Source organism: Schistocerca cancellata, chromosome 1 (genome assembly GCF_023864275.1).
Source record: "Schistocerca cancellata isolate TAMUIC-IGC-003103 chromosome 1, iqSchCanc2.1, whole genome shotgun sequence".
Classification (NCBI taxonomy): domain Eukaryota; kingdom Metazoa; phylum Arthropoda; class Insecta; order Orthoptera; family Acrididae; genus Schistocerca; species Schistocerca cancellata.
This window is the reverse complement of record NC_064626.1, coordinates 830676480-830820658: the sequence shown is the minus strand read 5'-3', so window position 1 is coordinate 830820658 and position 144179 is coordinate 830676480. Positions and strand designations below refer to the sequence as shown.

Genomic DNA, 144179 nt, shown 5'->3' with positions numbered 1-144179 from the left:
CATTACAATTACTATGAAAGCACATCGTCAGATTGCATTCTTTTTTCATTCGCATTTGCATAATACGGGTAACGAATACGTAAATAAAACTCGAATTACACTATTCGACAGAGGACAGAAGTTTACATCTTCGTATTTCAAATGAAACTCCATTTAAACGATTCAAAGCTACAATTAACTCGATTAGGTCTTGGATTACTGTCAGTGCTAGTGTAAATACGCTTCTGAACGTGCGGCACTGATGCACTCGACGTAGAGACAAGTTTGCTTTGGCGTTCTCCTTCTCTGAATTCACGTTTGTTTCCACCGCAGTATGTGGACATGGCTTCCATGATGGACACTAGCGTGAGGAGGGGGGGGGGGGGGGGGACTGCGTTGTTTCCATTCCATGTGGCGGTCCCCACTGTATAAACAGACCGCAGTCGTCCGCAGATGTTTACGGTGGCAGAAATACGAGCGCTCCTGCGGCAGTTTATCACCGGAGGCTCCTTCCACGCCAATGAGCAACACAAAGACACTGGCCGCCAGGTTCTCTGACAGTCCAGAGTTCACCTACGTCCAGCTCTGTTCACGATCTACTTGCAAATAGTAACAGGGAAACACTAATGAATGCTCTTAATCATTTCTAAAGTATTGCCAAATCGGATAATTATGAGAGATTATATCAACATCCATCGAAAATAAATCCTGACACAACAGAGTCTTTCACATCATAACCAGTACAACATAGAGAATTTTTTCAAAGTTTTAATGACACCTTTATAGACGTAATAAGTGATGCTACATACATCAATAATATTAGGTTGGTGCATAAGTTAGTGTAGATGATATAGACATCCATGGAAAATAAATCCTGGCACAACATAGACTTACTCGTCACAACCAGTATAATGTAGAGCAATTTTTGTATTAAAGCCAACTTTTTTATTTTACGTGTTGGTAGTGCGGTTGCTATGGTTTATGTATCTATTCCCATTTTTTATTTGTAGTTCAATGTTGCTATATGTACGTATTGTTATTTTTTCATTTGGAGCTGCGGATGCTAGAAAATAGAGTGCCAAGTGAAGAAATCGTAACCTCTCCGACGTATTCTTGTGTTTGAGTCCAGTAGAAGGATGGCAGCAGCGGAGGCAGCCAGAAACATTTGCGCTGGATACGGGGATAATGTCATTGGATACAGTACGACAAGCAAATAGTTTTCTCGTTTCAAGGAAGATCGTTTCGGCATTAATGACTCTCTACCATCAGGAAGACTTTCGTGGTTTCAAGAAGATCGTTTAAACGCATTAATCCACAGTGATTCATGTCAGTGTAGTCGAGAACTGGCAGATGTGATGGACTGTGATCATTCCACCATCATGAGACATTTGTATGGAACGTTTCGAAAATCTGGTGGATGTGTAGCGCATGCTCTAAACCAAAGTCACAAAAAACAGCTGTTGGCCATAAGTTCATCAGTGCTTGTTGGCCATGGAGTTACATATCGATACTGGTGACGATAAATGGTGTCTTGTGCCGACATAAGGAAAAGAAAGGAATGGTTGAGCCCAAACAAAGCAGCAACTCCTCGTACAAAGACCTGCGGCATCCGTAAGTGATAATGTCACGTATATGGTGAGACAACAACGGCCTGGTATACTACGAACTGCTTGCCTGACATGTAACCATCACTGCTGACACTTTTTGTCAACAACTGAGACGTCTTGCAATCCAAGAACAACGACCAGAAAGGCTCCATGATGTTACTCAATGATAACCATCGCTCGCATTCTGCTAGACTGACGAAAAACATTATGCAGAAGTTGCTTGGGAAGTCATTCCGCAACCGCCGTATTACCTTGATCTTGTGCCCTCAGATTTCCACCTTTGCCGCTTTCTGTCTAATAAACTTCAAGGACCTTCTTTTCCAGAAAAAATGCGCATCCAAACATGGCTCGACGAGTTCTTCGCCTCAAAACCACGTGATTTCTACAGTTGCAGAATCGAAGAAAAGTTATCCAACGTTTAAAGACTGCTCTAAATGGCGAAAGAGAATTTACACTATCTGATCTAAAGTATACGGACATCCCCAAAAACATAAGTTTACCATATTAGGTGCACCGAACGGGGTAGCTTTTCTCTCTAGGGCGCCTTCCCACGATTCGCGCGGTTACCCCCATGGGGGATTCGAGTCCTCTCTCGGGCATGGTTGTGGGTGTTGCCCTTAGCGTAAGTTTGTTTCAGTTAGATTACGTAGTGTGTAAGCTTAGGGACCGGTGACCTTAGCAGTATGGTCCCACAGGAACTCACCACAAATTTCCAAATTTCTATATTAGGTGCACTGTGCTGCCATCTACTGCCAGGTACCCCATGTCAGGGACCTCAATAGTCATTAGACATCTTGAGAGAGCAGAATGGGGCGCTCAGTAGCACTTCAAACTTGGTCAGGTAATTGGGTGTCACTTGTGTCATACGTCTGTACTCGAGATTTCCACACTCCTAAACATCCCTAGGGCCACTGTTTCCGATGTGATAATTCTGTGGAAATGCGAAGGAACACGTACAGCACAAAAGCGTACAGGCCGACCTCGCCTGTTGTCTGACAGAGACCGTCGACAGTTGAACAGGATCTTAATGTGTAATAGGCAGACATCTATCCAGACCATCACACGGGAATTAACTGCATCAGGATCCATCGCAAGCACTATGACAGTTAAGCGGCAGGTGAGAAAACTTCGATTTCACGGTCGAGCGGCTACTCATAAGACACACATCACGCCGGTAAACGCCAAACAACGCCTCGCTTGGTGTAAGGAGCATAAACCTTGGACGACTGAACAGTGGAAAAACATTGTGTGGAGTGACGAATCACGGTACACAATGTGACGTCCCGATGGCACAGTGTGGGTATGGCGAATGCCCGGTGAACATTTTCTGCCAGCGTGTGTAGTGCCAGTAGTAAAATTCGGAGGCTATGATGTTATTGTATGTGGTTGCGTTTTTCATGGAGGGGGCTTGCACCCCTTGTTATTTTGCGTGACACTCTCACAGCACAGACCTACATTGATGTTTTAAGCACCTTCTTGCTTCCCACTGTTGAAGAGCAATTCGGTATGGCGATTTCATCTTGAACACGACTGAGTTCCTGTTCACAATGCACAGCCTATGGCGGAGTGGTTACACGACAGTAATATCACTTTAAAGGACTTGCCTGCACAGATTCCTCATCTGAATCACATAGAACACCTTTAGGATGTTTTGGAACATAGACTTCATGCCAGTCTTCACCGACCGACATTGATCCCTCTCGTCAGTGCAGCACTCCGAGAAGAATGGGCTGCCATTTCCCAAGAAACCTTCCAGCACCTGATTGAACTTATGCCTGAGAGAGTGGAAGCTGTCATTAAGGCCAAGGGTGAGCCAACACCATACTGAATTCCAGCGTTACCGATGGAGGGCGCCACGAACTTGTAAGTCATTTTCGGCCAGGTGTCCGGATACTTTTAATCACATAGTGTTCAGCTGATGATTAAAGTATCTGCTATGTTTATTATTGGAAAGCTCTGAGAACTTATGTACCAACCTAATATATTAACTTAATATTATTGCTTTCGGTAATCAGCTTCTCTTAGTGAGAAACATGCCTCTATAGTTACCTACTCTTTAAGTGAGAATATCTTTGACGTCAGTTCGGAGAACTACCTACTGATAGATTTTCTGAAGCTACTTGATTCTACTTTGGAGAGCTCATTACGTTGCGTTCGACTCTGCGCTGCACTCGGTAAACATAGAATGTTAAAATTAAGTTTGGGTTAATTGGTTCTTTTGTTCAAGCTTGTTGCAACAATATGATATCCAATATTCTGCGGTCTATAGCGTTTATTTGTCTTATAAAACGGTTCCTGACAAGCAAGGTCACTATTAGCCTGACAACAGCGTTCCAAAACGTTACGAAGGTGCATATTACACTGGAAAGAAATCACGTATGAATAATACTGTTTTAATATTCACATTGTAAAAAACTATTTGAGAATGGAATCTTAATGTATCACACCACATTAAAACTACTAACTTTTACACCTCCTCGTGTACGATCAGTGTATTTGCAACAATGGACTGAAATTTATATCAGAACTTAAGGTTTTATTTCCCTAACATGGTATAAGAAATACATAAATTGCTGCTTTGTACAAATATAAAGAGTTATCCGTAACTCTAGAGGATATCTCCATGGCAATAATTAGCTGACCATTTATGTTTGAGATTATCAAAAATTAATTAATCAATGACAAATATTAATTAATAATTATTCAGACATATCGTCTTAAGTTTAATAGTTAACTACATTACACTTACACTGGCTTCTTTAACCGCATAGTTTATTGACACAGAAAAAAAAACCGAATATGATACTCTTATAATAATTAACAATTTAAAACTCTGATGTTGCAAGTTATTATTTTGATAAATGAGTGTTCATTCTATACAGCGTGGTCCACTGATCGTGACCGGGCCAAATATCTCACGAAATAAGCGTCAAACGAAAAAACTAGAAAGAACGAAACTTGTCTAGCTTGAAGGGGGAAACCAGATGGCGCTATGGCTGGCCCACTAGATGGCGCTGCCATAGGTCAAACGGATATCAACTGCGTTCTTTTAAATAGGAACCCCCATTTTTATTACATACCCGTATAGTACGTAAATAAATATGAATGCTTTAGTTGGACCACTTTTTTCTCTTGCTGATAGAGGACGCTGTAATAGTCACAAACATATGGCTCACAATTTTCGACGAACAGTTGGTATCAGGTAGGTTTGTTAATTTACAATACAGAAAAAGGTACGTTGAATATTTTATTTCGATTGTTCCAATGCGATACATGTACCTTTGTGAACTTATCATTTCTGAGAACGCATGCTGTTACAGCGTGATTACCTGTAAATATCACATTAATGCAATGAATGCTCAAAATGATGTCCGTCAACCTCAATGCAATACGTGTAACGACATTCCTCCCAACAGCGAGTAGTTCGCCTTCCGTAATGTTTGCACATGCATTGACAATGCGCATACGCATGTTGTCAGGCGTTGTCTGTGGACCACGATAGCACATATCTTTCAACTATCCCCACAGAAAGAAATACGGGGACGTCAGATACGGTGAACTTGCGGGCCATGGTATGGTGCTTCGACGACCAATCCACCTGTCATGAAATATGCTATTCAATACCGCTCATAGCACACGAGCTATGTGCCGGACATCCATAATGTTGGAAGTACACCGTCATTCCGTCATGCAGTGTAACATCCTGTAGTAACATCGGTAGTACATTACGTAGAAAATAGGCATACATTGCAGCATTTAGATTGCCTTCGATAAAATGGGAACTAATTATCCATCCTCCCATAATGCCGCACCATACATTAACGCGCCAAGGTTGCTGATGTTCCACTAGTCGCAGTCATCGTGGATTTTCCGTTGTTCAATGCTGCATATTATGCCGGTTTACGTTACCGCTGTTGGTGAATGACGCTTCCTCGCTAAATAGAACGCGTGCAAGAAATCTCTTATCGTCCCGTAATTTCTCTTGTGCCCAGTGGCAGAACTGTACACGACGTTCACTGTCGTCGCCATGCAATTCCTGGTGCATAGAAATGTGGTACGGGTGCAATCGATGTTGATGTAGCATTCTCAACACCGACGTTTTTGAGATTCCCGATTCTCGCGCAATTTGTCTGCTACTGACGTGCGGATTAGCCACGACAGCAGCTAAAACACTTGGGCATCATCATTTGTAGCAGGTCGTGGTTGACGTTTCACATGTGGCTGAACACTTCCTGTTTCCTTAAATAACGTAACTATCCAGTGAACTGTCCGGACACTTGGATGATGTCGTCCATGATACCGAGCAGCATACATAGCACACGCCCGTTGGGCATTTTGATCACAATAGCCATACATTAACACGATATCGACCTTTTCCACAATTGGTAAACGGTCCATTTTTAACACGGGTAATGTATCACGAAGCAAATACCGTCCGCACTGGCGGAATGTTACGTGATACGACGTACTTATACGTTTGTGACTATTACAACGCCATCTATCACAAAGTGAAAAAAGTGGTCCAATTAAAACATTCATATTTCTTTACGTACTATACGAATATGTAATAAAAATGGGGGTTCCTATTTTTAAAAAACGCAGTTGATATCCGTTTGACCTATGGCAGCGCCATCTAGCGGACCAACCATAGCACCATCTGTTTTCCCCCTTCAATCTAGACAAGTTTCGTTCTTTTTAGTTTTTTCGTTTGACCCATATTTCGAGAGATATCAATGGAACACGCTGTATATGATGTCAGTGTCATTAGCTGAGTATGAATTCTGAATACCTATGACACAGGCTCAAGTAATTGGCACTTTGGCAGACGGGCAGTCTGGCGCGTCAGTGCATTTTATTACTAGACAGATGGCGGTAAAGGTGGTATCAAGTGACACGCGGCTCTTCCAAGAAGCAGTCGTTTTGTGAGTAAGAGTCAGTGACTTCCTGCATGCTGTCTTCTCGCCATCCAGAAGCGTTCTAGACACAATTTCACCAGCTACGTATGATTAATCGCCTTATTTACCTTCTTGAGCTATGATGCAAGGTCTTAAAAAAGAGATGCCAAAACTATATTAGAAAACAAGTGTGACGTTACAAGTATAATTAAACACAGTTTTATTCAAGAAGGGTATGATATTTGATCAGTGCGAACGATAAGAAAACTTGAAAACCAATCTCTAAGCATCATTTGAACTTTTAACAAAAACAGGAAATGCCACATAACACTTCCTGACAGATTAGATAAAATTATGCCTAAGTTTCGATTTCAGTTGTAAAACTACCGTATGTTACCGTAAAGTATCGCAAGTAAGACCAAATTAAGGTAGTTCTCCTGGCAGCCTTCTTCAGTTAATATCGTAACTGCGTTACTTGTATGTTAGGTGTGTCGTATACCTATCGATAGATTACCTCATTTCGATTACTTTGTTACATTTGATCAGTGTCTTATGAGACTCCCCTAGAAACACGAAGCAGTCAATAATCTCGTAACTGATTGAGGATATATAAATGGCTGCATAACGTACGGAACATTTTAATTCTATACAGTTATAAGATATAGCGTTCCAAAAATGCAATTACTTCAAAAAACATAAAATCAAGAACAAATGCAAATCAAAACATTTATCAAACACTGCTTCAGTATTTCATTGAGCTTACATAAAATACGATTCTCTTATTCTTAAATAACATTCACTGTTAGGAATAACAATAGGAAACTTGCCTTTGATCAGGATCAAGAACGTTCTAGTGAGTACAAAATGACAACAATAATTGTCTATATTTCATACGTTTGTACATGAGAACTGTACTGGCAACAACAGTAATTGCTTTCATTACATAAAACGGCAGAAAAACTAGTCTTTATTGCTTACAAAATGCAATATATATCTTGAACGAATATAAAACACTCAATGAGCTAACACTGAACCATTGGCGGTTCTAATTATGTGCAAAACAAACAAATCAACAAACAAAAAAGAAAGAGAAGTCGTCGTTCCCTATAGTTTACTGCGTCATTCATATAGTGTTACAAAACTACTAAACCGTGTTTTGACAGAATTCACCTCTGGTTTCTATTGGACAAGAAAAAAATCATCTCTCTTCAGCGTAATTAAGCGGTTAAGTTCGATTTTTAACTTCTGTATTTCGTTTCGCGTAATTTGTTATTCGCACTTCTTTTCTTTTCTGTCATCAAATTCAATATCACATGTGTTATCCAACAATTTCTATTGGATCTTGTCATTCAGATTAATTAATACTCTGCTGCCATCACTATTTCATCATCCAGAACAATCCTCTTTTCGTCTACTGCGTTCCTTTGTCCCGTTTCATTCAGTTTGTGTGTGTACAAGGAAGTGTAGGGATAAAATAAGAGAGGAAAGCGAAGTTTGGACATAGTAAGCAGGTTCTTACACCTTATGAAGTAATGAAGGGACTTTCACAGAATAGACTAACGTTGAAAACTGCGTGAAAGCATTCTTCGGCGGAAGACCACAACAAAAACGACCAACAAAGGCGGCTTCACAATGTGGAAACTGATTATTCTGGAGGACGAGGTACCGGAAGATCTCAAACTGTGCTCCTCCAGATTTGATATCCTCTGACTCACGCCTATGTCCACAGCTAAAGAAATACTTAGCTTCAATACGTTCTGCGTCTACCGACGTGTTTACAGAAGCTATAATTTGAAGAGTTTCCATAATTCCACTGCATGGTGGAACAGACACGCTGGAACAATGTAGATTCACCTAAATGGGAACCACGTTGCAAAATAAAAGCGTCTTTACTTAAAACTATCGGATTTCTTCACCGTAACCACATATCTAGGTGTGGGATAAATACACTATATGATCAAAAGTATCCGGACACGGGGCTCAAAATGACGTACAAGTTCGTGGCGCCCTCCATCGGTAATGCTGGAACTCAATACGGCATTGGCCCACCCTTAGCCTTGATGACAGCTTCCACTCTCGCAAGCATACCTTCAATCAGATGCTGGAAGGTTTCCTGGGGAATGGCAGAACAGAGTGCTGCACTAAGGAGAGGTATCGATGTCGGCCGGTGAGACATGGCACGAACTCGGCGTTCCAAAGCATCCCAAAGGTGTTCTATAGAATTCAGGTCAGGACTCTGTGCAGGCCAGTCCTTCTTTTTTTCTCTCATCAGTCTACTGACTGGTTTGATGCGGCCCGCCACGAATTCCTTTCCTGTGCTAACCTCTTCATCTCAGAGTAGCACTTGCAACCTACGTCCTCAATTATGTGCTTTGACGTATTCCAATCTCTGTCTTCCTCTACAGTTTTTGCCCTCTACAGCTCCCTCTAGTACCATGGAAGTCATTCCCTCATGTCTTAGCAGATGTCCTATCATCCTGTCCCTTCTCCTTATCAGTGTTTTCCTCATATTCCTTTCCTCTCCGATTCTGCGTAGAACCTCCTCATTCCTTACCTTATCAGTCCACCTAATTTTCAACATTCGTCTATAGCACCACATCTCAAATGCTTCGATTCTCTTCTGTTCCGGTTTTGCCACAGTCCATGTTTCACTACCATACAATTCTGTACTCCAGACGTACATCCTCAGAAATTTATTCCTCGAATTAAGGCCGGTATTTGATATTAGTAGACTTCTCTTGGCCAGAAATGCCTTTTTTGCCATAGCGAGTCTGCTTTTGATGTCCTCCTTGCTCCATCCGTCATTGGTTATTTTACCGCCTAGGTAGCAGAATTCCTTAACTTCATTGACTTCGTGACCATCAATCCTGATGTTAAGTTTCTCGCTGTTCTCATTTCTACTACTTCTCATTACCATCGTCTTTCTCCGATTTACTCTCAAACCATACTGTGTACTCAGTAGACCCTTCATTCTGTTCAGCATATCATTTAATTCTTCTTCACTTTCACTCAGGATAGCAATGTCATCAGCGAATCGTATCATTGATATCCTTTCACCTTGTATTTTAATTCCACTCCTGAACCTTTCTTTTATTTCCATCATTGCTTCCTCGATGTACAGATTGAAAAGTAGGGGCGAAAGGCTACAGCCTTGTCTTACACCCTTCTTAATACGAGCACTTCGTTCTTGATCGTCCACTCTTATTATTCCCTCTTGGTTGTTGTACATATTGTATATGAGCCGTCTCTCCCTATAGCTTACCCCTACTTTTTTCAGAATCTCGAACAGCTTGCACCATTTTATATTGTCGAACGCTTTTTCCAGGTCGACAAATCCTATGAAAGTGTCTTCCTTTTTCTTTAGCCTTGCTTCCATTATTAGCCGTAACGTCAGAATTGCCTCTCTCGTCCCTTTACTTTTCCTAAAACCAAACTGATCGTCACCTAGTGCATTTTCAATTTTCTTTTCCATTCTTCTGTATATTATTCTTGTAAGCAGCTTCGATGCATGAGCGGTTAAGCTGATTGTGCGAAAATTCTCGCACTTTTCAGCTCTTGCCGTCTTCGCAATTGTGTGATTGATACTTTTCCGAAAGTCAGATGATATATCGCCAGACTCATATATTCTACACACCAACGTGAATAGTAGTTTTGTTGCCACTCCCCCCAATGATTTTAGAAATTCTGATGGAATGTTATCTATCCCTTCTGCCTTATTTGACCGTAAGTCCTCCAAAGCTCTTTTAAATTCCGATTCTAATACTGGATCCCCTATCTCTTCTAAATCGACTCCTGTTTCTTCTTCTATCACATCAGACAAATCTTCACCCTCATAGAGGCTTTCAATGTATTCTTTCCACCTATCTGCTCTCTCCTCTGCATTTAACAGTGGAATTCCCGTTGCACTCTTCATGTTACCACCGTTGCTTTTAATGTCACCAAAGGCTGTTTTGACTTTCCTGTATGCTGAGTCTGTCCTTCCGACAATCATATCTTTTTCTATGTCTTCACATTTTTCCTGCAGCCATTTCGTCTTAGCTTCCCTGAACTTCCTATTTATTTCATTCCTCAGCGACTTGTATTTCTGTATTCCTGATTTTCCCGGAACATGTTTGTACTTCCTCCTTTCATCAATCAACTGAAGTATTTCTTCTGTTACCCATGGCTTCTTCGCAGCTACCTTCTTTGTACCTATGTTTTCCTTCCCAACTTCTGTGATGGCCCTTTTTAGAGATGTCCATTCCTCTTCAACTGTACTGCCCACTGCGCTATTCCTTATTGCTGTATCTATAGCGTTAGAGAACTTCAAACGTATCTCGTCATTCCTTAGTACTTCCGTATCCCACTTCTTTGCGTATTCATTCTTCCTGACTAATGTCTTGAACTTCAACCTACTCTTCATCACTACTATATTGTGATCTGAGTCTATATCTGCTCCTGGGTACGCCTTACAATCCAGTATCTGATTTCGGAATCTCTGTCTGACCATGATGTAATCTAATTGAAATCTTCCTGTATCTCCAGGCCTTTTACAAGTATACCTCCTCCTCTTGTGATTGTTGAACAAGGTATTCGCTATTACTAGCTGAAACTTGTTACATAACTCAATTAGTCTTTCTCCTCTTTCATTCCTCGTCCCAAGCCCATATTCTCCTGTAACCTTTTCTTCTACTCCTTCCCCTACAACTGCATTCCAGTCGCCCATGACTATTAGATTTTCGTCCCCCTTTACATACTGCATTACCCTTTCAATATCCTCATACACTTGCTCTATCTGTTCATCTTCAGCTTGCGACGTCGGCATGTATACCTGAACTATCGTTGTCGGTGTTGGTCTGCTGTCGATTCTGATTAGAACAACCCGGTCACTGTGAAACGTCCCCTTTGAACAATTATACAAGCCTGTGCTTAACCTGACACACAATATTATTTAGCGCAACGCAATCTGACTTTCAATAACCCCTACAAAACAATGGCCCTGACTAACTTTAACCTATACCTTTTACAAATCACTTACCTCACAAAAATCTTCGCTACTCAAGCTACTGCAAAACAGCGAGCGCCACTACTGCCAGCTAAATAAAAGATTCAAACTACTGAAGGTACTAACTACTGATAGGGATAGTTAGCAAATGAAAGATATTAATAGAGAACAAACAATGTATTTACCTTAATATTCATAATTGACATTCAGTCTTACAGATTATCAAAACTCCGCCATCTCTCTCCCCACGTCCACCACTGCTGGCGGCTCACCTCCAACTGCCCAACGCTATCTGCTGTTCACATCCAGCTATAGCAGTTCATGACAACAATGGCAGGCAACAATGCAAACTAGCGACATACTGCACACAGCACAGCCAATGATTTTCATACAGAGAGCGCTACGTAACGTTGCCAATAAGAAAACATAAACAGCAAACTTACATAAAGAAAACATAAACAGCCTACTTACATAGCCCCCATGCTCCCCACAAAAAATTTTACAAAATGTTTTTGGCCAGTGGCCAATACAGATTTGAAAAATTTTTTCATAATTACAATAACAAAGATATCAAATGCACACACTTATTGATACAATGTTGGTCAACAGCTAAAATTTTCTCACAGTCCATAAAGACAGTCCTGATCGTTCATCATAATAGTAATTACAGTTTTTTTCACAAAGTCTCATTAGTAAAAGAAATTGCACACAGAAGTAGTGGATTTCCATGCAGTCTTGAAGAAGTAGTGTTGTCCTTCCAACGGAAAGACAGTGCTGACTCTTGACATGCTGATAGGTAATGGGCCACAACAGAGCAAACCCACAGCAGAGTCAGTCGACGTTTCGAAGAATATTGGTAGGTAGGTCATCACAGAGTAGACCCACTGTAGTCCTGGTAGAGAGTATTGTATTGGTGGGCCATCAAAGATGCAGACCCACTGTAGTCCTTGTAGAGATGGCCAGCAGCCATCTGTTGTGACTGTGCAGGTGCACAATCACCATTGAAGAGTCTTGCGGATAATAGAGCAAGTCCATAACCACCACTTGTGCATTCACAAAGTTTTTGGGAATTGTCCTTAGAACCAGCAATGCTGTTATCCAGTCCCTTGCTGAATTATTAACACACGTGCAAACACTAACAGTCCCTACTTCTCACATATCGTCCATATACTATGACCAACAGAAATGTGTGCAGTGAAATGAATGCTTACAAGTTACTTAATTTGATTAACTGGCGTCAATTACAATTCTATAACATAAGAATACAATGACAAAGGTACAAAATACATCATTAAAAACATAGCAACACAGATAATATTTGTAGTAATAGGGGCTTTACAAAAGAATAGAAATAAACATATACATCAGTGTTACAGGAATGATGACATGAGCACAAAAATAAAAGATCAGAATCACTTTTGAAACGTCAACTTCACACATGAGCATTAAAACAAAACAGAATAAATAAAGTCTAAGCATCTTTACAAAGAAAATAACAGAGTATTAGAAAAATTCTACAACATAGCTCTCATCAGCTAAACACATAAAGACAGGAAAAACACAAATACACACGGGTACCCAAACACATAGTGGGATAACACAAAAGGAAAGGACAGGGTTTGTTTTCAGTGTAACATTTGGTACTGCAGTCCACCCCACAACTTCATTCGATAGATCTTTCGTCTTATTTCAACATTTGTTTCCACCAAAAAAATCCTATCCAAGCATGCTTTCTGTATTTATATGTTCACATATTGCTTACCTCATCATTTATTTACAAGAAAATCCTACCTATACCTCGTTCCTGTATTCTATTCATCTTTCTTTCAAAATAATTATTTCTGATTGTACAATACTCATTGGGGCCCAAATCTTTCTTCGCAATGCATTCTTTACCTATTCTCCATAGTCAGTTTCATATATAGTCTACCCCCTCTTAAGCTAACTTAAATCTACTGAGCTCAGATATATATACCAAGGGACGAGGCAATGCAGCATCACAACAAATCAACACAAACAGAAATGACAAAAAATGCAAATTGGCAAAGCTAGCAGCATAAATTAGCAAAAGTCAAATTCAATAACACTATGCCTGGCAAACAGCAGCAACTTATACCTAAACATGACATAGCGCAACCAGAAAAAATATTACAGTAAAAACAACAATGCAGACAAGGGAAATGCATATTCACATCTTAATGTCTATGTAATTGAAGTGGTGCACCATAACAACTGATTGTAAAAAAATATTACCATGTACCTGAAAAGAAAATTAAGTGTTACTGTTACTAGTTACTTCTTATTGTTCTTTCCTTTCCAAGTGCTCCTTTTTTAAAGAATGTGGATTACAAAATTATCATTTAATAGATCTGTTGACAGAAAGAGTTCACATTAGCAAATGCATCTCATTTTATAAAAGCAATGCTGCAACACAGCTGGAAACCAGATATCAAATGAAATAAGCAATTACGCAAACCAAAGCATAAAAATGTCATTCAGTAGTCATGTGACATTTCATTTCATAAGTTAATTGCTCTCAACTCTCGTACAAAGACTCTTGTCATAATCAGGTGTGCAGATGTAAAAATATTTCTTGTCATTTTGTTAGGCATTTCAGTAAATATCATAAATTTTTAAGTAACGAGGGTGTCGCATTAGCGATGAAAGGCACATCCTAATGGCTTATTCTCCAGGTGTTTGACACAGCTGTGTGCCCACAACGCATTACAAAAATCATATGTTTTCAAGCAGCGAGCGTGTCGCATTAGCGATGCCCTCTACAAAGGAATGTCATTAACAGTTGTATAGGCCTCTCTTTGTCCTTCTCTTCCACCTGTGCCTCTGGCACACCCTAATGGCTTTCTTTTCTACCTGAGCGTCTGAAAAGGCTTGTTCTCCAGGTGTCTGACACACCTGGGTGCCCACGTCACATTATGTGCAGGTGGTCACTTAACTTTCTTACGGAAATATTTACGACAGTAGTTTTCGCTACAGTGACAGTCTCATACACAAAATTTCACAGGTCAAGAATTAGCGTTGCAAATCTGTAGAAACAAAATGCTATTGATATGACAGTGTCCAAAATATTTTCGCTTGCATTGTGATACATTCACGCATTTACACACACATTTCATAACTCTTAAAGTACGATTCTTGGTTTCCAACATCCTTTTTCACAAGTCAAGAGTCCCTAACCACTATTCATTACTCCTTACCTTATTCGTCGACACTTTTTTCATATTTCATCATAACAGATACATAGCATAATCAAATAACTCATATAGCATCAGCTTATGGATCATAAACTTACCACAACAGCATAATACACATCGTCGTCGTAAAAATAACATCATAAAACCTCAGTCAAATCTCAAAATCGTCGTAGCTTCCTCCAATAATTTCAAAACCTAACAAAATTCTCTGCTCATGTCAAAAGTGTCATCTGCCTCCAACGTACTTTAAAATCATACTCCCTTACCAAATACATCATTCAAAGTTCTCATAGTATCACAATGGTTCCAAAAAAATATGAACAGTGCACAAAGTATAGACAAAGTACAATTTCTTAAGTGTGAAGTAATCCAACTCTGTAATGGCGTAAACATGTGTCACTGACGTAGTAAAAGGATGTTTGTTTCTCTGTTAAATGATCAGATAGGTGTGTAATTTATGTGTTAGAGAAATATGGTACCGATGTGTTAAATTGTATAAGCAAATACCATATTAGCTAGGGCTCCTTGTGCTTGCCAAACACATGGTACACAAAGTAGGCGTGTACCCCCCTGAGGTTTATTGTAATTGTATCCTCAGGTATTACAGCTTACAGCAATGAAATGAAATGTGTCACGAAAAACTTTCTTTGTAATTCAAAAATCTCTAAAAATAAATGTCTTAAGTACAAAATTAATCACTCAAATACGTGTCCAGTAGCGCTAAATGAGCGTCTTGCTGTAAGATAATCTCTGGGAAGTGTCGTAGTTATTGTCCTCCGAAAGCTAAGTTCTGCAGAAGTCAATGTACTTCCCTCATGATAAACAAAAGTGAAATGCTTTGCGTATAGATAACTTAGTTATTATGCTTATTGTTGCGATGAAGAAATTACTGTGCTGTAAAGTATTGTTGTGCTACGGAAAAGGCTGTCTCCTTGTAGCAATAGCACAAAAGTCACCACTAAAACATGTTTTACTTTACAGAAGAATTCAGAAAAACTGTGCAGATATCAAACAGATACACCGCAAAAGCAACATTGTAAATTGTCACTCATTAGTAACGTCGTGATATAATCGTGTAGCTGTCACACAAACCAACCACTGTGTCATCTGGCATTTCACAGAAAGCACCAAATCCAGAATCCACTCGTAAGCAAACCAAAATGTTGCATGAAAATTTCATTAGCAGTGCTGGTAAATGTTCTAATCGTGCAACTAACAAGCAAGAATGTACACACACAATTACACTGTGTCGTCTGTTCGCAATAACAATGCATTCGTAATTTCTGTTTAAATAAGTTCTCTTGGTTCTTACTGGATATTTAACTTCAAACATTGTTGCATGTTAACAGATTCTCAGTGTGACAAATTGTACAAGTAGCGTGAAGTGAAAATTGCAAAGACTAAGTTAAAAAGCAGATTATCTGTCAATAAATGGTTTTACATGAGAAATGTGGTGTAAACCTTTACTCTTCCTAGTACGCAGAGTTTCAACTTCAACGCAATTATCATGTGGTATACGTCGGATTCTGTAAGGTCCATTGTAAACTAGAAAGAATTTGTGACTCAAGTGTTTCTTCTTATGTGACAATGAATGAGCTTTAATGAGAACTTTCTGACCAATACATAATTTCTTTGCATTTGCTTTACCGTGTAGTTTTCTCCTTTTGTCTGCTGCAGATTTTATATTTTTAAGAGCCAAATCAATTATGTCTTTGTGTCGAAGTTTACGTGTATTCGGGAAAGGTACAAGCTCTCTGATTCTGTTCGGAGGTTCTACATTCTTCAGTACAAGAGTAGGTGGTAAAGCAGTGGAATCATGAGGCATTTCATTCAGCACATTTTGAAATAAGTGTAAATATCTGTCCCAATGCTGATGCTTTCTGTGACAATAAAGTCTGCAAAGCTTATTGATTTCTTTCATAATCCGTTCAGACGGGTTACAGTGTGGTGAATACAATGAAATAAAAACAGGTTTGATTTTATGATTCCGAAGCATACGTGACCAAACAGCAGATCTGAATTGCGGTCCGTTATCTGAAATGACTTTACTAACGTGTCCCACTTCACGTAAGAAATTTTTAACAAAGGCGTTGGATACAGACCGTCCAGTGGCTTTACGTAACGGAGTGAAAGAAACAAATTTTGAAGTAAGTTCAACAGCGACTAGAACGTACGAAAATCCATTCGATGTTGTGACAAGGGGTCCCAAGAGATCAACAGCAGCAAATTCTTTTAATTTGGAAGGAATAATAGGAAACAACGGAGCACGATGTGAGATAGTAGATGGTTTCGCCTTTTGACAAAGTTTACAAATAGACAAGACTCTTCGAATTCGCTTTTCCATATTGTTAAAATAACAAGTCGTTCGAAGAATATGATAACATTTTCGTGGACCAAAATGTGCGTAGCTGAAATGAATGTACCAAATGAGCTTATTAACAAAATCGTCTGGAATGCAAAGTACCCATAGCTTGTCATCAACAGTGCAGCGTTTGAAGAGTATGTTGTTTCTAACCAGGTAATAATGCCGAATCTGAGTGTGTGTCTTTTCATGCCATTTACTTTTGATATCTTTCCAAATCGGATCTTTATCTTGTTCATGAGCAATGTCCTTTAAAGATGTGGTGATGAAGTTTTCAAAGGCGACTTTCTGAATGTAAAGAATACTGAAATTTTTCTCGAGGTTGCCTTCTGTGTTACTTTTCTCAAGCCCAGCCGGTGCGCGTGACAGCGCGTCCGCAACAATGTTCTCCTTGCCGGGAATGTAGACTATTGTGAAGCGGAATTCTTGCAGAAACAATGCCCAACGTTTTAACCTATCATGATTTAATTTTGAAGACATAAGAAATTGTAATGCACGATGATCACTGTATACTTTTACGTGCTTACCAGAAAGAAAGAAACGAAATTTGTTAAATGCCCAAACGATAGCTAAAGCTTCTAATTCAGTAACGGAATAATTTTTTTCAGATTTTGTTAGCACTCGGCTAGCAAAAGCAATGGTTTTCTGAACAGTAATGTCATCTTCTATGGCTTCTTGAAATAAATGGGCACCAAGACCAACTTTGGAAGAATCAGTGCTAAGGCAGAAATCTTGTGACAGATCTGGATGAGCTAGTATTGGCGCGTGAAGTAACGCTTCTTTCAAAGAATTGAATTCCAGCTGTGCTTGTTCGTCCCAGTTCCAAATAGTATTTTTTCCAGTGAGAGAACAAAGTTTTGGTGTAACTAGAATTTGCATATTCAGAAAACGACGGTAAAAATTTACGAGACCTAGAAAACTGCGGACTTGTTTTTTTGTGGATGGAACTGGAATGGCTCTAATTGCTTCTAACTTTTCAGGATCCGGCTGAATGCCTTCAGAAGAAATAATATGTCCCAAAAACTTCACCTTTGTCCTACCGAATTCAGACTTTTCCAAGTTAACTGTAATTCCAGATTCTGCAAAAATACGTAACAAACTGTTGAGTATGCGGTTATGTTGTTCCCATGAAGCTTCTGCTATTAGAATATCGTCCACATATAAGGTGATGTGACGTTTTAAGAACTCAGGTAATATGGAATTTAACCCGCGAATGAATGCTGCTGAAGAAATGTTCAACCCAAAAGGAAGTTTCCGAAACTGATAACAAACGCCGAAACAAAGGAAAGCTGTGTATTTTCTACATTCTGGATGAAGTTCGATCTGATAAAAGCTGGATCTGAGATCAATGGAAGACAACACTTTTACACCATTAAAATTTTGAAGAAGTTCTTCCATCGTCTGCGGCCTGTCTGTTTCAGGAATAATGATAGTATTGATTTGTCTCGAATCTAAGACAAGTCTGATCGATCCATTTTTCTTCTCAACAACATGTAACGGATTGTTGTATGAGCTTACTGCAGGCTCAATAATGCCCTCGTCAAGCATAGATTGTATTTCTGTTCTAACACGGTCCCTATAATGTGCTGGAATTACGTATGGTCTAACACAAAATTTAGTATGCTCACGATCACGAAATTGGTATTGAAACCCCTTGATTGTTCCTGTTTTGTGAGTAAAAACTGTGGAATGTGCTTGTAAAATCTCAAAAAGGTCCTGCCTATCAGTGTCATTACAATTCTCAATTGTCTGAATTTTATTCTGAATTAACTCATTAATTTCAAATATGCCGTCGATGTCAACCCTGTCAGTACTTGCAGAGTGATTGTTGGTGTCTACTTCCGTAGAAAATTCCGAACTGTTGTCTAACAGAACGTAAAGCCGATTAATTTCCTCATCATGGTTTGAGAGCCAGTCTTCAAATTTCAAAGCTATTGACTTACCTTCTTTCTCTAAACTTATTTCAGCATCGTGAAAGCTTAAAATTGCTTTGTATTCATTCAAAAAGTCTACTCCCAGTATAATTTCCGTCGACAATAATGGAACAATAAGAAAGTTCATAGAGAACCTGTGGCTTTGGCAAAAGAATTCTAAATTGGTTTGTTGGCGTACATCTACACTTTTTCCAAAGATTGCACCTTGTAATTTAATCTTACGTAACGGAAGTGTGGGGCAATCGTTCGATTTGTTGCATTTGCTAAAAGCTGTTTCACTAATTACTGAAATGGGACTGCCAGAGTCAAGTACTGCCGTAAATTTTACGTCATTTACAGTAATGTGAATCACAGGATATGCAATGTTGTTACGTGTTACGTCGTGTTCCTGGAGTAAGATGTCTCTAATGTCTTCCATTTTTACGTAATTACTAGCTACGGCAGCAGCGTCATCAGTTTCATAAGTACATATTGTGGCTGCCAGCGGTGTGAGTCATCGCCTATTGTCTCTTTGTTGGCGCGCGTCGTTATTGGGATTTGGAGACCTAACTTCCACAAATTCGCCTTGCCCAGAGGGCCCAGCTCTGTTTAAAACTCGCCAGTTCTGATGCAATTCAGGTCTGTCGTTACGATCATATCGTCTGTCGTCATGTCGGTAGGTTCGATAGTTTCTTTCTTGTCGGTCATGTGGTGGAGAATTTCTGCCTGAGTCGTAACTGCGTGCTGGACCGTTGCGTCTAAAGTTATTCTGTCTCCCTTGATAATAGTTATATTGGTTCCCATATTGTCTGTTTCTCTGATTGTCTCTGTGATAGTCATTACCGCGGAAAGGTGATCTTTCCCTGTAACTATTACTCTGCCAGTGGTTATCATATGGGTGGTGTCTGTTTTGGTCACGATTTACGTTGTAAGAATAGGTTTGTCGTGGCCATTTATTGTTTCTGTCGTCACGGAATTGAGACGGATGTGACCTGTAGTGATTGTTTTCCTGTTTTCGCATCCCGCGACTGTCTGTGTCAATTTCCAGTTCTTGTAACAATCCCTGAAAAGCTTCAATGTCGTCTTTGCAACGTCCTGCCAAAATAGTATGTCGTAAATGTTCAGGCAGTTTGATTAAGCAAATGCGGATGAGTTCTGAGGGGCTGTATGGGTTTGATAGGTACTGATTCTTGTGCAACATGTCTTCAAAATATTTGACAAGACTGGAAAATTCAGATTGTTCAAAGTGTTTCATCATCATGATGCTATGTTTTACGCGGTCTTGTGTGGCTTGAGACCAATATGCTGAGAGGAAGGCATGGTAAAATTCTCCTTCACTGTGACAATCGTGAATGACCGATCGCATTCTTACAGCTGGTTCATTCTCTAAGTAGCCACACATAAATTCTAACCTGTGCTCCAATGACCAGTTGGGAGGGAAACAATGAGAGAATTGATCGAGCCATGCTTGTGGATGAATGTCGTTGCCAGAATTCTTAAATGTTTTGAATTTACGTGTAGTAATGAACAGCTTATAGTCAAAATCATCGTGTCGGCGAGTAGCATGTCGGTCATTGTCACGTCGTTTCGGCGGTTCCATCTCAAAATTCGGTGTACCTTGCCAATTTCTTTCATAATTACCGAAATGCTCTGTGTTATTATATTGTGGCTTTTCCGTATTTCTATGTCCCTCTTCCCGTGTTGGAGCGCGAGTATCCTCTGAAATATGTAATTCTTGTATTACCTGTGTCAACTGATCTTGTACTTCCCGGATTTCTCTTTTGTACTGTGTATTGATTTGATTTTGATTTTGTTTGAATTTTCTAATTTGTTCATACTCTTCTGTGTCAGTGAAGGCTATGGGTCTTGTGTCATTCAGATCATCATCTACCTTTGTAGATAAGTTAGTGACCTGATCCGAAAGTTCGGCTACTTTCTCTGATAATGAACTAATTTCCCCCATGTGTCTTCCTACTGTGTCCTTTAAGTTTTCCTGAGATTTTGCAAGTTGCGTAACCGAATCGGTAGATGCAACTGAGTCCATTTTAGCTTGCAAGGTCTCATGATTTTCATGAACAATAGTTTGCAGCTCTTTTATGGCTGCTTCGTGATTCTGTAATGCATTTTCATGCCGCGAAAAAATAGGCTGAAAATGCTCACAAATTTGTGTTTTTACGTCATTACAGACTTTTTGGCATTTCGATTCAATGTTATGTAACTCAGTAGTTAGATCTTCACGTGTTTGTTCAAGTGTGGTGTCTAACTTCCGAAGATTTTGTTCCATTGTGTCTAACTTTTGAAGATTTTGTTCCACTATGTCTAACTTTTTAAGATTTTGTTCCACTGTGTCTAACTTTTTAAGATTTTGTTCCATTGTGTCTAACTTTTGAAGATTTTGTCCCATCTGTCTCTGATTTTGTTCCATTTGTTGCATTAGTTGTAATAACAATGCATTAGTGTCTGGAATCTGTTCCTCTACTCTTTTCGGCAGTGCATTTGCGCCGGCAACATTCACATTTTGACAAGCTGAAAATGTGTCTTGACTTATTTGAGAAAACGGTGAGGACGCAAAACCTGAATCTACAGTATTTGCAATATTGTGTCCTATCATTTCGGATTCCTGAGGCGAGCTGTTGCCGACCGACCGATCGATAATGCTTCCCTGTTCACTACCTGTTTGACTGTCTACGCCATTGTTTGACGTCCGCTCCATTTCCCTATGCACAGTTACCAAATTACTACTTTGAACATTAGTTAACTCATTACACAGTGGCGCTAACACATTGCTTTCGTCTTCGCTGTCGTTTCTCAGTTTACTTTGGAGCCGAGTGTTACGTTTTTCACACGCCATTATTGTGACAATATTTCACACGATAACACAGAAAAACACAATTTGAAGAGCAAAAATAGGAGAACACATTAACATAGCACTGAAAATAATATCTAGTTAATTGCAGCTGCGAGATACTTGGTGCAAATCTACATGCATGCCACAACTGTTTTACAGTACAACAATGAAAGACTGCAACTACAAAGGAGATTCTCTCTACAATTACGCACTAGCAATAAACAAAAGCTACACTAAATACACAAACTACAAGAAAAAAATCAGAAGACTCCAGTGAGGTATCCTAGGCTAAGGGTCGACATATGAAACGTCCCCTTAGAACAATTTATACATATGAAACGTCCACTTAGAACAATTATACAAGCCTGTGCTTAACCTGACACACAATATTATTTAGCGCAACGCAATCTGACTTTCAATAACCCCTACAAAACAATGGCCCTGACTAACTTTAACCTATACCTTTTACAAATCACTTACCTCACAAAAATCTTCGCTACTCAAGCTACTGCAAAACAGCGAGCGCCACTACTGCCAGCTAAATAAAAGATTCAAACTACTGAAGGTACTAACTACTGATAGGGATAGTTAGCAAATGAAAGATATTAATAGAGAACAAACAATGTATTTACCTTAATATTCATAATTGACATTCAGTCTTACAGATTATCAAAACTCCGCCATCTCTCTCCCCACGTCCACCACTGCTGGCGGCTCACCTCCAACTGCCCAACGCTATCTGCTGTTCACATCCAGCTATAGCAGTTCATGACAACAATGGCAGGCAACAATGCAAACTAGCGACATACTGCACACAGCACAGCCAATGATTTTCATACAGAGAGCGCTACGTAACGTTGCCAATAAGAAAACATAAACAGCAAACTTACATAAAGAAAACATAAACAGCCTACTTACAACTGAACTGTTCACAGTAACACACCCTCTGCCCTACCTTCCTATTCATAACGAATCCTACACCTGTTATACCATTTTCTGCTGCTGTTGATATTACCCGATACTCATCTGACCAGAAATCCTTGTCTTCCTTCCACTTCACTTCACTGACCCCTACTATATCTAGATTGAGCCTTTGCATTTCCCTTTTCAGATTTTCTAGTTTCCCTATCACGTTCAAGCTTCTTACAGAGATGTTATTGTCGTATAACATTCCGCCACAGGCTGTACATTATAAACAGGTACTCGGTCGTGTTCTCTTCATCTACATCTACATGGATACACTGCAAATCACATTTAATTGCCTGGCAGAGGGTTCATCGAACAACCTTCACAATTCTCTGTTGTTCCAGTCTCCTATAACGTGCGGAAAGAATGAACACCTATATCTTCCCGTACGAGCTCTTATTTCTCTTATTTTATCGTGGTGATCGTTCCTCCCTATGTTGGTCGGTGTCAAAAAATTAATTTCACATTCAGAAGAGAAAGTTGGTGATTGGAATTTCGTGAGAAGATTCCGTCACGACGGAAAACGCCTTTCTTTTAATGATGTTCAGCCCAAATCCTGTATCATTTTTGTGACACTCTCTCTCCCATATTTCGCGATAATACAAAACGTGCTGCCTTTCATTGAACTTCTTCGATGTACTCCGTCAGTCCTATCTGGTAAGGATCCCATACCGCGCAGCAGTATTCTAAAAGAGGATGGACAAGCGAAGTGTAGGCAGTCTCCTTAGTAAGTCTGTTACATTTTCTAAGTGTCCTGCCAATAAAACGCAGTCTTTGGTTAGCCTTCCCCACAACATTTTCTGTGTTCCTTCCAATTTAAGTTGTTCGTAATTGTAATACCGAGGTATTTATTTTAATTTATGGCTTTTAGATTAAACTGATTTAAAGTGTAACTGAAGTTTAACGAGTTCCTTTTAGCATTCATGTGGATGACCTCACACTTTTCGTTATTTAGTCTCAACTGCCACTTTTCGTACCATTCATATATCTTTTCTAAATCGTTTTGCAGTTTGTTTTGATCTTCTGATGATTTTATTAGTCGATAAATGACACCGTCATCTGCAAACAACAGAAGACACCTGCTCAGATTGTCTACCAAATCTTTCATATAATGTTTAAGATACAATCGCCATACCCGATTTGCTCTTCAGCAGTGTGAAGCAAAAAGGTGCTTAAAACATCAATGTAGGTTGTACTGTGATAGAGTCACGCAAAACAACAAGGGCTACAGGTCCCCTCAATGAAAAACATGACCACACCATAACACCACCGCCTTCGAATTTTATTGTTGGCACTACTCACGCTGGCAGACGACTTTCACCGGACATTCACCACACCCACACCCTGCCATCGCATCGTCACATTGTGTACCGTGATTAGTTATTCCACACAACGTTTCTCCACTGTTCAATCGTCCAATGTTTACGCTCCTTACACCATGTGAGGCGTCGTTCGGCATTTACCGGCGTCATGTGTGGCTTATGAGCAGCTCGACCACGAAATCCAAATTTTCTCACTTTCCGCCTAACTGTCATTTACTTGCAGTGGATCCTGTTGCTGTTTTAAATTCCTAATTGATGCTCAGGATAGATGTCTGCCTATTACACATTACGACCCTCTTCAACTGTCAGCGGTCTCTGTCAGTCAACAGACGAGGTCGGCCTGTACGCTTATGTGTTGTATGTATCCCTTCACGTTTTCACTTCACTATCACATCGGAAACAGTGGGCCTAGGGATGTTTAGAAATGTGGAAATCTCGCGCACAGACGTATGACACTAGTAACACCTAATCACCTGACCAAGGTCGAAGTCCGTGAGTTCTGTGGAGCGCCCCATTTTGCTCTCTCACGATGTTTAATGACTACTGAGGTCGCTGATATGGAGTACCTGGCAGTAGGTGGCAGCCCAATGTCCGGATACTTTTGATCACATAGTGTACCTAGATGAGAGGTAGAAATAAACGAGGTTAATGGCAGGCATTTTAAAGCCTCTGAACAATAATTTTGCATTTGAAATAAAGATGTTTCCACCGAATGCTAACGACTGTTAGCGCACAAAACACCGCATCGAGGTTAATGTTATGACTGTTTGAAAAGCGTGGGAACTAAGCCGTTTAATTGCCAAAGCAGTGCCCCACCCGCGTTACGCCTAATGCCGAATTGGTAATGAAGACGCCAACTTCGTTTTGCTTCTCTGTTTGTTTATTTGTTTGTTTTGTACTTAATTACAACAGCATACAATTCAGTGTAAATCCATTGAGTATTTTATATCCTAACAAAATTTCATAACTTATAAGAATTAATTGATAGTGTAAATTCTGCTTTTTAATGCAATCAGGGCAATTACTTTTGATGCAAGTACAGTTTACACCCACAAATATTTAAAAAATCTTTACAACTATCTTCGTTATTGTAAATAGAACGTTCTTCATCATGATCAAAAGGTAATAGTTTCCTGTGTTATTGCTAAATGTGAAAGTCGTTTATAAATAACATAATTGTGTAAGCTCGATGAAGTACTGAAGCGATGTCTCTCTGTTTTTCCTTTGCTGTTTTTGATTTTACTCTTTTTCTATTTTTAGGTAACAGACTGGAGGATAACTGTGTAGAATAAAAATATTCCATGGCTTACGCGGCCCTTTATATATCCTCAGTCGGTTTCGAGACAGTTTGTCGCATTCTGATTCAAGAGTAATCACGTAAGGTAAATAAAACTACTGTGACGCTTGTCAGGACACGAGAGGGTCTGACATCGTTTGACAATACGGTCAGAGGTCAGTCAATGGAATTTGTGACCATCGTATTGAGTCTTGAAGAATATTTTTAGCAATTCATTCTCCCAGATGGGACAAGCTGTTAAAGTGAAGACCCATATAGAGACAAAGACTTTTCAGCGAACTATCCGCAACTGGTCTGATGAACGCCCAACTGGGAATATTTGGGAAGGGAAATCTAGATCTACATCTGCACAATTATGCCACAAGCCAAATTACGCTGTATGGTGGAGGGTCTAGTTTCGACATTTTCCCTACAACCTTCAGAAACCTCCCGAAACCTTTGGTTGGAACCATTGTCAGAGAACTGCTTTCAATTTAATTGTGGGACAGTATGACCCCAACAAAAACTTGAAACACCGGTGTATATGAAAGTATATTTTTCTGAGTGTATGTAAATTAGAATCAATGGCTCGTCATATACAGTGCATCTTCAATCGTGGGTTAGTCACTGCATGTCGTCGGCTGAGTAATAAATCCATCAGCGACACTTCAACGCTTCCAAAGCTTCCCATCACTACTGTTGGTGATGTGAAGCGGAATCGTGAGAGAATAGCCGCAGCTAAACCACGATCAGGAAGACCTCAAGTACTGGCGGACACGGGCCGTCGAGTATCGCGGATGGTCGTCGTAAAACATCTCATGAAATTAACGGACGGGATCACTCGTGAGTTCTAAGTTCAACCAGTAGTCCAGGTAGCACGTAGGAGGTAAAACCAATGAGGCGCAATTGTAGAGCAGGTCGTGACATTGCTGCTCGCGTTGGTCGAGATCCAATGACTGTTAGCAGAATATGGAATCGGTGGGTTCAGGAGGGTGATACGGAACGCCGTGCTGGATCCCAAAGGCCTCGTATCACTAGCAGTAGAGATGACAGGCATCTTATCTGCATGGCTGTAACGGATCGTGCAGCCACGTCTCAATCCCTGAGTCAAAAGATGGGGACGTTTGCAAGACAACCACCATCTGCACGAACAGCTCAAAGACGTTTGCAGCAGCATGAACTATCAGCTCGGAGACCATAGCTGCTATTACACTTGACGCTGCATCACAGGCAGGAGCGCCTGCGATGGTGTACTCAATGACGAACCTGGGTGCACTAATGGCAAAACGTCATTTTTTCTGATGAATCCAGGTTGTCTTGGTCACCTCTTCTTCCCATTGACAGCACTTTGAACAGCGGACGTTACATTTCAGATGTTTTACAATCCGTGGCTCTACCCTTCATTCGATCCTGCGAAACCCTACATTTCAGCAGGATAATGCACGACCGCATGTTGCAGGTCCTGTACGGGCCTTTCTGGATACAGAAAATGTTCGACTGCTGCCCTGGCCAGCACATTCTCCAGATCTCTCACCAACTGAAAACGTCTGGTCAATGGTGGCCGAGCAACTGGTTCGTCACAATACGCCAGTCACTACTCTTGATGAACTGTGGTATCGTGTTGAAGCTGCATGGGCAGCTTTACCTGTACACGCCATCCACGTTCTGTTTGACTCAAGGCCCAGTCGTATCAAGGCCGTTATTACGGCCAGAGGTGGTTGTTCTGGGTACTGATTTCTCAGGATCTATGCACCCAAATTGCGTGAAAATGTAATCACATGTCAGTTCTACTATAATATATTTGTCCAATGAATACCCGTTTATCATCTGTATTTCTTCTTGGTGTAGCAATTTTAAGGGCCAGTAGTGTATATACACATCACTCGTCGCTAGCCATTGTTCAGTAGTGTGGAGCATTCACGAGGATGTGTTAGTGTTGTGACTGACATTTCGCAATTTTTCACAAACACAACTTTTATTGATGTAAGTTCACAAGGTTGATAATTGAACAACAAAAGAAAGGTAACAATAACGATGCCAGTAATAGTCTCCTAATCGAGCCAAACTAAAGTTCACTCGTAATTTTCCACAAAGCTTCGTGGTAACACACTAGTAACAGTGCAATTCAGAGACGAAGACGTAATCTTCAACGGTCGCAGTACACGAGGTCGGCATCCGACGTGAACTGAACTTCTTGCCCCTAAATACCAGTCTCCAGCCAATCAGGTTTTGGCGTAGTGATATTTCCTGCAGGCCGTGACTCGAGCTCCCCCTGCAGGAAGTAGTGCTCGGAATGTCTGTTTCCATTATCTTGTATGTAAATAGCCAGTGTTTACCATGGTGCTTTTGGTATGCCTTGGGTATCGACAACCTCCTCCTCTGTGGTGTAATATGGGTTGCCGGCCCTCAGGGGCTACTTTGGCTCCAGTATAACAATTAGTATAAGAGACAGTGAAGCTAGAAGGGAGAGCTCCGTGAACTGTCGTAGGTTTTTACTCCACACGAAACAACAGTCATAGAAAATAATTTATTTAGACCTTCCTATGCCTAGTAGCTTTAGACAAGAAAACTACGTTAGACGACCAATCGGAAACTGATCCCACTCTGAAATTAACTGAAAAAATGTTTGTCAAATATAACATATTTGGTTACATAACTCTCGCCTTGTTCGTTCTTTATTTTTGTTCCTTAGCCTTACATACTACAAAACAGGATAAACTGAAGCAGCAGAGAAGGTTCAAAGACTAGTTACTGTGTCTTGGCTGCAACAAAAGTACTTTCCCCCAGTGGAAACCTGAGGTATACATTTGTGAATGTCTCAAGCTTTTCAACATGCACAAGTACTGCCAACTGTTGGGCGTCAACATGAAAATATCAGTAAGTCAATGTAGCAGTGCACAACAGCTCGTGACCGCCAATATACTCGGATGTGATAGGTTCGCTATATTCCACAGCGTAATTGAATATTGTCACTTTGCATCGCAATTATTGAATTGTCATTTTACTATTTATAACACTAGAGAATATTTCGTAATTTGTTATTTTAGTCCACAGAATGAAGCCAAGTGTACAAAGTACGTTTTGGAAACGGGTACACATTTTTGTATAACTCTTGCATTTAAAATAGTAAAAAAATCACCTAAGAGCTTTACCACGTAAAAAATGTCCTCCTTCCTCCAGAAAAAAATTATGGTCCGAAGTGTTGAGAGTGTACTGTGTACGATCGTGGATAGGATGTGCAGATTGTAGATGTAGAAGAACTTTGTAACAGATTCACACTATGACCTGTTCCACTACGAGGGAAAACTACAGTAACTAACGAAAAAATACAAGAACACTGAGTCAGATAATGATGCCTTTAATACTCTGGACTTACACGGTGACAATTGTTAAACTATATGAAGAAAAACATAAATTGGCTACAAACTACGGCGTTCACACACTTTATTTAACATGTAAACGTCACTACGGACATTCGGATTTAGGTTATGACATGTCCGATATGCCTGCCATCATTGGCGACTTATTCTGCACGACCCGCTGAAGTGTCGGAACATCTATGCTGTTAATGACCTACTGCATGGCTGTTTTCATCTCAGCAATGGTTTTGGGGTTATTGCTGTACATCTTTTCTTTAATATAGCCCCTCAAAAAGGAGTCGCATGTGTTCATATGTGGAGATTATGGTGGCCAATCGAGGCCCATGCCAGTGGCCTCTGGGTATCCCAGAGCCAGATGCGGGCGCCAAAGTGCTCCTCCAGGACATCTAACACTCTCCTACTTCCATGGGGTCGAGCGCTCCCTTGAATGAACCACATCTTGTCGAAGTTAGGGTCACTTTGGGTAATGGAGATGAAATCATCTTGAAAAACCTTCACGTACCGTTCGATAGTCATCATTCCATCAAGGAATACCGCACCGATTATTCCGCAATTGGACTTTGCACATCACACAGTCACCCGTTGAGGGTGAAGAGACTTCTCGATCGCAAAATGCGGATTCTCAGTCCCCCAAATGCGCCAGTTTTGCTTATGACGAACACATCCAACCATACCACACATGCACATAGTAATTCCCATCGTGCCCCGCGGCCAACGGTGTAATTTTAACGTCCTAATGCAAACCGTTCAGAAGTTATGACGATTTTATTTCATGTGGTTCAATAATTGTCAGCCTGTATGTTATGAAGGATCGAAATTCGGAATCCACGCGCAATCGTGCAGACCCTGGTATTCGCGTTTTCCATGCCTCATTATAAATGCAATTGAAAGAAATTTGTATGAACGGATCGTGACTCATTTCCTTCTATAGCCTCCTTGCTCTGATGTGTCGGGTCTAGGCTAAGCTTGTTTACGTTTCATTACATTATCCTCGGTCTGGCGTCCGATCTTCTCCCCAGATATTTACAATACAGGGCTCCTTTTTGGAGCCTGGCCTCCAAAAGCTGTAGATCATGACATTTCGTTTAATTGTTCGGGGCACCTTTCTTGTTCTAGATTTCACACGGTGCCTTTACGTATATGTCTGGAAGTTGGTAACATCAGAACTGAAGTTCTCTTGTTGTATAGTAGGAGGCAAACGGTAAGCTAAAATATCTGTTGTAACCTATTACGTATCTGGGGAATGTCAGTTCTAATGTTTCCAGTTGCCGACGACATGTATTCCTTGGGCTCTTTACAAGAAGGTAGAGACTGCATTACCCTATAAAATATAATTTGTGTCTCTTTTTTCACTTTCCGTTTGAGGGTTCTAACAACTGCCCCACAAATATTTTGTTAGCAGTTTCTTTTACTTTTTTTATGCGCTACTGTTCTTCGTAGATTATGTCGCAAGCCATGTACTGGAAATGAGGCACTTCAGTATTTTACCAGCGACACATTTCTATAACCTCTCTGGATTGTTGCTTGTAGGACCTATTACATTGGTTGGACCGATTACGTTAGTTGTTGAAATCCTAAATTTATATGCAGAGCTTAAGAGACGTAGATTATATAGTGGTTTCTGCTGATTTTCTTCACGTTCTTGAAAAATTGCTTGAACCTCGTCAAAGCGTAAGATTTCGAAAGCAGCACCGTCGTCTTTCCATGTTCTTATCAAGGCATCTATGTAAATATTAAACGGCGAGGAGACACTCTGCACCTTGTCTCACTACTTAGTTTATGTGTTTCTCTGACATTAGCGCTCTACAGTGTCTATAACGTTTCCAATATCGGTATAAAGACTCCGAATGAATGAATTTCCTTGAACAACCACTTTTCATATTAGCTTCCATAACTTCTGCCTGTCATCACGATCAAACGATCTTTCGAAATCCGTGAATGTAAGATGCGATGTCAGATTTCATTCCCTTATTGTCTTAACCACGTTTCTTGTTGTAAAAACATTACGAACATAGAGCCGCCTTTATCGAGAACTACTTGTTCTTCAGTCAATATATCTTCAGAGATATTTAAGAGTCTTTCATTTATTATCTTCCCGTAGATGCTGTAAGCTATGTTAAAAATACTAATTACTTCTGTAATTGTTGAAAATGCTATTTTTCTCGATTTTGATTGAGCTAATGTAATAAAGGTACCATGCAGCACTACAATGATAATATACCTATATGATGGATGGCTGTTAGTTTCACGATAAAAAACTGATGATTTCGAGAGAACAGAAGCTATAGAAAAGATCATGTATGGAAGACAGATGATAAAGCTAGCAGTAACCTATGCTGCTATCGAAAATTATAGCGCGTGTACATTTTCACCAAAATAATTGATTCTCATCTAGAAAATTAATCTGGACATATGACGTAAATACTAAGCACGCCCACGAGATGATGCAGATAAGTGCATCAGCACAAAGATTGAGGCATTGAGACTACATATTCAAGAAACAGTTAGGATCCCAAACAATGAATGAAACAAAGTTCGGTTGAATAGAGTTGCATACTGATGTCTGTTCCTAACCGCGAAAGAATGTACAACAGTAATTTCCTATCCATTCAGCCTCGTCTGTTCCCTTCACAGTAGCAGAACGATGTGCTGTTGTCAAAGCTCATTTGTATTCAGGAAAGGGGAAACACCAACAGGTCGCTTTTAGCCAAATGACTAGCGCTTTGAAGTCATTTCTCTGTTGGGCACGTTGATCAATCAATACGAAAGCTGAGAAGCATCTGAAATTAGTTATACTGAGCCATATTTTCGTATTTCTACGTTAATCGATAACGAGATATGGGCTACAGTACTCACTGACTCTAGAAAACTTTTATCATAACTAACCAATACAAGTACAGTTGTTCAATAGAGTCATTGAGATCGGCATTATCCAGAAACAAAGAGGGTTGCGGTAAATTGGAGAAAATTTAATACGTCATTAATCATAGGGTTCATCGTCAAAACTTACTAGGATTCTTTGCTGTTACCTGGAATCTTTAGTGACAATGGTGATACGATGCCTTGAGCAGGTTTTGTAATGCATTTATTTCCAGGAGCTCAGTCCGAGGAAATATTCTTTTATATACGTGTTTCTTATAGCACTTTCAATAGCCGGTCAAACGGTTTTGGTAACAGGACACATATCATAGCGTGAGAACTAATATCCAACAGAGCCGTAATGTCTTCTTCCAGTTTCTTTTGGAATTGTTTTTCGTTTTTGTCAAGGTATAGCTATCTTGAAACGCCAAAGCAGACACATTACTACTATAAAGGATGTAAACTGTAGCTGTTTACAAAGTACCACACTAGTAGGTGAAGATAAGACCAAAAAATGGTTTAAGGACATAAGGGAAACAGCCTCAAGTCCACCTAAGATACAGTGCATGCGCGGCGTGCGAGATTTTGGCGAAAAACATCCTTGATTATGGAAAACCTCTCGTTCTTACTTTTACAAAATGTAAAATTTATCTCGAAATATCTTGAAATTTAACTGTGTAGAATTAACAATTAAATCGTTGTAGTTGTTCTGCCTTTTTACTAGAAACGAGTTTACTTGTAAAGTTTAAGCTTTGATCGAATTTTAAACGTAACTACTTTTTGCATAAAATTTGTAAAAGCCTTTTTTCATTAATTTCCCTCGCTGGGAAGTATAACTTAATAATGTTAACGAAATAGCCCTCTAAGACGTTGGCGTATGAGAGCGAGAGGATATTTAAAACCTCCAGAGACGCGCATGAGCTGTAGCTTAGGTGCTTCTGTAGGCCAGCTTGAACTTTTTTCCCGGCTAGATAGACCGCACATATCTACAGCAAATTGTTCACTCAACTTCCCCTACGCTACTGTGGTACGTAGTAAACAGTTACGTTTACATGCCATATGTCTTTGTTTTTTGTTGTTCTTTCTGTAGTTTTAAATGTACTGTATCATGAGTAGATTCAGATTTGACTACTTCGCGTTAAATTATCATTTACCTTTGATTTATTATTCTTTTCTGTTTATTCCTTTACAACGACAAGTAAAAAGATACTTACCTATTTCTTTTAAAAAAAGAGAATTATGGATCTAAATTTAACGCTGTAAAATAGCAAAAAAATTTGGCAAACTAGGGCCGGAAACTTCCACAACGGTCGTCAGCCGTTTGTGTGTGTGTGTGTGTGTGTGTGTGTGTGTGTGTGTGTGAGAGAGAGAGAGAGAGAGAGAGAGAGACAGACAGACAGACAGACAGTGTGAAAAGGTGGAGAAACAGAGGAGGGAGAGACCATAATATCCGTTCCAGTGAGTGGGTTTGTCACTTAGAACAAGTGTGTGTTATGTTAACTAATATGTGGGAAACCTCGGGGAACGGACAGTGGACTTAAAAAGAAGCAAAACATTCATACATAGATATGGTATTTTTTCTTAGTTGGAGACACTTTTTTGTTGTGTACTTGCATCGTTCCTGTCTTTTTGTTTTCATATTTCAATGTGCCTCTGCAGGTATATTTTTTTCTTTTCAGCTGTTGTATTCTGATGGATAAATTAAATACTCAGAATAGCTTTCATTAGCTCTAACACAAGCTGCTACACGCCGTATCACGGACTGTCATACTTGCTCCATCTGCTGAAATCCTTCTTGAAGACGCTGGCGGAGAACGTCAACATCAGTAGTAGGTCTTGTATACAGTACGTCCATTCAGTGTCCCCCAAAATAAAATGTCAATGAGCTGAGATCAATAGAATAAGCAGTCCAAGACGAGGCTGCCCCATGACTTGTCAATTTATTTGTGAAACGCTGATTTAAATTCGTTCTTGCTTGCAGTACAAAATGAGGTGGTGTCCTGTCGTACACAAATCACTTATTCTCACGTAAGTGTAGTGGAACGCCTTTCAGTACAACATTTAAATATTTATTTAAAAATTTACTTATGATGCTCTAGTACGTGTTCCATGGCAAACAAAAGGTCCAATTAATCTGCCTCCAGTTATATCAACATATACATTAACGCTAAACTGTTGTTATGGCTTGTTTCCACAACTATAGAAAGATTCTCATCCGCCCATATATGAATGTTATAAAAATTAGTTAATTCAGTATCATCATAAAGGGATAAAATGCTGGATGGTAGCTTATCATGTAAGAGGATTTAAAAGTAAGGCTGTAGTACAATGTGTGATACATGGAAGTAACTCTTACTGGGGTAAACATATTAAAGATGAAGTCTTTGGAAGCTCCCCACTTTACCCACTGAGTATGGGTCCACTTTTCCCGATCGGAAGCCATGTCGGCGTCAATGGTTCAGAATAAAACTATGAAAACGAAAGTTAAAATGTGTTGTTTAAACACTAATACTGCGAAGAAAGTATTACTCTACGTTTAAGTGAGGTAACAAGAATAATATAAAGGCCAGAATGAGATTGTCACTCTGCAGCGGAGTGTGCTCTGATATGAAACTTCCTGGCCGATTAAAACAGTGTGCAGGACCGAGACTCGAACTCGGGACCTTTGTCTATCGCGGGAAAATGCTCTACCAACTGAGCTACCCAAGCACGACTCACGCCCCGCCCTCACAGATTTTTTTCTACCAGTATCTCGTCTCCTACATTCCAAACTGTACAGAAACTCTCCTGAGAACATTGCAGAACTAGCACTCCCGAAAGCAAGGATATTGCGAAGACATGGCTTAGCCACAGCCTGGAGGATGTTTCCAGAATGAGATTTTCACTCTGCAGCAGAATGTGCGGAGGTTCGCAGGAGAGCTGTAAAGTTTGGAAGGTAGGAGACGAGGTACTGGCAGAAGTAAAACAGTGAGGACGAGACGTGAGTCGTGCTTGGGTAGCTCAGTTCGTAGAGCACTTGCCCGCGAAAGGCAAGGGTCCCTGCCGCCGTTGGATAAGCAGCTGCAGCAGCAAGTCGTATACTCCTAGCTCACTCATTTGTTACATAGTTTAATTCTTAATTTCTTTGCGTGTTTTTGGTACCTGCATTGTTTAATTCATAAATTTCGGGCATATTATAGTATTTGAGAGTTGTAGCATCGCGTTTTAGTACCTGAATAGTGTAAATTCGCGTAGTCGTCTGTCTTCTGTTTTTGTTTTGAACGGCCAGTGTTGGTTGGTCACAGTCAGTGTGCTCCCTGCCACCGTTGAATAAGCAGCTGCAGCAGCAAGTCGTATACTCCTAGCTCACTCATTTGTTACATAGTTTAATTGTTATTTTCTTTGCGTGTTTTTGGTACTTGCATTGTTTAATTCATAAATTTCGGGCGTATTATAGTATTTGAGAGTTGCAGCATCACATTTTAGTACCTGGATAGTGTAAAATCGCGTAGTCTCCTTCCGCCGCCGAGCAGTGTGTCAGCAGTGCGCAAGTAGCAGCATTACTGCATTTACTAGGCAATCTTGTATTTTAATAACCGTTTAAATTTTGTGTCGATTTGTTTGCGCTCTCTGTAGATTAGTTCAGACGTTCTTTGCACAACAGTTTTTAGCATGGATAGGGACTACAATTGCTGTGTTCGGATGCAGGCTGAGTTGGCATCCCTTCGCTCCCAGCTTCAAGCAGTGTTGGCTTCGGTCACACAGCTTGAGGCTGTTGCCAATGGGCATCACTGTAGGGGTCCGGATGGGGGTTTGTCGGGGACGGCCAGCTCGTCCCACGCATCCCCCGATCGAACTACGACTGTGGTTGCCCGGGATACTGTCCGCATTGAGCCTGATCCCTCACCTGTGGTAGAGTGGGAGGTCGTCTCAAGGTGTGGCAGGGGGCGAAAGATATTCCGGAGGGCTGAACGGAAGGCCTCTCCACTACACGCAACAAGCGGCTACACGGGTAGCAGGGGTTGTGTGGCGTGGGCTGGGCGGTTTTTTTAGGATAGATGGAGTTGGGCAAGTACAGAAAGGGCAACAGCCTCAACGGGTGCGGGGCAAAGTCACGACATGCCGGGACCAAGCAGCAGTCGGTATTGTAATTGTAAACTGTCGAAGCTGCGTTGGTAAAGTACCGGAACTTCAAGCGCTGATAGAAAGCACCGGAGCTGAAATCGTTATAGGTACAGAAAGCTGGCTGAAGCCAGAGATAAATTCTGCCGAAATTTTTACAAAGGTACAGACGGTGTTTAGAAAGAATAGATTGCATGCAACCGGTGGTGGAGTGTTCGTCGCTGTTAGTAGTAGTTTATCCTGTAGTGAAGTAGAAATGGATAGTTCCTGTGAATTATTATGGGTGGAGGTTACACTCAACAACCGAGCTAGGTTAATAATTGGCTCCTTTTACCGACCTCCCGACTCAGCAGCATTAGTGGCAGAACAACTGAGAGAAAATTTGGAATACATTTCACATAAATTTTCTCAGCATGTTATAGTCTTAGGTGGAGATTTCAATTTACCAGATATAGACTGGGGCACTCAGATGTTTAGGACGGGTGGTAGGGACAGAGCATCGAGTGACATTATACTGAATGCACTATCCGAAAATTACCTCGAGCAATTAAACAGAGAACCGACTCGTGGAGATAACATCTTGGACCTACTGATAACAAACAGACTCGAACTTTTCGACTCTGTAAGTGCAGAACAGGGAATCAGTGATCATAAGGCCGTTGCAGCATCCCTGAATATGGAAGTTAATAGGAATATAATAAAAAGGGAGGAAGGTTTATCTGTTTAGCAAGAGTAATAGAAGGCAGATTTCAGACTACCTAACAGATCAAAACGAAAATTTCTGTTCCGACACTGACAATGTTAAGTGTTTATGGAAAAAGTTCAAGGCAATCGTAAAATGCGTTTTAGACAGGTACGTGCCGAGTAAAACTGTGAGGGACGGGAAAAACCCACCATGGTACAACAACAAAGTTAGGAAACTACTGCGAAAGTAAAGAGAGCTTCACTTCAAGTTTAAACGCAGCCAAAACCTCTCAGACAAACAGAAGCTAAACGATGTCAAAGTTAGCGTAAAGAGGGCTATGCGTGAAGCGTTCAGTGAATTCGAAAGTAAAATTCTATGTACCGACTTGACAGAAATCCTAGGAAGTTCTGGTCTTACGTTAAATCAGTAAAGTGGCTCGAAACAGCATATCCACACACTCCGGGATGATGAAGGCATTGAAACAGAGGATGACACGCGTAAAGCTGAAATACTAAACACCTTTTTCCAAAGCTGTTTCACAGAGGAAGACCGCACTGCAGTTCCTTCTCTAAATCCTCGCACAAACGAAAAAATGGCTGACATCGAAAGAAGTGTCCAAGGAATAGAAAAGCAACTGGAATCACTCAACAGAGGAAAGTCCACTGGACCTGACGGGATACCAATTCGATTCTACACAGAGTACGCGAAAGAACTTGTCCCCCTTCTAACAGCCGTGTACCGCAAGTCTCTAGAGGAACGGAAGGTTCCAAATGATTCGAAAAGAGCACAGGTAGTCCCAGTCTTCAAGAAGGATCGTCGAACAGATGCGCAAAACTATGGACCTATATCTCTGACGTCGATCTGTTGTAGAATTTTAGAACATGTTTTTTGCTCGAGTATCATATCGTTTTCGGAAACCCTGTACGAATCAACATGGATTCCGGAAACAGCGATCGTGTGAGACCCAACTCGCTTTATTTGTTCATGACACCCAGAAAATATTAGATACAGGCTCCCAGGTAGATGCTATTTTTCTTGACTTCCGGAAGGCGTTCGATACAGTTCCGCACTGTCGCCTGATAAACAAAGTAAGAGCCTACGGAATATCAGACCAGTTGTGTGGCTGGATTGAAGATTTTTTAGCAAACAGAACACAGCATGTTGTTATCAAGGGAGAGACGTCTACAGACGTTAAAGTAACCTCTGGCGTGCCACAGGGCAGTGTTATGAGACCATTGCTTTTCATAATATATATAAATAACCTAGTAGATAGTGTCGGAAGTTCCATGCTACTTTTCGCAGATGATGCTGTAGTATACAGAGAAGTTGCAGCAGTAGAAAATTGTAGCGAAATGCAGGAAGATCTGCAGCGGATAGGCACTTGGTGCAGGGAGTGGCAACTGACCCTCAACATAGACAAATGTAATGTATTTCGAATACATAGAAAGAAGGATCCTTTATTGTTTGATTATATGATAGCGGAACAAACACTGGTAGCTGTTACTTCTGTAAAATATCTGGGAGTATGCGTGCGGAACGATTTGAAGTGGAATGATCATATCAAATTAATTGTTGGTAAGGCGGGTACCAGGTTGAGATTCATTGGGAGAGTCCTTAGAAAATGTAGTCCATCAACAAAGGAGGTGGCTTACAAAACACTCGTTCGACCTATACTTGAGTATTGCTCATCAGTGTGGGATCCGTACCAGATCGGGTTGACGGAGGAGATAGAGAAGATCCAAAGAAGAGCGGCGAGTTTCGTCACAGGGTTATTTGGTAACCGTGATAGCGTTACGGAGATGTTTAACAAACTCAAGTGGCATACTCTGCAAGGGAGGCGCTCTGCATCGCGGTGTAGCTTGCTCGCCAGGTTTCGAGGGGGTGCGTTTCTGGATGAGGAATCGAATATATTGCTTCCCCCTACTTATACCTCCCGAGGTGATCACGAATGTAAAATTAGAGAGATTAGAGCGCGCATGGAGGCTTTCAGACAGTCGTTCTTCCCGCGAACCATACGCGACTGGAACAGGAAAGGGAGATAATGACAGTGGCACGTAAAGTGCCCTCCGCCACACACCGTTGGGTGGCTTGCGGAGTATAAATGTAGATGTAGATGTAGATGTAGATGTAGAGTCTCGGTCCAGCACACAGTTTTAATCGGCCAGGAGTTTTTATAACATAAATGGTTTACATCAGACGACTGAAAATTATTAAAGCTTTTATTGAAAAACAACGGAACTAGCTTCTTCTATGCTCACTGACAACAGTGACGGTGTATATTACAACTAGTCTGGCCACTTCTCGGCAGGCAAAAAATATGCAATGGCCACTTTCCCATCTTGGCCACTTTATCCCACTTTTCCCCATATGCATAACAGCGGTGAATGTTTCCTGTTTCCTCAATATAATCTCGTTCCTCACTATTTGATTAAACATGGTCGTATTACACTATGCCCTCCGCTCCCCCACCCCCCTCCCCGACTCCTGCAGTTACTGGCAAGAGAGAGGGTATGTTGAATCCGAACAAACGGAACAATATGGCATTTTTCCCCTCACATATAGGCCGTAGTTAGAGACTAAAGTAATTTTAACTATATATAAGAAGCCGGCAAAAGAAAAAAAGAAAGCAAAAGAAAAGAAAACACTGATCATCTTGCAATTACAAGTGTAATATATGCGCCAATGGCTGAATACAAAACACATCCTACGTCATGACGCTCAATACAAAGTCGTCTATGATCCATGTTCTGTGTCCGTCCGTCCCCCCCCCCCCCCCCCGTCACCCACAACCCTCAAAAATGTTGTTAAGCCACGCACCTTTGCTGGTACTTAAGCTACAGCTGATCTTTGAATCACGGTTAGTAGAGGTCGTCGTAACGAATCGAAAAATTTACCTACATTCAATGAACAGCGGACGCCATGGAATGAGAAAATTAGGACCTCCCGTGGCTCTGACTCATTGGTACCCAGTCTGGGGACGATTGCTCTCCGGGGGTTAAATGACATTTGCTGTTTTTTAGCCGTAACTCTAAAATACTCAATAATCAATCTTATCAATACATCATTTTCATTTGATAATCATCAAAACATCCGCTACTGAATAAAGCGCTACCCAGTCTCTAGTGATTTTCATGGATGTTGGCGCTGCTGCTTTCTAATGTGAGCTACCTACCGTTCATTAGGTAACAATCACGGTCGTTTCTTTTCTACTAGAAACCACGAAGAACTTTCTTGTTCCATCTGGGTGTAAGTCCGATCACCTCCGTTTCATTTTCATAACAGACATAGTTAAGTCTTACGCTCCTGCGTGTTGCTGATCATTTTGATCATTCTCTTACTTGTCCAGGTAATTTTCATCATGCACCTCCCTATTTCTTGATAAGCGACCTACAGCTTCCGCATTAAATGTCGTAAATAAAAACGGGTAATACACACTGATTATAAAATTGGTAGCTCCGTTTTGAAATCTTTATTTACTATACTCTGGGTCACAGTTACTCTTCTGCTTATTTTTGTTGGTGTCTATCCTGTCATATTAGTCAGCAACTGTGATAGGTGATAAAGTCTATTAGCAAGTATTTTCCTGATTTGGAAAATTATCAAGTAAATGCCTGGGTTCCAAAACCAATTCATCGGTCTCCTCGAAGTCAGTGTACTGGAAACAGATTTTGTTAAAAGAGAATTACCAGCGTTTCGGTTGCGAGTACACACTGTTATGAGGAAAGCCATTGAGTGAAAGAAGATTTCATCCACCTAATTAATGAGAGTAAAGTCGAGGAACCGACTGATTTTGGATGCATGACTCGATGTGCGTAGGCTTACAAAAATAGTTAGCAGCAGCCAGTAGGAAATTTCCCGAACACTTAAGTTTTACTTCATTCCTTAGTTTTATTCAACTTTTATCACTCTGAAAGGAAGTTGACGTACCTGTTACTAAGACAAAGTTTAATTATAATCAGAATGTTGTTGGGCGTATTTCCTGACCTCGTTCTGGGGTAATTTTCTCAGGATTACTCCGGTATCTGAACTGTCTCTAAAGCACAGGTGGACCCCGCCTTGCCGATGCTCGCAACCGAATAATCTATTTCCCTGCACACTCCTCGCTTTGGGTATCACAGAGCCATCGTGTTGCCCTCTCCGAATTGGCGCGGTCTGGCAAATGGGCGATCACATTGACGAAGTTGCGTCAGAGGTACAACATTTCTCCTTCAAGAGGAACAAGTTTTGTGTTCTTCCGTTCTGTATACGTTGACGTGATAGAAGAATAAAAGACATCAGTAGTATCTGACATAGTGGATGGACGATTACTTCAACGAAACAGTTGAACTGGTTTCAAAGACTCATATGAAACTGCGGGAGAAGTTCCAGAAACTGCAGAGCTGAGCATGGTATTATTGAATACCGGTGGATCTTTCACTGATGGAAAATCTTAAATGAAGTAATAAAATGCAGAGGGAGGTCAAAAGTAAGTAGACTGATCAAATGGAAACTGAGGAGGTATAAACAAGTTGTGTCAGAATAGAAGGTTATGGAGGACCTTTATTAAAGAAAGCCATTCGTGAATAATTAACTCAATATGCAGCATTTCATATCGTATGTCTATCGCGTTTTATCTAGTAGGGGTGAGTCCACCTAGGAACACATTAAGTTTCCTGATAGATGTTTCAGTCTAGTGACCAGTTTTAGTATCACATGAACGAATAAGCAACAGAGACCAGCATAAGCATTTTACAGCATTTTCTATTGTTTTGTTTTTGAGAGACACGAGGCTGTGTTTCTGCAGCACTTGTAAACATACTGAACTCTTCAGTGCTGTATGCTGTATTAAAACTATTTGGAAGATTTTCGGTGTGATTTTAGATCTAAATATAAGGTGTGGGTGGTTAACCTTACTTCTTCGGTCGTATTCCATCTTGTACCTTGAAACAGAAGGTATTTTGTCATGAAACATGTGATGTTTGCAAAAGCCCCGAGTTTCTTTAATCTTATAGCTGTTTTACCTGCCTTGAAAATTTGCATTAGTTTCCAAAACTTTCTATTTCAAAATGTATTATATTTGTAACAGATTTTTGATAATAATCCTACTTAATTTTGATGTCACTGATTGTTGATGTGTTGTAGAATAATAATGTAAAAGAATAATAATTACAGTATTGATAACGTTTTCTCAATTGCCAAGCTTTTCAGTATCAAAGCCATGTTGTACCTAGGAATATTTTTTCACGTTTAGAAAAACCTTAGTTTTCCAGAGTAATTCTTGTAATTTCGGAAGAAGACTGCAGCACTTATAAAGTGTATTCCATCATTTTAAAATGGAATAGCAAAACGTATTCAAGTTCTTTTACAGGGCTGGCTGGAGGTGAAAATCTGAAAAGTGTTCCAAGTTATAACTCTCCTTTCTAATATAATAATTGAAGTAATTTATTAAATTCACGTGTATATAATCGAGGTACTTAAACACAAGTACTATGGTAATTTGACTTAAAACTATAATGTCACGAAAAGCAAAAAAAAAGGGAAGTGACCTCTGAGCTGCTTACGAATTAGACCACTAATGTTCTATCGCGACGAATTTAAGGAGACTTTTAAAATCACTAAAGAGTTTAATGTAGAAACAGTCCAAATTACATTTTATTAAGCGTTGTAATATCCACGCCTATATTTCACTCAGAATAATTTTCACGACAGAATTGTGTGTGGAATTCGATCGAACGTTATCGTGTTATCAGTCAACAGGACTTCATCGACGCTAAAAAATAATAATAAATAATTATTATTTGTGTAATAATTTAATTTTCTGTGTCAATAATATCTCAGACAATGTTCATGGGAAATCATCTTTGTTATCTGTGACAATTGTAGATCAAGGACACTTCTTCTTAGAATCTTTGAACTGACTGGACCCGATTGATGTAACATTGAGGTCTGTAAGGAACTGTAATGTGCTGTTAATTAATATTTGCAAAACAGAATTTCTTTGGATGTGAAATGATTTTTATTTATTTCAAAGTCTAATCCATTGTAATTCTCATCTTATATAATGTTAATTTATAGGTTTAGCTACTAAGGAGCGCAGCCATTAGCGTTAGTGATTTACAGCACAGTTTATTAGTAAATTGTAGAAAAGTAATAAGCAATTTTCACTGATAATGTTTTCAAATGTTAATGCATAATGAGGCTAAAACGGAATGATTTAATATATATTATTGGTTTGTGGTAAAATAGGATCTGAAGCGACAATCTATAAGTGATTGTCTCATGTCAGCCACCATCTTAGTAAAATATTGCAGCGGCAGTTTTGAATAGAGATTGTATCAGACACAAATGTTGTTGGTTATAAATAACTACTATAATAATTGTGAATTAGTGGCCCAGAACCTACTTTGAAAAGACAAATTCAACTTTAAAAAAATGGCTCTGAGCACTATGGGACTCAACTGCTGAGGTCATTAGTCCCCTAGAACTTAGAACTAGTTAAACCTAACTAACCTAAGGACATCACAAACGTCCATGCCCGAGGCAGGATTCGAACCTGCGACCGTAGCGGTCTTGCGGTTCCAGACTGCAGCGCCTTTAACCGCACGGCCACTTCGGCCGGCCAAATTCAACTTAGATTGAATCTTTAAATACAGTGCAGATAGCACGTTACGTTACATAATTTCTTATCTGCTGATGTATGAAGCCTGAATATTTCGCACTACTTTCATGAAATATTTTAACAGGAAAAATACGTCAGTGTTGTGTGCGAGTAGTATTCTGTGACAAACTGTTCATTTTGCTAAAGAGAAGTGCTTCCACCTCATATAACAGTAGTATTAAATTTGATAAACGATCTGCAATTAAGTGCCATTTACACTAATGTGTAGACAACCTGACTACACAAATCTTAGGTGGATATTTCTTTAGCAAAGTGACGATTATTAACCGGGAAAAGCAATGTTGAGATCAAACGAGTTGTTACGTTGATAATAGGTAACTGGTTTTATTGGCGATCTTGCTAAAATAGCACAACACATAATCAAGCCACGAATACCCCAGCACGCCACAGCGTTATGCTTGATTTCGACGGAATTAGGTCATCCGCTAATGAGTATTTATTGAATGTAATGCACGACTGACCGAAATAATATACCATACCTACGTGGCACGTTCATTCTCAGTATTCATAAACAGAGGCTGTTTGGAATCTTTAAAATTCTGGAATACATCGACGATAAACAGTATCAGCTTCATTAGGTAGCAGGACTTATCGTTCCTTTTAAAATAACCTTGTGACATTGTGATACGAATTAATTACCAGTTTTGCTAGTGTGTGCCACGAGTTGCGAATATTTTAGGGCATAGCGCATCCTTATTCCGTAACTGCTACAGCCCCTATTTCTGTGTGATATTTACGATTTCAGACCTCATCGGGAATATGTTTTATTGCTGCAGTATCACAGAGAGTATTTCCTCAGGAATACTACGGTCGTATTTAGTCAGTCTACGCTTCACTCTCGTGTCTTGGATTAATCACAACAGTAAAAGGAGAAGTGTTTGAGAGTAATCAAGACCAAACCGTGTCAATCCCAAACTGGCAGACGGACAAACTTCTCATATATGTGCTCCATAGATCGCAGTGAAGTTCATGAATAAGTGTTGTCTCCCGAACTGTCAACAGTTAATGCCCAATGAGCCATCATCATTTGTGCGTTCTTCACTGAGTACAAACACCTTGTGAAATGATAGGATTGAGAAGATTACAGATTTAATCTCACTAAGTTAGTTCACTAGAAAAAAGAATTTCCAACGAAAGACACAGATCCATATCACATTCCCTGTGTAACGCGTAGTTCGGATACTAGTTTCTGTTATAATAAGAAAAACGCTACTGTGCCTTTACGCTACAAAGTGCAAACAGAGCCATACACATACCATGTGGGGCGCATCGTGTAACAAACCTAAAAGAGTAATTTATACACGAAACGTAAAAATACAGGGCATTAAACAGAAAATATCGCGCCGAGAAACAGCTCATACGTATTTCATACGATGTACTTAAAAGTAAGGAAGTACTTTGGTTTCACATACAGGAGCACACGGCATATTACACCATCGAAACAGACCACACAACGTATATGCCATAAATGGAACTTTCTTAGTTCGGTAGTTTGGTATGTTAGAAGAAACATTCGACGTGCGCGTAGTTTCCTGTGGTATAAATTCCGCCGTCTTGTGCGACAAGTGCCGGACATAGGTGCATCAGGATGTCGCTGTTAACTCGTGGACAGCAGTCAGTACTCCTGTCCAATTCTCTAGATTCTCCTGCTCGGCGAATCTGCACTTTTACGAATTCAAATAACATTAAAATTGCAAAGAATTAGTTTCACATCAAAACGAGCGACTAGCTATTAATTTTAGCTGATGCTAATATTTTCTTAAAAACCATTAATACAGTTCTGGAATCCATACCAAGATGCTCCATATGTTGACCAATAAATTGCTCATTTATTACTGCTTCACTTTTACCAATTTTATTGTATCATAATTGTGACGCGATGTTTGACTCCACCATTCACCTCTTTCTGCCGTGTGCCAGTTTGTTCATCTACATTATCTGCTGCAGGAAATTAACACAATAATAGGCTTTACTTACTCTAAACTGTGTCTAACTATATATGTGTTCCAGGTAACACCCCTTCGAGTGTCAGTTTAACAATTCTTGGGTTCTTCATCACATTTGTGTGTGAAAGTTGACTTTTCTTTGAGACATCAACTTTCGTATAATATTAGATTTGTTATTTAAGAAACTTATTATATTTTGTTAAACATACCTTCTCTTGCCAGTTCCAGTGTGCTACTTGCGAATGTAACCTCAAAAACATTTATTTGTGATTATAATCCCACCTTCAACTTCAGAAATTCGACGACTGGAAATGTATACTTTACCTCTATAATAATGTCTCACAGATAATATTGTTGAGGATAGTTTTCTTCGTCAGTTACAGTGTACTACTAATAACTATACCTCCGAAAACTACAGATTAACAACGTTAAAGACAAGCTTCTGAAATTCGACTACTAGAAGGTATTCTGCCCATTGTTTAATCCTGATAGGTCATATCATTTTACATGTTACAAAACGAAATTCGTCTTCTAACTGACGCCATCCTTTGATTCTGTTACAGTAGACTTAGAGCCTATTCTTTAAATGCTTTTATTATTATTACTATTATTGAACTTTTCTTTCAATATACTGAGAGTTATAGTTTTTTACTCAAGAACTGGCCAAAACATCATTGTATTATGATATTATAATGAAACAGTATTGTTGTTCTTGTGCATAGTGTTGTTGAGATCTAACATACTTAATTCTTGAAATGTGTAAGTTTTAATTACAATGATACACACCCAGTTAAATTATTGTTGTAGACCTAAGATGCTAAAACCAACAATTTATAGTGTTTGAGCACATTATTAACTTAAAATTCTTTATTGTTTCAAAAGGTAGCAAAATATGCGTACGAAAGAAGGAAGCCATTAGGTTTGTAGGAGTCCCACCTTTTGCTCTTATCGTTAGCGTTTCGAGAACCCTTTTTCTACAAGAGAGACTGCGATGTAGGCAGCCGCGAGAGACAGTCTTGAGATAGGAATAACGGGTGGCCTTGTCGCATTCCGTTTTGGTGACACAGTTCACACGGAATAAAACTTGACCGCAGGCAGACTGAGCAACGCACAAATAATTAGACACCAGTGAGCGAACAGTCGTGTTTCATAGTGTGTTCCACAAAATTTCACTCTTTATGTTAACGTCTGCACAAAATATTGGAGGAAGATATTTATGAATATTTCTGTATTAAAAAGTCGCCCCTGGTAATTATTAGCCATGACTCGTATTATCGGTCTGTAACAGTTGCGCAGTTTTGCTTCAGGCACGTCGAATCTGTTCAGCCTTGGTGATGCCATTGTCCGAGTGTTTTAAGCAGACACATGAAGAATTTTCAGAAAGGTTTTTTGCCGCCAAATTGTCAAATGCTCTGCAATTAATGAGCCAAGCTACAATTTCTTTTTATAGTCATTACTGTAAAACAGAGTATTACTTTTTGATTTCAGAGTCTTCATCAGTTTTCTTAAATCTTAGTTTCAAATGTAACGGCGATAGTTGTAACGGCAGAGGCAGTAGCTGAAGTGTTTCTAAACGTTAGAAGTAACGTTACGTAGTTTTGATGCGTCGCTTTGCTACATCATTTGAGTGAATCTGATTAGCGTAAATAGAACTTCAAATTAAATGACAAGTATTGCCTTTAACTGAATTGTGGAAAATCTGAAAATACTGAAAGGGAGTCAATAAATATCTTGTCACTTCAGTTCTGGTTCTAAACTGTAAGTTTTAACTTTATAAATACAACTTGAATAACTGTTCCAAACTGAACACACTTAACGTTCAAAATTCGTTCCTTCAGAATGTGGCGACCGTATCTAGCGAACAGAAGCATTAAATTTCAGGAGGAATTTCCAGGAGTGAGGTAGTCACAGTTCCTGTCTCAGTTGTGAGCCGAAATAAGGATGAGCAGCGAAGTTTGTCGAATGCTTTGTCGCTAAATACTATGCCCCAATCGTTTGTCAACTACACGCTTCAAAATAAATTTGATAGCCAAACTAACACGACGTCAAGATTAGTTACAGAGTGCAGTAGTTGTTAAGTAAAGTGTTCAAAGTGCAAATTTTGTTCTTATGTGGGCTCTCAATTACGGTTTTAGATTATACGACAGACAGACGATGTCGTAGCAAGGTTATGCTGCTTCACAGAGGCGATTTTACTCTCGAAAAAACTAACGTAAGTGGGACACTACGTCTGAATATGGGAAAGAAGGCTAAAGGCTCGTTATAATATCTAATATACAAGCACAAGTTTCCAAAAAAAGATAAGGAATTCAGCTATCAGTCGAAAATCCAATCTGTAGTTTATTGCAGATCTAGATTTCAACCATTGAATAGAAATCCTTAGTGCGTTTAAACTGAGTCCTATAGACTCGTCAAGCTTGTGACAATACATGTTATTATATGACTTAAACACGTACGAATCCTGAGGCAGTTGTTTACGAAGCAGTACAAGAAGCCATAGCTTAGACCGTAAGGGTCGTGCACAAGTTGTTTCTCTGAGCACCTCCAATATCTTTGGAGCTATTGTATATGTGTTTCACTCTCTCAGACGTCAACAACACATACCTACCTTACTCCTCTTTGTGAATAATCCATCATTAGTTGCCACATTTAATCGTTACATATTTAAGTATTTAGAGGTCCGTACATAAATTCCTTTTTTTTTTGGTGCTATCTGCTCGTGAATTCTTCTGCGGTTCGTAGCTCCATCGTTCCTAACAATTTTTGACTTCAGATTTTCTCATTGCTGCACTACTGCACAACATAACTATATGGAACAGTTTTTATATATTTTTATATTTTTTCTAGTGTTATTGTCTTTTAACAGATATGATTTTCATATCCTTATCATTTACGCGCCTGCAATTTCTATTTTCTCGTGCAGGTGATCATATGTTCTGAAAACCTGCTGCTAATGGATAGTGTAGGTGATAGTTAATCGTGTCAGAATGATTTATAGTGCCAAAAAGGCGGCGGAAGGATTCATTAAGAGCTATCGCATTATAATTTCAAGTGTAAACGGAACAACGTTTTTGCTTTTGATCTGCGGAAGGTTTTTTAAAAACAACTTTCTTGTTACTTCCAAGCAATGATCAGTTGGTTGTATTATCTATTAATCAGTATAATATTTCAGAAATTGTGTATCTCATTAACGTGCCATTTAGTTTCTAATTAATTTGTAAGTACATGTATAGAAAATATCTGAAAATAAATGTTTTCTTAATTATAAAAGAAACCTCAGAAAAATCTAGAATCACCAGAACTCATCAAAATAAAATAAAAACTGATTTACTTTATTTTAAAATACTTTATTTATGTTCCTAAGTACTTGTAAACACCATCACTTCATTACATTTGAAAACTAGCACATGTCAGAGAGGATTGCAAATAAGATCTGAATAAAATGCTAAGTTCATTACGTCAGCCAGAAAAATTTCTTAATCCACACAAATATTATCTATAATGGGCATCTCTAAGTGGTAAGGGTAGTTGTGAGTTTGATGATGTAACACCTACCAGAAGAAATAATTGTGGTTGGTGACAAACGGAAGTGACACTAGAAAAGTGACATCACACTGATATGGGACGACTAGATAGTTCCCTTGACGAATATCTTTCTCATTTCTGAAGATGTCCTGAAAACATTATTTCAAAGCTAGTCAAGTTTCAAATATTTTTATGTAGACTGCACGTATCAACCCTTAAAACACTTCAAACGTTTTTTCGAATTAGCTCCTAAAAATTCCACTCAAGTCATATCTGCAATACACATTAAAGCTGAATATACGTATTTTTTTCCATTTCTTCATATCTTTCAGATTAAATAAAGTTGGGTAAAAAATTAATGCTCCACCTACAGAATGTACTTCAACAACTGCATTAAGAGAGACGTCGAGTTTCGTGTGTCGTAGCTCGTTTTTACGACAGCGAAAACAATATAAGGACTTGTAAGTGCATATTTCATATTGCTGATCATTTAATAAGTTACAAATTCACGTTTTCATCACCGAACCGTTAATTTCTGATAGGTTACTACAAATTACGTGAATTAAGTTGCGATAGCTTAGTGAAAAAAAAAACGGATAAAGCCCATTCGCAAAAGGCTTCAGTTTAACGACTAGTCGACATCGAGGTCGTTAGAAGGAGAACAGTAATCTTGATTGAACAATGGAGCGTAAGAAAATTTCCCTGAGCTTTAACAATTATTCTAGCACTGATCTGAAGTTAACACAATCACGAAAAACTTTAATCATTGTGGTCCAGATAGAAATTTGAAACGAACAACACCTGCTGAATGCAATTCTAATTTCTTTGCCACATCGTTTAGTATCATTCAATGGAATTAAATCATCGACAACATATTTCACTTAAGGTCAGTCCACGACTCTTCGAGAACGTGACCAGAAACCCGCGTTCCATCAATCTCTGAGAGTGGACTACCAGAGGAGATTACATAGTTTTGACGGCCAAATGAAGTACTGAATAACGCAAGGGAAGCAGGTTCTTACTTTCCCTGGTATTTCAGCGAACCCTATTATAACAAATCTGGAAAGGTGGCAGACGATGTCTGGAACCATGATAAAAATGACATGAATTTACTTGAGACTCCCGAATTTGGGATGTTGCTGATTGACAAGGACAGCATTCTGCCACATCTGATATTAATCTCTGTGACAATTTCTGTAACAAAAAATTTTGTGAGCTATGATCTGGGAAATTTGTGCGTGGAATTTTCTGTTACCACTGATCCATAGGAAAATACTTCACAGATTTGGCCACGAAACCATCCTACAAGATTGCTAGTGAAGCCTGACAATGTCAGGGAGGAGACGGTGGTCTTAATGTGGTTTATTAAATAATTTTATTCTCACGTAAAAACAAGTTTCATTGCCTAGACCGCAATTTTGCTGTTACAATTTAAGTACGATAACTAGTTTTGGTTGCTGTCTGCAACGCCTTCAGATCTCTCCACACGTGAAAAAGCATTGGAAAGCTTCGTTAGCTGTGTTCATGCAATTACATGTCTTCATAAACACCAAGACAATAACAGTACATAGTTTAAAAACAACCTGGCTTGCTCACGGTGATGTTTTTAGGCTACGTACTGTTATTGCCTTGGTATTTACGAATTAATGTGATGCTTCTTTTTCACATGTGAAGATGGTTGCAGAAATAACAAAGAACCGACTAGATATTTCTGTGTCTCAAATTAACTTTACAACGATGAGGTGTCAAACCTTAACCATCCTTCGTTCCCAAATTCCCGCGATCTTTTCCCTGTGTAACCACTTCCATATTCACATTCTCTTCGCGAATTCTCCGCAACGCATCCATAGAAAGGGGTGGGAAGTATAGTACCGTGTTACATCATCTCCAGCTCATTTGATATTAAAAATATTGACTGACCGACACACGGAAGGAGCCTTTTCGGCCGCCTACTGCCCCTGTGACTTGGGTCTAGTGCCGGGAGGCGGAACGTCAACGTTGCGGACGTCTATGCACGTGGCGATGTTGCGCATATCGATGACGAAACCCTCCGGACAGCCGCACATGAAGCCGTTCGCGACGTTGACGCACAGGTGGGTGCACGGCGCGTACCTCCTGCCGTTCTTGTCGCGCGCGCACTCGTCGTGGTCGTCACAGGACTTCTGGTCGTCCATGAGGAAGTAGCCCTTCCTGCACTTGCATTTGTAACTACCGATCGTATTCACGCACTTGTGAGAGCACTCAGACATGTTTCGCCGACATTCGTCGATATCTTCGCACGACTTTTTATCGGGCAGCAGAGAGAAGCCCTCTTGGCATCTACAGCTAAAGCTGCCGTCTGTGTTCTCACATTCCTGGGCGCACCCAGACACGTTTCGGCTACACTCGTCTATATCCTGGCATGACTTTTGATCCACCTGTAGCGCATAACCCTGCTTGCATTTGCAGCGATAACTACCAATTGTGTTCTCACACTCGTGAGCGCACCCTGAAATATTTTCGCTGCATTCGTCTATGTCAAACCACATGTCCCTATAAACATCAAAATAAAACCCTTTCAGATATCCGCCCCCACATGTGCTAGATTCGTTGAAGGAAGTATTATTACCTACCGACTCAATCACACCCCTACGACTTGTACCATTTCTCCATATAGAAGAGACAACTTCTTCAATACTCTGACAAGTTATATCTGAATAACAATTCAGAGGCTTCGAAAGCATTGCTGAACAGTTCTGCGTTTGCCCCTTCACTGCAAACTGAAAACTCATTCCAGATACACAAACTCTCGGATCCGCCCACATCTGATGTTGGATGGATCTTGCATCTTCTTGGAATTGTTTAATATTTATATTGTTGACAGCTGCTTGTTCACCATACAGCACCTGGAAAAGGGAACCTTCATTTAGACACATAGCATACATACTGAGTTGCTGCATAAATTGGTAGCATTTTTCCATAACATTAATAAACATAACAGATACATGTAACAGATACTTTAGTCATCAGTTATATCCTTCTTCACTGTCAGCAATACTCTGTCAACGTTGGAATAATTTTTCGATTCCGTGACTGTAGAAATTACGTGGTTTTGAAGCGAATAACATACATAACAGATACATGTAACATATACTTTAGTCATCAATTATATTCTTCTTCACTGTTAGCAATAGTCTGTCAACGTTGGAATAATTTTTCGATTCCGTGACTGTAGAAATTACGTGGTTTTGAACCGAATAATAAACAGAACAGATACATGTAACAGATACTTTAGCCATCAATTATATGCTTCTTCATTGTTAGCAATAGTCTGTCAACGTTGAAATACACTCCTGGAAATGGAAAAAAGAACACATTGACACCGGTGTGTCAGACCCACCATACTTGCTCCGGACACTGCGAGAGGGCTGTACAAGCAATGATCACACGCACGGCACAGCGGTCACACCAGGAACCGCGGTGTTGACGTCGAATGGCGCTAGCTGTGCAGCATTTGTGCACCGCCGCCGTCAGTGTCAGCCAGTTTGCCGTGGCATACGGAGCTCCATCGCAGTCTTTAACACTGGTAGCATGCCGCGACAGCGTGGACGTGAACCGTATGTGCAGTTGACGGACTTTGAGCGAGGGCGTATAGTGGGCATGCGGGGGGCCGGGTGGACGTACCGCCGAATTGCTCAACACGTGGGGCGTGAGGTCTTCACAGTACATCGATGTTGTCGCCAGTGGTCGGCGGAAGGTGCACGTGCCCGTCGACCTGGGACCGGACCGCAAAACGCACGGATGCACGCCAAGACCGTAGGAACCTACGCAGTGCCGTAGGGGACCGCACCGCCACTTCCCAGCAAATTAGGGACACTGTTGCTCCTGGGGTATCGGCGAGGACCATTCGCAACCGTCTCCATGAAGCTGGGCTACGGTCCCGCACACCGTTAGGCCGTCACGCCCCAACATCGTGCAGCCCGCCTCCAGTGGTGTCGCGACAGGCATGAATGGAGGGACGAATGGAGACGCGTCGTCTTCAGCGATGAGAGTCGCTTCTGCCTTGGTGCCAATGATGGTCGTATGCGCGCTTGGCGCCGTGCAGGTGAGCGCCACAATCAGGACTGCATACGACCGAGGCACACAGGGCCAACACCCGGCATCATGGTGTGGGGAGCGATCTCCTACACTGGCCGTACACCACTGGTGATCGTCGAGGGGACACTGAATAGTGCACGGTACATCCAAACCGTCATCGAACCCATCGTTCTACCATTCCTAGACCGGCAAGGGAACTTGCTGTTCCAACAGGACAATGCACGTCCGCATGTATCCCGTGCCACCCAACGTGCTCTAGAAGGTGTAAGTCAACTACCCTGGCCAGCAAGATCTCCGGATGTGTCCCCCATTGAGCATGTTTGGGACTGGATGAAGCGTCGTCTCACGCGGTCTGCACCTCCAGCACGAACGCTGGTCCAACTGAGGCGCCAGGTGGAAATGGCATGGCAAGCCGTTCCACAGGACTACATCCAGCATCTCTACGATCGTCTCCATGGGAGAATAGCAGCCTGCATTGCTGCGAAAGGTGGATATACACTGTACTAGTGCCGACATTGTGCATGCTCTGTTGCCTGTGTCTATGTGCCTGTGGTTCTGTCAGTGTGATCATGTGATGTATCTGACCCCAGGAATGCGTCAATAAAGTTTCCCCTTCCTGGGACAATGAATTCACGGTGTTCTTATTTCAATTTCCAGGAGTGTAATTTTTCTATTCCGCGAATTTAGAAATTACGTGGTTTTGAAGCGAATAATAAACATAACAGATACTTTAGTCATCAATTACATTCTTCTTCACTGTTAGAAATAGTGTGTTTAACGTTGGAATAATTTTTCGATTCCGCTACTGTAGAAGTTACGTGGTTTTGAAGCGAATAATAAACATAACAGAAACATGTAACAGATACTTTAGTCATCAGTTATATTCTTCTTCACTGTTAGCAGTAGTCTGTCAACGTTGGAATAATTTTTCGATTCCGCGACTGTAGAAATTACGTGGTTTTGAAGCTAACAACTCGTTGAGCCATGTTCGGAGCGCATTTTTATCCGAGAAGGAAGTTCCTTGAGGTTGAATAAATAGAGAGCGGACAAGGTAAACATCTGAGGGCACATGATCAGGTGAATAAGGTGAGTGCGGAATGTTCGCAACCCAATTACTGTGTAATGTTGTTTGTCAGTCTAACACAACGCCGGTGTGTCTTATCGAGAAGTAGCATCGCTCCACATAGTCTTGCTGGTCGTTGTTTTTGGCCTGTGTCTGTGACGCGCCTCAGTTATTGACAATAAATGTCAGGAGTGATGGTTACACCTCGGGAAGCAATTCGTAGTACACCATACCGTCGCTGTTCCACCAGATGCATAACATTATCTCTAGTGGATGAGCACAGGTCTTTGTACGGAGAACTGTTCCTTTGTCTGGCTTCAACTATTGCTTTATTCTGCTTATGTTCGAATAAAGACACTACTTCTCGTCACCACTAACGATAAAGAATAGGAATGACTAATGCTGTTCACGAGCGGGCTGATTGCGAGTAAGCAGAGATGCGCACAGGGCCACCCGCTGATTTTGATGATTTTGGCTTAGAACATGCGGTACGTACACACGCAGTTTTTGAACTTTCCCCACTTCATCAAACGTCGTGCGATGGTGAGATGATCACAGTCCATCACATCTGCCAGTTCTCGAATACGTTGACATGTATTTATTGTCGATTAATGCATTTGAGCGATCTTCATCAAACCTCAAGGCCTTCCTGAACGTGGAGCATCACAGACGTCAAAACGGTCTCACTTGAAACGAGAAATCATTTTGTTGCCGTGCTCTGTCGAATGTCACTATCCGCATACATGGCGCAAATGTTTCTGGCTTCCGCCGCTGCCGTCACCCCTGTATTGAACTGTTGGAATTGTTCCGATTTCCCCATTTGGCATTACATTTTCTAGCGTCCACATCTCCACTAACTCCAAATGACAAATGACAATACGTAAAACGAGATAGCAAGAGTGAACAACAAATAAAAAAAATGACAATTTATAAAACTTATACAACAACTTAGTAGTTAAAATGTTACAGAAATTAACGGATGGAGTTTTACTAATGTTATCAACGGTTAATTTGATTGATATCCATCCATTTTTACTTTAATCTGCAGCAAAGTAGTTTCAGTTTGATGTCAAACTTCCGTACATAGTTGTCATTACTACAATTGCATAATTTACCATATGACTTTTGTCATTCGTTAAGTGGAGTACGCAGTTGGTACACGCAGCCTGAAGTTTGTTGATTTACAAAAAAAGATCGATATTAGCAAGCCAGGAACAACCACTGAGCTTCAAAGAACGCCTTCTGCAATCTTCTTTAAACCAAAATCACCAACGTCCGTCAGGCTATGAAACAGTAGTTGTGATGAATTCTGACGAGTTAACTGCTGCTTGATTTTATCATTTTACAGGGAAACAGGGTTTCGTAGAGTGTGAGTGACGAATTAGAAGACCTTTTCTGAGCTATAAGAGCTAATTTACATAATTAATGTGAGGCTTCTCTGTCATACAGATGAAAGGTACCGTATTTTGCTCCATACTCAACAACCACAAACTCGGCAGCCGCACAGGAGATACGTTCAAAAATGGTTCAAATGGCTCTGAGCACTATGCGACCTAACTTCTGAGGTCATAAGTCACCTAGAACTTAGAAATAATTAAACCTAACTAACCTAAGGACATCACACACACCCATGCCCGAGGCAGGATTCGAACCTGCGATAGTGGCAGTCGCTCGGCTCCAGACTGTAGCGCCTAGAACCGCACGGCCACTCCGGCCGGCAGGAGATACGTGTTCAAAAATATAACATAGCAATGTTGCGATGTGAACCGGTCTGGCGAGGTGTGGAAACAACTGACACAGCAGCACTTAAGCGGAAGATGGCGGAAGCCTTTCCACACCGGTGGCCGCCGTAATGTATAGTAAGTGTAGAAAAACATGGTGAAACACTAGCAAGCCGCATCTCAGAAGTGTAGAAGTAGGCTACCTTGCCATTTTACACTAAAGGCAGTTCTGTTAGTATCCTAACTCTGTCACCACAGGCCTGTGACTCACTACCTGGAATGCTGTCCATGAACCGCAGTTCGACTCTGATGAGGGCAGCCTGCCCTGAAACCACAGTACCTGGAGCCATCACCACATCGGGCCAGCACATTCTCTGGAAAGCAGCAGGCTGGCCAACAACACGGGGCAGTAGGTCACTGCCATTAAGTCATCTGCCCGCCACGTGCTGGACAGTGCGGAGTGTGCGAGACTTGTGGCAGCAACTAGATGAGACCACCAGGAGTCGACACTGATAGAAGCAGTTGTTTCACGAACTAGTGTCTGCTGACACAGGAAGCCACTGGATGCCTCAGCCACAATGAGCAATGGGGAGAGCTGTAATAAAGCTATTTTGAATTTCAGGCTGGTTGAATGGCGCTAGACCGTGTCCCCCAGCACCCTGAATCCATCAGCTATTACAGCTGATGTCAGAGAACTGGCGTTGCATTTTCAGTACAATGTCTGAACCTATGGTATGACAAGAAATTTAATAATTATTGTTAAAATATCTTAAAAACTAAACTCCACCCCAACAGGCCATGAAGGACAAATACTACCGACCGACCACCGTGTCATCCTCAGATCACAGGCGTCACCGGATGCGGATGTGGAGAGGCATGTGGTCAGCACACCGCTCTCCCAGCAGTATGTCAGTTTACGAGACTGGAGCCGCTGATCCTCAATCAAGTAGCTCCTCAGTTTACCTCACAAGGGCCTGCGAGCACCCCGCTTGCCAACAGCGCTCGGCAGACCGGATTGTCACTCAACTAAGTGCTATCATAGCCCGACAGCGCTTAAATTCTGTGATCTGACGGGAACCGGTGTTACCACTGCAGCAAGTCATTGGCTGTCAAAATATCTCTGTCGTGGAAATTAAGCTCGAATGCTGTGCTCTTAGTAAGGTGATTTTTGTTAAAATAAAGAATCAATGGTTTTTCACACTTTAGACGTAATGGGGGTGCTATTGGCTATTACGTGTCATATGTACACAGTGTGATTTGACAGATCATTCGGCACCGTCTACAGAATCAGTGTCAGTAAAAGTTTCATGAGTAGGCATTACAGGCATATGGATAGACAGTTCTGAGAATCAAAATGGCTCATAATTAGATCTAAGGTATTTTCTTTTGTATGTCTTGTCATTGTTGGTGTTTCAAAATGAGTATCGAGAAGAGCAAGGCTTTGAGAGTCAGTGCGTATATTGTCAAAAAAGGTAGCATAATTAGCAGCGGTTAATAGGCAGTTATATCGTCTAGTAGAAGCACAATCGCTACAGCGATATATACATTTCTCAGCCACAAGTATAGTTGCTCTTTTCTCTGGTACGTTAACTGCGGATGTGCTAGTGTTTGTAGACGAACTTAGGAACTAGGCAGAGATGAAAGGTTGGTCTGATGCGGAACTTTCAAAGGTAGTAAAACTAGGATTAACTGGGAAAGCAAAAGCTTATATGGGTTAGAAATATCTCAAACGATCTGGAACATTTGAAGAATTTTAGTTCAAAAGTACACAAATCAGAACAGCGCCAGATATTCTGGGGAACAGTTGGACATGGTAAGAAAGGGACGTGGCAGAATGCTATCGTGAATGAAGAAATTTTGCAGGAGAGTGATGAGAAGGCGCTTGAAACATTTTTAAGTGGGTCGCCTTCGGAAATGTCGGGGAGACTACAAACAGGGTTCCAATTGATTTGTACACAGCTGCTAGACCGACAGTAGAATGAGAGGAAATTGATGTGTCAACCAGGTGTTTTCGGCTAGTATAAGACGTTACAGACGTGTACAGATGGGGCATGTGCAGAAGCAACATAGGTAGCCATAGGACAGTGGGAGTAGAGGCAGAGGTCAACATAATAAGGCATAATGATATCAGTATCAGGGATAGGAGACTGGAGATGAAGCAAGCGTTAAATGCCAAAGAAAGCCTGAGATCCATCTACGGGCATTCACAGTAAAATTAGATGCAACGAAGTTGTATGCAGAGGTGGATTGTGCAGTCAGAGGAGAAGTGGGGAAGAAGAACTGCACGATATTGTTGGACACAGGAGCACATTTGTCAGTTACGAGTGAAAATCGGGTGTGTTCGAACTTAAGAAACTGAACCCATCACAATATACGAGAAAATTGGGTAGAGTGAGGATAGCAATTTCACATCGTTGGAATCGATGGACATAGATTTTTAACTGGCTACAGGTCAGTTCAGACAATATGTAGAGATTATGCCACATGTGAGAGACGGCTATGACTTGATTCCGTTGTGGGATATCTTGCATCAGCATTGTGGCAAAATCACCCTCAAGCACCAATGGTGGAGCTTGACAGAAAATGCTTCAGCTGGGCGAAACTGCTGCCAGTGTAGTGACGTCACGGGGGAGTCTATCAAAATGACACACCGTTTAATCTGGGAACATGCACACTAAGACTCGATTCAAACGATTGAGTGCCTAAGGGTATCGGTAATTCGCTTTGGGTTAATCTTACGTCGAATTTCCTGGTAGGGGTGTTGTGTGTGTGGAAGTGAATATACTATTGAATCAGGCAGGTGTCTTTGTGAAAAGAAATATAGTAGGCCTACAAGAGATAAGTGGTTGATAAATGGTACCTGCGTTTGTGGATAATTTCATCACCGAGGATTTAAGGTTAACGATGGAGTTGTTCGTCACTAATATGAATATCTGGATGAATGAGGAATGGGTCACGTGGAGTGTCATCTATAGACAATCGCCAAATGCCATTGAAACTACATTACAAAGAAAATTGCAGCGCCAAAAGGGGAGTGATAAGCAACAGATGGAACAGTTACTATTGGAATTCAGGGATTTGTTTCTTTTCCAGAAATATCATTGGCAGCAATGCATATTATGCAGCACCCAATGGGCATAAGTCACCGGTTTACCACAAGCCACACAGAACACTTGCAGCCAATTCTGGGGCAACTCATCTATTAGCAGCTGAAAAGGATGGGATTATTGAGGAATGTAATAGCCCATTGGGGACCAGAATTTTCGTTTCGTCCATTATAAGTTTCGCTGCGACTATCGACGCTTGAATACCAAGACTGTAATGGATGACTACCCTTTGCCAGTCATTATAGAAACTCTAGACTATTTAGGCCACTGCAAGTATTTTTCGACAATAGACTCAAGGAATTGCTCCATAGGACTGACTAAAGGCAACAATTTCTTCACCATGGGAACGTTATCACTTCATAAAGATGTATACCGGACTGAAAACTGCACCTGCAACGTTTCAGAGGTTGTTTGATGGAGTTCTCAGAGAGTTGGAGCCATGTCAGTGCATGGTGTATCTTGATGATATACTTGTCTTTGCGAGTGATACAGAGTAGCCGGCCGTGGTGGCCGTGCGGTTCTAGGCGCTGCAGTCCGGAACCGCGGGACTGCTACGGTTGCAGGTTCGAATCCTGCCTCGGGCATGGATGTGTGTGATGTCCTTAGGTTAGTTAGGTTTAAGTAGTTCTAAGTTCTAGGGGACTGATGGCCTAAAATGTTAAGTCCCATAGTGCTCAGAGCCATTTCATACAGAGTAGCACATACAGCGCCTAAGAGAAGTATTTCTGTGATTGAAGGCTGCAGTGTTAATTTTGAGAACAGAGCAGCACAACTTTGTTTTAGAAGAGGTGGCATACCTTGGTCACTCAAGTAGTAAGGATGGAGCTAGGATAGACTCAAGGTTAGTTAAAGCCTTGTGTGAATATTCTATGCTTGAATTGGTGAGTCATAAAACGATTTTTTTGATATTACTGGACTGCTGACACAGTTGCTGAAGAAGGTTTCAAAATTTGTTTGATCAGAGGATTGTCAGAGCACTTTTGAGAAACCGAAAGGATGTCTAACTTTGAGTCTGATCTTATTGTTTCCAAATTTCAATAAGGAATTCATTCTGTCATAGAATGTGACCAGCTATGTTCTTGGTTGTGTGTTGTCTTAAGAAGTTGAGGGTACAGAACATCAAGTGGCCTATGCATCAAGGTAAATTAACTTAGGGAGGAAGAATTAATCCATAACTGAAAAGGAAATGTTGACCCTTATTTATGGAATGACCTACGTCAAGTGTTATCTGTAATGGGAAAATTTTCAAGTGATAACAGATCACGTAGCATTTGAATGGCTGCAGGTGTTGAAGGATTCATCTAGTGCTTTGACACCGTGGGCTGTATAATTGGGGAGTTTCATTTTTAGGTTATAGATGAACCTGGAAAAAACATGGAAACGCAGATGGATTAAGTAGGAAAGTAGTGGCGTCACAAATAGGTGGTAATGAACTTAAGGAATGGCGCACAGCACAGAAGATGGATAGTGAATTTGATTTTGAGGTCATATAAAAACCTAGTAAAAATATGAGAACACAGATGGATTGATTAGGAAAGTAGAGGTAACACAATGAGTTCAAGGAATTGCAGATAGCACAGAAGACGGCAAATGTAAGCAGATTTGTGGGCAATTGTAGCTTTGCGAACAGGATGGTTTGCTGTGGAAAGAATCCATGTTGGATCCGTGAAAGTTTGTGCCATAAAAATTGAGAGACAGAGTATCATAGAAGACACATGATTATGTGTTAGAAGATCATGGCGGATGTAGGTCTACACAAACAGAGAGTAACTGAGAGGTAGAGATGGAGGTATATAAAGGTGGATGTAGACCAAAATGTACAGAATTGCATGCAGTGGCACTAAGAGCGAATATTTGTCGCACAAAAGAGCAGTTGCAGAGGTTACCTGAACCATTAGCCCCATTGAAATTGCTCAGGATTGATGTCTTAGATCGTCCCAACTATACACCTGCAGAGAATAGGTATGTGCTCACGACTGAAGATCATTTTCCTAATTGAATGGAAAGAGTTACAATGATCGATGACCAGGTACCGACATTGACGCGCGCGCGAGTAAACAATTGGATACTGAAGCTCAGAGTATCTGAGAGGATAGCAGTGAATGAGGGAACCAACTTTTTGTTAAATTTCGTCAAGTAATCTTGCAAGGTATTGTAGGTGAAAAAATTGGCAACGAGACCTCTACATACTGAAGCTAATGGATGACCGGAAAGAGCTAAAAGAAATTTAGGGAAGATGCTAGGACACTATGTGGATGTACACCATACTAATTGGGAAGATATTTAAGGTATGTGGTCTCACTGTACAATTCGAAACAGCACACGAATTCAATATTGCCACTGTATTAGCTAGTACATATGTAGAGGATCGAAAGATGAGAGTGATTAAGTTAGTTAAAGGTAGGAGTCTTGCAGTAATTAAGTTAGTTAAAATGTGGAGAATATTGGGAGCCAGAAATCGTATGTGTGATAAATTCGGTTGCGCAGTTCAGTGTTACGATACCGTGGCGTAGAGCCGAGTTCAGCGACAAGAAGGAGAACGCTGTGTCAAAGGCCTGCTTGCCGCACAGCAGAAGACGTGACAAGACGCAGCTCGCCGTACGCCAGAGTGTCGACATCGAGGACGGAAATCATGTCAGTTGCGCCAGCCGTGCACTGGAAGAATATTTCACTGACCGACTGGGGAAAAATAACAGCAGACTTCAGCGGCAGAGAGCCGTAGTTAAGGACCGGCAGCCAGCTCGTTAACATCGGCCGTCGTGAGGTGTTGGAGTGTCACACACCTGTGTCCGCGCCGTCACCAGTTCCGTGTCGTCGCTACCATCGCAGTCACCGTCGTAATGCAGGTCGTCGTCTGGAAGGCGACGCCGCCGCCGTAACTACCGCCGGACACCATCTACAGGCACCGCTTGCCATGGGAGTCATCGCTTGGGGTGCTTTTTGGTAACACACTGTCGCCATTGTCCTGCGACGCTGCCGCCACAGACCGAAGCGGGAGCCAGGGACCTTGACCCGGCGACGCCAGGCAGTCGCTGCCAGGTTTGTCCGCTGAGACAGGGCATTGACCTGCCCCGCTGTCACGCCCCCAGCCGCCAGCACAACAGTGGCACGTGGCGCGTGGTTCCAACTGACGCAGTAAGTCAGTGCATGGCCGGAGCGCCGCTGTCGAGGCAGCAGACTCCAGTTACGGCAGTGAAGGTCCAGACGCAGCAGCAGGCGCACGACCGCCGGTCATCCTCGCCTGCGCTAAGAATATTACGAGTGCAAGCAAACCTCGCTCACAGGATCCACAACCAATGTATTGCATTTGATCAATAAATGTTGTTATTCTGTCGTCAGGAGCCATCCGCGGACACACCGTCACTGTTCTCTTTCTCAGGCCCAGCAGAGGACCCACGTTCGAATCTGCTGACAGGCAGTGAAGTCCCGTGTCTGCTAACGTGCCCCGTTTACAATGGTATCAGATGTGGTCGTTTCCACTCGTGCAGGAAGACTGCAGAGGCATCGTGGAGGACGGATCTCGTGAAGGTAACAGTAGTATGAAGCATCTACAGCGACGGTGTACAAACCAGCAAAGGAAGTAAGTGCCATTTTTTTTTGGATGTTGGATAGTCCCTTTTCCTGTCTTGTGCCTGAATAAGTTCTTTTGTATTCTTTGGGTATACTTTTCTCTTGATTAACTTATAGTCATAGCAAAGGAACTTTCAGCTGTTGAGGGTTGTCGAGTAAGTTAGGGATCGAGTAGGGAAATTAAAGATGTAAAAGAGGTAAATGAGCTCAAACCGATGGAGAGAGAGCAGTCATATCCCAACCCACCCACCGTTGATGGCACTGCTGCAGCAATGGTTACCCCATTTTCAGGGAAACAGATGGAAGAAGTTTTTATCTTTTCTGACAATTTGGCTACAACCGGCAATTTTGGGAGATGGAATACGGAGCATTTATTCAGAGGGGCTATACTGGAATTACGGGAGATGCTGGAACGAGAATCTGTGGGATGCTGAAACATTTGAGGATTTTCAGGAAGGGTTAATAGGGAGATATCGGAAGAAGAACACTGTAAGATAGGTTCGGGAACAACTTCCTGCGATTTTACGTAAGCAGGATGAATCGATTGAAAGCTTCACCGACCGTATTCCTGAAACCAATGTAAGTACCTATGAGCTCACAGATGATGATACCGTTAACTCAATAATTTTGTGGAAAGCACAACCGGAAATCTCAAGAACAGTTCGTTTGGAATTTCCTAAGTATTTGAGTGAAGCAATGGTTATTGTACTATCGTTAGAGGAAAGTGAGTCATTGGCTAGGTCACATGAAAGTTGGACAATGTTGAGTATGGACATAAATTGTTTTCAGTGTGGGCAAAAGAGTTTTGTACAAAGAGATTGCAGACAACAACTTTGCAGGTATTGTAGGAAATTTGGTCACTCGGGTCAGCAGAAATCAGCAAGAATAGTTTTAGTCGCAGGGTATATCTTACAGGCAGCAGTTAAACGGCACAGGGGGCGGGGTATCCATTGTACCACACTCGCAGTAAGAGTTAGCGCATGTAAGAAATCTGTGGCAGATATTTTTCTGACAGGCTATGTGGGGATAAATTCTGTAAAATGTTGAATACCAGTTCTCAGGCATCGGTTCCAAGCAACTGAGTTAAGGTTAAGTGCACCACGCTGGACGTTATGTGGCGTAGGTGGAGGATGTGTAAGTTCACTCGACGCTGGAGTGGTCAAGTTCCGAGTGGGGGAGGTTAACTTCCAAATGGATGCAGAAGTTCTTCCCGTGGTTATCGGTTGGTACGACGTGCTTCTCGGACTTCATTTCCTGGTTACAAATGGCTCTGAGCACTATGGGACTTAACAAATGGTTCAAATGGCTCTGAGCACTATGGGACTTAACTTCTAAGGTCATCAGTCCCCTAGAACTTAGAACTACTTAAACCTAACTAACCTAAGGACATCACACACATCCATGCCCGAGGCAGAATTCGAACCTGCGACCGTAGCGGTCACGCGGTTCCAGACTGAAGCGCCTAGAACCGCACGGCCACATCGGCCGGCGGGACTTAACAGCTATGGTCATCAGTCCCCTAGAACTACTTAAACCTAACTAACCTAAGGACATCACACAACACCCAGTCATCACGAGGCAGAGAAAATCCCTGACCCCGCCGGGAATCGAACCCGGGAACCCGGGCGCGGGAAGTGAGAACGCTACCACACGACGACGAGCTGCGGACTCCTGGTTACACATCCCACCATAATTGATATGAAATGGCGTACGGTAGAACTGGATGGAGCTTTGTTTCAGCTAGGCTCTGCGGTCCGAACACCAATTAAACTGCGTACAGAGTCCCTTAAAAGTCAGTTCGCAGGATCGCATATGGAAAGGTACAGTAAAGATAGTCTGGAATGATGTTGGTACGGACCTGCCAGTGAACTCGTTGTGTATCATTGAACCTTTCGCTGGTAACGAAGTATTAAATGCAGTTAGTCGTTTTATACAACGTAGCGTGTCCTCCATTCCGGAGGTAGAGGGCACGAGGGTAGTGCCTGTCAGTATTGATAATTTTGGACCCTAGGAAATAAAATTGTCGCGGGGTACGCAATTTGTGAATTTAGAAGTGCTAGATAAGGAAGACCCAGACCGTGACTTCAGGGAGTGAGTGTCTGTCGACTGGTCAGCGCTAAGAAGTAAGGCAGCACACCAGGAAGCACGGGATACAGTATTTGTGGAAAAACTGTTGAGTGAGTACGCGGAAGTATTTAATGCGTCGTGTCCACTACTCGCAACACCGCTTGTTCAGCACCAAGTTCCTACTGGAAGTGAAGCACCCATCTGCAAACTATCGTATCAAGTTCCAAGACATTTACAGCCGATTATGGAAGATTTTATGCAACAACATCTAAGAGATGGCCCATAGAACCTAGTTTTGGACCGTGGTCTGCACCCATTGTAATTGTAAGCAAAATACCACCAGATGATGGCAAAGAATATCGTTCCTATTGTGACTACCGTTTCCTCAACCAGAAAACTGTGTCGGATGTATATCCTATGCCTAATAAAATAGAGACATTGGAAAACTTAGATCAGTGTCCGTAGTTCACAAAAATGGATTTGCTTAATGATTACCAACAGTTGAAAGTAACACCGAAGTACCGACCTAAAACTGCGTTCTCAACGCCGACTGGGCATTTCTAGTTTCGCCATATGCCTTTTGGACATAGAAACGAGCCGGCAACTTTTCAGTATTTGTTACGTAGAGTGTTACACGGATTAAAATCAAAACTGTGCATGGTATACCTGGATAACATTATTCTGTATTCAAAGAATATTCCTGAACATCGGAATTGTTTGTTCGTCTGCGCACAGCACGATTAACGTTGTGTTTATAAAAACTCATTTTGTATTGCAAGAAATTTGGTATTTGGATCACATTATCAGTCAGGACGGAATTCGTACAGACCCAAAGCTAGCTGACGCCATTCAAAATTTGGGGCACGCGAATTTTTACCGTAGGTATGCTCCGAAATTTGCAGAAACTGCAAATTGCTAAGCGAAGGAGTGAAGTGTCATTGGACAGCTGAGTGTGAGGCGGCGTTCCAGAAGTTAAAAGATCTGTTCACATGCAGCCCCACCTTAGTGTATCCATATTTTGAAAAAAACGTTTATTCTTTCTTGTGATTCGAGTGATTTTGCGCTAGAAGTTACTGTAAGTCAGGAAGTAGATAAATGGGAGCACCCTTTTGCGTTAGTTTCACGGCGGCTCAATAATGCTGAACGAAGAAGAAGGAAATGCTTGCATTTATTTTTTGAATTGGGTAGTTTTGTTGTTACCTCTGTGGCAGACGATTTAAACTGATCACGCAGCGCTTAAGCGGCTCTTAGGAGTTACAGATGCAACAGGTAGATGGCGAGATGGGCCTTGTGATTAAACGAGTTCGATTACGAGGTAGTAGATCGGCCAGGGAGGCCGCACACTAACACGGATGGGTTCAGCCGCGAAGTACGCGCTATGGAGTGCGCAGGCATTGACGAAAGTTAACGGAGGGCAGCACAAAGTGTTGACCCGGACTGTCAGCGATTTGCTAAACCATAGCAGTTCTGCATGGAGAACGGAGTATCGTATCGCACAACGCGAAATGGGCCTGGTAAATAGTACCACAGAGCTTGGGTGACGAAGTGTTGCGGCAAGCATGACATTTGGGACGAAGAGCAACGGATGGAAGGGTAGCGCATAATTATTGGTGGATGACGTGTAGGCAGGACGTGGACTGATACGTGAGAAACTGTGTGACATGTGCTCAAAGAGCAGAACTAAACAACCAGAAAATTAAATTACAGAAGATGCTGGAAGCCGATAAGCCCTTCCCAATGGTAAGACTGACATCCTACGACCCTTAGCACAAACACCTACAGCGATCGTTACGTATTAAACGCTGTTGACCACTTCTCTAGGTACGTTTCCATGATAACTTTATCGGACCAGCAAGCTACGACTGTGGCTGAGGCACTAGTCGGCCAGTGGATACTTCATTTTGGGACATCTGAAACTATAATCACGTATCAGGGCGCAAATTTTATGTCGGATTTATGCAGCAGCTATTCAGGCTGTTGAGCATTTAAAAATTACGGACGAACGCTCTGCACTCTCAAGCTAATGGTCACACAGAAAGAGTCCATAGGATACTTGCGAAAATGTTGAGTTTTTATATAACTTCCCAGCATAATAACTGGAACGTCCTATTGATCTACGTCGTAGCTGCATACAACTCGAAAGTTCGCCAGAGCACAAGGTTATTCCTGTATGAAGCTGTATCTAGGAGAAAGATACCGTCACCCTTTGAATTTTGCAAAGCCCCGCCGCAAGGAGACATCTTACTAGTGAATATTTGCTAAGAGAGTGAAACATTTCTGGAGACAAGCATAAAAATTGGGTACGAAGGCCATAGAGAAACAGGAAAGTGCACATGATGCGAAAGCAGCGTTACCTAAGTACTATGTGGGTCAGTAAATTATGTTAACGAATCCTTACGTGCCGAAGTCGAAAACGAAGAAGTTCGCGTCACGATATAGTGCCCTTACCAGGTAATAGAGACGATGTCGCAAGTTAACGTTAAACTGCAGCTTGCCACCCGTTCTTCGATAGTCCATGTAAGCCGAATTCGCCCGTTTGTGGGGGTTAGGGACAATATACCACGTGCGGCCACAGTTTCCGTATTAAAGGGGAGAGTAATGGCGGATGAGGAGGAGGAGAAGGTAAAACCAAACCGAAGGAAACAGGAGAATATGGCGAATCGTCAGTATATGCTAAGACCTGGAGCAGGGATACAGAACTGACATTAAGATTTTCTTTCCACTTACCAACTATGATATAGGGAACCAAAGCCATCAGTATGATCCATTCCTTAATTTATATATGTGACCTACCTTCCTCGGTTTTGCCCCCCAAACACCTTTGTCTTCTTAACTATGTCATTGATCTCTAGATCAAATGACTACCATCCAACATGGTCGTGTTACCATGGAATATATCTTAGATCACGTGAAAAGTTACAGAAATGAGCAGCAGCAGCAGCAACTGCTCGTCCATTGGTTCATCAACATCAGCTGCTTGTTTATTTCTTGTGGTGATCGGAATAATGTATTTCTTGTGATTCTTCATTTTCTCCCGGCGTATTTGTTGATCGAAGAGTCCACGGGTCTACTGCCGGATCATAGTGTCCAACGGGCACAATATTTCGGCACGTCGCCATCGTCATGTGCGCTGACGAACTGAGCTCCTGAGGGCGGGCGGCCTCCATATATCCCCTCCCCCCAAGGGCCGTTCCCTCCGCGGTTCGCGCCCACGGGCGCGCGTCAACAGTCGCGGGAACACAGGGATCGGCTTCTGTAGCAGCGTCGGTGCAGTTACTACGTCCGCCCAGGTCGCCATATCGTTTTAGTTCCCGAGTGTCATCTTCTCAGTGCTGGTTACCATGCCTTGCTAAGATTATAACTGAAATCTCAGTTGATGAGTTCGTCGTTGGTGCGAATTACGTTGGCCTCTCTGACAACGGTGTCCCTGTATTTAGAAGTCTGGGCCAAGATCTTGGTACGCTCATAATCCATCTCGTGTTTTTCGGACAAATAGTGCTCTGCGACCGCCGACTTGCTAGTATACATCAGTCGTGTGTACCTTTGATGTTCTCGACAACGATCTTCGATGGTGCGCACTGTCTGTTCAATATAAATCTTACCACACTGTCAGGGAATCTGGTATACGCCGGCAGACCGCAAGCCGATATCATCTTCCACACTTCCCAATAACGCCCGCGTTTTATTGGGCGGGCAAAAGACGGTTTTAACTTGGTGTTTCTTGAATATGCGTCCGATTTTCCCAGATAGCGCGCCAGTGTACGGAATAAATGCAGTGGCTACTTACTCCTCCGTGACTTTTTCCGTCTTCAAAGGTTGCACTGTAGTGGTGGGGCGGAGAGCGCTTCTAGTCTGCCATTTCGAGTACCCGTTCTTTCTGAATGCGGTTCTGAGGTGTTTCAGCTCCTGGGGCAGACTCTCTGCATTTGATATGCTGCGCGTCCTGTGTACCAGTGTTTTTAGAACCCCATTTCTTTGAGAAGTTTGGTGACAGCTGTCTGCATACACATACAGATCATGTGCGTTTTCTTCCTGTACACACCGTGACCCAATGTGCCCCCAGCTCTTCTCTTGGCCATTACGTCCAGGAAAGGTAATCGTCCTTCTCTTCGGTCTTCATTGACAATTGGATGTTGGAATGTATGGATTGCAGATGTGAAGGAAGTCCAGGAGCTTGTCCCTACCATGGTGCCAGATGACGAACGTGTTATCCACATAACGGAAAAGGCATAGTTCCATTTGGATGACACCAAGGCATCCTCCTCGAATTACTCCATATACAAATTCGCGACCACAGGTGAAAGGGGACTACCCATCGCGACTCCTTCCGTTTGTTCATATTATTCTCCATTGAACAGAAAATACGAGGAGGTCAGGACATGCTTGAAAAGGTCGGTGGTCTTCTCGTCAAATTTCTGCCCAATAAACTCGAATGACTCTTGTAGAGGTACCCTGGCCAGCAATAGAAGAATATTTCACTGACCTACCGGGGAAAAACAACAGACATAACCGGCAATGAGCCATATTTAAGGACCGGTAGCCACCTCGTCAACATCGTCCGTTGTGAGGTGTCGGAGAGACACAGAGCCTGTGTCACTTAGCGCCGTCACCAGTTTGGAGTCGTCACTGCCATCGCAGTCACCGTAATGTTCACCTCTGTAGTGCAGGTCGTCGCCTAGGAGACGCCAGAGTGACGTCGCCGCCATAAATATCGTCAGATGTCTTCAACAGGCAGCAGCCTGTGATGGGAGTCATCACTTGGGGTGCTTTGTTGCAACGCACGGTCGCCATCGTTCTGGGACGCTGGCAGCAAGAACGTCCTGATCAGGAGCCGAGGACCCTGGCCTGCCAACGCCAGACAGCTGCCGCCGTGGATATCTGCTGAGACAAGGCACTGACCTGTTCCACTGCCCCCCCCCCCCCCCCAGCCCCCCCACCCAAAGTCCGCCAGCACAACAGAGGCCCTTGGCGCGCGGTTTTTGTTGCCGCAGTAAGTCGTTCCAATGTCTGAGAACGCTGTCGAGGCAGCAGATTCGATTTACGCCAGAGCAGCTCCAGACGTAGCAGCGGCCACACATGTGAACGTCCGCCGATCACCTCCGTCGCCACAAGGATATTGCTTGCAACTGGAAGCAAACCTCAACCAGAGGCTCACAAACAATGTATTGAGTTGATCAATAAATGTTGTTATTCTGTCATCAGAAGCTATCCGCGGACACATCTTCACCATCCTCTTCCTCTCGATCAGCTGAGAACCCACGTTCGAATCTGGCGACGGGCAGTGAAGTCCTGTGCCTTCTAACACTCCCAGTTTACATATGGTCGTAGGATACCATCGCCGTTAGAAACGTTAATAACCAAGAATGGTAAGACAGGGGAATCTGTTAAGGAGTTCGCAAGAGTGATAAGGGAAGTATGTAGCATGGTGTGCATCTAATACACGAGCACTATAAAAGCAAGAATAAGTAGTGTAACATTTAGCAAGAATGAAGCAATACAAGTGGCCAATGGATAATGTTACCGACTTCGTATTCTCCAAAGAAGAAGACGAAGAAATTGTTTACAAAATATCAAGGATCACATCAACTTGTGGAAAATATGTCACCAGTGAATGCCAAGATCCAGTTGTTGAGTGCAACGTGGGAAGATTGAAACCGTTTTGTGGGAGTCTAGAAGTTAATCCAGGAATTGTACGGTTGGTTGGCTCTGAGCACTATGGGACAACATCTGAGGTCATCAGTCCCGTAGAACTTAGAACTACTTAAACCTAACTAACCTAAGGACACCACACACATCCATGCCCGAGGCAGGATTCGAACCTGCGACCGTAGCGGTCACGCGGTTCCAGACTGAAGCGCCTAGAACCGCTCGGCCACTCCGGCCGGCTGTACGGTTGGAATGGAAGAAAAATGAGAAAAGAGAAGGTGAGTTGGAACGAGCAAGAAGTCTTAAATGTACCGATGAGAGGAAGTCCGTACTCTTTAAGAACGAGGACATCAGAGCAGATTAATCGTTTTTTTTTCTTCGTTGTAAATACACCATAAGGTAGAGTGTAGATGGGATGAACTGCTGCGGAGCACCAGGCAACATTTATGGGGAGAAAACGATTGGGTACATCAGGAGAGAAGATGATGGATTTGTGGACCATAGCCGTGCTACTGGTCAAACCTCAGTGTAAAAGCATTGCAGAATGAGAAGCTCGAAGGTGGAGTTCTATTTGTAAAGCAAAGAGATATGGTGATCACCAGTCACCACTGGGTGATACAGGTTGTGTTTAATGCATGGGAATTGAGGAACGACGTGAGATGACTAGAGGAAGCATTCAACAGTTTCTGGCAGGATGTGGAGTCCTTAAAGGAGTGCTTAAAGGAGTTACGAGGATACATGGGACTTACGAGAAATTGAGGGACGAGACGACATGATCTGGGGATTACATCAGGGTTATTACAAATGATTGAATCGATTTCACAGCTCTACAATAACTTTATTATTTGAGATATTGTCACAATGCTTTGCACACACATACAAAAACTCAAAAAGTTTTTTTAGGCATTCACAAATGTTCGATATGTGCCCCTTTAGTGATTCGGCAGACATCAAGCCCATAATCAAGTTCCTCCCACACCCGGAGCAGCATGTCCCCATCAATGAGTTCGAAAGCATCGTTGATGCGAGCTCGCAGTTCTGGCACGTTTCTTGGTAGAGGAGGTTTAAACACCGAATCTTTCACATAACCCCACAGAAAGAAATCGCACGGGGTTAAGTCGGGAGAGCGTGGAGGCCATGACATGAATTGCTGATCATGATCTCCACCACGACCGATCCATCGGTATTCCAATCTCCTGTTTAAGAAATGTCGAACATCGTGATGGAAGTGCGGTGGAGCACCATCCTGTTGAAAGATGAAGTCGGCGCTGTCGGTCTCCAGTTGTGGCATGAGCCAATTTTCCGCGGGCTACGCGTGAAACTTGCCCGCACGCGTTCAACCGTTTCTTCGCTCACTACAGGCCGACCCGTCGATTTCCCCTTACAGAGGCACCCAGAAGCTTTAAACTGCGCATACCATCCCCGAATGGAGTTAGCAGTTGGTGGATCTTTGTTGAACTTCGTCCTGAAGTGTCGTTGCACTGTTATGACTGACTGATGTGAGTGCATTTCAAGCACGACATGCGCTTTCTCGGCTCCTGTCGCCATTTTGTCTCACTGCGCTCTCGAGCGCTTTGGCGGTAGAAACCTGAAGTGCGGCTTCAGCCGAACAAAACTTTATGAGTTTTTCTACGTATCTGTAGTGTGTCGTGACCATATGTCAATGAATGGAGCTACAGTGAATTTATGAAATCGCTTCAATCATTTGTAATAGCCCTGTAGAAGAGGCTTTATGAACGCAAACTGTGTTTGGAACTGTTGACGACGAGGACATAAGGGGTTTGAGTGACACAGTGAAAGTAGTAAAGTATTGGGTAAAAGGAAACAAGGAAGCAAGTGAAGGGTACACCAAGCAGGTCACAAATTTGGAGAAAGATGTTTTAAATAACACTCAGTTATAAGGCCAGCTGACTGGGGCAGTCATGAATTATATCAAAACGGTATAAGTATCGATGAACTGGAGCATTGAGAGGTAACAAGTCGACGTACAAATATTGGATAACGAAGTGGTTACAGATATTTTATAACAGTTTGTCGAAAGCATGCAGTGCGTTATCGTAATTACGGGGAGCTATGCAACAGGCTGTGGTAAACCTGGGGTAAACCTGTTGCTTACAGGTCATAAGCTGGAGGAGCTCAAGGCAGTGTCCGAAAAGACCTACCATTTCAATTAAAGTTGGTCTTGGAACCTAGCTATAAAAACTTAAGTTTCTATTTTAACCTAGCACCGTGGAAGCAAAGACCGATAGACCAAATACGTACATTTCAGTTGCCTTTCCAGTAGTACAGAACGATGCAGCAGTTGTTACTAATTGCTGAGGACAAGAGCGGGCATGCGGAAATATAAGAGGTGGATTTACAGAAGAGTTACAGAGGTGAAGTTACGATAGTGAGAGATTGTCAGAACTGCTGCGCAGTGAAGTTAATGCTGGGTCAGAAAACTAAAAGGATTGCAAGAGAAGGCCTGAGTTGTACTTGCAGAAGCTTGAATCTCATTAGTTGTGCTCTACGTTAAACAAATTTATAATAGTAGCCAGTTGCTATAAACAGAGGAAGCAAACGGCACCAGACAGGCTAGAGCTAGACGGAAGAGGTTTGCCAGTAAACGTGACATCATGTGAGATAGTGGGACCTACTTACCATCTATTTGACAAAATTATGGGAATTACTCATCTGAGCATTTCGCAGTCTCGGTTGTACAAATATTTGCCAGAGGAACCTATAGAAGTGCTATCAATCGCGAATCTCACTGTACTGAATCAACTTTAGGACCCGATTTAATTCAGTCCATATACAGACTCGTTAACAAGCAGGAGGGGTGAATCGGCGAATCTCCTTGGAGGCATTGATGCAGTATGTGGATCAGTATAGGGGAGAAACAATCTTGACCGATGTCATACCAGGTACTACAGCGACACTTACTCTGCTAAGTGTAGTCCTTGTTTACGTGTAGAAGAAGCGAAACACAAGACGAAGTTCGGTCCCAGCCACCGTCAAAATCACGGTGAACTCGATTCCAAGAGTTGAAAGAGCAGTAGCGGAAAACATAACTTTAAGTTAAGCTCAGTATACGTAATGCATAAGGAAACGTCACGGTAAGAGCAATCTTGAGTAAAAAGCGGACTAGAGCCAATTGGGAAAACGTCCAGGAAATTTGTTAGCCTAGTTTCCATATGGATAATCTAGTTGAAAGTGAACCAAAGGACAAAATCTCGTTGAAGAGGAGGGCAATGTAGCGCACCGACCACATTTGGTAGAAACGCGCAACGTAGGATGTAGTTTTCGGTAGCACCAGCCGCAAGAAAGTGTGGGTGGTTTTTTCCTTTTTATATGCGGTCCGTCACAAATTTTTCTCGTGTGCCAGCCAACCTTTTCATGAGTGGGACTTCCAATCTATGTCGCCAAATATTTGCCGGATGCAAACCAATCTCGGTCTTCCTCTACAGCTTTAGTCTCCACAGCTCCATCTAGTATCATGGAAATTATTCCGTGAAGTCTTAATAGATGTCCTATCAACCCGCCCCTTCTTCTTTTGTCAGTGTTTCCGATATATTTCTGTCTTCGGTGATTCTGCAGTGAACTTTCTCATTTCTTACCTTATCAGTCCACATAATTTTCAACATTCTGCTGAGGCACCAAATCTCAAATGCTCCGATTCTCCTCCGTTCCGATACTGTCCATGTTTCACTGTCATACAATGCTGTGCTCCAAATGTACATTCTCAGAAATTTCTACCTCTAAGTAAGGCCTATGCTTGATATTTGTAGACTTCTCTTAGTCAGGAATCCCCTTAATATCAAAGATAGTCTGCCTTTTATGTCCTTTCTCCGTCCTTCATGGGTTAGTTTGCTGCTTATGTAGATGAATTCCTAACTTCACCTACTTCGTGATCACCAGTGCTGATGTTAAGTTTCTCGCTATTCTCATTTCTTCCACTTCTCATTACTTTCGACTTCCGAATTACTGTCAGCCGTATTATATACCGACTAGACCACTCGATTAAAATATACTGTATTTCCTCCTCACTACCTCTCAGGACAGCAATGTGCCATCAGCGAATCTTATCATTGACATCCTTTCACACTGAATTTTAATCCAACTCTTCATTCTCGATTTTTTTTCGTTATTACTTCTTCGATGTATAAATTGAACAGGAACGGCAAAAGACTACATCCCTATCTTACGCCCGTTTTTATCTGAGCATTTCATTCTTCGTTTTCCAGTCTTGTTATTCCCTCTCCGTTCTTGCAGTTATTGTAACATTACCCATCTTTCCCTGTTGCTTACCTTCATTTTTCTCAGAACTTCAGACAACTTGCACCGTTTAACACTGTCGAACGCTTTTTCTATGTCGACTGGTCCTATGAACATGTCTTGAGTTTTCTTCAGTCTTCCTTCCATTATCAACCACAACATCAGAACTGCGTCTCTGGTGCCTTCACCTTTCTTAAAGCCAAAATGGTCTTAGCTTAACAAGTCTTCAACTCTCTCTTCTATTGGTCTGTATATTATTCTTGTCAGGAACGTGGATGCATGAGATTTTAAGCCTCTTGTACAATATTTCTCGCACCTGTCGGCCCTTACCATCTTCGGAATTGTGTGGATGACGTTTTTCCGAAAGACTGATGGTATATCGCCAGTCTCACATACGACCGTGAATAGTTGTTTTGTTGCCAGTTACCCTAATGATTCTAAAATTCCTGACAGAATGTTATCTATCCCTTCTGATTTATTTGGTCTCAACTCATACGAACCTCTTTTAAATTCGTGCTCAAATACTGACTCTCCTATCTCTGTCCTGTCCCTATCACGTCATCAGACAAATCCTCCCGATTATAGAGGACTTCAGTCTATTCTTTCCACCTGCCCACTCTCTCCTCTGCATTTAACAGTGGAATTCCCATTACACTCTTAATGTTAATCCCCTAGGTTTTAATTGTTTTTGGCTTTTCTACATGCTGACTTAGTACTTCCGACAGTCATTTCTTTTTTGGTTTCTTCATTTTTTTGTAGCCATTTCTCCTTAGTTTCCATGCACTTCCTATTTATTTCATTCCTAAGTGTCTTGTTTACTCCTGAGTATCCCTGAACATTTTTGTATTTCCTTCTTTCGTCGATCAGCTGAAGTTTTCTTCTGTTGTCATGGTTTCTTCGCCGTTACCTTCTTTGTACCTATGGTTTGCTTTCCAGTTTCTGTGAGTGCCCCTTTTAGAGCTGTCCATTCCTCTTCGACTGAACTGCCTACTGAGCTATTCCATATTGCTGTATCTATATCCTTAGAGAACTTCATTCCTTAGCAATTTCGTTTTCCACTTCGTTGCGAACTGATTCTTCCTGACTAGTCTCGTAAACTTCGGCCTACTGTTCATCATTAATAAGTTGTCAATTGAGTCTGTATCTGATCCTGGACATTGGCATGTATACCTGAACTATTATTTCGATATTGCAGTGCCTGTGCTATTCCCAATTACGATGTCTTGTTCGTTTGGGCATACATGCAGGTCCAAAGGAACATTGTATCATGATTCGGAATAACACAGGCACTGCAATATAGTATTTTCCCTCCGACACCGCGCAAGCGGCTTTCATGAAAAATGTCTCCCCTGTATGGGTGTATACATATGGACGTACCAGTTGTAGACACGTAGTTGACGACATTGTGAAGGCCTGAGTCTGGCCATTAATCGTGCTCGGATAACCAAATGAAAAGGCGTCCGCTCGCGATAAGCGGGAAATCCGGGTATGTTTCGTGGTCTGCCATAAATTTTCATTATCGTCATTCCATTATACAGCTGATGGTTATCCATATACGCAAATGCTAATACATGTAATAAACTATTATTGTCGGAGTTGTTTTTCTGTCGATTCTGATGCGAATAAGTCTATTACTGATCTATTCATAGTAACTCACTCTCTGTCTTACTTTTCTGTCAATGACGAATCCTACTTCTATTTTATCATTTTTTGCTGCTGTTGACATTACCTCATACTCTCTGACTAGAAATCCTTGGCTTGTTTCCACTTCATTTCACTGACTCCCACTATGTCTAGATCGAGCTGTACCATTTCCTATCTCAGATTTTCTAGCTTCCCTACAGTGTTCAAGATTCTGACACTCCACGCCCAGACTCGTAGAACATTACCATTTCGTTGGTTATTCGATCTTTTTCTCATGGTAACCTCCCTTATGGTGATCCCCTCCCCGAGATCCAAATGGGAAACTAGTATGGAATCCTTCGGCAATGGGGAGCTTATCAAGAGACTTTTCAATTACATGCCACATGTTCGTGGAGCACAGTCCGACTCTGCATTAGGGCTGTCCGCCCTGAAACCACGGGACTTGGAACATCACCACATCACACCAGCACCATCTCTGGGAAGAAACTTCATGGCCTCCAGTGTGAGGCAGTGGATCACTGTGATTTACGTCACTTGCCTGTCGCCTGCTCACAGTGCGCGTGTGTGAGTCGTGCCACAACACATATGGACACAGCTGGCCAAGACCGCTTGCACTCTGAGTCACTGCTGACATAAGCAGATGAGTCACGAGCCACTGCCCATCTGATGCTGCACTCTGTCAGCATTGCGGGGCGACAATACACAGGAAGTCACTGGATGCCTCAGCCACGCTTCCTTTATTGAGTCACAGTGGGAAGCTGTAACACAGCAGTTTGGATTTTCAGGCTGGCAAAAGTTATGTGATACCCCCTAATATCGCGTCGGACCTCCTTTTTTCCAGCGTAGTGCAGTATCTCGATGTGGTAAGGAGTCAACAAGTCGTTGGAAGCCCCATACAGAAATATTGAGGCATACTGCCTCTACAGCCGTCCATAATTGCGAACGTGTTGCCGGTGCAGGATTTTGTGCACGAACTGACGTCTCGATTACGTCCCATAAATACTCGATGGAATTAATGTCGAACGATCTGGGTGGCCAAATCATTCTCTCGAATTGTACAGAATTTTATACAAACCAATCACGAACAACTGTGGCCCGGTGTAGGTGCACTGCCACCCACACAAATTCCATTGTTGTTTGGTAACACGAAGAGCGTGAATGGCTGCAGATGGTTTCCAAGTAGCCGAACATAACCATTTCCAGAATGAGATGTTCACTCTGCAGCGGAGTGTGCGCAGATATGAAACTTCCTGGCAGATTAAAACTGTGTGCCGGACCGAGACTCGAACTCGGGACCTTTGCCTTTCGCGGGCAAGTGCTCTACCAACTAAGCTACCCAAGCACGACTCACGCCCCGTCCTCACAGCTTTACTTCTGACAGTATCTCGTCTCCTACCTTCCAAACTTCACAGAAGCTTTCCTGCGTGAGTCGTGCTTGGGTAGCTCAGTTGGTAGAACGCTTGCCAGCGAAAGGTAAAAGGCCCGAGTTCTAGTCTCGGTCCGGCACACAGTTATAATCTGCCAGGCAGTTTCATAACCATTTCCAGTTAATGACTGATTCAGTAGGACAAGAGGAATGAAACCATTCCATGTAAACACAGCCCACACAATTATGAAGTCACCACCAGCTTCCACAATGCCCTAATGAAAGCTTTGCTCTATGTTTTAGTGGGTCTGCAGCACACTTGAATCGGCCCACATTTTACTGGGTCACTGTTTTCCAGTAGCCTAGGGTCCAACTGATATCGTCAGGAGCCCAGAGAGAGGCACTGAATGCGATGGCGTGCTGTTAGCAAAGGCATCCGCATCTGTCGTCTGTTGCCATAGCCCATTAACACAAGATTTCCCCGCACATTGATTTCTGCTGTTATTCCAGGCATTGTTGTTTGTCTGTTAGTACTGACAACACTACGGATACGCCACTGCTCTCCACAGTTAAATGAACGCTGTCAGACTCTTCGTTTACTGTGGTGAGAGGTAATGCCTGAAATTTGGTATTCTCGGCAAACTCTTGACACTGTGGATGTCGGAATCTTGACTTCCTTAACGGTTTCCGAAATGGAATTTCCCATACGTCTAGTCCCAACTATCGTTCCGAGCCGGCCGGTGTGGCCGAGCGGTTCTAGGCGCTTCAGTCTGGAACCACGTGACCGCTACGGTAGCAGGTTCGAATTCTGCCTCGGGCATGGATGTGTGTGATGTCCTTAGGTTAAGTCGGTTTAAGTAGTTCTAAGTTCTAGGGGACTGATGACCTCAGAAGTTAAGTCCCATAGTGCTCAGAGCCATTTGAACCATTTTTTTATCGTTCCGAGCTCGAAGTCTGTTAATCCCCGTCGTGCGCCCATAATCACGTCGGAAACCTTCACGTGAATCACCTGAGTTCAAATGACAGCTCTGTCAACGCACTGCCCTTTTATACTTTGTGTACACTACACTACCACCATCTGCATATGAGTATATCTGGATCGTAAGACTTTTGTCACGCCGGTGTATATTAGAGAACAAAATACGAAAGATTTTACAATAAGAGGATACTACATGCATTCTCATACAGAAAACACTCTGAAACTTTAGGTATCTCCAATATTTATGTACATTCAACATAAACCTGCAACATATTCACCCAGTAGGCTGGTCACCTGAGAAAACTGATGAGGACATACTTCTTCCCTTGGAGCACCTGAAGAGGCCAGCAGGCAGGCCCTTCTTTTCGGTCCATAAACGCTGTGGCACTCGTACTGCATCGTGTTCTGGCCCTTCCATGGCTTCCGGTCTGTATTTATTCCTGGAGGACCCAGCAAACCATCCATCCTCTGTTGCTCGTAAGCGTCACATAGCTCCGATGGGGCGAAACAATTATCTCTCGACCAGTCACTGCCTGAAACCCATCAGTTTGTAAATAGTACCATTTTTTAGAAATTACTCTTGATATACTTACACATATTAAAATAAAGTTGTAAAAATGGCCGGAAAACATTCAGTTAATAAACTAAAATGATTGACTTGTACAGGTGATGCTAATCAGCCGAGTTTTCGTACAGTACTTTCTGTTATTGCGTCAACATGCCTCTGTTCGGCCATAACTAACACGTTTCCATCAGTGTGTTGATGTGTAACTACACTGTAAATCAATACCATTGATGCAAGTAGATGGAATAAAAACCGACATTCGTAGGAGTTTCTCCTATTCATCCACACTCTAAGATGTTACCAGTCAAAGCACTATAAGCCACAAGTAACGAAACTGTTTGGTGCAAAAGTTACGAGAAGAAACTTCCAGTTGACATAAATTACGTTTATACCACATATTAGCTGTATAACAGTACAAAATTATTCAGATTAGAAATGTGTATACTACGTCAGACTCGTTCAATTCAAGGTGATGCAGAAAGCACAAATGCTCGAGTTAGAGATTGCAAAATTCGAGAAGTACCTTAATATTTTTTCTAGGAACCCTTCTTCCACACAAATTGCGTACACATCTACAAAGCATCAACAATGACTTCATTGTAGATTAATAGCCGACTAACCATAACTTAGACATGTTCAGTAGGCAACAATTGAGGCGACTCTATAGGCCAGAGAGGTACTTTACGGAGGAAATAAAACCTATGAATTCCCATACTGACACTTGAACGGGTAACTGAATGAGAAGCTTCCTCATGTTCGTTACGGAAGTACATCCATTCCCGCAGCCTTGTTCCTGAAAATGGAACCTTACAGATTAAAAATCAACAGCTTTTATTCAATAGCACCATAAACACAGCTGAGAGGATAAAGAAATAAAAATGATGGAATAAGTAGTATTTACGGTCTTTATAGGACACGTTACAACCATTTTCTATCGTTATGCATGCAACAAGGGAAGTATTGTTACCAAAGAATCCTCACACGTTCCGTGCCATACACGACGGCAAATTCTTCTGAAGCAGTTTGACATGCAGAGTGCCTGAAAGAACGCTAATATCTAGCGCTCCCTGGCCTACATACCGCTCATCGGTTTCCCTGTGTAGCATCTAACAGTGATCCAAATCGTCACACTTAAAATTTTTCTTCAATGTTACTTAAACAAATCAAGCTACCAGTTTGCGCTAGGGTCTAACACGTAGTCAGTCATCAATGTAGGGTAGGTCGAAACGGCGTTCTTCTGAAAACACTAAACACAAGTCACTGTGCTCTAGCGCCTAGCCGACAAAGTAAGCCGAGATATTCTTTCTTTTTTGGAGCCATTCAAACAAAGTTACTTTCATTCAGTGCTTCGGTCACATTGTATGGTTCAGCAGACGCTAGTCGCTGCGTGTAGCCTTGTTCCATTTACGCTTTCACAGATGCATTATTGTCGTATATGAATACTATGTTGGAATAATGACGCTGTAGGACCATGTGAGAGGATGTCGAGAATGATAATTGAGAGGCTGATTAACTTCTGTGAGATTCAGCAGCATACTGTTACGGATGATCAGCTCCAGACAAAGAAATTCATTAATATAAATTGTCACATCCCTCAACAAACCAAAAATGTATTGTAGGATTATGTAATAGTGCAAAGACAGAGAGGGATTAAGGTACAAGACGTAAGAAAAAATTAGGAACACATTGTAACTTCGATCGTTGCATAATTACTTCAAAAACTGATTTCCCAATCAAAACCAAGATAAAACAAAAGGAGGAGGAGAATGTTGGAAACGTAACTATAGAGAATTCAAAATATATTATACACTCCTGGAAATGGAAAAAAGAACACATTGACACCGGTGTGTCAGACCCACCATACTTGCTCCGGACACTGCGAGAGGGCTGTACAAGCAATGATCACACGCACGGCACAGCGGACACACCAGGAACCGCGATGTTGGCCGTCGAATGGCGCTAGCTGCGCAGCATTTGTGCACCGCCGCCGTCAGTGTCAGCCAGTTTGCCGTGGCATACGGAGCTCCATCGCAGTCTTTAACACTGGTAGCATGCCGCGACAGCGTGGACGTGAACCGTATGTGCAGTTGACGGACTTTGAGCGAGGGCGTATAGTGGGCATGCGGGAGGCCGGGTGGACGTACCGCCGAATTGCTCAACACGTGGGGCGTGAGGTCTCCACAGTACATCGATGTTGTCGCCAGTGGTCGGCGGAAGGTGCACGTGCCCGTCGACCTGGGACCGGACCGCAGCGACGCACGGATGCACGCCAAGACCGTAGGATCCTACGCAGTGCCGTAGGGGACCGCACCGCCACTTCCCAGCAAATTAGGGGCACTGTTGCTCCTGGAGTATCGGCGAGGACCATTCGCAACCGTCTCCATGAAGCTGGGCTACGGTCCCACACACCGTTAGGCCGTCTTCCGCTCACGCCCCAACATCGTGCAGCCCGCCTCCAGTGGTGTAGCGACAGGCGTGAATGGAGGGACGAATGGAGACGTGTCGTCTTCAGCGATGAGAGTCGCTTCTGCCTTGGTGCCAATAATGGTCGTATGCGTGTTTGGCGCCGTGCAGGTGAGCGCCACAATCAGGACTGCATACGACCGAGGCACACAGGGCCAACACCCGGCATCATGGTGTGGGGAGCGATCTCCTACACTGGCCGTACACCACTGGTGATCGTCGAGGGGACACTGAATAGTGCACGGTACATCCAAACCGTCATCGAACCCATCGTTCTACCATTCCTAGAGCGGCAAGGGAACTTGCTGTTCCAACAGGACAATGCACGTCCGCATGTATCCCGTGCCACCCAACGTGCTCTAGAAGGTGTAAGTCAACTACCCTGGCCAGCAAGATCTCCGGATCTGTCCCCCATTGAGCATGTTTGGGACTGGATGAAGCGTCGTCTCACGCGGTCTGCACGTCCAGCACGAACGCTGGTCCAACTGAGGCGCCAGGTGGAAATGGCATGGCAAGCCGTTCCACAGGACTACATCCAGCATCTCTACGATCGTCTCCATGGGAGAATAGCAGCCTGCATTGCTGCGAAAGGTGGATATACACTGTACTAGTGCCGACATTGTGCATGCTCTGTTGCCTGTGTCTATGTGCCTGTGGTTCTGTCAGTGTGATCATGTGATGTATCTGACCCCAGGAATATGTCAATAAAGTTTCCCCTTCCTGGGACAATGAATTCACGGTGTTCTTATTTCAATTTCCAGGAGTGTAGTTGAAGAAAGAGATGGAGGGAAAGGTTCGAGAAGGCCAGGTAGGTTTTAGGATTGAAAGATCTTTTATGGATCATAATTTTAGCCTTTGACTGATAAGTGAGACGGATTTAGAAAAAGCGTATAAATCTGTACGCATTTACGCACTATGGGAAGCGACAGAGTATATAGGTGTAGAAGCACAGCAAATACCCCTTATTTGGAGAGTATACTACCAATGATACACAGTAGTTAAAGTAGGGAGGAAGCTAGTCGTGTGAAGTTAGCACCCTTTTTTTCAGAAATATATATTTTTTTCAGAGTTCTTGATAGATATGAAATAGTTCTAGAGTTCTTTGTACAAAATTTCAATAGTTCTGCAGAATTTAGCGAAGAAAACAACAATACTCGAAAAAATTTTCGTACCCAAATCATTCTTTGTCAATTTCCGCAAAATGTAAATAAGTATGACAGTACTGAGCACAGTTCTGAATAGAGCTCCAAGAGTTCTATCGAAAATCCCAGTAACATTTTTTTGTGCAGCTAATAGTTTACGAGATAATTGCAATTTAAGGAGAAAATTCTTTCACTTACTGTGAAGTTGGCACCCTTTTTTTCAGAAATTTATATTTTTTTCAGAGTTCTTGACAGATATGCCATAGTTCTAGAGTTCTTTGTACAAAATTTCAATAGTTCTGTAGAATTTAGCGAAGAAAACAACAATATTCGAAAACATTTTCGTATCGAAAACATTCATTGTCAATTTTCGCAAAAATTAAACTCGTACAACAGTTCTGAGGACGGTTCTGAACAGAACCCCAAGAGCTCTATCGAAAATGCCAATAACATTTTTCTATGGCTATAATAGTTTATGAGATAAATTGATTTAATGTGGGACACACTTTCTCTACAGAAAATATAAATATATTCGTACAACAGTTCTGATGACAGTTCTGGACACCACGTGAAGAGTTCTATCGAAAATCCTGGTAGTATTTTTTTGTGCAGGTAATAGTTTAAGAGGAAATTGCAACATAATTAAGAACTCTATAAGAGCTCCCACTGTGAAGCTGGCACCCTTTTTTACAGAAATATATATTTTTTTCATAGTTCTTGATAGATAATCCATAGTTCTAGAGTTCTTTGTACAAAATTTCAATAGTTCTGGAGAATTTAGCGAAGAAAACAACAGTACTCCTAAAAATTGTGGTATCGAAACGATTTTTGGTCGATTTTTGCAAAAAGTAAATTCGTACAACAGTTCTGAGGACAGTTCTCAACAGAGCCCCAATAGTTCTATCGAAAATACAAATAACATTTTTTTGTGCAGCTAATAGTTTGCGAGATAATTGCAATTTAAGGAGAAAGTCTTTTCACTTACTGTGAAGTTGGCACCCTTTTTTTCAGAAATGTACATTTTTTTCAGAGTTCTTGATAGAAATGCCATAGTTCTAGAGTTCTTTGTACAAAATTTGAATAGTTCTGCAGAGTTTAGCGAAGAAAACAACAATACTCGAAAAAATTTTCGTATAGCAAACATTATTTGTTAATTTTCGCGATAAGTAAATTCGTACAACAGTTCTGAGGACAGTTCCGAACAGAACCCCAATAGGTCTACCGAATATCCCAATAACAGTTTTTTGTGCAGCTAATAGGTTACGAGATAATTGCAATTTAAGGAGGAAACCTCTTCACTTACTGTGAATTTGGCACCCTTTTTTTCAGAAATGTACATTTTTTTCAGAGTTCTTGATAGAAATGCCATAGTTCTAGAGTTCTTTGTACAAAATTTGAATAGTCCTGCAGAATTTTGCGAAGAAAACAACAAAATTCGAATAAATTTTCGTATCGAAAACATTCTTTGTCAATTTTCGAAAAAAATAAATTCGTACAACAGTTCTGAACAGAACACCAAGAGCTCTATCGAAAATCCTAATAACATCTCTTTGTGGCGGTGATAGTTTATACGGTAACTGTTTTGATGGAAGACCTACTGTATCCACAGAAAAAAATTAAATCTTGCAACAGTTTTGATGAACAGTTCTGGATAACACCCCAAGACATCTATCGATAATCATAACAACATTTTTTGTGGTTATAATAGTTTGTAAGATAATTGATTAATTGTGGGGCTCACTTACTCTAAAAAAAAATTATGTCTATTCGTATGCTCTGATGACAGCTCTGGATAGCAATGTAAGAGTTCTATCGAAAATACTGGTAACATATTCTGTGCAAGTGTATTGATTACATAGTGTATTGTTTAGTGTATCCTGAAGAAGAGTTGTTGACGGACCTGTACATCACAGCCTGTAGTTTTTACTGGTACTTTGAAATTTAATAATGCAAGACTGTCAATAGATTCAGGAATGAAACTTTTATCAAAGAATTGGTATATTGTGAGCTCCAGGTGAAAAAAATTGTAAATCTCTGGAATACACTGTGCAGTGAATATTGATGTTTTCTTACATACTGAATTACACGTAAATGTTATTTTAGGTTCAATGTACTTAACGCTATTCCAAATAGAAGATAAAAAACAAATTTTATTCTTTGAATTATTACATTGTTGAAACAGCAAACCAGTAATATTTACGTTTCATGTTTTGATTATTTAAAAAAAATGTATTTTAAGAGTAAATTTTTTCTCCTAATGATTTAAGAACATAATATGAGATACTGCAGCTTAAAATACTTAATCCATTGTTGAATAATGTGATTCAGTGTGTATGCAAGCACTATATTATTATTCATCCATAGCTTTGTTTATGTAGCTTTAATAGTGGATGAGATACCGGTAACAGTATCTCGGTATGCAAACACGTTGATTACAGAAAACTGAAACTAAAGATTTGTATCTTTTGTATCTTTGTATCTGCTTATCACTAGGCCGCTAATTTAGTCTAGTACTGAGTGATAAAGGAGCTCAGAGTGTTTGAATGACATTGTTTCTCAAGTATTGTACATTAATATAGCGGTGTATTGGTGTCCATCAAGTAAGTTGCATAGTAACCACGCCAACCGCACTCCACCAGAGCTCATTGTACCTCTGGTGCGCTTCTCGACAGGTGTGACACCACCTGGTTAGTGGCGTGTGTGAATGTATCTGCCCTCTCAGCCATCTGTTTTGCACTGACGAGCCTTCTCTCTTTGAATCATCTAAGCGTGCACATCCCACGCTTCCACCTACAGTTACTACAATCAGTCTTAAGAAGGTGTACCGGCATTTGTACAGTGCTGAACATTTAGACTTTTTGTATTTAGTAGAATATATATCCGGATTTTCGGTTATCCGGATTACTTCCGGTCCCACATAGTCCGGATAAAAGAGCTTCTTGTGTACCGCACTGCACAAAGTAACATTGTTTATGTCTCACATAATTCCAAAATAAAGGTGAGAATTTACGATCCGTCCTCATAGCTGTACTTCTAGCAGTACCTCATCTCCTGCTTTCCCAATTTTGCAGAAGCTGTCCTACGAAAATTGCAGAAGTAGCACTCCTGGTAGAAAGGATATTGTGACGATGTTCCTTCGTCACAGCCTGGGGTTAGAGACCCGGCCCAGTACACAGTTTTTATCTGCCAGTAAGTTTTACATTGGCGCACACCCACTGCAGAGTGAACACACAATCTATTTCATAATCTATTGGCACCATAAAAATGTTATTAGGATTTTTAAAAGAACTCTTTCGGTGCTATCCAGAAAGGGTTGTGCCAATTTATTATAATGTAGACCAAGTGGATCTCTCGTAAATGATATTATCTCATTAATTGTTATCCCCACAAAAAATGTTATTACAGTTTTCGGTAGAACTCTTAGGTTCCTATTAAGAAATGCCATCAGACCTTTTTTACGAATTTATTACTTTTACATGACAAAAGTGAGTCTCACATTAATTATCTCATATAATGTCATCGTCACGAAAAATGTTGTTATAGTTTTTGGTAGAACTCTGTAGGTGCTATTTAGAACTGTCATCAGAACTATTCTACGAATTTTGTTTTCATAGGGAAAGTATGAGATTAAAACAATTATCGTATAAACTATTATCGCCACAAAATTGTTTTTATCAGTTTCAATACAACTCTTCTGGTGCTATCGAGAAATGCCAATAGAACTGTTATACAAATTTATTTTTTCCAAACTGACAAATAATTTTTTACTATACCAAAATTTTGCCCAGTTATTGTTTTCTACCCGAAATTCTGCAGAACTTTTCGTGTTTTGAGCAGGGAAATCTAGAACTATTGCATACATATAAAGAACTATTAAAAAATGTATATTTCTCGTAAAAGGGGTGCCAACTTCACGGGAAATGCTCATAAGCATTCCTTATTAAATGCAGTTACTACGTAAACAATACACTTGCACAGAATATGTTACCAGTATTTTCGATAGAACTCTCACATTGCTATCCAGAGCTGTCATCAAAACATACGAATAGACATAATTTTTTTTTAGAGTAAGTGAGCCCCACAATTAATCAATTATCTTACAAACTATTATAACCACAAAAAATGTTATTATGATTATCGATAGATGTCTTGGGGTGTTATCCAGAACTGTTCATCAAAACTGTTGCAAGATTTAATTTTTTTCTGTGGATACAGTAGGTCTTCCATCAAAACAGTTACCGTATAAACTATCACCGCCACAAAGAGATGTTATTAGGATTTTCGATAGAGCTCTTGGTGTTCTGTTCAGAACTGTTGTACGAATTTATTTTTTTCGAAAATTGACAAAGAATGTTTTCGATACGAAAATTTATTCGAATTTTGTTGTTTTCTTCGCAAAATTCTGCAGGACTATTCAAATTTTGTACAAAGAACTCTAGAACTATGGCATTTCTATCAAGAACTCTGAAAAAAATGTACATTTCTGAAAAAAAGGGTGCCAACTTCACAGTAAGTGAAAAGACTTTCTCCTTAAATTGCAATTATCTCGCAAACTATTAGCTGCACAAAAAAATGTTATTTGTATTTTCGATAGAACTATTGGGGCTCTGTTGAGAACTGTCCTCAGAACTGTTGTACGAATTTACTTTTTGCAAAAATCGACCAAAAATCGTTTCGATACCACAATTTTTAGGAGTACTGTTGTTTTCTTCGCTAAATTCTGCAGAACTATTGAAATTTTGTACAAAGAACTCTAGAACTATGGATTATCTATCAATAACTCTGAAAAAAATATATATTTCTGTAAAAAAGGGTGCCAGCTTCACAGTGGGAGCTCTTATAGAGTTCTTAATTATGTTGCAATTTCCTCTTAAACTATTACCTGCACAAAAAAATACTACCAGGATTTTCGATAGAACTCTTCACGTGGTGTCCAGAACTGTCATCAGAACTGTTGTACGAATATATTTATATTTTCTGTAGAGAAAGTGTGTCCCACATTAAATCAATTTATCTCATAAACTGTTATAGCCATAGAAAAATGTTATTGGCATTTTCGATAGAGCTCTTGGGGTTCTGTTCAGAACCGTCCTCAGAACTGTTGTACGAGTTTAATTTTTGCGAAAATTGACAATGAATGTTTTCGATACGAAAATGTTTTCGAATATTGTTGTTTTCTTCGCTAAATTCTACAGAACTATTGAAATTTTGTACAAAGAACTCTAGAACTATGGCATATCTGTCAAGAACTCTGAAAAAAATACAAATTTCTGAAAAAAAGGGTGCCAACTTCACAGTAAGTGAAAAGATTTTCTCCTTAAATTGCAATTATCTCGTAAACTATTAGCTGCGCAAAAAAATGTTACTGGGATTTTCGATAGAACTCTTGGAGCTCTATTCAGAACTGTGCTCAGAACTGTCGTACTTATTTACATTTTGCGGAAATTGACAAAAAATGATTTCGAAGCGAAAATTTTTTCGAGTATTGTTGTTTTCTTCGCTAAATTCTGCAGAACTATTGAAATTTTGTACAAAGAACTCTAGAACTATTTCATATCTATCAATAACTCTGAAAAAAATATACATTTCTGAAAAAAAGGGTGCCAACTTCACAGTAAGTGAAAAGATTTTCTCCTTAAATTGCAATTATCTCGTAAACTATTAGCTGCACAAAAAAATGTTACTGGGATTTTCGATAGAACTCTTGGAGCTTTATTCAGAACTGAGCTCAGAACTGTCATACTTATTTACATTTTGCGGAAATTGACAAAGAATGTTTTCGATACGAAAATTTTTTCGAGTATTGTTGGTTTCTTCGCTAAATTCTGCAGAACTATTGAAATTTTGTACAAAGAACTCTAGAACTATTTCATATCTATCAAGAACTCTGAAAAAAATATACATTTCTGAAAAAAAGGGTGCTAACTTCACACGACTGAGGAAGCTGACTTAACCATTCCAGACACCAATATGGCTTAGACAGGGGTGCTGTAGGTCGCTGACCATATTCAACATATATATATATATATATATATATATATATATATGTATATAGGGAGTGAGTCACTAACTATTGCCACCTAGAATAACTACGAAAATATGATAGTAGCTGAGGAGTTTGTGGGACAAATGTTGCGTGGGGCAACGGGCGCCACAATATGACGTTGGTTTCTTGTTGCTAGGTGGGGTCGTGTCAGAAATATGAAGGTCAACTTTGGTTTTTAAAGAGTATGTTATAGTTTGGTACTTATTTTCTGACAGCGGCTATCGAGGCGAATCCAGTGACGTGTAACAGTGACGTCTTTCACGGTCAACGAAGTTAAAAAGGTGGCATGAACGTCCATATACAGAAGTGAAGACCATTGGTATCAACGCAGTGCTGGAATCTTCTTATCATTGATTGAGTGGTATTCCTTATCACTTCGCCACTTATCGAAGCACATGTTCTGACAATTTTCTCTCGTGTATCGTGCATGTATGAAATATTCTCTGAATATGGCGTATCCATCTAACGTGCCATTGTCATGTAAACATCATTTGACGGTTTCTCAATACAACACTAACAGGAAACGTAAGACTAGTATCGTCGAATCAAGCGGATGTGAATGATGTATTCCTTCGAAGAACAAGTCGTTATGCTTCTCATTTACGGAGAATGCCAACGAAATTCATTGAGAGCTAAAGACTTACACGCTGAAAGATACTCACCCCACACGTCGTACATTTAAATATGTGTGTGATAAATTGAGAACAACTGGATCTTTAACGCATCGGAAACATGACCGGAAAAGGAAAGTCACTAACGAGGAATTGGAAATTGGTACTCTTGCCACTGTGGTTCGAGATCCTTGTGTCAGTTCGCGTCAAATCACGAGGGAATATGGCATTAGCCAGAGTAGTGTTGTTCGTGTTCTGCATCGCCATAAATATCATCCTCATCATATCAGTTGCTACCAAGAGTTAACTGGTACAGATTGTATGCATAGCATTGAATTCAGCCAATGGGCTCAACTTCAGATTCAGAGCTATGACACATTTATTAATTTGATTTTATTTACTGACGAGGCTGCATTCACGAACGATGGAAATGTTAATTTGCGTGACATGCATTATTGGGCAACTGAAAATCCAAGTTGGTTGCGGCAAGCTGCACACCAAAAACCGTGGTCGGTGAATGTGTGGTGTGGGATTCTGGAGGACAGAATTATACGCCCCTATTTCATTGAAGGAAATCTTAATGGTAGGAAGTACACCACATTCTTGCTAGGAACATTAGGTCTGTTATTGGAAGAAATACCTGTAGGAACAAGGAACAGAATGTGGTATCAACACGATGGGTGCCCGGCACATTTTTGGCTGATGGCTAGAAATGAGTCGCAGAGACAATTCCCAAATAGTTGGATTGGACGCGGAGGGGATGCGTCGTGCCCGGCTCGTTCGCCAGACTTGAAGCCTCTGGATTTTTTCTTGTGGGAATTCGTAAAAGATATTGTTTATAAAGACGTTCCAACTACACGTGAAGATATGCGAGAGAGATTTGTCATAGCATGAGCTTCGATAAGTGACAGTGTGATAAGGAATACCACTCAATCCATGACAAGGAGATTGCAGCACTGCACTGATATCAATGGTCATCACTTCGAACATCTTCTGTAAATGGAAATTCATGCCACCTTTGTGACCTTCCTTGACCTTCAAAGACCTTACTGTTACACATCATTGGATTCGTCTCGATAGCCGCTGTCAGAAGAGAAGCTACAGACGATAGCACCCCGTTAAAAAAACAAACAAAGTTGACCTTTATATCTCTGAAGCGAGCTCACCTAGCAACAAAAAACCAACGTCATATTATGTCCTCCATTGTTCCATGCAACTTTTGTCCCACAAACTTTTCAGCTCCTGTCGTACTTTCGGAGTTATTCATGGTGACAGTAGTTAGTGACTCACCCTATATATGCAGTATATACTGGAGCAGTGGAGTCAATCTTGCGGATATAAGAGAATTCCTTTCTCAGCAATGGAACCATCCATCATTATTTTCCGATGATCAAGTATTGGTAGTATAAAGTAGGTAGGATGTCAGGTTCATGATACAGAAGTTAAATGAAGCATTTAAACGAGGCTTGCTTAGATCAAACATGAGGAAAGCAGAATACCTAGTAGTGGGAGAAGATGGAAGGCTATCGGACCATCGCAAGGAATTGTTAAAGCAGTATAGCAGTTTAAACAAGATCTATTATCTACACCTCTGGAAGCTGTGAAGGAGATGTGGAAAGCAGAATCCATCTAGAAAGAGGAGCAAGTACGATGCTAAATAGAGTTCTGTGGAGTTGAATAATATCAAAAGAATCAAAGGAGAGGATTCTACAAACAGTAGTCGAATGGATACTAATATACGATACAGAAATATTGACCCTGGGGGAGAGCAAGAAAGTATAGTACAAGCAGTAGAGATGGATGGAATAAAGAGGGCAGCCAGGCTAACTAGAACAGAGAGGAGAAGAAATGAGGAAATAGGGAGATAATGAATGTGGAACAACCAGTAAGTGCAGTGAATTGAGATGGCATCCCATTTAAAAAAAAAAAACAAAGTTGACTTTCATATCTCTGAACCGAGCCCACCTAGCAACAAAAAACCAACGTCATATGTATGGCGAAGGAAGCAAGGACGACGGTGCCTGGAATGAAGAAGCGCGGACGGCCGGGAATAACATGGAGAGAGGGAATAATTGAAATTATGAGGAACATATGACTGAAAATGGAAGACTGCAATGATCGTGAACGCTGGCGAATGGGAATACAAGAAAACTGCTGAAGAGTGGAGTAACCCTTCAAAGCAGAAGTAAATGTGTTGCAATGTGAAAACGCTTTCCCAAGGAAACAATTATTTCACTGCGTATTCACACACTTATACTACGTAGTGGAACCAGCACTTATTTTCCGTTTCACTTATTTTGGCGTTCCTCACTCATCTTTTCAATCACACAAGATAAAAAGAGAGTTGTTGAGCCCACAGACAATTCAGGCGTCTGAAATGTAAATCATTTATTTTTGGTACAGTGTTCTACATATCTTCAACGTCTGAATTTATTTTGATCGTTCTTCCTGTGAGATGCTATTTCCAAAAATTTACTGTAGTATCAAATGGAAACAGAACTAATCCACTGTGATGCGGCATGCGAGTCTTGGTTGCAGTATAAATTGTTGTCACGTGATGCCTTAGAATTACCTTGCTGCAGAATACGAAATCAGAAAACAGCACACATGACTAGAAGCATAGAAACGTCGTTAGTACTTCTTAATTTGTTCTACATATGGCCTACATTGTGTACATGCACGATACCTTGTTCCGAAAGGTAAGGTGAAACTATACACGACACTCAGCGGTTTCATGTATGGTTCGATCCTTTAAAAGCAAAACTGATGTTGCAACTGGCAATGTGTAACCCGAAAGGCCTTACGCACGATAACTGTGTAGCCTTAGTTATTCTATAACGTTGAAAATAATATTAACAATGATGTTGGTGGTTATAGTAATGAGCAGCCATTACCTTCTTTAATCTTCTTATAATTAGCTATGCATGAGAAAGAGTGTAGAAACTCTTGTGTTTTTGCAGAAATGTATTTACAGGTGCAAAATAATGCAGTTAAATTAAATGAGAATGATAAGTAAAAATATCTGTTCTTTAAATCTCTTTTACTTCCTAGACCGGATTCGATATATCCAATAGCACGCTTAGACAAAAACAATGACGTACATCAACATTTTATTACAAAATTATTTTTCCTTGCTATACATGTTACCATCTAAAACTGGGCAACACGTACTCAAGCAAAGTAATCTGCCAACCATCCGAAGGCTACATTTAGAATCACCGTGATTTGGCCTAACAAACGAATAATAAGGAGGACATATTCAATGCAGAAATCGAATATCTGGGAGTCGGATTTGTTTTCCATATCCATTGTCTAGGATATTGCAACAGGAAAAATCCTAAGATTGCAACAGAACCAAATCTTCGAAAGTAGTATGTGCAGTTTTACACACATCCTTCCAACCACAAATACATTGAGCTGAGAAAAGTCATGGGATAGTGATATGAACACATGCAGGTGACGGTAGTATATGGACTCAGGTGATTCGTGTGAAAAGGTCTCCGATGTGATTACGACCGCACGACAGGAATTAACAAACTTGGAACGCGGAATAGGAGTTGGAGTTAGAGACATGGGCCATTCCATTTCGGTTGTAGTTAGGGAATCCAGTATTCCGTGATACACAGTGTTAAAAGCTTGCCGAGAATGCCAAATTTCAGCCGTTACCTCTCATTGCAGTCAACGCGATGGTCGACGGCCTTCATTTAACGACCGAGAACAGCGGCGTTTGCTTAGAGCTGTCAGTACTAACATACTAGCAACATTGCTTGAAATAACCGCAGAAATCGATGTGGGACGTACGACAAATGCATTCGATTTGACAGTCCGCCGATATGTGGTATTAATGGGTTATGGTAGCAGATTACCGACGCGAGTGCCTTTGCTAACAGCACGACATCGCCCGCAGCGCCTCTCCTGGGCTCGTGACCATATGGTCTGTATCCCAAACGACTGTAGAATCATATCCTGGTCAGATGAGTCCCGATTTCAGTTGGTAAGTTGGGGTGTGGCGCAGACCACACAAAGCCATGGGCCGAAGTTGTCAACAAGGCACTGTGCAAGCTGCCAGCGGGTCCATAATGGTGTTCACTGTGTTTACACGAAATGGACAAGGCCCTCTGGTCCATCTGAACGCGTCACTGACTGAAAATGGTTCAAATGGTTAAAATGGCTCTGAGCACTATGGGACTTAACATCTGAGGTCATCAGTCCCCTAGAACTTAGAACTACTTAAACCTAACTAACATAAGAACATCACACACATCCTTGCCCGAGGCAGGATTCGAACCTACGACCGTAGTGGTCACGCGGTTCCAGACTGAAGCGCCTAGAACCGCACGGCCACACCGGCCGGCCTGAAAATGGTTATGCTCGGCTACGTGGAGAACATTTGCAATCATTCGTGGACGTCCCAAACACCGATGGAATTTTTATGAATGACATTGAGCTATGTCACTGGGCCCCAATTGTTCACGACTGGTTTGAAGAACATTCTGGAGAGTTCTACCGAATGATTTGGCCTTCCAGTTCACCCAGCATGCCGGTCTAAGGCGCTATAGTCATGGACTGTGCGGCTGGTCCTAGCGGAGGTTCGAGTCCTCCCTCGGGCACGGGTGTGTGTGTTTTTCATTAGGATAATTTAGCTTAAGTAGTGTGTAAGCTTAGAGACTGATGACCTTAGCAGTTAAGTCCCACAAGATTTCACACACATCGGAACATTTTTTTTTACCCAGCATTAATCCCGCTGAACGTTTATTGACATAATCGAAAAGTCAGTTCGTGAACAAAATCCTGCACTGGTAGCACTTTAGCTATTACGGACGGCTGTTGAGGCAGCGTGGCTCAGTATTTCTGTAAGGGTCTTCCAACGACTTGGTGAGCCAATGCCAAGTCAAGTTATCGCACCACGCCGGTTAAAAGGAGGTTCTACAAGATATTAGGAGGTATCACATGACTTTTGTCACCTCAGCTTATATAGAGACTGGTGTTGTTATTAAGTTAACGGATGCGCAGCAGTGTCATCACCACCGTATCTCATTTAATACACAGTGACTGATTGAACATTTGTCAAAATATGATAAAAATAATGAAACACGTAATAATTCATAAATGAGACGACTAAAAAATACACAAAAGTGTAAATAATATCTGTGAAATAGAAGCACTCTTCTATAACGTGGTGTTTACATGCTCGTGCATCACAAGCATTCTACAGTGGCGGATCCCAATTCCCAGTAAGGAAATCATGCTTCAGTCTCAGTCATACAGTTACGTTAAAAGAACATCAATCTGCTCCAGTGGGTGGAAGGAGCAACTCCTTGGCTTAGTCGCTACTAGTTACGGCCCTCTTCTAGTCAATTATTCTCCAAATGACGCGTGGCCCTTTGCGTCAACAGCAACGCCAATATATTTAGGCCAAAATGCCATTCTACCACAAAATGTGTAGTGCAGGCTACATTGGCTGCTAAACCAGCCGTTCGTCGCCCAAGTATCTCAGCTGCCTTGTACCCAATAGAGAATCACTGTCTATAACATACGCAGTGGACCTTATATTGGGTTCACACCACAACTTTATGCTTCGGATTAAGGGTCAGTTTCTTCGTAGCATGTGGGCAACTCAGGAAAGCTCCTTTCATGGTCTAGCTGCCCACATGAAATGAAATATGAGTTCCTTACAACCATGCACGTATAAGTGCCACAAAAGGAGGCTGCCTGTAGATGGACACTAATGGCTGACAAGATTGGTCACAGGTCTGCGTATAAGACTTGTTCTATGAGCAACTATAGTCAGATAGCATCATCGCACACGTGTAAATATCAGTTATATTAAGAAACGAACACATTGACTAGTCTCAACTTTTATCGATACGTCGTGCCGATGATCTATGTAAACGACTAAACTACTCTACCTTAGAGGGTGTTTCTACATTCAGTTTACTGCTAGGAAATTTACAGAAAGCTAATTGTGTGAATAGTACCCAATTTCCAGACTGGGATAGCATGTATACTTAACTCGACAGTGATTCAGCCAACGCATCCATCCACGAATTTGACTCAAGGAACCTAGGGAAACAAAGAGACCAAAATTTGGTCGACACGAATGACACGTGTTTACTTTGCCACGGAGTACCACACTCTGTAGATGATGGTTTCATGTACATTTCGAAAATTAGATACACTACTGACTTGTAAATTGTAAATGGCTTCTTGTTGCAATTGTTAACGAAGAAAATATGACATTTCCAATACTTAATGTGTTGGCCTGAAAATTCCATATCGGTTAACATGCCTTTTTGGGACGGCGATTTGGTACCCATTTCAGAGACGGATCAGCTATCTTCAGAGAACAAATGATACTGCAGTAGGGAACTAAATAAATTCATTACACGACCTGCCCCGCGATGTTCCGAAAATGTTTAATGTTGTCCTGTGAAGCACCTTAAAATATTGTTTCTCGGTTTTTAGAACGGCCTGATACGAAAACTATCACATACCAGAGTATGACGACAGCTAACTGACTTAAACTAATAATCTTCTCGTATTTGACTACGCCGACGACCTTGATTCAAACTATCAGTTTCTTTTTTTTTTTTTTCCTTGTGAAGCCTCAGGCACACTTAGTAGTCCTATGAATTATACCTCCATTCCAAATGACACGTCATGGTATGATAATTCTTGTATCTGCTTTTGTATTCAGTTACAAAAAACCTAATCGCAACATCATTCACCTGCTTTAGTTGCAAAATACCATAAATTCTTAGCAAGTCAACGGCTATACAATGGGTATGTTTCTGTGTGTGTGTGTGTGTGTATGTGTGTGTGTGTGTGTGTGTGTGTGTGTGTGGGTGGGTATGCGCGCGCGCGCGCGCTTTCGCGGGCGGGTGTACTTGTATACCTGTGTGTGGAGTGAGGGGTATCCATATTTTAAGTATAGTATCTTTAAATATCGCATTTTAGAAAACATTTCTACGTTTCAAACGTTTCATAACATCAACCCTGACTGAAGTAAAAGACGTTGTCAACACGATGAGATACTCAACAAACTCCAGTGTAGACGTTATAAGATAGAGGTTGTGCATTATGGAGAGGTTAACTATTGAAATTTTGAGTGAGCACTTATCTGGAAGAGTCGAAAAACATGTTACTTCCTCCCACATACACCTCACGAAATGACCAAGACGAGAAAATCCAAGAAATTAAAACCAATACAGGCGATTTACTGTCAATCATTATGCCTACACCCCACATGCGAGTGGAACGTGGAACTTGGGTACAGTCAGTCGTACTAGAAGTACCCTCTGGGACACATCGCTAGGTGCGCATACTAATAAATCGCATGGAAAGCGATATTTTCTGTAGCTAGTTGTGCGCGTGCTATGATACAAAGAAAAATAAATGCATTAATAGGATGTGTCATTGCAGCAAGGTAAAAAGATATTTCTTTCTTTGTGCTATCTGAAGTCGAATTCCTCTCTTAGAAGTTAGCGTTGTTGGCACATACTTGAATGAATTGGTGTTCCGTGAAACAGCGAGAAATAGCCGTACCGAGAACTGCGAGCTTATTGAAGCACAAAACCGAGAATCTCTCCGTCCATCTTTTGTCCGTTACAATAGGAGTTTGGAGTACTTATATTCTGCGCTGGCTATTGTATAGTCCCAGAGGAATAGCGCCATGGCCATAATCCGTAAGACTGGAACATCCGCCATTGTCTCCGTTATTTCCAAGTACCTGAAGGCGGTACGTCAACAAGTGCACAATTTCGGTAGTCTGGAGTAAATACAGGCACGCTCTTTATGCGCTTTCTCGTAAGTAATTCGAAACAGTTTTTTGATACAACACCAACTTTTGAATTTCTGCTGTAGTGAGATGTTAATAATATTTATCACATGATGGTTACATTCGATGTACCGATGTGTCGTTTTTTATCCTCAGTTGTAATTCAGAAGAGTCAAATAAAAGCCAGTCAGTTCACCGAAAAGGGTTTTAAAAGGTCACTAAGTGCTGCTCACGTTTCGTTTATAGCGTTGAAACATACCTTCCGCGTAGGTAATGTTGTGGGTTGGCAAGAGAGCCAACCCGGTACTACTAAAGGAAGCCGAAAGGCACGCGTTTTAGCTCACGCAGGCTGGCGTGAGGTCTGGAACAGGTCAAGGAAATTAGACTAGCAAAAAAGGATGTAGCTGTGGAATACTTAACTTTAATCCATAAATGGTGAACATCGCTCTTGACGGTACATGTTTTACAGCATCAATAGTAACTGGTAATGGCGCCTTGCTAGGTCGTAGCAAATGTCGTAGCTGAAGGCTATGCTAACTATCGTCTCGGCAAATGAGAGCGTATTTTGTCAGTGAACCATCGCTAGCAAAGTCGGCTGTACAACTGGGGTGAGTGCTAGGAAGCCTCTCTAGACCTTCCGTGTGGCGGCGCTCGGTCTGCAATCACTGATAGTGGCGACACGCGGGTCCGACGTATACTAACGGACCGCGGCCGACTTAAAGGCTACCACCTAGCAAGTGTGGTGTCTGGTGGTGACACCACAGGTAATGTAAACGATTCATAGTAGCGTGGAGTTAAGATATTGGAAGCATTGAAGAGTTGTAATAGACTCTCCGGAATAGCGGGCATGATCACATGGATTTAGACGCCAGACTTCTCTCGAAATGTTGCTCATCCACAGGCTTCCTGTTTTCGTAAAAATATTTTACCGATGCGACCTCCTGAAGTATGAAATGTTCCGATTGTAGAGCTTCTACTTTCAAGTAGTCATTCGACCTTGCCGGCCGCTGTGGCCGAGCGGTTCTAGGCGCTTCAGCCCGGAACCGCGCTGCTGCTGCGGTCGCAGTTTCGAATCCTGCCTCGGGCATGGAAGTGTGTGATGTCCTTAGGTTAGTTACGTTTAAGTAGTTCTAAGTCTAGGGGACTGATGACCTCAGATGTTAAGTCCCCTAGTGCTTGGAGCCATTTCAACCTTCGAACTTTTGCGGTGTGATGGTCTCAGGTATTCGCGTGGAATGGTGTTTCTTTCTACAGCATAAAGAAGGCTTGGTTATCGTTCTACGGCTGCTTAGACGTTGTTATTGTGTTTAGTGTTGTTATGGCTGCCAGACACCGAAAAATTGAATGTCACACTGTTTTGTTGCACCTCTACCGCGATTACACTCCGAGGTATCCGACGTCATTCCGTGTCGTGCGCAGCATTCTGTCCGTTGCAGTTGATCCTGGCGACATCTACGAGTACTTCATCTCAGTATATGGACTTCAGAGTAAACCCCTGGAACGGTGGCCTATAGGTAGGTCAATTGCTGCGCGGCTTCAGGAACGTTCGTCACGTCTTCCCCTGCTCCGAGATACTCCCTCCGTTCTCTCTGCCTGTATCTCATTTAGCACATAACCTTTCACGCCAAAATATATCAGTTACGAAAATACTGTTACCGTTCAGAAGCCAACCCTATACCGGTATTAGTCGGTCTCCTATGTACTCTTCTCTGTTAGGAATAGTATTCAAATGTGTTGTGATATCACTTGTGGAAAAAGAGTTCAGTCTTAAGCCACTGGTACCAGGACAGTGCCTTCGAACTTGAACGTTGAGTGTGCCGAGTTCAACGTGCTGCTGAACGCTGAGAAACGATGCGACTTGTGCATACGATACGTGTTCTCAACATGGTATAGGCGATCGCAGCGCGCTCCAGCGGCAGTTGTCGGCTGTCGCACATCAAACTGTTTACGAAATGGACGGGCGTAAAGTCCTACGTTATCTTTGTTAAAAGGCACGTTGGTTCCCTTGTCCATATGCTAGTCATGTTATTCTGTCTGTAATACACGTAAATAAGAACTTCAATATCCATAGCCATATTATAAGGCAAAAAGGAAAGTACCACGTCCACTCAATAAGGACATGGGTTTATACAAGTTCCATTACAAAAACTGCGATACAAATTTACAGTAGTTCTGCATATAAGATAAAAATTATTTCACCATTCTCACTTATTAAAAAAATTCTTTTGCCAATCTTACTTGATCATTTTTCTTATTCAACAGTAGAATCCTTGTTACCGATAGGATAAAACTGTTTAGCCTAGGTCGAATCAGATTATCCTTGCTAGAATTTACATGCTTTAGGATAAACTGATACGTCCTAGTGTGAACTAAATTTGCCTAGTTGGAACGCATGTCGCTGCCTGTACGAACGGGGAATCCCTGGATTATCTCTGACTTGCCCCTCGCACCTCTCAACCGCTCTTCGCTCGCACTGTTCTTTGTTTTGAACGTTATTTTGCATCGACGAGTGGGCGTGTTAAGTTGCTGGTTGCGTTTAAATGATTTTGTTATAATCCTAGCATAATTATTGTGAAGCGTTCCATCATGGATGAGCCTTCGTGTAGTAGACAAGTCAATCAAAAGCTATGGAGAGAAAAGTTTCTGGAAGAAATTTTGCAGAATGAAAACAAATATGCGAATTTGATTTAACAAGTGGAAGACGCGGAAAAGTTGGAAAAAATAATATCATTACAAATAAGAATACTGAAACGATTTGCTGTTTTCGAAATTGGTGAAGTGAAAAAACTAATTGCACGGTGTGAAGGGAACATAAAATACTTTGTTCCAGCTGATGAACTTTATGATGTGATTGATGCAGCTCATGTGGCTGTGGGTCGTGGTGGTCACGATAGGATGTTAGCCGAGACATCAACAAAATATGCCAATATCATAAAGTAAATAATATGCCTCTATTTATAAATATGTGATGTTTGTCAACAAAAGGAGACAAAAAAGGAAAGAGGGCTAGTTTCAAAGCCAGTTCTCCATTCGGAAATGAATAGCAGATGGCAAGTCGATTTGATTGATTTCCAAACACAACCAGACGGGAATTTAAATTTCATTCTAGTTTACCAAGACTATTTCACAAATTTTTTTCTCCTTCATGCGTTAACATCAAAGAGGGCTGAAGAAGTAGCTTATCATTTGAATGACATATTCCTATCTGTAGGGGCGCCGTATATTCTTCGATCTGATAATGGCAGAGAATTTGTCAATAATGTTATAAGTGAACTCGCAAAGCTTTGGTCAGAACTGAAAATTGTGCATGGAAAACCAAGGCACAGCCGAAGTCAGGGCCCTGTTGAACGTGCCAACCAAGACATGGAAAATACGATAAGTTCTTGGTTAAAGGACAACAATTCGACGAAGTGGTCGGAAGGATTAAAGTATGGCCAATTCATGAAAAATCGAACATACCAATTTGGCATAAAACAATCACCTCACAAAGCGTTATTCGGAATCGAACCTACAGTAGGACTTTCCACTTCCTCATTGCCTCAAGAAATCATAAATGATATTCAGGATGAAGATGACCTAAAGAAGGCAATCGAAGATGACAGCAATACTGAACAGTACGAAGACAGTGATATAGTGATGATGATAACATTGTGAAAATTGACACAAACGACATTCAAAATGCTAGAAAAATTCCGACAGAAAATTTAAGAAACCAAGCTAAAAGAATGAAAGCTTCCTCTCATCCACCAGCTGACATTGGAGACAACTGAACCATACCGATTCCAGATGTAGATAAAGGCAGAGGTGACCTTCGAAATCTAATTGGAGTAATACTTCAAAATACTGATGGGGACCTGTACAAAGCTGGCAACAAACATGGCGTACTTCAAAAACATTATTGCAGGTATAATTTTATTAAAATTTTCCATAATTATTTGTAATAAAATATTAAAAATATTTATTTTAACTTCTTTTTTATTTTTCTAGAACTGATTTCGACGTCTGCATTCAGAAGTTTTTAGATGTGGGAGATATTAAAAATCTTTAAGAACTGCAGCCACATAACATTTTGTTGTATCAGGACAAGGCTTCGTGAAACGCTGTTGCATGAAAAACTATACAACAAACAAATGAAGTTGTAAGAAAAACAAATCACTCTGTAATTCTAAGTGCAACCAAAATAAACCTTGCAAAAATAAGTAAATAAGCAAATTGCAGATAAGGTGATTTTTGTCGATAGATATACAGGGTTATTACAAATGATTGAAGCGATTTCACAACTCTACAATAACTTTATTATTTGAGATATTTTCAAAATGCTTTGCACACACATACAAAAACTAAAAAAAAATTTTTAGGCATTCACAAATGTTCGATACGTGCCCCTTTAGTGATTCGGCAGACATCAAGCCGATAATCAAGTTCCTCCCACACTCGGCGCAGCATGTCCCCATCAATGAGTTCGAAAGCATCGTTGATGCGAGCTCGCAGTTCTGGCACGTTTCTTGGTAGAGGAGGTTTAAACACTGAATCTTTCACATAACCCCACAGAAAGAAATCGCATGGGGTTAAGTCGGGAGAGCGTGGAGGCCATGACATGAATTGCTGATCATGATCTCCACCACGACCGATCCATCGGTTTTCCAATCTCCTGTTTAAGAAATGCCGAACATCATGATGGAAGTGCGGTGGAGCACCATCCTGTTGAAATATGAAGTCGGTGCTGTCGGTCTCCAGTTGTGGCATGAGCCAATTTTCCGCGGGCTACGCGTGAAACTTGCCCGCACGCGTTCAACCGTTTCTTCGCTCACTGCAGGCCGACCCGTTGATTTCCCCTTACAGAGGCATCCAGAAGCTTTAAACTGCGCACACCATCGCCGAATGGAGTTAGCAGTTGGTGGATCTTTGTTGAACTTCGTCCTGAAGTGTCGTTGCACTGTTATGACTGACTGATGTGAGTGCATTTCAAGTACGACATACGCTTTCTCGGCTCCTGTCGCCATTTTGTCTCACTGCGCTCTCGAGCGCTCTGACGGAAGAAACCTAAAGTGCAGCTTCAGCCGAACAAAACTTTATGAGTTTTTCTACGTATCTGTAGTGTGTCGTGACCATATGTCAATGAATGGAGCTACAGTGAATTTATGAAATCGCTTCAATCATTTGTAATAGCCCTGTATGTAAGTTGATCTACGGATAGATTTGAAATTGCTGATTAGCTACAAAATAACTTTATGAATCATATTGATTATTTTATATCTATTGCTTTATTCAATTTACTTTGAAAAGCTTATATAAGATACAAATTAATTGAAATTAGTTCTGATTAGGATGTACAGTTCATCCTAAAGCATGTAAATTCTAACTAGGATAAACCGATTCGACCTAGGCTAAACTGTTTATCCTATAGTTAAAAGGATGAATGAGTTTGACCTAGGCGAAACTAGTTCATCCTAAAATCTGGTTTGGCTGGTGACATACATACATACGGGCCTTCAACTGAAAGCCAATTTGACGTCTCCGGACGCTGTACTGCAGAGAGATAGCGTGAATGTGGCACAGGTGACGTTGTTCCATCTCACTGATCGACGTCCAAACGTACGTTCAGTAATATCTGTGATGCTAGACATTTCTCTGTACGTTCTGAAAGACTCCCGATCGTACTTTCTCCACGGTATGATGCCAGAAACTCGGCACGCTCAACATCCGTGGACGCGGTCCTTCTGCCAGAGGCTTTACCTTTACATAATTCCAAAGGGCGCTTAAGGCTCTCATTTGTAACAGGTCAGGCGCTTGTACATCACACGAATTCCACAATGCGAACTGCCGCATCTCTCTGTAGGGTAGTGAATTAAATATTTTTTTTCATTGCTTCACAATGTTCTTGCGCTCCGCTACATTCGACAGCTGCTCTACAGCTCACTTGCGTCATCACACGACTTATTTATATTTTTTCCACCAAATGAAATCAACGTAATACCTAAAGGTGCAGTTCAACACCTAGCGCGCTCGCTCGCACTGAGGTGAGCCGACCCGCTTCGAACCCTTGCGACGAAATAACGACTCTTTGTCTAGCCACGGGCCATCCCGAGTGTGCTTTCATAGTGTTTCTCACCCTCGTTTAAGTAATTACCGAACTAGTTCCCAATCTCTGCCGCACGAGGTGCGACACGCGATGCAAACAGATTACGCAATGTTATAACACGAAGAAACACGGAACCAATGTCTACTCAATTCACAGATAGATGGCACACACGGCTTTCCACACTTAGGTTTAACTAACAACTATGGCTGTTGAAAATACTTCTGGTGACAAGATTAAAACAACATAATGACTGTCAAATCATGAAAGTGACACACGACATAGAAGAAGAGGGAGAGAAGAAAAGAGGACAGCAGAAAGTATAAAGGGTTTCAATAGCAAATTACTGAATCCATATAATGTGAGCCAATCGTCTTATCTCCCAGATAGGTAAAAGTACCTTAAAACACGAATCATGCTTGAAACACACTGAATCTTTAGAATTTTATGTAATGTCTTTCCATTCGAATGTTGTTAACAGTTTATAGTTGCAGTTATAAAAAGAAATACTCATAACTTACTGAGAAATAACAATATGGCTTAATTTATATTTATAAGGGGATAATTGCTGGTCGTCAACCTAGACGTCAGTTGTTAAAAAGAAATTTAACATATCTAATAGCTGTCCACAGACAAAGATTACGTTGATTATAAATACTTCAATGAAGAAAATTAAACTGCAGTTCTGTTGTAAAGTTCTCATTTGAAGTACGAAGAATATTTCATCACATTTACTGCAGATTATGCCAGAGAGTCCCTGGATTCCTACAATGCAATAAATCAACAGTTGCTATAACAACTGGCTTATGAACATAATAGACATTGCAATGTCATCGTATCCTCTCCCCCCCCTCCCTCCCCCAGCCCCTCCGTAAGTAAAGACTGTTCAACGCCCTATAGTACTTGATATTTTAACAGCAGTGTTGTTGATTATTTGTAACTGATAATCTTTTGATATCCAAGCACTTAAAATGCATTATGGCTTCCACATCTACTATGGTTAATGCGGAAAGCACAGGGTAGCTCTACATGGTAATCTACATAGAGTAAGTAGTATTTATATTCCACAGTGAAAGGCTTAGCAGATTTTTCCATCACAGTGGGATCTATTTAATGACTTTAATCATGCATTAATCAAAAAAATGCTTCATTGCTATATCTTAATCCTGCATTTTTGATGAAAAAGGGAACTTAACAAATGATTTCTCATTTCTCGTAATCAACGAAATTGAAACACGTGCTTCTTAACGTACGTCAAACTTATCAGTCGTGAATTTAACTTGCTAGTTTCAAAAAAGAATATTTTTCATACTATAGTAATGCATGAAAAACTGTAATTTAGCATTCAGGCACTGGTAAGAAGACATAAATATAAGTTTTTAATGCGACTCACTCACCAGTGGCAAGAGATTTCGCCTGTGATGACGGCGGCTCGAGTACGATAAGCACAGACGCCACGGCGGCCGCGAGATGGTTCAGAGGCAGCATCCTGTTGCAGCAGCGTCGCAGGTCCGGAACCGCCAGCCGCTGCGCGTGCTCTGCATGTTGCCTACAGGCGGCCGGTAGGGGCGCGCACAACCATCCCCTCCACGGCCTGGATCGGCACCGACGCGACTGCTGAAGGCGAGGTAGTAGGCATTGTCCGCCGACGCAAAGTGTGACAGTTTCACCTCTACTGATTGCACCTCAAATCCAATACGTATCGAACGCTACAACATATGGTAACAAAGTATCAAATCTTAATGTTACGACATTAAGACTTCAGTTCTTTTATTGAAAATTTATGATAGATGAAATACACCATAGGTGAATTGGCTTGCAGACGACCGGCACTCTCAAATGCATTTCATTTTATGACGTTAAATACGCCATCTGTAGTCATATTTGAAATGTTGAAAGTTAATGTCTTGTAGGATTGTGCTGTAACAAAAACCTCACAAAGTAGAAAAATGGCTTCCCCAAAATAATTAACATTGGCTATGGACCATACAAAGGGCAATATGACACCACTATCATGCTCCCCCTCAAATTATTGTAGCATGATTTTGGCCTCGCGACAGCAGCAGCAATCCTGCGGCAAGATGACATCATTGTCTGGTAATACATCAAACATGAAGGCAAGTAAGAGATCCACATTATTTACGTAGTCTGCAGCTGTTCAGGTACCTTCGACTATTAGCAAAGGTCTCAATGGAAGCCTAGGTGAATGACCCTTATATCATGACACCGCCCCTACTCAGGGATCGCTCCGCAGTGCATGTTTCGAGCACACGTTAACCTGGATGATGGCGAATCCAGACACGATCATCGACCTGGTATAACAAGGCACATGACTCATAATAACAGTCGACACTTTTCCTTGATACATTGTGCAACATCAATGATCCCGCATCTACTGCAATCGTAATTGGCAATGTCGTTGGGTCAACTAGGGAACACTTAAGCGTACTCTGCTGCAAGCCCTATTTTCAGCAATGTGCGTGTGCTTTGGAACATTTGTTCCTACGCCAGAATTGAACTGTTTCGTTACATCTGTTAAAGATCGCCGCCTATCGTGCTTTACAAAGCAGGCAGGCCTCCGACCACGACGTTCTGTAATGGAACCTGGATGTCCCACACCTACTCACTATTCGTGGTTCACCGCCCTTCAACCATTATAACATAATTTTCTCAGCTGCCCATGTGTGCTATACCTGTTTGCTTTGCAGTCCCTCACCCAATTTCCGTTTCCAGGCGGAAAGGAGTTATATTTGGCTGAAGATAATGGCCTGGGTTTCTCCTAACTCTCCTAAAAGATGCTGATGGATTCCACTCAGCTGATATTGTTGTTGTTGTTGTGGTCTTCAGTCCTGAGACTGGTTTGATGCAGCTCTCCATGCTACTCTATCTTGTGCAAGCTTCTTCATCTCCCAGTACCCACTGCAGCCTACATCCTCCTGAATCTGCTTAGTGTATTCACTCTTGGTCTCCCTCTACGATTTTTACCCTCCACGCTGCCCTCCAATACTAAATTGGTAATCCCTCGATGTCTCAGAACACGTTCTATCAACCGATCCCTTCTTCTAGTCAAGTTGTGCTACAAGCTCATCTTCTCCCCAATTCTATTCAATACCTCCTCATTAGTTATGTGATCTACCTGACTAATCTTCAGCATTCTTCTGTAGCACCACATTTCGAAAGCTTCTATTCTCTTCTTGTCTAAACTATTTATCGTCCACGTTTCACTTCCATACATGGCTACACTCCATACGAATATTTTCAGAGACGACTTCCTGACACTTCAATCTACACTCAATGTTAACAAATTTTTCTTCTTCAGAAACGCTTTCCTTGTCATTGCCAGTCTACATTTTATAGCCTCTCTATTTCGACCATCATCAGTTATTTTGCTCCCCAAATAGCAAAACTCCTTCACTACTTTAAGTGTCTCATTTCCAAATCTAATTCCCTCAGCATCACCCGACTTAATTCGACTGCATTCCATTATCCTTGTTTTGCTTTTGTTGATGTTCATCTTACACCCTCCTTTCAATACACTGTCCATTCCGTTCAACTGTTCTTCCAGGTCCTTTGCAGACAGAATTACAACGTCATCGGCGAACCTCAACGTTTTTATTTCTTCTCCATGGATTTTAATACCTACTCCGAACTTTTCTTTTGTTTCCTTTACTGCTTGTTCAATATACAGATTGAATAACATCGGGGAGAGGCTACAACCCTGTCTTACTCCTTTCCCAACCACTGCTTCCCTTTCATGCCCCTCGACTCTTATAACTGCCATCTGGTTTCTGTACAAACTGTAAATAGCCTTTCGCTCCCTGTATTTTACCCCTGCCACCTTCAGAATTTGAAAGAGAGTATTCCAGTTAACATTGTCAAAAGCTTTCTCTAAGTTTACAAATGCTAGAAACGTAGGTTTGCCTTTTCTTAATCTTTCTTCTAAGATAAGTCGTAAGGTCAGTATTGCCTCACGTGTTCCAACATTTCTACGGAATCCAAACTGATCTTCCCCGAGGTCAGTTTCTATCAGTTTTTCCATTCGTCTGTAAAGAATTCGCGTTAGTATTTTGCAGCTGTGACTTATTAAACTGATAGTTCGGTAATTTTCACATCTGTCAACACCTGCTTTCTTTGCGATTGGAATTATGATATTCTTCTTGAAGTCTGAGGGTATTTCGCCTGTCTCCTACATCTTGCTCGCCAGATGGTAGAGTTTTGTCAGGACTGGCCCTCCCAAGGCTCTCAGTAGTTCTAATGGAATGTAGTCTACTCCGGGGGCCTTTTTTCGACTCAGGTCTTTCAGTGCTCTGTCAAACTCCCCACGCAGTATCATATCTCCCATTTCATCTTCATCTACATCCTCTTCCATTTCCATAATATTGTCCTCAAGTACATCGCCCTTGTATAGACCCTCTATATACTCCTTCCACCTTTCTGCTTTCCCTTCTTTGCTTAGAACTGGGTTTCCACATCCTTACATTTGTCCTCAAGCCATCCCTGCTTAGCCATTTTGCACTTCCTGTCGATATCATTTTTGAGACGTTTGTATTCCGTTTTGCCTGCTTCATTTACTGCATTTTTATATTTTCTCCTCTAATAAATTAAATTCAATATTTCTTCCGTTACCCAAGGGTTTCTACTAGCCCTCGTCTTTTTACCTATTTGATCCTCTGCTGCCTTCACTATTTCATCCCTCAAAGCTACTCATTCTTCTTCTACTGTATTTTTCCCCCACTCCTGTCAATTGTTCCCTTATGCTCTCCCTGAAACTCTGTACAACCTCTGGTTCTTTCAGTTTATCCAGGTTCCATGTCCCTAAATTCCCATCTTTTTGCAGTTTCTTCAGTTCATAACCAATAGATTGTGGTCAGAGTCCACATCTGCCCCTGGAAATGTCTTACAATTTAAAACCTGGTTCCCAAATCTCTGCCTTACCATTATATAATCTATCTGATACCTTTTAGTATCTCCAGCGTTTTTCCATGTATACAACCTTCTTTCATGATTCTTAAACCAAGTGTTAGCTATGATTAAGTTATGCTCTGCGCAGAATTTTACCAGGCGGCTTCCTCTTTCATTTCTTAGCCTCAATCCATATTCACCTACTATGTTTCCTTCTCCCCCTTTTCCTACGCTTAAATTCCAGTCACCCATGACTATTAAATTTTCGTCTCCCTTCACTACCTGAATAATTTCTTTTATCTCATCATACATTTCATCAATTTCTTCGTCATCTGCAGAGCTTGTTGGCATATAAACTTGTACTCCTGTAGTACGCGTGAGCTTCGTGTCTATCTTGGCCACAATAATGCGTTCACTATGCTGTTTGTAGTAGCTTACCCGTACTCCTATTTTTTTATTCATTATTAAACCTACTCGTGCATTACCCCTATTTGATTTTGTATTTATAACCCTGTATTCATCTGACCAAAAGTCTTGTTCCTCCTACCACCGCACGTCACTAATTCCCGCTATATCTAGCTTTAACCTATCCATTTCCCTTTTTAAATTTTCTAACCTACCTGCCCGATTAAGGGATCTGACATTCCACGCTCCGATCCGTAGAACGCCACTTTTCTTTCTCCTGATAACAACGTCCTCCTGAGTAGTCCCCGCCCGGAGATCCGAATGGGGGACTATTTTACCTCCGGAATATTTTACCCAAGAGGACGCCATCATCATTTAATCATACAGTAAAGCTGCATGCCCACGGGAAAAATTACGGCTGAAGTTTCCCCTTGCTTTCAGCCGTTCGCAGTACGAGAATAGCAAGGCTATTTTGGTTAGTGTTACAAGGCCAGATCAGTCAATCACCCAGACTGTTGCCCCTGCAACTACTGAAAAGGCTGCTGCCCCTCTTCAGGAACCACACGTTTGTCTGGCCTCTCAACAGATACCCCTCCGTTGTGGTTGCACCTACGATACGGATATCTGTATCGTTGAGGCACGCAAGCCTCCCCACCAACGTCAAGGTCCGTGTTTCATGGGGGGCAGCTGATATTACGAGTGAGCATTTTCTACGTGATGGCCGATGTTATAAGCACATTTGATGGAGAAATTTCTTAGAGTACTGCCGTGAAGCAGCACATTACAGAAGCGCTGTAAGAGGGCGTAGGAAGTTCAAAAATGGCTCTGAGCACTATGGGGCTTAACTTCTAAGGTCATCAGTCCCCTAGAACTTAGAACTACTTAAACCTAACTAACCTAAAGACATCACACACATCCATGCACGAGGCAGGATTCGAACCTGCGACCGTAGTGGTCGCGCGGTTGCAGACTGTAGCGCCAAGAACCGCTGGGCCATTACTGTCCACGCGTAGGAAGTAGCTAATGAAAATATATACATTCCGCTCCTGATTCGGACTGGCTACAAGGCTAAACCGTTAAATAATTTCATGGAGCTGTTTCGGCGCTCGAGACGTGTAGGGAGTTGGTAGACAGCCTTTGTAGTGTACCCTTTGTGACGGAGCAGCTGTTTTCGTGATGTCCGAGGGGCGCTCAATAAGTATCTTTAGGCGGAAAATCAGAGCAACGCTTTCATAGGCACTTGAGGAATGACTACGCAGATCTGGCAGTGAACAAAAGCAGCATGAGTTGTTAGGCGAGGCGTCTGTCATCATCGCAACAAGGTCGTGTGAACCTTTCCTATTCCCACGTGCCGCACGGCCGCACGCAGCTGTCTCCTGCAATTTTCGAATATGCAGACATTCTCATTAGATGTTATCTAAGGAGTACAATCAAACACGTCACTGCACAACTGAACACCTCTCCTGGTAGTGTTGACACAGTTGACCACCTGTTGGGACACTGAAATGTGTGTGCCTGCTGGGTTAATCGCCGCTTAACAGCAGACCATAAAGAGCAACGATGGACCATCTGTGGAGAGTTGCTTGCGCGTTAAGAGGCTGATCGTGACAATTTTTTGTCGGACATTCTTACAGGCCAAGAAACGTGGTTTTGTCACTTCAAACCGGAAATAAAACGGCGATACATGGAGTTGCGCTAAACCACCCCTCTGCCGAAGATGAAGTTCGAAGCCACTCCCTCACCCGGTAGCTGAGTGGTCAGCGCGACAGACTGTCAATCATAAGGGCTCAGTTCGATTCCCGGTTGGGTGATGGAGCCCCTTAGGAAAATAGCGGAAAGGTCGGGGAAGAAAGCCAGTGTTCACTCTGTCTGCTTGCCGGGGGGTCTCATCCGAGATGTGGAGGAGGCCCTGCCGGCGGCGATAGAGAGAACTGGGTGCACCCGACTGCAAATTGTTGCTCATGTCGGCACCAGTGACTCCTGCCGCCTGGATTCAGAGGAGATCTGGGGTGCAAATTTCTCGATCTCCGCTATCGGGTGGAGAAATGTAGGGTCCCCCTGAATAGGTCAGGCGTGCACTACACGCAGGAAGCGGCTACAAGGGTAGAGGAGTATGTGTGGAGTGCACATTTGGGTTTTTTAGGTTAGAGAATTCCCTCCCTAGGCCCGACAAGACGCCTCCTGAGACGCGGCAAGGTTGGAGTAGACAAAATGCAACAGGCAATAAAAATATTAATATGCTAATAGTAAACTGCAGGAGCGTCAATAGAAAGGTACCAGAACTGCTCTCATTAATAAACGGTCACAATGCTCACATAGTACTGGATACAGAAAGTTGGCTGAAACCAGATGTAAACAGTAATGAAATTCTAAACTCAGATTTGAATGTATACCGCAGAGACAGGCTGGCAGTGAAGGGGGAGGCGTGTTTATAGTATCGAAGGAAATTGACGGAGATCCGAAATGTGAAATAATTTGGGTGAAGGTCACGGTTAAAGCAGGCTCAGACATGGTAATTGGATGTCTCTATAGGCACACTGGCTCAGCAGCTGTTGTGGCTGAGCACCTGAAAGATAGTTTGGAAAATATTTCGAGTAGATTTCCCCACCATGTAATAGTTCTGGGTGGAGATTTTAATTTGCCGGATATAGACTGGTAGTCTCAAACGTTCATAACGGGTGGCAGGGACAAAGAATCCAGTGAAATTTTTTAAGTGCTTTATCTGAAAACTACCTTGAGCAGTTAAACAGAGAACCGACTCGTGGCGATAACATATTAGACCTTCTGGTGACAAACAGACCCGAACTATTATAAACAGTTGACGCAGAACGGGGAATCAGCGATCATAAAGCGGTTACTGCATGGATGATTTCAGCCATAAATAGAAATATTAAAAAAGGTAGGAAGATTTTTCTGTTTAGCAAAAGTGACAAAAAGCAGATTTCAGAGTACCTGACGGCTCAACTGACATGGCAGAAAATCCTAAGAAATTTTGGGGTCATGTCAAAGCGGTAGGTGGATCTAAACAAAATGTCCAGACACTCTGTGACCAAAATGGTACTGAAACAGAGGATGATAGACTAAAGGCCGAAATACTAAATGTCTTTTTCCCAAGCTGTTTCACAGAGGAAGACTGCATTGTAGTTCCTTCTTTAGATTGTCGCACAGATGACAAAATGGTAGATATCGAAATAGACGACAGAGGGATAGAGAAACAATTAAAATTGCTCATAAGAGGAAAGGCTGCTGGACCTGATGGGATACCAGTTCGATTTTACACAGAATACGCGAAGGAACTTGGCCCCCTTCTAGCAGCGGTGTAACGTAGGTCTCTAGAAGAGCGTAGCGTTCCAAAAGATTGGAAAAAGGCCCAGGTCATTCCCGTGTTCAAGAAGGGACGTCGAACAGATGTGCAGAACTATAGACATATATCTCCAACGTCTATCAGTTGTAGAATTTTGGAACACGTATTATGTTCGAGTACAATGACTTTTCTGGAGACTAGAAATCTACTCTGTAGGAATCAGCATTGGTTTCGAAAAAGACGATCGTGTGAAACCCAGCTCGCGCTATTCGTCCACGAGACTCAGAGGGCCATAGACACGGGTTCCCAGGTAGATGCCATGTTTCTTGACTTCCGCAAGGCGTTCGATAGTTCCCCACAGTCGTTTAATGGACAAAGTAAGAGCATATGGACTATCAGACCAATTGTGTGATTGGATTGAAGAGTTCCTAGATAACAGAACGCAGCATGTCATTCTCAATGGAGAGAAGTCCTCCGAAGTAAGAGTGATTTCAGGTGTGCCGCAGGGGAGTGTCGTAGGACCGTTGATATTCACAATATACATAAATGACCTTGTGGATGACATCGGAAGTTCAATGAGGCTTTTTGCGGATGATGCTGTGGTATATCGAGAGGTTGTAACAATGGAAAATTGTACTGAAATGCAGGAGGATCTGCAGCGAATTGACGCTTGGTGCAGGGAATGGCAATTGAATCTCAATGTAGACAAGTGTAATGTGCTTCGAATACATAGAAAGAAAGAGCCCTTATCATTTAGCTACAAAATAGCAGGTCAGCAACTGGAAGCAGTAAATTCCATAAATTGTCTGGGAGTACGCATTATGAGTGATTTAAAATGGAATGATCATATAAAGTTGATCGTCGGTCAGTCAGATGCAAGACTGGGATTCATTGGAAGAATTCTAAGAAAATGCAACAAAGGAAGTAGGTTACAGTACGCTTGTTCGCCCACTGCTTGAATACTGCTCAGCAGTGTGGGATCCGTACCAGATAGGGTTGATGGAGGAGATAGAGAAGATCCAACGGAGAGCAGCGCGCTTCGTTACAGGATTATTTAGTAATCGCGAAAGCGTTACGGAGATGATAGATAAACTCCAGTGGAAGACTCTGCAGGAGAGACGCTCAGTAGCTCGGTACGGGCTTTTGTTGAAGTTTATAGAACATACCTGCACCAAGGAGTCAATCAGTACATTGCTCCCTCCTACGTATATCTCGCGAAGAGACCATGAGGATAAAATCAGAGAGATTAGAGCCCACACAGAGGTATACCTACAATCCTTCTTTCCACGAACAATACGAGACTGGAATAGAAGGGAGAACTGATAGAGGTACGCAAGGTACCCTCCGCCACACACCGTCAGGTGGCTTGCGATGTATGGATGTAGATGTATATGGGTCGGAGATTTTTCTCCGGTCAGGGCCTGGGTGTTGTGTTGTCCTAATCATCATCATTTCATCCCCATCGACGCGCAAGTCGCCAAAGTGGCGTCAAATCGAAAGCCTTGCACCAGGCGAGCGGTCTACCCAGCGGGAGGCCCTCGTCACACGTTATTATTATTACCCGGTATACTCATGTTGACGGTCTTCTGAGACTGTGAAGGAGTTATTCTGTTGATGTCCTCCCTCACGATGCGACGAGCAGCTCTGAAGTGTACTGTGCTGCCTTAAGGAAACTGAAGAAACGACTTCAGCGTGTTCGACGTTACAATAATGCCAACGATCTTCTCCTTCTTCACGACAACACAAGGCCTCGTACACGTCTGCGCACGTTCAAATGGTTCAAATAGCTCTGACCACTATGGGACTTAACATCTGAGGTCATCAGTCCCCTACACTTAGAACTTCGTAAAGCTAACTAACCTAAGGACATCACACACATCCATGCCCGATGCAGGATTCGAACCAGCGACCGTAGCAGCAGCGCGGTTCCGGACTGACGCACCTAGAACCGCTCGGCCACAGCGGTCGGCTCTGCGCACATGACACGAGCTCCCAAAACTTGACTGTTCATCCTCATCCACCCAACAGCCCCATCTCGCACCTTCCGACTTCCATCTTTTTGACCCAATGAAAGATGCTCTCCTCTGGGAGCAGTACGTGGATGATGAGGTTATTAATGCAACAAGACGTTGGCAGCGACGTCGATCTGTGGAGTAGTGCGATGCGGGCATATAGGTCCTTCTAGTAAGGTGGCGTAAGACCATCTCAATGAACGGAGATGGTGCTGAAATACACTGTCTTGTAGCCATAAGTGTGGGGAATAATACAATGTATTGTAATCCTGAATAAAAGCAATCTACATTCAGAAAAAAATATGTTGTATTATTTACTTACCGTCCCTCATACGTCTCATAGGTCAATGCGACGTCTGTTTTGATTGATTTGATAGATCATAAGAGAAGAGAGATAGTCTGTGTCCACCAATAAACGTGTCCAATCAAATCTGCGCAGCAGTATGTCGCATAACTTGTCTCGCGCGCCGCACGTTAACACAGGTACGTCGGTTCACGCCGCGACAGCAAATGTGATTTCGGGACCAAGGAAGCTCCGAAGCACAGACGAAAGAAACAATTCACGTTTACCATAGACGCTCACAACTGTTTCACGCGAGCAGCTGATCAGCGTCGCATTTTTTAGAACGATCTTTGCCAGGCTTCTGCCCTAACAATCTGCCCAATATGCCCGACGTCGCTTGCCTCAGTATATTTCCCCATTTGCACACCTTACCATCGATAGAATGATTCTCCATTAGTCTTTGCTCCGCTTACACACCGTGTTTCGCCTGTTGTAGATACAAACTAAAGGTGCGAGTAGAGGACAATGGAATAAGCAGACAATCACAATAATACCGGCAGACGCCGAACCGCGTGCACGCACCAGCAGCGGTAGCAGAAGCAGCACTTGCCTCATACACAGTTATTTAGTTTAGTTTCTGTTTTTTTCACGTGCTTCTTCAAAAGCGTGAACTATACCTGTATATTTCACTGTGTAGACTAGTGGTTAGCAAATTACTGTAGGTTTTTATTTTAGCGTGCATACCTTTGTGTAATATAGTGCAATATTCCCGCCATCAGACTGCCACGTCACGCCACTAAGCTTAAATCTCGTGTTTGTACATAGTACGAGGTGCATTCAAGTTCTAAGGCCTCCGATTTTTTTTAATTAACTACTCACCCGAAATCGATGAAACTGGCGTTACTTCTCGACGTAATCGCCCTGCAGGCGTACACATTTTTCACAACGCTGACGCCATGATTCCATGGCAGCGGCGAAGGCTTCTTTAGGAGTCTGTTTTGACTACTGGAAAATCGCTGAGGCAATAGCAGCACGGCTGGTGAATGTGCGGCCACGGAGAGTGTCTTTCATTGTGGGAAAAAGCCAAAAGTCACTAGGAGCCAGGTCAGGTGAGTAGGGAGCATGAGGAATCACTTCAAAGTTGTTATCACGAAGAAACTGTTGCGTAACGTTAGCTCGATGTGCGGGTGCGTTGTCTTGGTGAAACAGCACACGCGCAACTCTTCCCGGACGTTTTTGTTGCAGTGCAGGAAGGAATTTGTTCTTCAAAACATTTTCGTAGGATTCACCTGTTACCGTAGTGCCCTTTGGAACGCAATGGGTAAGGATTACGCCCTCGCTGTCCCAGAACATGGACACCATCATTTTTTCAGCACTGGCTAACCGCCGAAATTTTTTTGGTGGCGGTGAATCTGTGTGCTTCCATTGAGCTGACTTGTGCTTTGTTTCTGGACTGAAAAATGGCATTCACATCTCATCCATTGTCACAACCGACGAAAAGAAAGACCCATTCATGCTGTCGTTGCACGTCAACATTGCTTGGCAACATGCCACACGGGCAGCCATGTGGTCATCTGTCAGCATTCGTGGCACCCACCTGGATGATACTTTTCGCATTTTCAGGTCGTCATGCAGGATTGTGTGCACAGAACCCACAGAAATGCCAACTCTGGAGGCGATCTGTTCAACAGTCATTCGGTGATCCCCCAAAACAATTCTTTCCACTTTCTCGATCATGTCGTCAGACCGGCTTGTGCGAACCGGAGGTTGTTTCGGTTTGTTGTCACACGATGTTCTGCCTTCATTAAACTGTCGCATCCGCGAATGCACTTTCGACATATCCGTAACTCCATCACCACATGTCTCCTTCAACTGTCGATGAATTTGAAATGGTTTCATACCACGCAAATTCATTTAACGAATGATTGCACGCTGTTCAAGTAAGGAAAACGCCACCATTTTAGGCATTTAAAACAGTTCTCATTGTCGCCGCTGGCGGTAAAATTCCATCTGCCGTACGGTGCTGCCATCTCTGGGACGTATTGACAATGAACGCGACCTCATTTTAAAACAATGCGCATGTTTCTATGTCTTTCCAGTCCGGAGAAAAAAAAATCGGTGGCCTTAGAACTTGAATGCACCTCATATATAATCTAGACCAGACCATTCTAGTTTGCATACTTACCACATGCAGTAATTTACGGGTAAGTAGAGTTTATAGTAATATGTAACTGTAGACACATACACTTCAGTGAAATTTATTTCTGTTTAGATTTTGCCGTCTCAGGACATAGTGATAAATCTGTAGAGCACTTTTTTAGTGTTCTTTGTTCTCTGCGTTATATTCTGCGGACATTCCAAAGTCAGTACCGCCATTTGAGATCTTATATACCTATTTTTACACACTGCGATATGGCTAGGAACTGTGCTTGTTGTGAGCGGATACAAGGAGAATTGGCTGCTGTCCGTAAACAGCTACAAGCAGCGTTGGCTACCGTCGACACGCTTCTGACTAATGTTCAAAGTTGCGGCGGCATCGGGACGCTGGGGACGAGACCTGCGACATCTTCGGTGCCTTTGGAATCCCCTGCTGACAAGGACGTCGCCGTATCTTCTAATTCGCAAGATCTGACCGGTCCGTCCTCACTCGAGAGTGAGTGGCAGACAGTGGTGGGTTCACATGTCACTGGACGGAAGGCGAAAGAGGGAGCAAGTCACGCAGCTGGCTCCCTACGCTTTAGCAACAGGCACGAGGTGCTACCCAGTGTTGACGATAACTCTGAGCCAGCACGAGTTGCCTCTCCCGTTGTGCCAGTGTTCGATTTTCCTGCCCAGTCCGGACATGCAGAGGGTGCATATGCTTATCATTGGGAGCTCCAATGTTAGGTGGATGATGGAGCCCCTCAGGTAAACAGCAGGCAAGGGGGGAAAGAATGCTAGCGTGCACGAGGTACATTTGCCGAGGGGTCTCGTGCGTGATTCCAGCAGCTTTCGGACCCACTGGGTGTTTACGCTATATGTAGATGATCTCGTAGAATGCGTTGGAAGCTCTCTAAGGCTGATCTGAGATGAAACATTTGTCTATAACAAAGCAGCAACGCCAGAACATAGTAACGATTTGCAGAATGGCCTCCACAGAATTTATTAAAGGTACAGGTTCTGGCAGTTGACCTTGAACGTAAATAAATGTAACATATTGGGCATTCCTAGGAAATAAATCCACTAATGTGCAGCTACTCCATTAATGTCAAACCGCTGGAAACAGTATCTACTGTAAAATATCTAGGAGTAATTATGCGGAGCGATCTTAAGTGGAATGACCTTATAAAATAAATAGTGGGAAAAGCAGGTGCCAGACTCATATTTATAGAAAGAATAATAAGAAAATGTAACTCATCAGCGAAGGAAGTGGCTCATAAGGTTCTTGTTCGACTCATTCTTGAGTACTGTTCATCTGTGTGGGATCCCTACCGGATAGGACTGACAGAAGAGATAGAGACGAGAAAATTTGAGAAAATCGAGCCAATACATACCGACAGTCATTCTTCCCATGTGCCATTCGCGAGTGTAACAGCGTTGGAGGGCTCAGTTAGTGACACAGAAAGTTCCCTCCGCCACACATCATTGGGTGGCCTGCGGTGTATGATGTAGATGTAGAACAATGGTTTCCCTGATATTACATATTACGATTGACTACATGAAGACCTTACAACAGAGTTCCAGATTGCCCAAATGGCAAATATGTACTTGAGGATTAACGCATAGCAACAAGTATTTCATATGGCGACCTTTCACGTGAAATCAGGCTTCAGTACGTCTCTTTATCAATACCTGTACACTGTGACGTCTGTGGCATTTGTTATGTCATATACAAAAAACTACATATATTATTATTATTATTATTTTCGATTATTCCCATTTAAAGAGAGCGTTTGAACTTGAATTCCTTTATGATGATTGTTTATGTTTTTTCTGAGCCCAAATTTTCTTCATGTGTTCACTGTGTTGTTTCTTTCGCTCCGCTGTCCATTTGCATCCTGGTCTCTTCTGTGTTGTGGTGTCAAATTTATGTTTTCTGATGATGTTCCTGAATTCAGTTCTATTTTCTGCATCGTTTACTGTTATGTGTGCTTGTCTGAGGTCCTCTTCAACTTCTTTTATTCATTTTGTTTTTCCCCTGCCTGAGTTGATGACTTTAAGAATCCGCTCTGAATTTCTGTTTTCATTCATCCTGTGGATATGTCCGTAGAACTGCATTCTTCTTTTCCTTATTGTATCCGTAATCATGTCTGTGTATTTATATAATTCTGATGTTGGTCTCTTCTTCCAGATTCCTTGCTCTTGTATCGGGCCAAAAATTTTCTTGAGAATTTTCCTTTCTTGTTTCTCTATTTCTTTCATTTTAGTTTGCCCACCTATTTGTGTTGTTTCAGATGCATACAGTGCCTCTGGAAGTACGACAGTGTTGTAGTGCCTCAATTTTGCGTTAATGGATATAGACTTTTTGTTATAATAGTTCCACGTGAGGTTATATGCTTTCTGTAGTTTTTTTATTGTTTCCTCATTGGCCTTTAGGTTGATCCCTGATGGCTGGATGATTTCTCCCAGGTACTTAAAATGTGGCACTTGTACGATTTTCCCATGGGTTGTCACAATAGGCAATTTGTCTTGTGGCACTCTTTCTATGTACTGGGTTTTCTTATACGAAATTTGCAGGCCAGTTCTTTGTGCAATTTCGTGTAACTTCTCTATGTCGTTAGTGGCTTCTTTTCTATGATTTGTGAGGATTGCAAGGTCATCTGCAAACGCTAAACACTTCACATTGAATCTATTATCTTTTCTAATGCCAATTTGGATTCCTTTGACTTCTTTTTCCCATGTCCTGATAATTTTTTCAGGAATGATATTAAAGAGTAATGGTGAAAGTCCGGCACCCTGTCGCACTCCAGTTTGGATTTCAAATGGCTCAGAGATATCCCCCATAAATTTGACCTTGGAGACTGTGTCAGTTAATGTCTGCCGAATGATCGCTCTTGTCTTTCCGTCAATGCTGAATTCTTCCAGCGTGTTGCAGAGTGCTACTCTGTCTATTGAGTCGTAGGCCTTTTTAAAATCTACAAAAGTGATCACTGTGTTTCGGGTGTTTCTCATCTGGAGAATCATTTTCAGATTCCAGATCTGTTCTATACATGATCGTCCCTTGCGAAAACCAGCCTGGTATTCTCCTGTTTGTGGGTCAGCTTGTTCATCTAATCTATTCATGAGAACTTTTGAGAGGATTTTATATGTGACCGGCCCGAGTGAGATACCCCTGTGATTATTTGGTTCAGTTTCGTCCCCTTTTTTGTGGAGTGGATGGATGAGTGCGCATTTCCATTCAGAAGGGATCTGTTCTGTTTCCCAAATATTTAATATGATTTTGTGGATTTTTCCTGTTACTCTTTCATCATTTAACTTCCATAGTTCTGCAATAATTCCATCTTCTCCTGGGGCTCCATTGTTTATCAGTGTCTTGATAATTTCTGCTGTTTCGTTGATGGTTGGTGGTTTAGCGTCGGGATTTGGTGTAGACGTCTGGTAGGGAATATCCTCTTTAGGTCTTTCGCAGTTGAGAAGTTTGTTGAAATAGCCTGCGAGGATTTGTCATGTTAGTTTCTAGTGAACCATCCGGTTTCTTGAAGCAGATTGGGTCGCTGTTATCCTGCAATATGTTCTTTAAACGTCTTATAAAAATTCCTGGTGTTGTTCTTCTTAAAGTCTTGTTCTATCTCATCCAGTCGCTGTTTGTTATAATTTCTTTTTTCCTTCCGAATTGTTTTCGATGTTTGTTTTCGGATTATTAGAAATTGTTGCCATTTTGCTGATGTTTTGTGAATATTGAAGTTTTTCCAGGCATTGTTCCTTTCTTCTATTGCTTGATCACATGTTATATTCCACCACCTGTGTTTTCTCCTTCTCGGGGGTTGACCCAATTTCATCGCGGATTTGAGGACGTCCACAGGTTCTGTCCAGTTTGTGGTGTTTGTCTGACTAATTTCCTGTGAGATGTTTTCCTTGTTGAGTTTTATGTATTCGGGGTCTGGTCTCAGCACTTTGTTTAGTTTTGACTTTTTTTCTATTGGGTTGTATTCTGGTCTTTATCTGTAGAAGACGGTGGTCTGATTCAAAAAATCCTCTTTTCGTTTTCACATTCAGAATTTCTGCTGTGTTACTCTTGGAGATGGCCACATGGTCTATCTGGAATTCACCCAACATTGTGTTGGGCGACTTCCAAGTATACAGTTTCTTGTTGGGTTTTTTAAAGTTTGTTGACATAACTACGAGGCCGAAATTTTCGCAAAAGCTTATCAGTCTTTCCCCATTCTTATTAGTTCTCTTGTGAACTGTATGGATTCCGGTGATTTTCCTGTATTTTTTCTCTTTGCCTAATTGTGCGTTAAAGCCGCCTAACAAGATTATTACATGGTGTTTGGCAATTTTGTTTGTCGTCTCTTCAAGGTCATTCCAGAAGTCATCCACTTTCTGGGGGTTCTGCTTGTTATAGTTATTTGAGGGTGCGTGTGCGTTGATCAAGGTATATGCTTTGTTGGCCGATTTGATGGAGAGCATTGATATACGTTCTGAGGCAGACTGGAATTTAATGACAGAGTCGCTGATAGATTTTTGGACTACAAATGCTGTACCAAACTGTTTGAGTCCTTTCTCATTAGTTTTAACTGCTGGTTTTCCTTTGTAGATCCTGTAGTTGTCTGTGTCAAAATGGTTTTCATCCGCAAATCGTGTTTCCTGGATTGCAAGGATTTTGATCTGGAATTTTTGCAGGACATCTGTAAGTTGTTTGACCTTACCAAGTTTGAAGAGAGTATTAGTATTAAGTGTATCGATGAAGTGTCTTTGTTTTGTGTGTAATAATTTGGATGTCGTCTGGTTCTCAACCTTAGGCGTAACATGACGCTCCTGGTCCCCCGGAATCCGATGACCAGGTAAAGCCAGCCTTGCGACTGGTGCCCGGGATAGTGGATTCATTCCTTGTGTTATCATCATGTGTGGTTTTCAAGTTGAAAACTAACTTGGTGGTGGTCCTTCCGAGGAAAGATCACGAGGAATACGACTTGATTGTTGAGATCAAGGAGGTTGCTGCAGCCGCACCATCTAGGCTGACAGACGCTGACCCCTAACCGCTGGATACCAGGCAGACGTTAGTGGATTTCGGTTGATAGTTTTGGTCCACCCCGGGTATTTTATTTCCCCGGTACCCTCCATATCTGGAGAGCATTCCCCTATCCGCCATCTGGGGAGGCGCCCGATGGGAGACTATCAACTCCACACGGGAAAAAAATTACATATATATTTTATATATTTTTATCAGTATGATTCCTTCTCTCAGGGATATTGTCTTTTCTTATCACTTTTACTTACGTGCATAAGTAAATATGAAACGGGTTCTTGAAGGGTCTTAGTTATTCATGTACCTACTTTAGATTTAGAACGTGATGACTAAAATATAGTTGCCGTTAAAAAAATGGCTTTGAGCACTATGGGACTTAACATCTGAGGTCATCAGTCTCCTAGAACTTAGAACTACTTAAACCTAACTAACCTAAGGACATCACACACATCTATGCCCGAGGCAGGATACGAACCTGCGACCGTAGCGGTCGCGCGGTTCCAGACTGAAGCGCCTAGAACCGTTCGGCCATAAAAGCCGGCTATAGTTGCCGTTAACTGAATTGAATGTAATTTTGTTAATTTCTAATTATTGATTGCAAAGCAAGGCTCTAGAGAATTTCGATTGTTGCCGTGGAGCGGCCAAGATAAAACTTACTGAACTCATGGAATCTGTATAGTTTAAAAACATGAACTTTAACGTAAATTAATTATCTGTTGCAATTTAAAAAGGTTCTTGTAACGAAATCTCTCGCATTTACAGTTACTGTTACCTCTTTGAACAATAAATTACTACTTCGGCGCGTAATGGCCGAACAGAAGCTGCATCGGAAGATGAGCTTCTCGCAGCGAAAATTACTGAAAAAATGCTTATTAAAAATAGTTAGCCACTGTGAGCATTTGAGGTGACAACTATTATAAAGAAATTCATTTTTTGATAGTAATAACAATTTTATTTTAGTAATAAATACGAATAACTGACATAAAATATGTGTAGCCGCTCAATGGCTGCCTTCCGCACCACGAAAGAAAACAGTGTGTGTACCATAAAATACGTCCTTCCTCCTTGGCCGTACAACCCCGTCTCTTTTGATCCTTTTTTATTTTCATAGACATTAAATGAAGATGCTACTCTTAAATTATCGCTGCATATCAGTTGTTTGGAGATAATTAACTATATCTTTTATACTAACTATATTGACAAAATATGTTTACAACCGATAAAAATGTCAATATTTATGTGACGTACCGTAACAACACGCTAAAAAATCCCAGGCGTGTTCCGAATGCATTCACACCAGCTCACACTGTGATTCTGCAGTTTATCAACGTTACCACCAGAGCTGAAATATACTAAAGCGTTTACTCGCAACTATCGACTCAAAAATATTATAGCCACACCCATACATCTTCTGTCGAACATTTTAGTTGCGTATACTTTAATAGCGATATGAAAGTGTGTCGGTGCACCATCATGCATGTACCACTTAAGCATCCCATTATCATAAACAACGACGCGAAAATCTACCTTAGACTTTGGCATGATTCCCCTTCTGCGCACGTCGTATCGGAAAAAACAGTTGGTTTCCGTACCTATGCTTAATAGGCTTATTTGCTTGTGTCATGGTCGTCTACTCGCCCTTTTCATTTGTATCTACGATAGACAAACGCTATATGAGAGGCAGTCATTTGAAACTCTAACACCAGCCACAACGGGACCATGGAGTAGTTCCATTCAATAGTAATCACAACAAGCGTTAAGGCATTTATCCGACTGGGAGACGAGACGACCAATTCCTGTTTCGTATCAAGTGGTCGACCGCTGACTTATCCGCAACGGCCCCCACTTCTGCACTTCCTCATCCGACTTAAACAGACGTCCAAGCATGACATTCTACAAATCGCCAAATTTGTGAAAATCACACGTTGAAGGATCCAGTCTGTACGAAGGATGTCGCAGTGTTTCCTAACCAAATCACTTAAGCGTAACCTTCGTTGGATTGACAGAATGGGAACGGGTACTATTGTGCGACAGGATGATTCCGTCCGACAGCTTTCCAACAGCCCCAGGGCTAACGCCAAAGCCAACAGAGGAATCAGGAATCATTCCACGTCTCCCCCGCCAGAGAAATCCAAATCTGGTCACACAAGTTCCGGTGAAGTCATGTCGACCATCTGTTTCGACTGTAGAAGCCCCTGCTCGAAGAGTTCTTAAAGCGTGGAACCACAATCAATGCGCAGCACTATGAAGATATTCTGCAGAAACTGTGACTGTCATAAAGTCAAAACGCCCAGGAATGCTGTCGGACGGAATCATCTTGTTGCATGATAACGCCTACCCCCACACTGCCTATGAGATATCGTAGGGTCAATACAGTCTCACGTGTTCCTACATTTCTCTGGAACCCAAACTGATCTTTCCCGAGGTTGGCATCTACCAGCTTTTCCATTCTTCTGCAAAGGCTGGGTGTTAGTATTTTGCACTCATGACTTATTAAGCTGATAGTTCGGTAATATTCATACCTGTCCACATCGGCTTGCTTTGTAATTGGAGTGATTGTATTCTTCTTGAAGTCTTCACCTGCCTCGTACATCTTACACACCTGATAGAAGAGTTTTGTCATGGCTGACCAACCCAAGGCTATCAGTAGGTCTGATGGAATGTCGTCTACTCCAGGACCTTGTTTCGATTTAGGTCTTTCATGCTCTGTGAAATTATTCTCGCAGTATCAAGTCTCCCACCTCATACACAGCTACGTCCTCTTCCATTTCTATAACACTGCCTGCAAATTCATCTCCCTTGTGCAGACCCTCAATATACTCCGTCCACTTTCCCTTCTTTGTTTAGGGTTAGTTTTCCGTCTGAGCTGTTAATCCACGTACCACTGCTCCCCTTTTCTACAAAAGCCTCTTCAGTTTTCTTGTAGGCAGTATCTATCTGCCCCCTAATTACGTAAGCTTCCCAATTCTTACATTTTTCTGTAGCCATTCCTCCTTAGCTATTTTGCACATCCTGTCAATCTCATTTTTAGACGTTTGTATTCCCTTTCACCTGCTTCATTTGCTGTGTTTTTATGTTTTCTCCTTCCGTCAATTAATTTCAGTATCTCCTGCGTCTTCCAAGGGTTTCTACTAGGCCTTGTCGTTTTACCTATTTGATCCTCAATTACCTTCACTATTTCATCTCTCAAAGCTACCCATTCGTCTCTCACTGTATTCCTTTCCCCAGTTCTACTCAATCGTTCCCTAGTGCCCCCTCTGAAACCTCCAATAATATCTGGTTCTTTCAACTTATCCAGGTCCCATCTCCTTAAGTTCCTACCTTTTTGCAATATCTTCAGTTTTAATCTACAGTTCATAACCAACAAATTGCGGTCAATGTACACATCCGCCCCTGGAAACCTTTTACAATTTAAAATCTGCTGAGTAAGTCTCCGTCTTATCATTACATAAGCAATCTGAAACCTTCCGGTGTCGCCAGGTCGACTTCCACTTGTACTGCCATCTTTCATGATTCCTAAACCAAGTGTTAGTGTTGATTAAATTTTGTTCTGTGCAAAATTCTACTAGGCGACTTCCTCTTTCATTTCTTTCCCTTAATCCATATTCTGCTACTATTTTCTCTTCTTTTCCTTTTCCTACTATCGAATTCCAATGCCACATCACAATTAAATTTTCATCTCCTTTAACTACCTGAATAATTTATTTTATCTGATGATTCATTTCATCAGTCTCTTCATACTGTGTAGAGCTAGTTGCCACATAAACTTGTACTATTATACTAAACCCGTGAGACAGTAATGAGGAAATAATATCTCCTATGAGCAGGTACCAGTCAACTGTGGAGATTACCAAGTTTGTGATTTATCAATTTCTCCAGGCGTATTTTATGACGAAATAAAGCTCGGGTGAACAGCCTGGTATGAGTGTGCATAGGACACTCATACCAGGCTGTTCACCAGAGATTTATTTCGTCATCACCAAGTTTATTTCTCCCCACAAACCATTGATGCCTCCCGGATGGTATTACTCCGTCAATGAAGCTGCCAACTCTGGCACTTCACCGTGGATATCAAAGGGTCTGACCATGGCTACCAAATATAGATAAATCATGCATTTTGACTGTTTTATCTGGATATTTAGAACAAGTTTCATTGATGGCGTGTTATTAATTGTATTATCTGATGAATTTAATCACATTTGATTATCTACTTAGATGTTATTGTTACTTTCACGATTTATCCTTGATTTGTAAAAAATACATTTAATGAATTTTTCCCGTTTCCCAAGAAAGAAAAATCATCCTCTTTCGCCCTAGATAACAGTACGTGGACGTACATGTTGCTGTTGTTGTTTATTCAGAACCTGAGTCTCATCTTCTTCTTCTTGTTTCGAATGGGCCCACTTTGGACCACGCTTTTTCAACTGTTGGGCTTTGATCTTTGCCCAGTACTGACACATCCTCTTCCGATATAACTCCTTCCTTTCTTCTGTCCAGGGGGTACTTTTCCTTCGGAGCTTTTCCTGAAGTCCTCGGACTTCCTTCAGGGTACGTCTCACAGACTATCTGTTCTGGAGATCAGTTATTCCTAGTTCTTTAACCTCCTTTTCAGTTTCTGTCAACCAAGTACTGCGCACCTTCTTGTTTTGCCAGAAGATAGTTGGTCAATCTTTTTGGAGGAAATCGTGCAACATGGTTATAGAAAGCTACGCTTCTTTTTCTTGCAGAGTCAGAGACCCTCTCGATATGTTTGTAGAGCTCCGAGTTATGTCACCTTCTGAATTCCCCATCTTCTTCTACCGGGCCTAGGATCTTCCTGAGGATTCTCCTCTTTCTGTCTTTCTATTTCTCCGTCAGACCTCTCCGGTTCGTGGACATTCCATGGTATACAGGGTTTCTGTTCATATGACGGATGTGTAGTGCTTGAGTTTCAGGTTATCTGACAGGCATTTTTTGTTGTAGGTGTTCATAGTCAGTCGATATTCTAATTCAAACTTGACATCTTGGATATTCGGGAATCCAGCCGGATGTTCGCGTCGTTCTCGCACGATATTTCAACAGCGTGCCTCGCTGTCTTCTTCAGGTGCTACCTGAGACTGGTCCTTTTAAGAGATTGTTTTAAAATTTTAAGTTCTTTAAATAAAGTTTACGTATCTGCTGTGCAACCGAGAGTAACTGATTAAGGCCCATTCACAATCGTAGCCTTATCCTGCACCATTCTGAGAAACCAGCTCTCACCCACACCAGTACAGCCAGGATGGCCATGTGTTGGTTAGAAAGAGACCAGTTGGGAATCTGCACTCTACCTGTTTGGGGCCTAGACACACTGGACCTACACCTTGAATTATGGTCGGGAGTGCGATTTTGGGTGACAGCAGGAGCATTCTCGCGGTTATTCCATGAACCATGACTGCACAATTGTACGTCTGTCTTTTGATTCAACGTGTTTTGCTACCATTCATGAACAGCATTTCAGGGGTGTTTTCCAACGGGATAACGTTCTCTCGCATATCGCTACTGTAACCAGACATGCGCTACACCGTGTCGACATGTTACCTTGGCCTGCTCGAACACCAGCGCTTTCTCCAATCGACCACATATGTGGCACCATCGGACGAAAACTCCAGTGTCATCCAAAAACAGCATTAACTGTCTCTGTATTGACCAGCCAAGTGCAACAGGTGTGGAACTCTATCGCAAAACCTGACATCCGGCACCTGTACAACACAACGATCACACATTTGCATGCCTGCATTCAACATTCTGGCGGTTACACCAGTTATTAATGTACCAGTATTTCACATTTGCAACGGCTTATCTCGTGCTAACATTCACATGTAATAATGCAATTTAAGGGGAGTACGTATGGCGGAATTGGACAAAAAGTGTCATTTTCGGATTATTATTACTTATTAATATTTGGTCTCTCCTGAATAATTTGATGCATTATTTGTCGAAAAATTCCAATTGGAAGTGTAGTTTTTATCATTGCAAAGTTAATAGTAAGTGTGTAAAATTATCCGGTCGTTCTGCACTGACTTGCCTGAGTATCTCTGTCTCTTAAACTATTCAATCTAGAAGGCTGTGGTTTTCAGCTATTTATTCCTTGAAATCATTCTAATGTTCGTGTTAAGAGGTTGGATGCACTGTGTAAACAGAAATGGCGGTATAGCACATGCATTTGGTTTATTTACTTTGTGGTTGTCATGTTTCATAAGTTTTGAATTGAAAACATAGTGGTTTGGTGTGTTATTAGACGCTCTTATACGTCTTTTCAACATGACGAAAAGAAAGGGTTGTTTTAAGAAGCGACGTTTCCATGGAAATCAGCATATCAAAAAATCTGAATCCAGTGTTGATTCTGAAATAGGTTTTTCACAGACCCGTGATAAGGACACGCGTACCAGTGCTTCGAAGAGGAAACTTGGAGACCATGAGGATTTATTTATTGGCAAAGATCAAAATTTTTTAGGTTACGTTCTTTTAGATTTGAGTGTGTTAGAACACATGTTGTGTCATGTAAGGTTTGTGATGGGCAAATTAGCATCTCTGAGGACTCATTTGCAAGGACTGGACTGGCTAACAAACTTGACATTCAGTGCAAAGTTTGTAGGCTCTTGACATCATTTTGGACATCTGAAAAGAGCAAGAATGACTTGTCTGAGAGCAATGTTAGATTCCTGTATGGAATGAGGTGCATTCGGAAAGGATTGACTGCAGCTGAAGTATTATGTGCAACGCTGAACTTGCCAAACCCACCAACCCAATCAAGTAAGTACACAGAAGTAATTGGTGAATGTGTCAAATCTGTTGCTGTTGCTTCTATGAAAGCTGCTGCTAAAGAAGCAGTAGAATTAAATAACACAACAGACTTATCTGTGGCAGTTGATGGCGCATGGCAGAAGAGAGGTCACACATCAAAAAATGCAGTTGCAACCATCACTAGTGTTGACACAGGTAAAGTTTTAGACATTGAAGTGCTAACTAAATACTGTCATCAGTGTAAATCAGTTGATGAAACAAGTGAAAGCCATAAAACAAATTGTGATAAGAATTATGAGGGAACTAGTAGGGGTATGGAGGCTACTGCAGTTGTTTCTATGTTCAGACGTTCACAACAGGAGAGAGGTGTGTGTTACACCGAGTCCTTGGGGGATGCTGATTCAAAACCTTACAAATCAGTAGTGGAAAGCCAACCTTATGGTACTAAGCAGACTGTTAAGATTGAATGTGTGGGCCACGTTCAAAAACGGATGGGAACACGTCTCCGAAAATTGAAGCAGACAAAAGGAAAAGAGAAGTTATCAGATGCAAAAACTCTAGTTGGTAAAGGAACACAGACAAAAACATTGATGAACTCCAGGATTATTATGGAATGGCAATTAGAAACAATACACATGACCTACAAGGGTTGAAACGAGCAATGTGGGCTACATTCTTCCACAAATCTTCCACTGATGATACACCTATACATGGTCTTTGCCCCCCTAGTGCTGATTCATGGTGCAAGTACCGCAAAGCTCAGGCAGCGGGTAGCGAGGAACAATTTAGGCACAAAAATAGCATACCATCTGCAGTGACGGAAGCTATTAGACCAATATATAGAGAATTAGCTCATCCTGACCTTCTTTCCAAATGTCTCCATGGTCGAACACAAAACCTGAATGAGTCTTTCAATAATGTAATTTGGACCCGCATACCAAAAAATGTCTTTGTAGGAAGGAAAACTCTATGCTTGGGTGTTTGTGATACTGTGATAACGTTTAATGATAGTATAAAGGGAAGAATTGGGGTACTAGAGAAACTTGGTATCACTCCAGGTGCCAACACACTGCAAGCCTTTCAGCGAATGGGTCGACTTAGGATCATGAAAGCCCAGCGTGCAGCAGAGGAAATGACTAAAGGAGCTAGAGGCAGGAAAAGAAGGAAGCTTCTAGGTTTGCAGGATAGTCAAGGACAGGCTCCAGATAATGCTGATTATGGGCCTGGCTGTTTCTAGAAGCTGGCATGCCTCCATGTGTAAGTTAATACCAAATAAAATGTTTGAACTTGATTTGCCGGAAATGACATTTTTAAAATTATTTGACCCATTATCTCAGGAACTATTACAGATACATACCTCTAATTTTACACTATGTTCACATTTAGTATACTTATAACGATATGTTTACGTAATATGTGTACATAAACATACAGTTATAAATATCCCCGTTCGTAGTCACTAATTATAACAATATGTTTACTTTTGTGCTGTAACATATAGCTATAATCAGCGGTGGAAATATATTTGCGAACGCCGACCGTGTGCGGCTGTTTCTTGTTGGATCGTCTGATCAGTCGGAAGTTGCATTGCAGAGGAGAGTAAATGCCTATTCAAAATATAATTATTTTTGGATAGCTCAACATGAATCTTCTAAGGGACCGTAGTTTATCATGCATTTACCAGTAGAATATGGCGCGGAGAAAATATTTCGCCGCATGCAACTTCCGTCCGATTTCGACGAAAGAATTCGTGACTGTAAACTCTCTATTTGGTAGAAACATAAAGAAAATTAAATAACTTCATGAAGAAGTGAGACATAGATTCTATACTAAACAAATAGTCCATACACCAGTTCCATTTAACTCTGAATTTATGGCAATTAATAGATGCACTTACACTGCAATGAAGGATTTAACATGGATGCCGTTTTGACTGGCACTTCTTTTCCCGTAATGAAAATAATTCCTTTGACATTTTGACATACACGTCGCACAATAAATCTACTGCTATGCAGTATTGCACTTTTAGTATTGCTCTATTACTTTACACTAAAATAATATTATTTTTAACAATAATAATACGGCAGCAAGACATGCGCGTCCGACACAAGTTACAAGAGACAAGAGAAAATGAGTAACTGTTCATCGAGAATATCTCGTACATCAAAAGAATGTGTAAAAGTGTTCTTCTTCTGTCCGTTTTTCGCACCACGGTTTTCAAAGTCAGTAACTCACTGCATCTCTGGCGGCGCTTCGACAATAAACACGTTACGTCACAGGCCGTTCTCCTTTAACATTCTCGCAACATTATTTGCTAACTGTAGCTGTTGCCGAACGACTGCTCGATTAGTGAATGATTTAAAATGATAAGGCAATCACATAATGTTACATACTGCAACTACTGAACCTCGCAAAACATCTCTACCTCTAACGGTTTTTACTTTTAAAAGAAAATATTGAACAACATTTAAAAAAAAATCATAACTAGCTAATTATTTCTCTGTACATTTTTATTCTGGTTCCGTAATCAGAAAAGGAGTGATACTATACATCCCAAAAATTTCAGATCTCTATCTGTCACAGGTTCTGAGATAATGGGTCATCAATATTGCAAATTTAACACTGTGGGTATAGGACGTACGTACTCCCCTTAATACTCTACTGTGTTACCTAGAGAAAAAATTTATGAATGAATGTCCCTTATGCTCCGTACTGCCACCTCCGAAAGTTTTTCAGTGAAGTTCTGTTTCACCCTATAGATACATGCCGGGTGTCCCTCGTTAAGTGTCATAGGCGTATTTTCTTCGATATATTGGCAATTTCGTTTTTGCAACGTCTAGCTGAACTGCTCGTCACATCTTTCGTGCGACGCCCTGTGTCGATGGAAAGTGTCGGTTTATTTCCCGTTACAAAACTACTCCGTCTTCAGGCCACAAGTAGCCCGTCAGGACCATCATACCGCCGTGTCATCCTCAACTGAGGATGCGGATAGGAGGGGCCTGTGGTCAGCACACCGGTCTCCCGGTCGTTATGATCGTTTTCTTTGACCGGACCCGCTAAAATTCGGCCGAGCAGCTCCTCAATTGGCATCACGTAGATGAGTGCACCCCGAAAAATTGCAACAGCTCATGACGTTCCGGACGGTCACCCATCCAAGCGCCGTCCAAGCCCGACAGCGCTTAAATTCGGTGATCTGACGGGAACCGTTGTATCCACTATCAATATGCATTCACAGCGAGTGTAAAACACAAAGACTGATCAGTAGTGCAGTAGCGAGTGAGCAGCACTGCTATACGGCGGTTGCAGTCAGTACAGGCCAGAGTACCGTTGCCGCGGCATGAGCAGCCTGGCTGTTCATCGTCTTTCACTGTCTTTCACATGTCGATAAAACCAACGTCACACTAGACTAATTTGGGACCGCTCTAACGAATGGGCACGTAAAACAGCGGTTTAAAAATAATTTTGTTTGCAACGGGTGAGCCAGTCTGCTATCGATATCCAATACCGAGGCCGCGTCTCCAGGCAACGCTTACGTCGGCGTCTCACTGGGCGGTAGGGGTGTCTACCTGGGAAGATGCAAAGCGCCGTACGCGGACCGGCTCGTGCACGGTCCTGTCATCTCCGGCGAATGGAGGTGTCAGTGACTCACGAGAGACAGCAGGTGGCTGTCTGCATGTGTAATTGACCGCATGGTCGCCGTAATATTAATTGGACGGAAACTCGGTGGCATTGTTTTTATGTTCCCAGTGTCACCTGAAAATGAAGCAGAACTTCAACTAATTTCTTGCGTCTAAACCGAGCATTGGAAAAAAGTGTTATGTTTGGTGTGCAAAGCCACTGGCTAACTTTGTTTAATACTTTGATGGTGTTTGGAAGCGTTTGTGTGCAGCTTGTATACTGCGAGTGGTACACTGTGTAGTCAGACTCTTCTGCTACCTCTTCAGTATTCAGTTTTGGCTTTTACCTCTCCCTTTACTGAGTGGGAGTTGTGCATACTGAATTCCTGTGAGACAGGCAATCTCATTCCTTAGAAATAACTGGCTTGGCTTCTTACTTTCGCAACCGTGATCGTTTGGAATATCTCAAGAGCGCCAGTTTTATTCGCACTGGGCAGTCATACTTCATTAATTTAATAACAAGCAGATTCTAAATAATTGCTGCAATTCGAAGTTATATCGGTGAAATAGATGTAATATCGTCTAAGAAGATATCACCCAGGCCGATTTTTTCCGTTCATACAATAAGACTATCCGCACTTCCACTGTAAAACCTGTGAATAATATACCAAGGGTATTAGTGATACAAAATAAAACAACGTGACACAATATTTGAACAAAAATGAGTGATTATTCTCAAGTAACGAGACTTACATTAATAAATACGTCTTAACTGTTCGTGGCTAGGAGAAGAAAAGATAAAAAAGGAAGTGACGAGTGAAATATTTCCGAAAAATGTCTGACATTGCTTTCTAAAGAGAACTCAGTTAATAAACCTGCTCTTCCTAACTTTAAGCATTATGACTTTATGTTCAACACACATGAGTCTTTTCTTGCTCACAAATAACACACTTCTTATTCGGACTATCAATTTGCTCTTTGAAAAGAAAAGTACTTTTACTGTACAAGAAATAAGAGAAAAATAGTAATATGTCATTGTGTTGCCCCCTTTGATTGAGACAAAGAATTGATGATATTTACTTGATGAAATCAAACTCAAAAGTCTTTCACTAATTCCAAATGTCCAGAAATGATAAATATTTAGTACTAGTATCTTAAATAGACCAAAAGCTCAAATAAATGTTTATCTGTGGGCAGAAATTAAGTCTTTCACTATTTTTTTAATATATTGTAAAAGTACATATAGATAAAGGATAATACTGTTCTTCATTATGTAGAGTTGTCAGTCAGACCAATAACAATCAGAATTTTCTACAGTCACGTCTTTTACACAATTATCAAATTATCACAAGTAGTAACTGCACACTACACTCAGTTCTTCTTATTATTCAATTCGAAACACGGAAACATAATTGGCTTGGTTACTGTAATAGTCCTTTCCTTACAAAATTTGGATGATAATTAATGGGTTACATTACTCATGAGAATTTTGAAAGGGATCTTCAGCTGGATAGGGCCGGTGACGTGGGCGCTGCAGACGACGGATGACGTGAGTAGGACTGCAGACCCGATGGCGTGATGTCTCAGGACCCACTATCAAAATCAAGGGCGAGGACAGGATACCTCGAAGCCGTTCAGAGCAGGATTCCAGGAGATTATGACGACATCCACATCAGTTAGATTACATAAAAAATGGATATATTTGTATTAGAATAGTCACGCGCACGATGTACCTGCCTGTGGGACAAGAAACGTTTATTTTAGAGTGCAGTTAATTCGTTGTCTCTTCATCTTGTAGGAACCGTCGTAACTTGCATGAACATTTATTTATAATACATTCTCTTGAGTATAATTTGAAGCCAAAATGTTTCTGCATAATTATGGCAGTTTTTGATTTAGCACAATTGATTTACATAATATCGCGGATAGTTCCTAAAATTGTCTTTTCAGTTAACGTCCAGTCTATAAATAATTGAAGACAGGCATAGTATATAGTGTCTCTGTGCATAGTTTTGTCAACATCAAAACACTTCTTATTTGTCTGTAGGACGTTAAGAATGATGGCGTCTTGACCACAACAACGACAAAAATGGAGTTTTACGCCGCCACACCGGATAGTGACAGAATATATCATATCCCTCAAGAGGACGTCCAATAACTGTGTCAATTAATGGCAAGACGAATACCGAAATAAATAATTTGTTTTCAAAATAAATGAATATTATAAGTATTTTTTTTTCAAATCTGTTCCTCCTTTTGCAAAATTCTGTCCACGCCCTTGCATACTCCTGACAAAAGTACATCTAATTATCTGAATGGGCCCTGTCAATTGACTCCTGTTCCCGTTTATAAACCTTCCCTAAATTACGGTGGTTTTAATATCCGTCTTTACTTCCCACAACAAGTGCATACTTACTGAGTAACAGCAATTAGCCACTAATGTATCGCAGTTAATATTCATAAAGTAGAAACATAACCAGAGTATCTCAGAGATAAAATAGGACGCTATTTATTTCATAGCAGTAAGCCAATAGCTGTTCGGTTTTATTTTATCTTAGTTCCGCCTTAGTTTGAATGTATTCAGTGGTACCTAACTGAGAAAATAACAAAGTCTAGCTCCTGAACCTGTTGTTTGCTTCCCAGCCCACCTCTTATTGCTTTCATGTACTTGGAGAAACGCACTACCTATTCTCATTTTTGCTCTATTAATTCTTTTCTGATATCTAAATCGTCATTGTACCTTAACAATATAGTCGATGGATTTCACTATCCCCATTTCAATTCATGGTCATCATTGGGACCCAATGAACCCAAGTTTAGCTTGTTGATTTTACAATCACAGGAATTGCTTCCTCTGTGATTTCAACAATGCCTGTGGGATTCTCATTTCATCACTGTGTGTCAGTATTGAAATTCGATCCAGAATCTGGTTGCTGGTTCGTGTTGTTTACATTAAAAAATGGCTCTAAGCACTATGGGACTTAACATCTGAGGTCATCAGTCCTCTAGACTTAGAACTACTTTAACCTAACATAAGAACATCACACACATCCATGCCCGAGGCAGGATTCGAACCTGCGACCGTAGCAGCAGCGTGGTTCCCGACTGAAGCGCCTAGAACCGCTCGGCCACGGCGACGGCAGCTTACATTAAAGAATGGTTGATACCTGTGTTTAGGATACCAAAGACTAAGTTATTGTGACTTGCAATAAACCGTAACTCATTTTGAGCACCGGAATATCATTGTTATTCCAAGGACGTGCTGCGTTACTCTGATAGCCATTATGAAATTTATCGTCAGTTCTCCTCTTCTTTTTGGGTTTGAGAACTATAGTTTAGGTATCCACCACCACCTGACATCTTGAGAAGCTGGCGACGTAGCAACGAAGCCAACGCGACGTTCAGCTGCTCTCTCGTGATTTTTGCCGTGCAACTGATTTTTGCCTGATTCACACCGCTGCCATTTCATGAATTATTATTATTATTATTATTATTACTATTGCAATGTCTTCGTTCATTAATTCAATTGAATCTAGAATAGATAAGAAATACTCTAAACTTGATTCAGAGCTTGTACTAGCATTTGCCTAATGTTAATCAGCCGTTTACCTTTCAGAATGCACAGTAAATCTTCATGGGACATGAGTTCATCCCAAATGTTTTATTCAGATACTTCTCAAAGCACTTCTTTAAACTTCCTTGTCCTTCGTGAGACATGGGTTCATCCCAGATGCGAATTTTATTCAGATACCTCTCAAAACACTTTTTTAAGCTTGCTTGTTAGACATTATTTGGTTATGGGTTGAAAAGTTCTTTACATAATCTCTCCTGAATGCATTTAGACTAGTATTTTGACAAAAATGCTTTTTTCAAACCTTTCATATGTGTTTCAAAATGCTGCAGTTGCGGTTGCCCAAAAGCTGGCTTCATCCTGGACACAATCTCTCATAAATTGTATCTTCGGTGGTCAGATCATGATTTGGGTAACACATCTTTAAAAGATTTAATAAAAATAACTTTAGATACATTTTTGTTTTCCAGTATGAACATCTGATGTTGCCTGTGTTTTAGGAGACTCTGTTCCAGTAAAACGGAAGAAAGAGTAGGCTGTGCCCCACACTCCTACTTGTATGGCTTTGTGGCAGCAGATTATTAAAACGTATTTCATCAACATACGTATTTTCATTGGACGCTGGACTATGACAAACAACGCAAAACTCAGCTACATGTGCTAACTGGGTTGTACCGTTCCTAAGCAGATTCTTTTCTGCATTTAATTTCTTTTCTATGTTATCCATCTGATCATTAAGGTGAGTTCGAACATTATCTCACCATTTATATAAACAATGTGTCAAAGTGTTTTTTGTGAGTCCTAGTTCATCTTTAGCAGCTTGCATATACTTCAGTAACACTTTGCTGTACTGCCTTCTTTAACTCTCTTTCTAGTTTTTCTGTAAGTCGATCATCCTTTTCTTTCAAAAATTCGTCTATTTCCTTTTCGTGATCATTAGAGAGATCTTCTGCTTCGGTTACTACCTGTTGAATGGTGGATTTCAGAATATCTTGCTCTAGATGCTAAGTACTAGAGTTTTCAGTCAACCTCTCTGTAGAAGCAGGAGTACCTCCAATGGAATTTTCTAAGCCTGAAATTTCATTAATTGTGATTTCAAGATTGCTTCACAACACTTCAGTCACGTGACCACTATCCTCGGTTTTTAGTTGCTCATTTTGATTCCTGACCTAGTCAGCTATTTGCGTAAAGTGATTTTATAAACTATCTTGTTGTTGTTCTATAGAAGTGAAGTCATTATCCACATTCTCTTGCCTTTGATTCATAGTGGCCATATCATCATCAACTTACTGATACTGTTATCCACAGTATTTAATTTCTGTAACACTGGTATAATGGGATCTAGTGCCAGATTAACAGGTTCAGCAATAGTTTTGTTTGTAGCTTCGACGTAAGATCAATCGTCGCAGCTATCATGTCATTTAAATTTGCGTTGGTGAATTCGCCCTCTGGTACCTGCGTCGGGTTCAGTGTCTGCATTTGAAGAAGCCATCATACTGAATTTCCTTCTTGTTATTAGCATATTAACATGCAGTAGTTTGTCGAATCTATTGCTGATCGTAATGTAGTGAATGGACAAGCAGCTCACACGGGGTATTTGCATATCAGCGCATCCACGCAGATAAAAAAGCCCTCCTGAAACCAGTAGCAGATGACTACTGCAAGCTGAGCTCACTTCACCATGTACAGTCGTGCTCAAAAGTATCCGTACGACCTGAATTGCACTTCGAATGATTCGCACGCAACCCACATAACGCAGCTGTCTAGCAGGTCCTCTAATCGCTCCTTGGTACAGTCGTTTGACTATTGAAAATGGTTCCAACAAGTCACCACTAAAAAACACTGTTCTGTATCGCAATAACTCAAGATGTAAAGTAATACCACGATACTACAAATATCAGGGAACACTTTATCACAGATAAGACTGTCCTTAAGGCTTGTAAGCTCACATTTATTATAATAAATGACATACCTGAAACGTTACCACTCTCAGTATTACGTCAGATAGGTAATGAACGTAGTAAGTTCGTCGTATTCACCTTTTCTTCTTCAAAGTAACATACCGTACTTATTATTTAACACAAAATGACATTAAAAATTTAAGTTATTCATGAGCAGATAATTCAGAATATGTATGAACTTCAAATGACACGACGAACGGTTTCGTTTGCATATGGATTCAAACCCAGGCCATGCAGACTAAGCAAAACATTCGTGACTGACGGAAACTAACAGTCATTCCTGACTATGCATACAGAGAGTGATATACCTCCATTTTAGATAGTGGCAGTTAGCAGATACCAACTTTAAATTACATAACGTAAACATTTTAAACGGGCCGAATTCCTACCCAGCATCTACTGTCCCTGTTAACGAACTACAAGAGATGTTAAATATTACTTCTTCACAAGTAACTTACTTGACATGCCGTGAGGTAAAGCATTGTGTTGGACAGGGATTCGAACCCAGAACCTAATAGGATTATTATCAAAGCACAATCAACTGTGACATATCAAATGATATATATGACGAAGAGTTCAGTGCTGACTGAGAATCGAACTCCACACATATCGATGTTGACTACACACAAAGAGACGTCCGCTACTGAGTTTTTCTGCGCCAGCAGCTCGGAATAACATCCTTGAACTTACAGTGATCTCTCAAATAGTTCTGTGTCTCACCGGGAGTCAAAAACGTCACATATCGTTAGTGTTGACAAAGAATGAAAATGCATTAAAAATCAGAATTATTATCCACCAGCAGATAGGTGCTCTCATGCTACAGCTTGATAATACATAACGATACCTTTAGTGCCAGGCCATGATTCGAACCCATTCACGCGCAATATGTGGAGATGTTGAGGAATCTGCAGTTTTGGAAAAACAACAAACTGTAGTCGAGCTGTATTGTCACGAAGGGATCAAATTCCGCGTTAAGGGCCGTCTGAGTTGCATTCCATGTTCAGAACCAATTTTATCGACATACAGAAGCTCAAATAAAAAATGGAATAAGTATCCTGTGACCCTACATAGTGTTTGTTTCGTCACTAGAAATAAATAACTAGTATAAGAAAGGCTACTGGTGATACAGTTCCCACATTTCGCCACTCCTGACTTTATTGTGATTCAACCTAACATCTACTTGGTAGAGAAGGAAATCATGTTTAATGTGAATTCCAGACCACAATGTCGTTATACCCTCTTCACTTGGCGTAGCCAGAAGAGAATAGAATCTGTCTTTCCCTATTAAAAATCATCAGCAGAAGTTGGAAACGAACCCAGACCATTGCCATAGTAACCTACCATCAGTCCAACAGACCACCAAATCCTCTACTCTGATACTCATTTTTCTATCATAACACCGTTGCGGCACACTCGATGAGAATTCTGACACACAGGCTCCCTGCAATGGTTTGCAGCATGTTCAGTACATTCATTTACTTGGTTGACCAAATCGCCATGAACTAGGTGCCTCAGCTACCCAGTGCATACATTGGACTCTATTTTGTAAACACCGAAATAAAATCACGTTACTGCCACCTACACAGAAATGCCAACAGTGTAGGATGCAGAAATTTAAACAGGAGGTCTTCCATTCCATTTGAGCTACTCTATTGCTCTATCTGTTTGTTGAAAACGTCATGCAGTGCAAAAGAAAAGCTGTACCTGTCTGTCTCTCAGAAGTCTATATCCGGCCATATGCATTATCTCACAGCACTGTGGAATGCGGAAGTTCTGGAGGCGCTGTTGTTGACTTCTGGAGTTATTTTAGTTACATGACGGGTAGTAGCGAAACGCTGAGCGTCACGCACTGTTGATTTGACGTCGCGAGTTCTATTCCATTCCCGGTTGCATTTTTTAAAACGCAATTCTGCTGCCTGCTGAAGTTATCAGTTTAATGCAACTTTTAACGTAACTCCCTTCACTTCCCAATCCAGATTACCCGCATATGGAAGAAGAGCTACTTCTGAGACATACTGTTCTTTTCAGGTTTAATAGACGGCCAGGCAGCAGATGCATCTTGAAGCATTTGTATTATGTATGGAGAGAGCGCATCATGCCAAAATAGTGAGAAAAGTATTTTCTACATTAGCTGTCGTCTGGTATTTTATTCTTCTTCAAACCTTGTCTAACAACTTTAACTCACAACACGTTACCGCGCGTTGTGGCGCAGTGGTTAGCATACTGGGCTCGCATTCTGGAGGACGACGGTTCAATCCCGTCTCCGGTCATCCTGGTTTTGGTTTTCCGTGATTGCCCTAAATTGTTTCAGGCAAATGCCGGGATGGTTCCTTTGAAAGGGCACGGCCGATTTCCTTCCCAATCCTTCCCTAACCCGAGGTTGCGCTCCGTCTCTTATGGCCTCGTTGTCGACGGGACGTTAAACACTAACCACCACCACCACCATCACAACAACTTTTCTACATGCATGTAATCAATAAACTGCATGTGCATTGTCACACTGTTATAGATAACATCAGAGAATTCGCGTATATCGTTGATGATTAATTTCTCTCTCAAGTTTAGTATTGTTTTAACAATACTAAGAGAAACCTCACGAAAATTGTGCACTGTATTATAAGAAATGAAATAAAACTACCCACGATAACCTTACGACGAAAGTCTGTTTTAATAAAGTGAGTATCTGTACACAAGCGTGCCTCTATCACCAGGAATTAGTAAAATATTACTCACTTAGATTTCGATTCGGTCTGTGTTTAATTGGTATGCTGTGTCATACTCAACAGGTACGCAAATGTGGCATTTCATAAATAAAGTTATGTAGTCCTAGAAACCCAAACTTTGCTTGTCAGCAGCGGAAAGAGACGTTACCTGGTGTGCAGCATTGTAAGTTTTTCACCATTGCACTAAAAAAAATGAGCTGAAAGTATTTTCTTGCGATTTCCTTATCCATGTTTGATCTGACTGCATGTAGCTCTTTCAGAGAAGGGATAAGAACGTTTCAGTCAGCGAGACTGGAACCGCAAACCATAACATAGCCTTTTTCACAGTGAAACGTCCCCTTTGAAAAATTAAATATGACTGTGCTTAAACTGACACACAATATTTTTAGCGCAACGCAATCTGACTATCAAAAATCCCTACAAAAGAATAGCCCTGACTAACATTAACCTATACCTTTCACAAATCACTTACCTCACAAAAATCTTCATTACTCGAACTACTGCAATACAGCGAGCGCCACTACTGCCAGCTAAATAAAAGATTCAAACTACGGAAGGCACTAACTACTGATAGGCATAGTTAGGAAATTAAAGATTTTAATAGAGAACAAACAATCTATTTACCTTAATAGTGTTGAAAAATCATAATATACATAGCAGTTCATGACATCCAGTATTGGAAATTTCAAAACTCCGCCATCTCTCTCCCCACATCCACCACTGCTGGCGGCTCACCTCCAACTGAACAACGCTACTCGCTGTTCACATCCAGCTGCCGCTGCCCAACACTACAATGGCAGACAACAATGCAAACTAGCCAAAGACTGAACACAGCACAGCCAGTGATTTTCATATAGAGCGCTACGTAACGTTGCCAATAAGAAAACATAAACAGCCTACCTACATAGCCCCCATGCTCCCCACAAAAAATTTTACAAATTGTTTTGGGCACTGGGCAATACATATTTAAAATTTTTCATAATCGTAATTACAATAATAAAGAAATCAAATGCACACACTTATTGATACAATGTTGGTCAAAAGGTAAAATTTTCTCACAGTCCATAAAGACAGTCCAGATTGTTCATCACAGTAAAATTTCAGTGTTTTTTGTTTCAAAGTCTGAGCAGTAAAAGACAATGCACACGGAAGTAGTGGATTTCCATGCAGTCTTGAAGAAGTAGTGTTGTCCTTCCAACTGAAAGACAGTGCTGACTCTTGACATGCTGACAGGTAATGGGCCACAACAGAGCAAACCCACAGCAGAGTCATTCGACATTTTGAAGAAGATTGGTAGGTAGGTCATCACAGAGCAGACCCACTGTAGTCCTGGTAGAGAGTATGGTATTGGTGGGCCACCAGAGGTGCAGACCCACTGCAGTCCTTGTAGAAATTGTGGACAGGCCCACTGTAGTCCTGGTAGAGATTGTGGTATTGGTGGGCCACCAGAGGTGCAGACCCACTGTAGTCCTTGTAGAAATAATGGTATTGGTGGGTCATCAGAGATGCAGACCCACTGTAGTCCTTGTAGAGATGGCCAGCAGCCATCTGTTGTGACTGTGTGGGTGCACAATCACCATTGAAGAGTCTTGCAGTTAATATAGCAAGTCCATAACCACCACTTGTGCCCTCACAAAGTTTTTGGAATTGTCCTTAGAACCAGCAATGCTGTTATCCAGTCCCTTGCTGAATTAGTAACACACGTGCAAACACTAACAGTCACAACTTCTCACATTTTGTGCATTACTGTGACCAACAGAAATGTGTGCAGTGAAATGAATGCTTACAAGTTACTTAATTTCATTAACTGGTGTCAGTTACAATACTATAACATGAGAATACAATTACAAAGATACAAAATACATCATTAAAAAACATAACAATACAGGTAACATTTGTAGTAATACAGGCTTTACAAAAGAATTGAACTAACATATACACCAGTGTTACAGGAATTATGACATATGTACATACATAAAAGATCAGAATAACGTTTGAAACATCAACTTCACACATGAGCATTAAAAGAGAATAGAATAAGTAATGTCTAAACATCTTTCCAAAGAAAATAACATATTATCAGAAAAATTCTACAACATAACTCATATCAGTTAAACACATAAAGACAGGAAAAACACAAATATACAAGAGTACACAAACACATAGCGGAATAACACAAAAGGAAAGGACAGGGTTCGTTTTCAGTGTAACATTTGGTACTGCAGTCCAACCCAAAACTTCATTTCATAGATCTTTCGTCTTATTTCGATATTTGCTCCAGCCAAAAAATTCTATCCAAGCATGCTTTCTGTATTCTGTTCACCTCAACATTTATTTCCAAGAAAATCCTACCTAAACCTGTTGTCCCTAAACCCTACTTTTTTTTGTTCATATCCTCTTTCAAAATTCTTTTTTTTGGCCACACCATTTTCTTATAGCTTCTCAATGCATTTCTTCCAATTCATCATAGTTAGTTTCTTATATAGTCTACCCCCTCTTAAGCTAACTTAAATCTACTGAGCTCAGATGCATAAACTATGGGACGAGGCAATGCAGCAGCACAAAACAATTACTACAAACAGCAACGACAAAAAAATGGAAATTGGTGAAGCAACAATATTACAACTAAGATAAGGCACTGTGCAGCAAACAATAAAAATAAATCAGTAGTAAAACTAGCTTAGAAGAGTAACACAAATTAAAATTCAGTAGCACTATGCCTGGCAAACAGCAGCAGCAAATATAAAAAATATAAAACTTATATCTATACATGACAAAGCTCAAGCAGAAAAAATATTACAGTAAAAATGGCCATGTTTAATACTTATGTCACATCTTAACACTAGAGTGATGCATCACAAAAACTTACTCTACCAAAAAAAATTACCAAGTAGTTGAAAAGAAAATTATGTATGCAGTTCCTGTGAAATGTCTTTGTGCTCCCCCATTTTTGGGAAATGTACTACAAAATTAGTATTTACTGGATCTGTAGACAGAAAATATTTATATTAGTACATCTATAAAATTCTATTTTAACCAATGCTGCAGTGCAGCTAGAAACTTGATATTAAACAAAATGTATAAATAAATACATAAAGCAAGCCATATAGCATTTTTCTCAACTAGCAAGATAATAGCCCTGAAATGTTTCTCATCATTTCATTAGGCATTTCAGTAAATATCATAAATTACAAGCTCCACAGTATGCTTTCAACAAGGAAATGTCAATAGCGAGGATAATGGTCTCCCTTTTTTTTTCTACCTGTGCTTCCGAAAAGACGCACCCTAATGGCTTGTTCTCCAGGCATCTGACACAGCTGGGTGCCCACGACGCATTACGTGCAGGTGGTCACTTAACTTTCTTACGAAAATATTTACGACAGCAGTTTCCGCTACAGTGACAGTCTCATATACAAAATTTCACGGGTCGAGAATTTGTGTTGCAAATGTGTAGAAACAAAATCTTATGAATATAACAGTGTCCAAAAAATTTTAGTCGGCATTGTAATACATTCACGCATTTACATACATTTCATAACTCTTAAAGTACGATTCTTGGTTTCCAACATCCTTATTCACAAACCAGAGTCCCTAACCACTACTCATTATTCCTTACCTCATTATACATATACATATTCATCAACACTTCTTCAATATTTATCATAAGAGATACGTAGCATAATCAAATAATTCATATAGCATCAGCCTATTAATCATAAACATACCTCAGCAGCATAATACACATCGTCGTCGTGATAATAACATCATAACACCTCAGTCAAATCTCAAAAACGTTGTAGCTTTCTGCAATAATTTCAAAACTTAAAGAAAATTCTCTGCTCATTTCAGTAGTGTCAGCTACCTCAAACGTACTTTAAAAATCATGATCTCATACCAAATACATCATTCAAAGCTCTCATAGTACCACAATGGGTCCGAAAAAATATGAACAGTTCACACAGTACAGACACAATACAATTTCGTAAGTGTGAAGTAATCCAACTCTGTAATTGCGTAAACATGTGTCACTGACGTAATAAAAAAGTTTATCTCTCTCAGTTAAATGATCAGATAGCTGTGTAATTTATGTATTAGAGAAATATGGTACCGATGTGTAAAGTTGTATAAGCAAATACCATATTAGCTAGGGCTCCTTGTGCTTGCCAAACACATGGTACACAAAGCAGGCGTGTACCCCCCTGAGGATTATTGTAATTATACCCTCAGGTGTTACAGATTACAGCAATGGAATGAAATGTATCACAGAAAACTTTCTTTGTAATTCAAAAATCTTTAAAAATAAATGTTTTAAGTACAAAATTAATCACTCAAATACGTGTACTGTAGCGCTAAACTGTGCATCTTGTTGTAGGATAATCTCTGTGGAAGTGTCGTAGTTATTGTCCTCCGAAAGCTAAGTTCTGCAGAAGTCAATGTACTTACCTCATGATAAACAAAAGTGAAATGCTTTGCGTATAGATATCTTAGTTATTACGCTTATTGTTGTGATGAAGAAAGTACTGTGCTGTAATGTATTGTTGTGTTACGAAAGAGGCTGTCTCATTGTAGCTATACCACAAAAGTTACTACTAAAACATGTTTGACTTTCCAGAATAATTCAGAAAAACTGTGCAGATATAAAACAGATACACAGCAAAAGCAACATTGTAAATTGTCACTCATTAGTAACGTCATGATACAATCGTGTAGCTGTCACATAAACTAACCACTGTGTCATCTGGTATCTCACAGAAAGTATTTTAAATCCAGAATGTA

At 41.3% G+C, this 144179-nt stretch overlaps 1 protein-coding gene across 1 annotated transcript; it reads right to left on the bottom strand.

Moving 5' to 3' along the window:
- Positions 1-48319: 48319 nt before the first annotated feature.
- Positions 48320-104211, bottom strand: LOC126162421 (complement component C1q receptor-like). Its single transcript, XM_049918925.1, has 3 exons — positions 104093-104211; positions 78307-78545; positions 48320-51403 (listed from the first exon to the last, which is right to left on the bottom strand). Exons 1-3 carry the CDS (start codon positions 104181-104183, stop codon positions 50468-50470), a joined length of 1266 nt encoding a protein of 421 aa, XP_049774882.1. The 5' UTR covers positions 104184-104211; the 3' UTR covers positions 48320-50467.
- Between the last annotated feature and the right edge of the window lie 39968 nt (positions 104212-144179).

Excerpts from the sequence above, each read along its gene's own strand:
- LOC126162421 (XM_049918925.1), bottom strand. The coding sequence starts at position 104,183 with ATGCTGCCTCTGAACCATCTCGCGGCCGCCGTGGCGTCTGTGCTTATC. Across the intron at positions 78,546-104,092 it reads GGCGAAATCTCTTGCCACTG|GCAGTGACTGGTCGAGAGAT; the intron begins GTGAGTGAGTCG and ends GATGGGTTTCAG. Across the intron at positions 51,404-78,306 it reads GTCCTCATCAGTTTTCTCAG|GTGCTGTATGGTGAACAAGC; the intron begins GTGACCAGCCTA and ends TCCCTTTTCCAG.